This window comes from Ictidomys tridecemlineatus, unplaced genomic scaffold (assembly GCF_052094955.1).
Source record: "Ictidomys tridecemlineatus isolate mIctTri1 unplaced genomic scaffold, mIctTri1.hap1 Scaffold_89, whole genome shotgun sequence".
Lineage (NCBI taxonomy): Eukaryota > Metazoa > Chordata > Mammalia > Rodentia > Sciuridae > Ictidomys > Ictidomys tridecemlineatus.
Window position 1 is genome coordinate 1018694 of NW_027526129.1, and position 122016 is coordinate 1140709.

At 36.6% G+C, this 122016-nt stretch overlaps 1 protein-coding gene, 1 long non-coding RNA gene, 1 other non-coding gene and 1 pseudogene across 4 annotated transcripts; 2 read left to right on the forward strand and 2 right to left on the reverse strand.

Moving 5' to 3' along the window:
• Nucleotides 1-1730: 1730 nt before the first annotated feature.
• On the forward strand, nucleotides 1731-28601 carry LOC144374803 (chromodomain-helicase-DNA-binding protein 1-like). Its single transcript, XM_078037572.1, has 11 exons — nucleotides 1731-1837; nucleotides 3279-3310; nucleotides 10864-10945; nucleotides 12008-12170; nucleotides 15508-15600; nucleotides 16891-16987; nucleotides 18918-18991; nucleotides 20262-20372; nucleotides 24026-24140; nucleotides 24927-25079; nucleotides 28464-28601. Exons 4-11 carry the CDS (start codon nucleotides 12119-12121, stop codon nucleotides 28465-28467), a joined length of 699 nt encoding a protein of 232 aa, XP_077893698.1. The 5' UTR covers nucleotides 1731-1837; nucleotides 3279-3310; nucleotides 10864-10945; nucleotides 12008-12118; the 3' UTR covers nucleotides 28468-28601.
• LOC144374801 (transport and Golgi organization protein 1 homolog) lies at nucleotides 28500-105791 on the forward strand (annotated as a pseudogene). The gene is made up of 26 exons (XR_013434089.1): nucleotides 28500-28629; nucleotides 60448-60581; nucleotides 65490-65576; nucleotides 67323-67881; nucleotides 68152-68355; nucleotides 70531-70676; nucleotides 86738-86866; nucleotides 89133-89154; nucleotides 90078-90166; nucleotides 90407-90484; nucleotides 90572-90682; nucleotides 91747-91818; nucleotides 91998-92102; nucleotides 92746-92868; nucleotides 92967-93072; nucleotides 94081-94136; nucleotides 94225-94315; nucleotides 94487-94625; nucleotides 99368-99469; nucleotides 100334-100394; nucleotides 100508-100543; nucleotides 100620-100687; nucleotides 100807-100907; nucleotides 102172-102248; nucleotides 103828-103978; nucleotides 104987-105791. The product of XR_013434089.1 is annotated as a transport and Golgi organization protein 1 homolog (transcript).
• LOC144374820 (U6 spliceosomal RNA) lies at nucleotides 73677-73783 on the reverse strand. Its single transcript, XR_013434097.1, has one exon. It is a non-coding gene; the product is annotated as a U6 spliceosomal RNA (small nuclear RNA).
• A 5454-nt stretch (nucleotides 105792-111245) lies between the features above and the next one.
• On the reverse strand, nucleotides 111246-113075 carry LOC144374805 (uncharacterized). The gene is made up of 2 exons (XR_013434092.1): nucleotides 112981-113075; nucleotides 111246-111358 (listed from the first exon to the last, which is right to left on the reverse strand). It is a non-coding gene; the product is annotated as an uncharacterized LOC144374805 (long non-coding RNA).
• Nucleotides 113076-122016: the final 8941 nt, after the last annotated feature.

Here is a 122016-nt window from a genome sequence, read left to right on the forward strand (position 1 = left end):
TGGATTAATGGAAAATTCAGTCACAACACCTCTTGGGTTAATCACATAAGGATTACTTATCTGAAGGATACAAAAGATATCCTGGTATAATCATGATATATGTCAGAGGCAGCTTGATCAGAAATCAGGAAGATAAAAACTTTTCAATCCCAGGAAAGTTTCACCAGTGGTCACTGGAGAGAATGAGCAAGGGTCTCATCATCCTTTTAGAAGTTCAACTGTCCCCTCCAATGCTCACTATATATATAAACTTTAAGCTGGAGCAGCGGTGCACATAGGCTAGTCTGATCATATGTTGAAGCCTCCTTTACTTAGGCCAGATGTACCTCATCAATCTTGGCATTATTCAGAAACAATGCAACCACTTATATAAGGTCCCCTGAGATTCATCACTTCTCTCTCTTGGGCAAACAAATCTGTTCCTGGTATATTCCTGAACGAGAAATATGAAACTAAAATCAGTTTCCTGGAGGTATCCTCCCTATAATCTCCTTTGTCTCAGTCATTGAAATTGTCCTACTGACTTCACAGAGAGCCAGCAAATTCCACTTGTCCTTTGCCTTTCCACCTCTACTTTAAATTCTCTAAAAATATACCAACTCCAAGTCTGTTTTGGTAAAAGGATGTTTAGAAATTTTGCATCTATATTATGAATGATATTGTTTTATGATATTCCTTTTTTATACTAATTTTGTCTGGTTTTAGTATTTGGGTAAAGCTGGCCTCATAGAATATATTGAAAAGTGTTCCTCTTCAATTTTCAGCAAGAGTTTATGTAAAATTGTTCTCATTTCCATTTTAGATGTTTGATAAAATTCACTAGTGACTCTAAATTTATTTGGTAGACACTTCTGATTTGTGGTAATAAAAGACAAACTTTCTCTAAATTGCTTCTTGAATTTGATCCTTAGGGCATATTTTTTCCTCAGAAATAGCACAGTATTTGGGGATGCAAGCTCTACACGTGTTTTTGTTTGTTGAGAGCAACTTTAGAGACATAAGTGTACTCAAACATGTCCTGAAGTATGCACATTTGGCTTTGCAAAGTTTCATTTCATACTCCTACTTCTTGTGATAATGATTTATTGTCTGTTTTCTGCATTTGAATATGTGTTGTAGATATATGCATGTACAACTATGGCATATGGATCTCGCTATACAGTATGATTATAATGCACCCATTATGAAAGACCAAAGGTTGTATCTGTTTTGTTCACATATAACTTGAGCTTAAAACTTGAGCCAGTAGAAGGCACCCTCTAAATGGTTATAGAAAGAGGGAGAAAGTTGGGGAAGAAGGAAAGCACTCTCATCAGAGCAGCCAAGCCAAGGGCCAAGGCTGTGATGTGCGGGTACTGTTTGCTGTCAGGTCTTAGCACTTCTGGCTTAATAGTTTCAAAGTACTCCTGCTGTTTTCCAACAGGTGTATTGGTTTCATTGATTTTTGTTCTTTCCTGATGTTTTTCCCTTTGGTTCAGTTACATAAATATTGTGCCTCATTGCTCGTTAACTCTTGAAGTAATTAAACACTATCAATTTCCTTAGCAAAGACACTGAGCTTACCTGATGTCGTTCTAAGAACGTACTAGTTTCCTAATATGTGGAAGATTGTATGGAATTTCTTTATAAAGCAAGTCATGTATAACAGTTTGTGTTCTCTGCCTATGGTTGTGGGAACTTTATGGTTGTGTCTCCTGGAAAGGTGATCAAAACTGCCTGCTTTGTTTCAGACGATTGCTCTCCTCATTTACTTGACGGGAAGGTTAAATGATGAAGGACCATTTCTGATTCTTAGTCCTCTGTCTGTTTTGGACAACTGGAAAGAAGAAATAGAAAGGTACAGAGTAGATGTAGCTGAACTTGTATTGTTTATGTTAAGATATTTTTCTAGATGATGGATAGAAGATCATAAAGCAAAATCTTGTCATATTCAATGATTTTATTCCAGAAAGGTTGAACTGAAACAGTGTAGGCAAGACACAAGATCTGATAGGGGAGGATCCAGTGGGTGTTACTGTTACCCTTCTACAATTTAAAGGCTAGTACTTATTCTCAGTAAATTTTGCTGATGTAAAGGAGAAACTGTCCTTCTCACAGTAACATAGGAAGTAACTAAAGTGAGAAACATCATTGCATTTTTAGTTAGCACAAGACCCTCTTAGACCTGATCCTTCTCCCTGCTTAACACAGACCTTATCCTGGGGTTTAACCATTATTCTAGGTACAGTTCTGTGACCAGCACCTAATGAATGGCGTCTGCACACTGCAGTCCGTCCATGACATGCACACACCATCTCATGGCTGTGGCATTTGGGTTCATCTGATTCTTTCCTTGGATTTAGATTTGCTCCAGGTCTTTCTTGTGTAACATATGCAGGGGACGAGGAGGAAAGAGCCCATCTTCAGCAAGACCTAAAACAGAAGTCATGTTTTCATGTGCTGCTGACTACTGATGAAGTATTCATTCGTTTCTCCTAACCTGGGACCTTAGAAGTTGTAGAACCCACTGAATTATATTGACTTTTTTTTTTTTGAGAGCACACATTTTTCTAGGAGGACATCCACCTTCATCACATTGTCAAAGAGGGACTGTGACCAAACGAAGTGCAGGATCACTGTGCTTCAAGGTAGCTAGACATATTTCCCTCTCTACTGGTGGATTAAGTGGAAAGCTTCCCAGAAAGTGGCACTTTAGCCCTCTTTGTTGATGAACAGGAGGAGTCAGGTAGCAGGGCAGAGGGTTTCATGTACAGAGGCATCATGTCTGATAACCGGGGGATAGGAATGCAGTATGCCTAGTTTCAGTCTTGTTTTAAATCCTTATCTAAGTAAGTCCTCCCCCCAGCTCTTCTTGGCTACTTAATATCCAACTTGTCTTGGTTTGAAGTCTCTACTTAACCATAACTTCTATCTGTTTGTGTGATAGTGCTACTTAGAAATTGTGCTTAGTTTTTAACTTAGTAAACAAGTTAAAGGCTTAGATCCTGTGGTTTAAGAGAGTTAACAAGAAATAATCAGAATTTAACAATACCAGTCTTTATTTTTTTAATTCTAACTTTTTTTTATTTTGGTACCAAGGAATGAACCTAAGGGTACTTAACCACTGAGCCAATCCTCAGCCCTTTTTGTTTTTGAAGACAAAGTCTCAGTAAGTTGCTAAGGCTGGCTTTGAGCCTGCCACCTTCCTGCCTGAGTCTACAGAAGCTGCTGGGATTCAGGTGTGGGCCACCATGCCCAGCAATACCAGTCTTTTTAATGTGTCTTCCTTAATTTTTCAGATTTGCTTGAAAGATGCACCGTTTCTAAAATCGTGAGTATACTGTACCTTGTCAGAAACTGTGCTGAATGTGTGGAAGTCTTGTCTTTTCTTACATTTTTTTGATACTTGGCCTCTTTCCTGATATGTCTGGTCTGTCTTTGGGTCCTGTGGATGTATAGGCAGGCATGGTGGGAATTCTATGATCTAACCTCTACTCATTAGCTCTGTGTTATTGGGATGGTTTCTTAATTTCCATCAACTTCAGTGTCCTCATCTGTAAACTGGGGGTAGTTACCTTTTTTACTTTGGATGACTGTTGTGACAACTGAGATTAAATCTACATGGTTGATGTTTAGCAGATTACTAGAGATTTATATTACTAGCAGATTTTTATCATTTTTTGGTTTTATTTTGGTACTGGGGATTGAACCCAGGAGTACTCTACCACTGAGCAACATCTCCAGTCCTTTTTATTTATTAATTTTTTAAATTTTGAGACAGGGTCTTTCTGAGTTGCCAAGGAAGGCCTTGAATTTGTAATCCTCATGCGTCAGCTCCCAGAGTCTCCAGGATTACAGGTGGACCACTGCATCCAGCCTGGAAACTGGATTCTTTACACTGTAACTTGCACAGACACGTTCTCAGGACTGCTGCTTGAGATTTCACTGTAGTATAGGAGCCTTTTCCTGGCAATTACCAAGCAGCAGTCAGTGCTGTAGAACTGACTATTTGGAAAAGAAGCTTGAAGTATACTTGTAATTTGTCCATTTAACTATGTCTTGTTACTGGGGATTGAACTCAGGGGCATTTACCACTGAGCTGCATGCCCAGCCCTTTTCATTGTTTATTTTGAGATAGTCTCACTAAGTCGTTGGGACGGGACTCAAATTTGCAATCCTCCAGCATCCCAAGTAGTTGTCATTGTAGGTGTGCCCCGTTGTACCCTGTGTGCATCTTTCATACTCAGAAGGTTTTGTTCTCAAAGGGCCTTATCAATATTTTAAATATTTTTTCTCATCCAGATTGTTGTGAATGAGTTTCTGTTTTACTCTTACTTTGATGACTGGGCCCAAGATTTTATGATTCCCTCCAGTATTTTGTTTTACTTAATTTACATTTAAATGAGCATATGATGTGTTCCCTCTTTTTCTTTCTTTTTACTTTATTTCATTTTATGTCGTGTCACGTTATTTCATGTCATTTCATTTTATGGTTCTGGGCATTGAGCTGAGAGCCTCCCAACTGCTCTTCCACTCAGTCCTTCCCCCAGCTCTTCTTGGCTACTTAATATCCAACTTGTCTTGTTTTGAAGTCTCTCCATGGAAAGGGAGAGTTACTGGTAATAACCAGGAAAGTAAATTATAGCGCTGCCCCATGGTCTGTACAATAGAGGGATGAGGAGTACAAAGATATCCATGAAACATGGTACTATCTGGCAGGTCTCAGAAGGTAATAAGATTGGGACATAAATGTTCTTGGGTACTTTATGTAAATTGTCCCATTTTGGTTTCATGAAAATCCTAGTAGGCAGAGATTATTATTCATTTTACAAATGAGGAAATTAAGGGATTAAGAATCCAAGTAAGGCAGAGCAGACATTCAAACCCAGCACTTGGTGCTTTGGGCCTCTTTTTTTTAATGTTTATTTTTTTAGTTGTAGTTGGACACAATACCTTTATTATATTTATTTAGTTTTATGTAGTGCTGAGGATCAAAACGAGGGCCTCGCACATGCTAGGCAAGTGCTCTACTGATGAGCCACAGCCCCAGGCCCTGGACCGTGTTTTTAAGAGAGTGTCTCTAAGTAGGTAGAAGCATTGAAATGTCACCTTATTCAGTAGAAACACATTTTTACATTTCAGTCTGTTCTGAATGCATTTCTGGGTGGATTTAAGAGCCTTAGTAATAAAGAGACATTTATAATATTGACTCATATCAAGAATCCCAACAACATAGTTGTTTCTTTTAGTATGTTTGTTAATGTTATATTTCTCCATTGCTATATTTTACATTCTGAAAATAGGCAATGTGATAAAATCTGCACTCAAGAGGTTTATGAAGGCCATTTAAAGTTGTATGTTATCGCCATGAAATATTGAAATCTTTTGGACAACAGACAGTAGACTTGTAAAATCTTGTATCGAGAAGATCAGGAGTTCCCTTGTTGAACTCTCCATTCTTGTGTTGGAATTCCCTCTACTTTCGTTTCCGGGAAACAATCTTTAATTTCCTTTGATGAGTGATTCAATCCACTTTCACTCATTGAACCAAAATCCACTTCACTTAGCCTTTTGCGTTAAATAAGCATTTTTAGATGTTTGTGTATATACATATCTGTGTCTAGTCCTTCCAAAGGAATAAGACCTAGTCTGTTTTGAGTGGAACTATACTATGAACGCTCACCACCTATGTCATAACTACTATCCAACCTCATGGGGACCCTGTCTCCTTATAATCCTAAATATATCCCCTGCTTATTCTGCCCAGTGCTCTCCTTGGACTTCCTGCCCTCTCTTTGGATCCCCAGTTCAGTCTTCTCCTACTCCACTCTCATTAGCTGAGTGTCTATCTCTGGCCCTCTTCCTCTCAATTTTCTCATTTTTTCTTCCTCTGAGGAGGAAGGCTTCCTTTTTTTTGTTGTTGTTTTTCTGCAAATATTTATTGAATCATGGTCCAGATGAGGCCATAGGGATAGAGAAGATTAAGACATTGACCTTGACTTTCAGGGGTGTGTAGTCTTGTAGCAGATGCAGACAAACAGAAACAAAGGCAAAAGGGTGGCATGTGCTCACCAGTAGGTAGAGTGCCAGTGTATTTATTAACCTGCCCACCGCCTATACTGTGAGCCTCTGTGATCAGATTTCCCACATTTAATTCCTTCCCTCCAAAATTCCTCTTACAGTGCTTGTGGGACACAAGAACTGTGTAAACATATTTATTAAATGGTTTAAATAAGAGGGAAAAATGGGAGATGCTTAAAAAAGAGTTGAGTAAAAGTGAGGAAGAAGATGATATTATTAACAGCTAGTACTTATTGAGATTTACTGCTATAGTTTGGATCCTATATATCTCGCAAAGGCTCATATGTTAAAGTCTTGGTCCCCAGCATGAAACTGGTGAGAGTGTGTGGAACCTTTGAAAGGTGAGCCCTCATGGGATGTCTTCTGGTCATTCATTGAGGATGTGTCCTTGTAATGGGTAGCAGGGATCCAGCCTCTTCTTTGCTCTCTCTGTCCCAGCCTTGAGATAGCTGGCTTGCTCTGCCATGCCCTTCTGCCATGGTGTGCTTAACAGCAAGGGGTCCAGCTGATGGTGGACTGACCCTCCAAAATTGTGAGCCAGAGTAAAACTTTTTACTTTATAAACTCATTATCTCAGCTACTTGTCACAGTAGCAGAAAGCTGACCAACACATTCATTATGGGTTAATTATCTTTCTTTGTATTAGTTTTTTTATTTATGTATGACAGCGGAATGCATTGCAATACATATCACATATATAGAGCATGTTGTTTTCATATCTCTGGTTTTATACACAGTATATTCACACCATTCATGTCTTCATACATGTACTTAGGATAATAGTGTCCATCACATTCTATCATCACTTCTAAACCCATGCCCCCTCCCTTCCCCTCCCACCCCTCTGCCCTATCTAGAGTTTGTCTGTTCCTCCAATGCTCTCCCTCCCTACCCCACTAAGAATCAGCCTCCTTATATCAAAGAAAACATTCAGCATTTGGATTTTTGGGATTGGTTAACTTCACTTAGCATTATTCTCCAACTCCATCCATTTACCTGCAAATGCCATGATTTTATTCTTTTATTGCTGAGTAATATTTCATTGTGTATGTTTGCCACGGTTTTCAATCCATTCATCTACTGAAGGGCATCTAGGTTGGCTCCACAGTTTAGCTATTGTGAATTGTGCTGCTATAAACATTGATGTGGCTGTGTTCCTATAGTATGCTGTTTTTAAGTCCTTTGAGTATAGACCGAGGCGTGGGATAGCTGGGTCAGATGGTAGTTCCATTCCCAGCTTTCCAAGGAATCTCCATTCTGCTTTCCATATTCGCTACACCAATTGCAGTCCCACCAGCAGTGTATTTTCTCCCACATCCTCGCCAACACTTATTGTTGTTTGTGTCCATAATAGCTGCCATTCTGATTGGAGTGAGATGAAATCTTAAGAGTACTTTTGATTTTTATGTCTCTAATTGCTAGCGTTGATGAACATTTTTTTTTCATATATTTGTTGACTGATTGTATATCATCTTCTGAGAAGTGTCTGTTCAGGTCCTTGGCCCATTTATTGATTGGGTGGGCTGGTTGGTTGGTTGGTTATTTATTTATCTATCTATCTATCTATCTATCTATCTATCTATTTATTTATTTATTTTAGTGTTTAGCTTTTTGAGTTCTTTATATACCCTAAAGATGAGTGCTCTGTCTGATATATGAGGGGTAAAGATTTGCTCCCAAGATGTACACTCTCACAAATTGTTTCTTTTGCTGAGAAGAAACTTTTTAGTTTGAATCTGTCCCATTTATTGATTCTTGATTTTAATTCTGGCACCAAAGGAGTCTTATTAAGGAAGTTGGGGGATAATCCCACATGATGGAGATCAGGGCCTACTTTTTCTTCTATTAGATGCAGGGTCTCTGGTTTTATTCCCAGGTCCTTGATCCATTTTGACTCGAGTTTTGTGCATGGTGAGAGTTAGGGGTTTAATTTTATTTTGCACGTGGATTTTCAGTTTTACCAGCACCATTTGTTGAAGAGTTTATCTTTTCTCCAGTGTGTGTTTTTGGTACCTTTGTCTAATATAAGATAATTGCAATTTTGTGGGTTAGTCTCTGTGCCCTCTATTCTGTACCATTGGTCTACCAGTCTGTTTTGGTGCCAATACCATGTTTTTTTTGTTACTATTGCTCTGTAGTATGGTTTAAGGTCTGGTATAGTGATGCCCCCTGCTTCACTCTTCCTGCTAAGGATTGCTTTAGCTATTCTGGGTCTCTTATCTTAGCAGATGAATTTCATGATTGCTTTTTCAGTTTTTATGAGGAATGCCATTGGGATTTTGATTGGAATTGCATTAAATCTGTAAACTGCTTTTGGTGGTATGGTCATTTTGATAAAACATTAATTCTGCCTAACCTAGAGCGAGGTAGATCTTTCCATCTTCTAAGGCCTTCTTTGATTTCTTTCTTTAGGATTCTATAATTTTCTTTATACAGATCTTTTACCTCTTTCCTTAAGTGGATTCCCAAGTTTTTTGTGTGTGTTCTGGGGTTTTTGTTTTGTTTTTGGTTTTGTTTTTGTTTTATTTTTATTGTTGTTGTTTTGAGGTTATTGTGAACGAGATAGTTTTTCTCATTTCTTTCCAGAGGCTTTGACACTGATATACAGAAATGCTTTTGACTTATGATGTTGATTTTATATCCTGCTACATTCATTTATTTACTAGTTCTAGAAGTTATCTGGTGGAACTTTTAGGGTCTTCTAGGTGTAGAATCGTATCATCATCAAATAATGCCAATTTGAGTTCTTTTCCTATATGTATCCCTTTGATTTCTTTCGTCTAATTGTTGTGGCCAGTGTTTCATGTACTGTGTTAAGTAGAAGTGGTAAAAGAGGGCATCCCTGTCTTGTTCCAGTTTTTAGAGGGAATGTCTTCAATTTTTCTTCATTTAGAATGATGTTGGCCTGGGGCTTAGCGTAGAGAGCCTTTATGATGTTGAGATATGTTCCTGTTATCTTTAGTTTTTCTAGTGTTTTGAACATGAAGAAGTGCTGTATTTTGTCATATGCTTTTTCTGCATCTATTGAGATGATTACATGATTCTTATCTTTAATTCTATTGATGTGATGGCTTACATTTATTGATTTCTGTTGAACCAACCTTGCATCCCTGGGATGAATCCCACTTGATCATGGTGCACAATCTTTTTGATGTTTTTCTATTCCATTTGCCAGAACTTTATGAGAATTTTTGTATCTTGTTCATTAGAGATACTGGTCTGAAGTTTTCTTTTTTTGATATGTCTTTGCCTGGTTTTGGAATCAGGGTGATATTGGCCTCATAAAATGAGTTTGGAAGTGCTCCCTCTTTTTCTATTTCCTGAAATTAATTAAGAGTATTGGTATTAGTTCTTCTTTAAAGGTCTTGTAGAACTCGGCTGTTTATCCATCCAGTCCTTGGCTTTTCTTGGTTGGTAGACTTCTGATAGTATCTTCTATTCCGTCATTTGAATTTTTTTTTAAGAGAGAAAGAAAGAAAGAGAATTTTAATATTTATTTTTTAGTTCTCGACGGACACAACATCTTTGTATGTGGTGCTGAGGATCGAACCCAGGCCGCATGCAAGCCAGGCGAGCGCGCTACCACTTGAGCTACATCCCCAGCCCATCGTCATTTGAAATTGATCTGTTTAAATTGTGTATTTCATCCTGATTGAATTTAGGCAAATCATATGACTCTAGAAATTTGTCAATGCCTTTGAGGTTTTCTATTTTATTGGAGTACAAGTTTTCAACATCATTTCTGATTATCTTCCTGTTTGTCTGTAGTGTCTGTCGTGGTATTGGAAGGAAGGCTTCCTTTTTATAGGCCAGCCTTTACACAGACGTTTGTTTTAATTTTTCAGGTATTGTCCTTCCTTACCCACTTTTTTGTTTGACACACTTAGTTTTACAAGTGCAAAAATAATGCAGTGGGATTCCATAATGTTTACCAATAAAATTAAAAACTTAAAAGTCTTATAACGCCCACTTTATTATCTTTTGCATGATTTTCACATTTTTAAAAGGATATTCAATATTTATACCTTTTTCATTATTGTATTTTGCAGCTACCATTTATCATTTTATCACCTATTATTAGATAGTTTATTTTCATTTTTTGTTATTTTAAGTTAATGCATCTAGAATATCATCCAATCTTTTTCCATATTTTGGATTTTTTAAACAGCTTTCCACCAGTAGCATCTGTTAAAAATATGATTCTAGTACTGAAACTTCTTGAGAAATTGCTCTTGTGACATACCATACTATAAACTTGCTGTGGCAGCAGCCCCCAGTGACCTCCACGTTAACAAGTCCAGTGGCTACATCATCCTGGACATCTCCGTGATCCTGTTCACCACTCTCCCATTTTAAAGTCCTACTCCTTTAGCTGCTGTGACATCACTGTCTCCTGATTTTTCTTATGGGTTTGAATCTCTGCTCTGCTCTTATGATCTTTACCTAGTTACCTAGCCTTTCAGAGTTTTAGTGTCCTTGTTGGCACGATTATGGTTACTTGTCTTATTCCTTGGATTAAATTGCACACAAAGCCACAAGCACAATGTCTGTTACAGAGTACAATATGATAAATGTATCCTTCCATTTCTGTCTCTGGCTCCTTACTTTCTGCATAGAGCTCTCTCATATGAGGGGAAAACAAAGCACATGGTAACCTTTCCAGATAGGAAGGTCATGATGCCAGGTATGCTTCTATCAGAGTGGGCTGTTAGTTTTTCTAACAAGTCATAATTGTATAGTAAGATGTGATTGTGAAATATATTTGAGCTACATGAAGCTGAAAGTTTGGATTTTCTCTCACAGCTTCTCCTAGAGTGTTCTTGTTGTGGATGAAGCCCACAGATTGAAAAGCCAAAGCTCTCTGCTGCATAAGACACTCTCAGAGGTAAACTCAAAGGATAGTCTTAGTTTTTACACACCCCCCTTCCTTTTTTAATAGACTTTATTTTTTAGAGCAAGTTAGGATTACAACAAAATTGAATAGAAGGTAGAGAGTTCCCATATATCCCCTGCCCCTTTACAAGCCTAGCTTCCCCCATCTCAGCCTCTCCCTGAAGAGAGATGTTAAAACTAATGAAACTACATTGGCACCGCAGTGTCACCAGAGTCCGTAATGCTGGATTCACTCGCTGTTGCATGTCCTGTGAGTTTGAACAAACAGGTGATGGCATGTTTCCACCCTATAGTATCATGCAGAGCAGTTTCCTGGCTCAGAAATCCTATACCCATCTGTTCACCGTTCCTTCTCCCCTCTAACTCCCCTTTAAAACCACTTAGTTTAGTCTATACAGAGCCAACTAAATTGAAACTTTATTATTATTATTCTAATTTGTAATATATGATAGCAGAATGCATTACAATTCACATTACCCATATAGAGCACAATTGTTTATATCTCTGGTTGTACACAAGTAGAGTCACACCATTCGTGTCTTCATACATGTACTTCGGATAATGATGTCCATCTCATAAATTAAAACTTTTGTATTAAGACTTCTGCAGAGCTAAATAAACCTATTTTGGAGGGCAGTGACAAAAGTAGTATTTAATATGGCTAATTACTATTCCTTTCTCTTTTATATAGAAGATAACATTTACTAAAATCTAGTTATCAAATGAGTCAGACCCTACCCCAATAAAATGCATTGTATTTTTGGAGATGTTTCAACTCTCTTTTGAGTGCTTTTAATTTTTCTCTCTCTCTTTTTTTTTTTACAAATAAAGATCTTATACTCCTGTCTGCAGTTGTAGATGCATTGGATATACCTTATGCCTCCCCCAATTTTAAATAGAGTGTACAACTTGAACCTGAGCCTTCTGATTTCATTTGCCTTGGTTCATTGTGTTATATCATGTCCCTCTGTCTTCAAATAAATGTTGTGATGGGTCATTTGGTTTTGCTTACCAGTGGTAGAGATTTTTAATTGTGTTAATTTACATATTCTAGTTCTCGGTGGTCTTCAGTCTCCTGTTGACTGGAACTCCTATCCAGAACAGCCTCCAAGAGCTCTACTCTCTCCTCAATTTTGTGGAACCTGACCTGTTTTCCAAGGAACAGATGGAGGATTTTGTTGAACGTTACTGGGATATTGAAAAAGAGTCCAAATCAGGTTAATTCCCATTTAGCAAATTATCCCCAAGAGATCTTGACACAGAAACTTCCCTAATGCATAAGAGTTGTAGATTGAAAAGGAAGAGAATCAATAACTGGAGAATGCCTTCCAGGGAGAAAAACCACCACAGATATAAGGCATATGATGGTCCCTCATGTGGTATCCACTTGTTTGCTATCCATGGCTCTTACTTGTTTGTTACATGATTCTGCAGTGGGGCTTATTGGTTCACTTTTGGAAAAAGTAGAAAGTACCCACTGATATGTGTGCTTTTTTAAAAACCAACTTCAAATTTTTTTTTCATTTTTTTTTCTCTTTGTGGTATGGAGATTGAACCCAGGGGTGCTCTACCACAGGGATACATTCCCAGTCCTTCTGTAAAAAAATGGAGACAGGGTCTTGCTCAGTTTCATAGGCTGGCCTTCAGCTTACCATCCTCATGCCTCAAGTTCATGTTACCATGCTGCTTCAACTTGTAATTTATAAAAATTATAGACTTTGTTAACTTTCCATGCCACTTGCCAGTGGAGAAAAGTAAGTGCATGCTATAGACCCAGACTACTGTTAAGAATTCTACAACACTGCTGTTTTCTTTTAACCAGAAGTTCGAGATGATTGGGATGTGGAAGGGAAAAGGGAAGCCTTCATTCGTATAACCGTAGCTTTTTCTTATACCTTTGCCACTCTGCCTTGTGGAACATTCCCATAATATCTGAATACCCTAGGATGATTGTCCAAAACAGATGGCAGGGGGCCTCCCAATGATTATGTGTGTGCTGGTTAAATATGAGTTGCAGAGGGTTCTTAGAGCAAAAATTCCCAAACCACAGGGTAAAGATGACCAGCAAACCTGCTCTGATTGATTACTCCCATGTTTAGAGTTGTCAGATATGGGACATCTAATTACAAATGACAAGGGACACACTGGTACTGAAGAGCTATGAATTGTTTATCTGAATTTCACATTTAACAGGTTGCTTGTATTTTTGTTTTCTGTTTCTGGTTTTCCTACATGATGTATACTTCCAACAGTGTAGCTTTTGAAGTCTAAGATGCCTGTAAAAGAACAAGGGATTAGAAGTTTTTAAAAATCCACTTTTAATGCTCGCCATTTTCACATTCACTTGTGTGTCCATGGATAAGTGGTCTGATTTCTCTGAGCCTCACTTAACTGTCATAAACATGGAGACAGTATTGCTCACCCTGCATTTCTACGCTGTATGCTGATCAGTGAGATGGAATGAAGAATACCCTGGAAAACAGTGTCTTGAAAATGAGATTATTCCTAAGAAGAATCCAGTTCTTTGAGTGTTGTAGTTTGGGTATTAAAAGCCAGTAACAAGTCCAGAAGGAATAGGAAGAAACCAGGATAGGGAGAAATGATTGGTCCTCTAATTATGGTGGTTCAGCTTATAATTTTTTGACTTTACCACTTTACAAAAGCAGCAACATTCAATAGAAACTGTACTTTGAACTTCAAATTTTTATTGGTGTACCTATTTGTACCTATGTTTGAGGTACATATTTATACCTGTTGATGTTTTGCATAGTGATCACTTAGGTCATTAGCATATCATATAGCAAAACCTTTATCATTTCTTTATGTTGAATATATTCAAAATTCTAGATTCTAACTGGTTTAAGATATAAAATGCATTATTGTTAGTTATATTAGAATGTTCAATATAATCATCAGGGAAATGCAAATCAGGAACATAATGGGAAACCTCCCCCCCCCTTAGAATGGTTATTACAGACACCAAACGCTGGCAAGGCTGTGGTGGAAGTGGAACTCTGAGACACCCGGGTGGGAATGGAGATGGTATGGCCATCGTAAAAACCAGGATGGCGTTTCCTCAGAAAACTAAATAGAACTGCTGTACAATTCAGCAATCCCATACTGGGCATATAGTCGAAGAAGGGGATCGACATGTCAAGAGATGTCTGTGCTCCTGTGTTCATTGCAGCACTCTTAACAGTACCCAGAGTGTGGAGCTCACCTAGACGTCCATTAGCAGATAAAAAGGAAATGTGGTGTAGATACAGGATGGGATGCTCTTCAGCCATAAGAAGGCATGAGTTTCAGTCTTTTCCCAGACTTGGGATAGGTTGTAAGGTACTGTCCTGTGAGGCGGGGTGGCAGCAGCGAGGCACCACTCCCCAATGACTCAGCGACCCTGAGGGTAAGTAACTGATACCACACAGTGCTCTGTGTTGTCAGTTGTTTAGTCACAGGCATTCAGCACATTACATGAAGTATTCACAGTTTTTCATAGAAGAGGCTTGGGTTAGATTATTTTGCTGAGTGGACTAATGTAAGTGCTGAGCACATTTGAGGTAGGGTGGGCTGAGCTGTGGTGTTTGGTATGTTAGGTCCGTTCAAGGCACTTTTTACATCTAAGATATTTTCAGTTTGTGATGGGTTTATAGGAATGTAATCCCTTTGTAAGTCCAGGAGCATCTGTAACTGAAAACTTACTGTACAGACTTAGAACGCAGAATTAGCATGAAAATGAGGAAAGTGAGTTGCTCCATGTTCTCTAGTAGTTCGGCGCCTCTGCTGTATTTTTGTACCACACTCTTTTATGTTGTTTCCTTCCACAGCAAGTGAACTTCACAACCTCTTGCAGCCGTTTCTGCTGAGGAGAGTGAAAGCAGTGGTAGCTAAAGAACTTCCCAAAAAGACAGAAGTAGTGATATACCATGGCATGTCAGCATTGCAGAAAAAATACAAGGCTATTTTGATGAAAGACCTAGTTATTCAGAGGACACTTGGTCCATTAAGAAACTAAATGGGGATGTGATTTTTGTGCAGGGAAATATTTATGATTACACTCACTTTGTGTAGCAAGAATATAAGGTAGAATTTTGTATTCTGAATGATATGCCAATCACCTGATGTGGAACAATAGCAATGTTAAGTGTAGCTCAGACTTGGTTGTTGCATGATGGAATTTCTCTTTTTCCTCTTGCATGGTTTTTCTTATGCCTGCAATATAGCAAACACTTTTGTCTACTCATGATTTTTATCCTCTATTTGCTTTTTTTTCTCCCATCTTAAAACCACAATAGCAGTTAAAGAAGAAATTTTAGAAGTTTACAATTGTTTTAACAAAGCACTGCTAAGTTCACCTTGTAGACTTCCTTCTCAAAACAAAGTGAGGAGTAAGAAAATCCCATATGGATATGATTTTAATTCTCAGTGCAATTGATTGCCATTTGGGAGGGTAGTATAAACTTGAGGGAAATACTATGAAATGAGAAAGGTTATGTTTGTGTTTTGTTTGTGTTTTGATTTGTTAGTCCCTTTTCCTCTCTATCTTCAAAATTTCAGATGCATTTGAAAATGAGATGGCAAGGAAAGTTAAACTTCAGAATATCTTATCCCAGCTTCGAAAGTGCGTGGATCACCCGTATTTGTTTGATGGTGAGCCAGTGTCCTGTTTCCCCCCATTATTTTTCATTAGTAGTTCTGTAACCAAAATCATAGCCAGAGTCTTCAACAGAACTGCTGCATTTATGTGTCTACTCTGCTTCTTCTCATTTTCTGTATATTAATGATATCTCGTGTTATTCATACTGAAGATTTCTTCACATGTCCCGTAATATTCCTTAAGCTGCTTTCCTTTTTCTCTCTTAATGCAGGATCCATTGCATTTGCCTGGACTCTACTTTTCTGCAATCTAGAAATGTTTCTAAGATTTTTTGGAGGGCAGGGAGCTTTTCTTTCTTTCATGATAGTGACAGTTGTGGAGAGGAAAACTGGCAGCTTTACAGAATGGGTCATAATGGCGATTCATCTGACCCTTCTTTAGGATTGGATTTCCTTTCGTCTTGAGCCCTCTTGGTCACTACGCCCAGTTCTCTGTGTTCTCTGTGATGCCCAGGCATTGTCAGTTCACGTTTCGTTAACCTCTCAGATCCCTTGACACAGCAGATGGCTTCCTCCTTGGGATGCTCTTCACTCAGCTTCTGGGGTAGCAGTTTTTCCTGCCTTTCTTCCTGTCTGCATGCTCCTGCTCTGTGTCCTTTGCTCTCTCCTTTCATCCTAGTGACTTCTGTACATGTCCCTCTAAGCACTGCTCTTGTTGCCACAAATTTATGTGTAGTGTTTCATTTTCATTCCCATTGGGGTTTTTGGATGCACTCTGATGGCTGGCCCAGGAATTCCTTAGTGTAGAAAGATTGCAAAAGGTCTGCTGTACTTGTTTTAAGGGGTCTGCCAAGTACCATTAGGAGCTGTTTAAAAGTTTAACAGAACTTTAATCAAGTGTACATTAGAACTTTTTTTTTAATAGAGAAGGGCCATTAGGAACATAGATTTTGAAGGACATCTTCCAGAATATTCTGACTGCCGCCTGTACCTTGAGAATCACTTTTATACACACCTAAGCCTATTTCTTGATTTCTTATCTAGAGTGAGAGCCTTAGAATTTTCTTTGTGGATCTTCTTGATCTCTGGCATCTTCCTTTCCCTCAGTTTCCTAAAGAGTGAGTTTGTTTCTTAGATAAATATTTATTAGACTTTTTGGATGTGCCAGGCTCTGCAGTTGATATTAAGCAAATAATTAGAAAATGCCTCAAATAGGTGAGACTGAAGGGCCTACTGCATTAGAAAGAGCTTGGGCTCTCTCTGTTGCCTACCTATTGGGTTTTCTACTTAAGAATTTTCCCTGACTCAGGGCACACAATTAGGATTGGGCTCTCTGCTTTCCAGGTGTGGAGCCAGAGCCTTTTGAAGTTGGAGACCACCTGATTGAGGCTAGTGGGAAACTTCACCTGCTGGATAAGCTGCTGGCATTCCTGAATTCCAGGTAGGAATAGGTTGACATGTACTGCTCTTGGGGAGTGACTAGTTCAAACCTGAGTAATGAAGAACTTACTGATTCTTGAGACTGATTCAAGTTCCCTTTTTTAGAAGCCTGGAATTCAGGGCCTACTTTCTCTGCAACTGTACACCCACCCCATTCTATCTCATCCAACCCCACTCCTCCACCTTGATCCTTTCTTTCCTGAATTCCTGCAGCATTTAGGATCCCAGTCCAGGACTTGGCAAGCCCTACCTTACTCTGCTACCTTGTTGATCAATGTATGTTCACCTCATCTGTCCAGCTATGTTGGTTGCATCCACAAGGATGAGTCAACATTGAGCATTTCTTTTAAAATTGCCTGCTGGTTCCTTGAATTGAACTGACACATAATAAAGGTTGAGTAAACACTGGTTCTTGTTAATCTTTGGGATTTGATTTAAACTCAAGGCGTAGTTGGGGAATACTCTTTCCCTGAAATGCAAGTTGGGTATCAGAAGATGACATTTGGTTAGTGTTCAGCAGCCTGGTATCCAGCATGTACATCTTCATCACCACAGGAAAGGGGGAGTCTAGGAAAAGACAAGAGACTCAAGAATTTCAGAATTGTGCCTTTAGGATGATTGCCCCAGGTGTGGCCTGAACTAACTTAAAACTTCAGATTTGTCAAAATTGCCCAGTCTTTTGCAAATTAAATAATTGCATGTCCTGGGGCTGGAGTTGTGGCTCAGTGGTCGAGTGCTTGCCTAGATAGCACATGTGAGGCCCTGGGTCCAATCCTCAGCACCACACAAAGATAAATAAATAGCTCAGTGACTAAGCACTCGCCTCACATGCGTGAGGCAGGAGATTCGATCTTCAGCACCATGTACAAAAATATAAATAAATAAAACAAAGTTATTATGTCCATCTACAACTAAAGAAATTAAAAGAATAAAATAGATAAAGGTATTGTGTTCAACTATGACTAAAACGTAAATATGAAAAATTGTTAATAATCATAATTACATGTCTTACTGTATTTTATGGCCTTTGACGTATCTACCATAAGTGTGTGTGTTAGAGATGGAGAAGAACCTATAGATACCTTCCATCCAAGTTTTTCATGACCTCGAAAGGTCACGCCCAATGTCATATAGGTAGTAAGTGGCAGAGAGAGATAAGAATCCAGGTACTCACCTTCAAACTCAGTGCTTTTTCCAAAAATATGGGGCTAGAGTCTGGCCGATGTTCTCCCTAACTCTTGGTCTTACTCTCCTGGCAACATTAAGGTAAGTTCGTTTTCTTAGAAAAAAAATTTTTTTGACAGCATTGTCCTTGTTTGTTCAGGCAAATTTAAAACAATGTCTGATGATAAGGGCTGTCACCCTGATTTTGTTTCTTCTACATTATTTTGAATTATCCTTTCCTTTATTCACACTCTATATGTAAGTTTCTTGTGTACCATGGGGGATTGCTTCTCTAACATGATGCTTTTCGACTTTTCTAGATGGTAATGACTTGTACCGCCAAGTGGGAATAGCAGTAGATAGCCTTTCATAGCTCTTCAGGATCTTGGGGAGTGGGTGCACACACATTTGTACCTTGCCTTTACTCTTCACATGTATATTTATTTTACTATTGAAATGAAACTTCTGTCTTCATTGAGTGAAGTGATATTCCGGAAAGAGGATCCTTGGTTACGACAGGGCTTCCACACTCCCTGGTGAATTGACAGGTGCCCTGGGACTGCTCTGAGGGATGCAGCTACATGGGGAGGCACTTTGTCTTCTTGTATAAAGTATTCAGAGTTTCTGAGAAAGTTACAGGACATTGATATTTCTACTTTAGCATTTCCCTTATGTGTAAAGTTATCCCCTTTGGTCATGTTGCCTGAGGGTCACTCCCCGTAAACACTACTAGAGTTGGCAGTTTCTCCTTTTCTTCTTCTTGCCAGGGGCCATTGCGTCTTACTCTTCTCTCAGATGACCCAGATGTTGGATATTCTCCAGGACTATATGGACTGCAAAGGTGACTCCCCTTGGCCACTACATCATCTGAGAGTCATAAGGGGTGTGGTAAGGTTACCGAGGAAAAAGTTAAAGACAAAGAAGGTGAAAAGGCTGAGGAGAGGGGACAGTGGTGTGTGAAGCAAGATCAACAGCAGGGTAGAGACACATGGGCAGAAGTAACACCCACATTCTCACCAGGTGATGTAGGTGATGGGTATGGAGCAGACATTGTGAAAATGTTGAGTGGCTTCAAAAATGTGTGAGTCGAGTTTCAGCGACAAACACTTGCAGCGTCTCTTGACAGCTCAGCAGTTGTGTACTTATGCAGGATTAGTAAGAAAGGGAAGATAGATAGTATGGAGATCCCACAAATCAAGCAGAGGGAGGGTGAGAGCAGTTATTTCTGTGACAATAGGGGATGTAGGCAGTTACTTGAGAACTCTGCTTAATATATAATAAAATTGATGTGGGATAATGGGACAAAGCTTGATTTTTTGAGCCTGTGGGAGAGTATCAGCCGCAGAAATAACTGTTTTAAAGTTTAGTTGGGAGTGGTCTCTCAGATCTACTTGATGCCCCCCAAGTACTGCAGTAACTGGACACTTCAGCTACTGGCACATTGAGGAATCTCGAGTACCAAAACATGAATTGAGATTATAATTCCCCTTCCTGACCTGATGCGTGGTGACAAGTGGAGAGCCCTAGAGCTTCACTAAAAAGCAGGTGCTGGGTCATCAGGCAGGCTCCCAAGCGCTTGTCTTACTGCTTGCCTAAGTCAGGATTGTGTCTCAGTAGTCACCAACTGCCAGTGTGTGATATTTAGGGTGGCCTGGGAAGAGTCAAAACCAAATATTACCTATGCAAATGCCAAAGACTTTGGCTGCCTGTGGTTTTAAAACCCAGGATAGTGTGTTATGGTGATTTTTTTGGTGAAGTGATGAATTTTTTTTTTATTGGTTGTTCACAACATTACAAAGCTCTTGACTGAAGTGATGAATTGTTCCCCTAAATTTAGATCTTTCAGACTGGGGTTGTGGCTCAGTGGTAGAGCCCTTACCTGGCATGTGAGAGACACTGGTTTGAATCCTCAGTACCACATAAAATAAGAAACAAGATCAAGTTATAAAACAATTGAGATTTTTCCTTTGGGCTTTATTGAAAGTAGGGCAGGCTTGGGTGTGGAAAGGACAAATAGGCATTGGCTTAGGAATGACTCGATTATTTTATTTCCTAAGAGTCCTTGCAAAGAGTAAGGACCTGTGTGTGGTTGTTGTCTTCTCTACGTAAAGGCTACAGCTATGAGCGTGTGGACGGTTCTGTGAGAGGCGAAGAGAGACACGTGGCCATCAAAAGCTTTGGACAGCAGCCCATCTTTGTTTTTCTCCTGAGCACCAGGGCAGGTAAGCCTATGGGTGTTGAGGAAGCAGACAGTCATCCCACCACTGGTACATTTTCCCCTAATTCTCTGAAAGGAGAGGTTCTTACCAAGGAGTATTGAAAAAAGAGAGAATCGAAGCACTTACGTAGCCTAGTACTGGACTTCTCGTGTGGAGCTCTTTTCTGTTCAACCTGTGAAGCTGTGATCGTGAGAAGGGAGGCTGAAACCTGGGCCTGTTGGAAAGTAATTCTAATCCACTTAGACCACTGACCAGGAACGTCCTGTTTTGTTTTGTTTTTAATTTGGGGGAAAGTTTTATTCACATTCATTCATTCTCCTTTCTAGCCATGAATTTGGAAAATAAGATAATCTCTTTTCTAGTTTCCCTTCCTCCAGGAGTACCTCTGAAAGAGTGTTATAAAGTTTAATAAAGATTTATTTAAAATGTGACTAGAGTGAAACTGACAGCTATTTATAATTATTATGGTATTGTCCATATGACTTAATCATAAATAAATGACACTTGTGGTTTTGCCAGTTGCTTTCACATAGTATTAAATAATTTGAAATCGGTTTGGGGAAATGGAATTTTTCTTACATTCTGAATCAAAAAACCCTAAATTAATTTTGAATTCATAGTCTGGGTTTCATGATCTTATTTTTTTGATGGTAATCCTGATGGAATAGATATAGGAACACAAACAGGAATTGTGTCCTTGATGATAAAGAGATTAATGTCTTTATGGAATGAAAGGTCATCCTTATGTAGAAAGCACTTAGTAAGTGCTTTGTACTATATGGGTCTATAAAAGAAGTGTTAGATATGACCCTTGAGTATCAGGAGATCATTTCTCTAGTGTGTGTCTTAAAGCCAATAATAAGATACAATCAGATTCCTTTGGTCCAGTCTCTTCCCAGGTCATATAACACACCCTGTCATTCAGTCCCATTGTCTCATGATTAGTCTTTGGGGAAGCTCAAAGGATGTGGTCAAAGGCATGGTCAGTGTTGGGAGAGGAATTTTATTTATGTGTTTAAGATTTTTGTTTTTTAGAGGAAGAGAGAGAATTTTTTTAATATTTATTTTTTAGTTATCGGCAGATACAACATCGTTGTTTGTATGTGGTGCTGAGGATCGAACCCAGGCCACACGCATGCCAGGCGAGCATGCTACCGCTTGAGCCACATCCCCAGCCCCGCGTTTTAAGATTTTATTTTTCATATTTAGAGAGCAAATAATGTTTGAAACATCTAAAATTAGTTAATCTCCTTGGAGGCCTCAGAGTAGATTATCTAGAAGCTGAAGCAGTCCTGAACATTAGCCTTTTTCACGCACTAACTGTCATACGTGCCATCGTGTTGTAGCTATACCTGTGCCGCGTTTTCATTTAATGTTTCCTTCCAGCTTTCCACGAGGTTGTTACCACATATTGCTGGCAGATGGCAGCGATAGCTTAGGAATATGTCCCAAACAACTAAATGCAGCTTAAAATATCTTTGGTGAGGAAGGGCTGCACTAGCCACTATTAACTCAAGAGAAAGATAATTTTTTTTTAACTTTTTTAGTGATGACAAAGCAACTTTATTATTATTATTATTTTTTTTTAGAGAGAGAGAGTGAGAATTATTTATTTTTTTTAGTTTTCGGCGAGCACAGCATCTTTGTATGTGGTGCTGAGTATCGAACCCGAGCCACACGCATGCCAGGCGAGCATGCTACTGCTTGAGCCACATCCCCAGCCCAAGAAAGATAATTCTTATGGAACACAAACACATTTTCAAATGATATGACTGCCTTGATAATTAGCATACAGTGGACAAAAAGGTTCTGGAGCCTGGCACATTAGTGCATGCCTACAGTTCCAGCTACTCAGGAGGCTGAGGCAGGAGGATGGCTTGAGCCCAGGAGTTCAAGGCCGGCCTGGGCAACACTGTGAGACCCTGTCTCTGTCCCAGGAGTAATGACCTCAGATTCTGGAATATGGGATGGAATCCTGACTGTTTTATCTTCTAGTGGTGCAACTTCAAATAAATCCCTTAATGTAGCTGTTTCCATTTCAGCATCTGCAAAATGAGAATAGTGCTAGCAAGGACACAGGGTTGTTGTGAGGGTTAAAAGAGTCAACACATGTAAAGTGCTTGGCAGTAGTAAAATAGAAGTGTAGCTCTTATTATTGGGTATAACTTAGCCTTTCTCCGTATTCAGTCATTAGTATTTCTTTATTCCAACTTTGATTTTATAGGAAGACTTCAATGAGAACGTTCCTGCCTGGCTTGTCTTACATCCAGCCAGGAGTTAGTAGTCCTGTAGAAAGGAACCCTTCATTCAGTTCTTGGAACAAGCCCTTTTAGGCCTGTTTTAGCAATGAGCTCCAACGACCCTGGCTAGAGTGTGTTCTGTACAGTTTCCACATTTATCAAAGAGAAGCCTGTGGTTTGCTTCTTAGTACTCTAAATTTCTGAACCCAAAGTGCTCTTTTGGCCTTTTCCTGCACCATTGGAGAAAGACCAGAGAGTTGTTGCATTGAGTGTTCTTGTCTTGAACTGATTTTACGACATCTTCTTTGATCAGTGTGGAAACCAGTACAGGAAGACACTCTCAGGTTTTCTCCACTCAGAGGCAGGTATCATCTGCTCTAATCATAGCTAGTGTCAGGTCTTCCTACCTTGTTGAAGCTGCAAGTGTGGTCATGTGTGTTTCTTACTGCCCACTGCAGACCTCTCGTTGTTTTAAGATACATTTTTAGTTGTAGATGGGCACTGTTTTAGTCAGCTTTTTCACCTCTGTGACCAGAACCAACTGTGGAGGAGGAATGTTTATTGGAGGGCTCATGGTTTCAGAGGTCTTAGTCCATAGAAGGCCGACTCCATTCCTTGGAGCTCCAGGGGAGGCAGCATCATGGCTGGAGAGTGTGACTGAGGGTAGCAGCTCACATCATGATCAGAAAGCAGAGAGAGAGAGACTCCACTGTCCAGATACAAAATATATACCCCTTATCCATGTGCCTGCTGAACCCCTTTTTCCAGCCACACCCACATGCCCCAGTTACCACTCAGTTAATCCCATTAGCAATTCATTCACTGATTAGGTTAAAGCTATATCCCAGTCATTTCTCCTCCAAACCTTCTGGCATTGTCTCACATGTGAGCTTTTGGAGGACACCACATCTAAACCATAACAGATGATACCTTTATTTTATTTATTTTTATGTGGTGATGAGGAAGGAACCCAGTGCCTCACGTGTTCTATCACTTGTGTTTTATCACTGAGCTACAACTGCAGCCCCCAGACCTCTTATTTTTGGAGCTGTTTTCTGAAAGAACTTGTGTCCTTATTCACAGACTGTTTGAAGCAAAATCCAATCAAGGTTTTCAAACAAATATTAAATGTCTTCGTGCAATTAACTTAAGCATCCTTTTCTTCTGCTTACTTCTCATTCTGTTATATTTGATAATTAAATTTTCCCAGTTCACGCAATGAAAGGTGAGGTAGCACTTTTGACCACTGTAGGGTGGTCAAAACCTGAAGTTTGGGGCAGAAATTTCAGTTTGAAGGATGAAACCAGTCAGTTGGACTGATTTCAGATTTTCAGTAGGACCCAGTCCTGCCTTGTGTGTTTTCTAGTTCCTTATTTGTGTGTTGCTGATCATGCTCCTTTTTTGTATGGTTTTCAGGTGGAATTGGCATGAACTTAAAAGCAGCAGATACTGTTATTTTTTCTGACAGTGATTTTAATCCTCAAAATGACTTGTGGGCAGCTGCCAGAGCTCACCGAATTGGCCAGAACAAGTGAGTGAGTTAGTCATTGGCACCTTTCTGCTCTGTTGGCTTGCAGCTGTGGATTGGGGAGGAAGGTGGACCATGTAGTCCTGACAACAGTGCCACGTTGGAGTTAGAGTCCACTGGGTTTGAACCCTGTTGTGCTGCTGGCTTGTAGAATCATGTTGGGGGATCAGTGGTCCCATGATCAGTTCAGACTCACTTTGTTGAAAAGAACAGTTAAATTCCAAAATGATTAGAAGAAACTTAGAATTTATTTAGTTCATGTTTCTCACGTTAGATCCTAATTCAGTTTAAAAATGAAGTTAAAGCCAGTGGGTGCACATGCCTGTAATCATTATCGGCATGGGAGACTCAAGCAGGAAGATCAAGTTTAAAGCCAACCTTGCAACTTACCTAAACCCTGTCTCAAAACTTTTTTTTAAGGCTAGGATTATAACTTCATGGTAAAGCTCTCCTAGGTTGGGTTCCCAATATCACAAAGAGGAAACAAAGTTGTGTTCAGCTACCCTTTGACTTGAGGTAACATGCCTGCCAGGGGTTATCCTGGCTACAGATGAAGGCCCAATAATGGTCACTTCATCTTCCTTCCTCTTCCTCTTTTGGGGAAAAGTTCAGACAGAAGTTGAGGCCAGATTTCTCTAACAAATGCTCAGGTCCCAATGAGCAGTGTCCTTTTCATTGTTCCCTGAATGTGTCATTTGGTTTTGCTTCCTTTTGGGTGTATTTTCCTGGCATGCTTTTTTCCCCAGCTTTGCAGACTTCTAACACTGCTCTCATTTGACTCCCATACAGGGCTGTGAAAGTGATCCAGCTGATTGGCCAAGACACTGTGGAAGAAATAGTTTATAGGAAAGCAGCCTCCAAACTGCAGCTCACCAACACAATCATAAAAAGAGACCATTTTACTCTGGGAGCCCAGAAACCTTTGCCTGATCTGACCTCCAGGTAAAATGTGTTCTTTTTAGAGTCTCATGATTTATAACCAGTACTATCTTTGGATGAGAATGCAAATAAAAGATGAGAATAAAATAAAAGCATTAACCACCCATTGTTGCAAATTACACATTTTTTTCATTGGCCTAATTCTTACCCTCTCAGTACCTAACTACATGCAAGGTGCCATACAAGCTAAAAATGAGGGTGGCATTTAAAGGCAGAGAAAATAGAATAAAGAGAATGAGCTTTGAACCATCTAACTTGGATTGAAATTCACATCTTATCCCTTATTGGATGTATGACTTTGAGCATGTAACTGAACATCAAGAATCTAATCTCTTTATGGCTTCTAAAGATGAGTGTGCCACGAGTTACCTCAGAGAGAATTTGTTTAAGTTAAAAAAAAGGAAGAAAAAAATTTTTCTTCCTTTTTTTTAAATCAGTGATGATTAGTTCCATAGCTCCTCTTTAATCCCAGACGCTTTGAGTAGTGACTTACAGTACTCATTCAATACTCAGAGATGAGTGAACAAGATTAGGAATTCAAAATTATGCCATAGGATATAGGGATGAAAGCACTAGAGTTAATTTGTTGAAGAAGGAAAAATTAGATGAGAGTCAAATGCTGTCTTAGAATATCCTAGAGAACTCTCTTTTGGTAGGAGGTTTAGAGTTATTCCTTAGCAGCAGCCTTTGAGATAAAATTGAACCTATATTATAATATACCCCAAGTCCTTCTGAGGGATTAGATGCAGAGAGATCAACCCCTAGTATCTAGTATGATTCAAGCATGAAGAGAGTAATAAATGTCTGAGAAAAGGTAGTAGCTGTGGGAAAGTCTGCTGTAGGAAACTGCAGAGAAATGACAGGAGTTGGCTATTGTTTTGAGGCAGGCAGTGTGAGAGAGCAAGTTCCAAGATGGCTTTAAGCCTTTAAGCCTGAAAGATGAGAGTAGAAAGTAGGAAGACAGGGATAGAAATTAGAAAGATGAAGATAATGTAGGCTTTAGTCAATAGAATTTGTAGTAAAAATCAATATACATTATTGTTAGAGGGAGACTCAGAAAAGAAAGGAATTAGAAAAATTTGCAAGAAAAACCAGGCTTTAAAAGGATCAGCTTATCAAACAAAAAATTCAAGAGGTATATGAAAGGGAAAAAATTACACAGTATTACAAGCACAATCATCAAATTTACAACTAGCCCAAGCATGAGTGTAAAAATGGCAGTTTTATCACATCTGTATCTTTACACATCAGCATTGCAGACAGGGAAGGCGCTGTTTTTGTTAGGGAGTCACTGACCTGCAGGAAAGGGTCACAGATTTGGGGGTACTAGAACCCGAAAGAAGAACCCTAGGTTTTGTTTGTTTGCTTGACTTTAGTTTATCTTAGAGAGTAACTGGAGTCTTTGGCCTTTTGTGTTTTGAGTCTTCTGCATGCTCATCTGTCATGGTGGCCGGGCAGGCTGTGCATTTTATTTTCACACTATTGAAGAGGCAATTTCAAATGGAAGGTGAAAGCTTGAGAGAGAGGTGCATGTACACTGTAGGTGTCTAAATATACTTCTTTACAGGACCTTGGGAGAGGAGCTCATCATGGGCTGTTGTGAAGGCACAGGCGTCAGGAGTTAGAGGAGATGCTTCCCCAGTGGAGGGAGCTCCAGGCATTCAGTCAGGGGTTTCCCTGTGGCATTGGCTGCTAGCACATCATTGTGAAATGCACAGGCACAAACTCTGCCATGGGACCAGATCCTGGGGCCAGTACAAACTATGGGCTGGTGGAGAGGACCTCGGTGGGACTTCCTGCCCAAGCCATGGCAAGAAATCACACTCTGGTTCTGTCTTGATTCTTTCCTCCCCACCAGACTGTGAGTTATTTATGGTTGCCAGGAACAAGGGTGATAACTCACTGCCTTGTCTCAAAATATAGCAGGACTTTTTTTAAGTTATTAAAAGAATCTAATAGTAAAAGACGTGGTTCTGGTTTGATAAATCTAAGCAGTATAGAGCAGTGAAGTCCTGAAAAAGGAAAGCAGGTTCCTTGTCTTAGAAGGAGAACACAACAGAAACAGAGAACAGATAAAGATGCGGTGAACACTTATTGAATGCGTACTGTGTGCTAAGCATTGTGTGACGTGCACTTTTTCCAGTTGTTTTAGAAGAAGAATAACAAAAAAATGAGATAGACGTTGTCTTTACTTCCATCTTAAGAAATTTTCCAAACATCAGATTCATGACTCTAATCCGAGCACTCTTTAACTTCCAACTACATGCTCTTAGTTACTATAATAAAGTGGTTTTCATTTAAAAAATGGGTAGTTCCTTAAAGACATGTTGTGAGTGAGCAGTAGCGAGGGAAGCCAGGAGACATAGTCCAAGGAGTGGAAGAGGGAAGGGTCCCAGTATGGACTGAGCCTCATCATAAATACTTGGCTTTCTTCTGTTTTGGGTACTAAATGCCAAAGCCATTTGGCTTGGTTATATATATGTACACCAAAGTTAAATATAAATATAACAGGTATGGTTTTGCTTAGTTTTTGTCATAGTTTTCATCTCAGGTATTTTCAAGCTAAAGTTTCCAAGTTACAGAATAGGCAATCTAGAGATAATTAACCAAATCTAAAAGGGCAAAATGAAAATGAAGTCCCATGATGTGGATCCCAATTGGTTCAGAATTCCTAAGAGATAGTACTTAGGGAGGTGGAGAGTTGCAAGTAGCAAATGAAAGCCAGGTAACACTATCTAAGATTCTGGTTCCTGTAGCCATAGGAAGTAGGCTGAGTATATCCCCTAGGGGGAGCAAGAGGGCAGGATGGGGAGTGCCGCAGGATTATCCAGGGAGATTGAAATTGAGAAAGGGCTTTTGGGTCTGGTGATCAGGGTGGTTATGGTTTTGCCAAAGTGGGTCTCATAAACCACTGTAGTAGCAAAGCGGCTTGGCAAGGACAGGTGGCAGCTCATGGTGAGATGAGGTATTCAGTGGCACCTTCTCTTTATAAGAGTTTGGCAGTGGGAGAGGTAAGAAGGTAGCCAACAGGTTCTCTGAGTTCTCTCAGGACTGCTGGAAGTGCCTGTAAAAAATGCTGGTGAGAAGTGCTATAGAAGATGCTGGAATCATTTTATCTGCCCCCACTCCTCAAAAAAATTGGAGGCCCAAATTTTTTTTGGTATTGTAAATAATTGTCAAAGTCAACATCTCTGATCATCATTTATCACCTCTCTGCTTATTCCTCATCCAACTTCAAAACAGCCTGGCAGGTGTCATTTTTGATGGAAGAGAAGAAAGTCCATCAGGGAAAGAATTACCTGGTATCATTTAGACACTTAGCAAGTCACACATCCTCATCTGTGTTTTCATGAGAACTAACTGGGTCTCTCGTTTTCTTCATTCAAGTTGAGTGACATACTGAAATTTGGCTTGGATAAACTGCTGTCCTCTGAGGGGAGCACCCTGGAGAAGGGAGACCTGGAGTCCATCCTGGGAGAGACAGAGAATAGCCAGTGGGCCTCTGATGCCCTGCCTGCAGCTGGAGGAGGGATCAGAGAGCAGGAGGAAGGAAGTGAGTTGGGGTTAGGTGAGCCAGTGACTCCATCACCTCAAGGTAGGGTGTGAGTGAGATGCGTCCCCACAGGAAGTCTGGGACCTTTCTTTCCTACCCAGCCCTGTAGTCATCTGATGACATTCTTAAGGCTTCCTGGTCCAAGAACTGCCAGAGTAATCCTTGTTCCCTTGAAGCTGGACTTTGAATCCAAGTGATGGTATTAATGTTTATGGTCCTGTCAGTCTCAAGGATTAAATTTGAACCTTTTCTCCCTTGACGCAGACATCTTCTCTGGAGTTTATTTGGTAAACCTCCTATCTTTATGATGGTGCTTTGCACAGTGATTCCTCTTCTCAATAGTAGAATGTTTTTTAAATTGCAACTGATATTTATGGACATTTATTGTGTTCATCAACAGTACTGACTATGTCATGTGCTTTAGGTCGTTTAAGACCCATGAGGTGGGGGGCTGGGGTGGTGGCTCAGCGGTAGAGCACTCACCTCGCACGTGCAAGGGCCTGGGTTCAATCCTCAGCACCACATAAAAACAAAAGTAAAAATAAAGGCATTGTGTCCAACTTCAACTAAAAAAATACGTATTAAAAAAAAAAAGACCCATGAGGTGTAGGAGATCATTTTGTCTTCCTTTTTCTTTTTTCTCAAATTTGGTGTCCCCCCCTTCTCTCTCTCTCTCTCTCTCTCTCTCCTCTCTCTCTCTCTCTCTCTCTCTCTCCTCTCTCTCTCTCTCTCTCTCTCTCTCTCTCTATATATATATATATATATATATATATATATATATATATATATATATATATAATTTAGTTGTAGATAGACAGCATGCCCTTATTTTATTTTTTTAATGTGGTGGCTAAGGATCGAGCCCAGTGCCTCACACATGCTGAGTAAGCACTCTGCCACTGAACTACAACCCTAGCCCCAATATTTATCTTTTTGTCCATTTTCTGTTCTGAAATATTTGAATTTCAGACTTGAAAGGGTTTTTTTTTTTGTTTCTCATGATTATTTTTAAAATGACTGTTCTCCTGTATCAGCAAGAGGGAGTCAGTATGGGCTGGTGTGAGAGGGTTTTACGGACCTTTTAAAACATTTTTATTCATATATGACAGCAGAAAGCATTATAATTCTTATACATATAGAGCACAATTTTTCATATCTCTGATTGTATACACAGTATATTCACACCCAGTTCCTGTATTCATACCTGTACTTTGGATAATAATTATCACATTCCACCATCATTAATAACCTCATGCCTCCTCCCTTCGCCTCCAACCCCTCTGCCCTATCTAGAGCTTGTTGTTCCTCCCATCTCCCACTCTCTATCCCACTATAAATCAGCCTCCTTATATCAAAGAAAACATTCAGCATTTGGTTTTTTGGGATTGGCTAACTTAGCATTATCTTTTCTAACTCCATCCATTTACCTGCAAATGCCATGATTTTATTTTCTTCTATTGCTGAGTAATATTCCATTGTATGTGTGTGTGTGTGTGTGTATGTGTGTGTATACACGCATACACACACACACACACACACACACCCCACAGTTTTTAATCCATTCATCTATTGAAGGGCATCTAGGTTGGTCCCAGAGTTTAGCTATTGTGAATTGTGCTGCTATAAACATTGATGCATCTGTGTCCTGTAGTATACTGTTTTTAAGTCCTTTGGATATAGATTGAGGAGATGGACAGCTGGGTCAGACGGTGGTTCCATTCTCAATTTTCCAAGGAATCTCCATACTGCTTTCCATATTGGCTGCACCAATTTGCAGTCCTATCAGCATGTATGAGTGTGCCTTTTTCTCCCACATCCTCGCCAACACTTATTGTTGTTTGTATCCATAATAGCTGCCATTCTGACGAGTGAGATGAAATCTTAGAGTGGTTTTGATTTGCACTTCTCTAATAGCTAGTAATGATGAACATTTTTCATGTATTTGTTGACTGATTGTATATTATCTTCTGAGAAGTGTCTGTTCAGGTCCTTGGCCCATTTATTGATTGGGTTATTTTTTTTTTGGTGTTTAGCTTTTGAGGTTCTTTATATACCCTAGAGATTAGTGCTATATCTGATGTGTGAGGGGTAAAGATTTGCTCCCAAGATGTAGGCTTTCTATTCACCTCACAGATTTGTTTCTTTTGCTGAGAAGAAAGAAACTTTTTAGTTTGAGTCCATCCCATTTATTGATTCTTGATTTTAATTCTGGCACCAAAATAGTCTTATTAAGGAAGTTGGAGCCTAATCCCACATGATGGAGATTAGGGTCTACTTTTTTTTCTATTAAACGCAGAGTCTCTGGTTTTATTCCCAGGTCCTTGATACATTTTGACTCGAGTTTTGTGCATGGTGAGAGATAGGGGTTTAATTTCATTTTGTTGCATATGGATTTCCAGTTCTCCCAGCACCATTTGTTGAAGATGCAATCTTTTCTCTAGTGCATGTTTTTGGTACCTTTGTCTAATATAAGATAATTGTAGTTTTGTGGGTTAGTCTCTGTATCCTCTGTTCTGTACCATTGGTCTACCAGTCTGTTTTGGTGCCAATACCATGCTGTTTTTGTTACTGTTGCTCAGTAGTATAGTTTAAGGTCTGATATAGTGATGCCCCCTGCTTCACTCTTCTTGCTAAGGATTGCTTTAGCTATTCTGGGTCTCTTATTTTTCCAGATGAATTTCATGATTGTTTTTCTATTTCTATGAGGAATGTCATTGGGATTTTGATTGGAATTGCATTAAATCTGTATAGCGCTTTTGGAAGTATGGTCATTTTGATAATATTAATTCTGCCTATCCAAGAGCAAGGTAGATCTTTCTATCTTCTAAGGTCTTTTTTTGATTTCTTTCTTTAAGGTTCTGTAATTTTCATTATATAGATCTTTCACCCTTACTGAGATTCTTAATTCAAGAGTTTCTTCTAGCCTGGCACAGTGGTGCACACCTGTAATCCCGGTGACTCCAGAAGCTGAGGATCATGAGTTCAAAGCCAGCCTCAGCAAAAGCGAGGCACTCAGTGAGAACATGTCTCTATTAAATACAAAATAGGGCTGGGGATGTGGCTCAGTGGTTCATGCCCCTGAGTTCAATTCCCAGTACCTCCCTCCCCACCCCATCCCACCCACCACAAAAAAGAGTTCTTTCTCTCATCAATACAGAGAAGCACAGTGGCTTCAGTAGGGTGCTTCCTTTACTGGTAGGGAAAGGGCTGGGTGAGGCTTTTGGTTTTGTCCTTCTGAATTTTCTCCCATTGCTTCTCTCTTTCTCCCTGCCATAGACTGTCGAAGGCTGTCTGCATTACCCCTTTCTCACCCGAGGGCAGAGCGTCCCTAGATGTCTGACTGCGTCTCCTTCCAGCCCTTCCTTTGAATTCCTAAGCAGCCACTGCTCTGAACTACCAATCTCAGTCATCCTGGGGTGACCTCATTCTGGAGGATGAACTTCATCTGTCTGGCACTGCTAGAGCCCCACTGTCCTGCTCCTGTGCATTCTCTGTCTGCCTCCCCAGACCAGTGAGGGCTTCAGAGCTCAGCTGGTTTGGGATGTTCATTCTCTGTTTACCTCAAGTGGAAGTTTATAGTAGTTCCCGACTCCTAATTTTGTGGTAGGCTTAGATTAGGGGTGGTTTCATTATCCTTGTTGACTGGTGTGGTTTTTATGGAATATATGGAGAATTCAAAATCTAGGCAATTGGCATTATTTTACAGAACACAGTTCTTGGACTTTTCTTGTGTTTTATCTTTAAAATTTGTTATGATACTATCACATTTATATTCTTCAAGAACTCTTTCTTGTTCTCAGCTTGTTGTTTTAATTGTATCCTATTTCCATTTCAAGGATATAATATCCTCCCTGAGGACATTTATTATAGCTTTTTAAAATATATCTCAGGGAGGATATTTATTATATCTTTTCAGAAAGTGTTACCCTGCCCACTGTATTATCTCTTTTTCCTCTATTTGCTTTTCCTTCTTCCTCCTCTTTTTAAAAGTTTTGTTTTGGAGTCTCTCTTTCTTGTTAGCAGTTTATCTGAAACATCTGGTGTCCTCTGATCATCGTGCTGGTGAAATTCCCCAAAGCTGACAGGCAGCTCTGTTGTGAACAGGTGGGTGGCCTTTGGGCCTCATGCCAACAGCACTGGTTGGCAAGCCAGCTCTTGCACTGGGGGAGTCAGATTTGAAGATTTCACTGGACAACTCATTGTATCCTAAGACGAGTCCTATACCATTACAGTGAAATTGGTGGTTTAAATTGGAAAGACAGGGAGCTGAGGGCACATGGTGCTCTTGGTGTTTGGTGTGCTGATCCTCTCAGTTCCTCCATACTGTGATGCCTGTGCTTGTGCATCTGAGTTTTTGGAGGACTGAAAGGGTTTCAGTTCCTGCAGTCAGCCCCAACTAGATACCAGTGTTTTGGTTCCACAGCTCTTTTGAATCTGTTGTCCTCTTCTTATCCACTTTTTATCTTCCAAAGAATTCGTGTACTGTTTCATCTACCATTGCCTCATATATCTTTTTAGAAATCTGTGTATTGTCCTTTAGCTGTTTCGGGTGAGAGAAAAAATAGATGTGTGTGGTCATATTTTTAAGTTGTATTTGGTTACCTTAGTACCAAGTTTCCACCCTTTTCTGTACTCATCTAGATTGACTTTATTTACTAGAACAAAATAAAATTGCAGTGTTTTCAGAAAGATAATTATGTATCTCAGTCTACCTACAAAAAAAGTTACATTTTTGCAGACAGTTTAACTGTTGGATTCTCTACTTGGATAAAAATTTGGAATGTTGTCTTCGATGACTGTCTTGATTCTCTTTGTGGTAGATGGTTCCTCTGGCAGGACCCAGCTGAGGGTCTAGACCTGTGGGCTCCAGCTGCCTCTTCGAAACAGAGTGAAGACATAAAGCATGGTTAAAAATAACAAATGAATATGAAAGAGGAGTAGTTAGAGCAGCCCATTCACAATTAAGTATAAAGTAAGGTTGCTTTATCTTTAATGCCAAGTTTTTTAAAAAGCACAGTTATATGGTAAGCTGAGCATGCCCAGAAACCTGCCTTGGGAGCATGCTCAAAACCTAGCCCTGCCTAACTCCTCCTTTGAAGGTGGAAATGGAGTTGCCCTCCCCTTGAGCCGGTACTGGTTAATGGAAGTGAACCAGGAACTGAAAATAGGCTACTGCCTTCCCATTTGTTTGGCCAGCGATTTACATCATTCTGTCTCATCCAGAAGGTGTAAGATTTCCATTGCAAATAGAGATTGTGGAGAGGGGTCAGCAGCTGGACTAGGGGAGTAAGATGTTACTTTTTCTGGTGGTCCTTTGGATTTTGCTTCGCTTTCCAACGCCCTGTGCAAACGGAAGCATGGCTGATGGTTCTTAGGAGAAAAATACATGAATAGTCTTTTAATTGGTTCCTTGATCATTCTTTTCTCTTTTATTACAATTTTAGCTTTTAAGTGACTCGGCTGCCTTCTCTACTATTTGGTCATGAATTTCTTTTTTTCCTTCTCAACAAGGATTGTTCTGGGGACCCAAGTGCTGTCAGCTTTTATAAGGAATGTTGATTACTTTATATGAAATAGGATGGAAGGAGGTTGATTAAACCCTGTGAAATGAGAGACAGTTGGGGAATTCTGGGAAAGATGGCAATGGACAAAGATTCGTGGGATCACAATGTACTTCTACAATATTTGTGAGAGGGATGTGTGAGATAAGGATCAGATTTTTTTTAATAGCATCAGGTATCAACCAGCACTAATGAGTGAAAGCTAAAGGGAGGCAGCTTGAAAGTCTTTGCAAGAAAGGATTTTGTTCATAACTATGACTTCACAAATAATGACTCTCCCAGGATTCTCTGAATTTCCCCTCTGAGAGTGGACCATTTGAGTAGAACCAGAGTATCAAAGAAGAAATTTTAAAGTCTAGTAAAAATTTATATGTGGATTTTTCAAAATGCTACAAGTAGTTGATTCTTTGCTGTCTTTAAACAATATACAGTAATCACAAGAAAAGTTCCTTCTGTTCTTTGTGTCATTAGTTCTTGGCCTCACTCAAACCTAAGTGATGATGTGGAGGAAGAGAGCACACAAGATAACATGGCTATTAGCTTCCAGTTTAGAGGCTTGTCCTGGCGAACATTTCTTCTCTTTTCATGAGGTATAAAAATATAACCAAAACCCATCAGGACAGATTTTATATGGCTAAAAATTTATGCTTTCATGAAAATAGGAAAGAGTATTTCTGATTTTTCTTAAAGTTTTCAAATACATCTAAATAGTAGATAGAAAAGACAGTGGAATGAGATTACCATCATTACCCTAAGTACACATATAAAGACACAACTAGGGATTGGGGATGTGGCTCAAGCAGTAGCGCGCTTGCCTGGCATGCATGCAGCCTGGGTTCGATGCTCAGCACCACATACAAAAAAAGATGTTGTGTCCGCCGAGAAATAAAAAATAAATATTTAAAAATCTCTCTCTCCCCTCCCTCCCTCCCTCCCTCCCTCCCTCTCTCTCTCTCTCTCTCTTAAAAAAAGACACAACTGATGTGACTCTGTATACAACCAGAGATATGAAAAATTGTGTACCATATGTGTAATATGAATTATAATGCATTCTGCTGTCATATATAACAAATTAGAATTAAAATAAATAATTTTTTAAAAAAGATTTTAAAAAGTGGGAAAATCAGAAACTAATATCGTTCCATGCTGTACATATCACTTCCCTTTCTCAAGTACAATCTGGCACAAAATGTGTTGAGAAGAGATTCCCCTCCAAAAAAAAAAAAAATCCACTGGGGCTGGGGATATAGCTTAGTTGGAAGAGTACTTGCCTCACACGCACAAGGCTCTGGGTTCAATCCCCAGCACCACCAAAAAAAAAACCAAAATCTGATATTACATCCAATGGTATGAACAAGATTTAAAAAGCCACATAACCATAATGAGAGCACAAAGCACACAAAAGGCTTTCTAGATTCCAATCTAGAAAAAAAAAAAAACATATCCCAAGGAAGGAGAACAATGTTCTTGCAATTACTTTTCTCTAAGGAGTGTCTTAGTATGGTGATGAATGACCTTTTTTAACCCCCAGCACTGAGGATTGAACTGAGGAGTCCTCTACCACTGAGCTACGTCTGCAGTCATTAATGTTTGTTTTGTTTTTATTTTTCTTGAGACAGAGTCTCACCAAGTTGCCCAGGCTCTCCTCAAACTTACCATTCTCCTACTTGTCAACCTCCTGAGTAGCTAGGATTATAGGCATGCATTATTGTACTGGCTACAAATTATCTTTTTAAATCAGGAAATTGTCATTTAGAGAATATTATTCCCATAAGTTCTTTCTATATAAATTATTATAGAGCAAGCTTCACACAACCAATTGAAGAGACATTATTGTTAATAGATTATCCTATATTGTAGTTAATTGTATGGAAAAGAAACAATGTAGCAAAAATGAAATCATAAAAACAAAGACATTTCACATAGTAATGTAGATTAAAATGTCATACAACTATAAATTCCCCCAAAATGCATGGACCAAGATCCTACCCAAGATTGAGACTTGAGGAAGGACTGACTGTATCCTTTAAAGGCACAAACTCATTTTTTCTTCTCTGTGGTACCCTGTACCACACTGTAAAGAAGCCCAGGCTACCTTGCTGGAGGGAGAGTCCATTTGAAGAAAGCCCCTGACATATGAAAGACCACATGGAAAGGGAGACTACAGAAAGCCAACAGTCAGCACCTTAGTTCCAGACATACAAAGCCATCTCAGACCTTGTAGTCTAAATCAGGCATGTGCTGTATGGGTGAGCCTAGGTGACACTGGAGCAGAACCTTGGTTAAAGTCTTGACTTACAAAAGTATGAGAAATAAAATGGTTGTTTGTTTGGTAGTGGGGATTGAATTCAGAGGCTCTCGACCACTGAGCCACATCCCTAGCCCTATTTTGTATTTTATTTAGAGACAGGGTGTCACTGAGTTGCTTAGTGCCTCGCCATTACTGAGGCTGGCTTTGAACTCTCGATCCTCCAACCTCAGCCTCCTGAGCCACTGGAATTACAGGTGTGCACCACCACTCCCGGCAAATGGTTATTTTTTAAAGCCACTAAATTTTGGAATTTTTAAAAATATAACAATAGATAACTAAAACACTGTTTATTGATGATTTGTAGGGCTTTTATTTAATGACCAGTTTTATTAAAGAATACCCCATTTATTTCTACTGTGATCAGCAAACAAACTGAAATTCAATATTTAAAATTTTTTTGCCAGGAATATAACCTATCTTGCAAATTTCCATGAGGACTAGAAAAGAATATATATTCTGGAGTTGTTGGGCATTGTCAGTCAATGTCAATAAGGTTAAGGTGGTTGATAGTTTTGTTCAGACTCTTGTGTATCATTAGTGATTTTTTTATAGTGTTACTATCAGTTGTTAAAAGGGTGTTAAAAATTCAAAGTATAGATTTGTCTCTTCAGTTTTGTCAGCTTTCATATATTTGGGGCATATAAATGTTTGGTTTATGGTGTCATGTTTCTGTGTTCTTAAAAACACATTATGGTATTATGAAATGTCTTTCTTATCTCTTATAAAACTATCTTGAATTAAATTCATCTGATGTTAGTATAGCCTCTGCATTCTTCTTGGCTTACTATTCATGATGTATTTTTATCTATTTCTTGTTTTCGTTCTATTCATATTTTTATTTAATGTAATTAAATAAAATTACATTAAATAAAAATTATTTTTTTTTAATTTATCCATTAGCTTTTAGCTTTATTGCTTTTCATTATTGTTTTAGCAATGTTTCCAAGAATTATGAAATGCATTCTTTAATTTATCACAGTTTTCATAATTTAAATTGTGTTACTTTCTCACATCTCCTCAAGTCCTTTGTGCTTTGTTGTCATACATATTACAGCTGTATACCCTATGTTTTTTACCATAGTCATGTTTCCAAGAAATTAAAAGAATAAATATGTATACATATTGACTTTTATATTTACCTACATTTTAGTATTTCTAGTACTTTTCATTTCTGTTTATGGTGCATTGTCTTTAAAAATATCTACCCCAAATTCTCCACATTCCTGTATCATGTTGCTTCTCTCATTATGAAGTAATATCTATTTTCCCACCCGCTGAGTCTGGGCTGGTCTTTTGTCTTGTTTTAATGAACAAAATATATTTTTGGTGAAAGTGATGCCATGCCAATCCTAGACCTAACACCTTGGGAAGGTGTATACCTTCTACTTTTATCCTCTAGAAATCTAATCAACAAATAAAAAATTTTAGAATGACTGAATGACTAAAAGCATTTGAGGAGATAAGCCTTACCCAACCAGTTGAGCTAGCAGACATGTAAACAAAGCTATTTTGTCAGTTCTACCTTTGGTTAAACAATCCCTGCTAAAGGAAACCACATAAGCACTAATAAATACCTAGAGCAAAGGACCCATCAGGTTATGTAAAGCCAAATCATAGAATAAGGAGAAATAACAAAGAATTTTTATTTTAAACCATTAAGTTTATTACACAGTGAACTAAAACACACAGTGCATCTGTTTCTACCTGATGGATCATCTCCTTTTATCCTGAAGAGGTTCTTTTAGCATTGTTAATAGTAGAGATCTATTGGTATTGAATTTTCTTACTTTTTATTTATTTGAAAATGTCTATTCTGCTTTCAGTTTTGAAGAGTATTTATCCTGGATTAGCAGTTTTTGTCTTCTAGCACCTTAAACCTTTCCGTTAACTTTAATCTCTCATTTCTGATAAGAAGTCAGCTATCATTTTAGTCATTTTTACCTATGTGTAACACACCACTTTTTTCTAATTGCCTTCAAGACCTTTTTCTTCCTAATTGATTATTTACAGTTGACTCTGATGCATCTAGATGTGATTTGCTTTGTAACTAACTTTAGTATTCACTGAGTTTCCTAAATCTGTTAACATCTTTTTTGTTAATTTGAGATAATTTTAGCCATCATTGTCTTAAATATTTTTTCTGTACAATTTATGCCTTTATTCTTCTAGAAATCTAATTATATGTATGTTAGGTCACTTTGTCCTGATAGTAACCAAGTCTCTATTTTTTTCTTTCTGATTTTTAGACCAGATAATTTTTATTGGTCTATCTCCAAGTTAACTTTTTGCTGTTTTTGCACTATATAATCTGATGATAGATTTGTTTCATGAATTTTTCATTTCAAATACTATACTCTTTATTTCTTTTAAAAGAAATTTTTCATTTATATGTTGACACCCATATCTACTTATTCATTATGATTAAGCTTTTCTTTAATTCCTTGAAATTAGTTATAAAAACTTTATAAATTTTTTTTCTGCTAATCCTAACATCTGGGTCAGCTCACGGAACTTTTTTTATATGTGACATTTTCTCTCGTGGTTCTCATTTTTCTATCTTCTTTGCATTCTGGCAAAATTTAATGATATTCTACATGCCTATAATCCCATCGACTCAGGAGGCTAAGGCAGGAGGATCAAGAGTTCAAAGCTAATAAATTATGCATGGCACACATTGTTTAATTTTGCATGTAACTTCTTTTTAGTGCATCAATGAGGTTTTAGTGACATTGTCATCCAACACTTGGCCTTTGTTGTTCAGGGAATGCCTTCATGATTTTAATACTGGTTTTCCTATTCAGACTGTGGATTGGGTTTGAATATACTCTTATCAACCACCTGGTCTTTTAATTACTCATCCCAGTAAACTTATAGTTTGTGAAGCATTTGTTTCTCAGATTCATGACACTGTTAGAACCTGAAGTAGTAGCTGATGGGTATCTGTGAATTCTTTTTTTTTTTTTTTACTTGTAGTAGATTGTCTGAAACAGGCATATTCTCCTCTGTGTTTATCCAAACCTCCCTGTCATGTGCACTACAAGTTACAATTTGGAAGTTACTGTATTAAAATTCTGTCTCTTCATGGTTCTAGAAGAGTGATGTTCTCTCCCAAACACTGGTTACTACAGCAGCATTTTTAATGTTGTAAAATAAGAATAAAGGCTCTGAAGGCCAAAGATTTTAAAAAGTCATTTTACAAATGTTATGTTAAATTAAAACTGAGCTTTGCTGTAATACTGTTTTCTCTTCAAAATGTGATGGTACAGGAAAGGTGTTATATGAAGGGGTGGTATTGCAGGGGAGCATTTTATATTGAAGAAGTAAAAAAGTTATAATATTTATAATTTTGATGAGTTTATTTTTATAGGGAAGATTTTTCTCCCCTGAAATTTTTTTTGGTATAGCAAATTGTTTCCATTATTAAAAATTGAAATTGTTAAAAAAAAAAGAGTTCAAAGCTAGCCTCAGCAACTAAGGGATGCACTTAGCAACTCAATGAGACCCTGTATCTAAATAAAATGCAAAAAAAGGGCTGAGGTTGTGGCTCAATGGTTAAGCACACCTGGGTTCAATCTATGGTACCAAAAAAAAATTTTAATTATATTCTGGTCATTTATAGATGATACATCATAAGAAGTCTGGATTATATTGTCTTCCTATAAAGGATATTCTGTTTTATGTGTCATGCAGGCTAATTACTGGTGAATTGTTTTGATCATATTAGATTTGGTATTATTATTATTATTATTATTATTATTATTAGGTACCAGAGATTGAACTCAGGGTACTCAATTACTGAGCCATATCCCCAGACCTGTTTTGTATTTTATTGAGAGACAGGGTCTTGCTGAGCTGCTTTAGCACCTCGATTTACTAAAGCTGGCTTTGAGCTCGTGATCCTCTTGCTTCATCCACCTGAGTCACTGGGATTATAAGCATATTCCACCTCGCCTCACTAGGTTTGGTATTTTTCTTTATTTCCATATTTCATGGTGCATTATACTTGTACATAATGGTGGGATTTGTTGTTATGTTTTCATACATATGTACAATATAGTGATAAAACTTAGCCAATATCATTCTCGAGTATTTCTCTTTTACCTGCTTTCCTCTCTCCCCTGATCCCTTTCCTCTATTCTACTGATCTCCCTTTGATTGTCATCAGATTCCTTTCACACACACACACACCTTTCTTTTCTTTTTTCCTTTCTGGCTGCCACATACATTTTCAGCATGAATCAATTTTGATTTCAAATTTAGGTCTACCATTTTCCCTTTACTCTTTTGTGTGTGGTTCTTTTTGCTAAGGCTTATTCCTGAACTCTTAATTAAGTACCTGATATATTAGTGAAGCTGTTGCAACCTGACTCTGCTGGAAACCATTTCTTCCAACATTGCCATTTAGCATCATCTTCAGTCTCCTTTATAGCAGTCAAACTCTGCTAAGCCTTAAAGAGTCTCATCTGGTACATTCCTATCAAAAATGAATTTCCTCCAGGCTTTTAGTATTCTCTCTCTAACACACACATAATTACATTGCACCCACCATAAATAGCTCAGACATTCTTGTCAACAAAATTCCAACCACTATGATAATCTTGCACTTTGATAATTTTCTCCTTAACTCAGTATGACCACCATCTTACTTGAGCTTCATCTCCCTAATTGTGTTTTGTGCACCAGGCCTACAGTCATGTCTGAAATTAATACCTGAAAATGTTTAGTTTTTCTAGTTTTATACTCTTTTGTGTCAGGAAAACAAATCAAGTACATTAGATCTATAACAGTTTCAAGTAAAAATACTAACTTACTTATATTTTTGCCCATCAATAGTGGTAGAGACACTTAGGTCACAACAACAATTTCATTGTCCATGGAACGAAAAATTAATTGAAAGAGTAAACCCAAAATGGATATCTGAAAAATAAACTGGTCAAAATTAGTAAGGCAATCAGACTTAAATAATCATATATTTCACCAATAGCACTAGCTTAAAAGTATGAGTCTACAATAACTAGAAAAATACATGTTAATGGCTAGAGTCATAAAAGTTTGTATTATGATAGGCAGTCTCTTATGATGCTTTAATATTATATGATAGAAATGATTACAAACTAATAATGAACATAATCTATTTGAAGATTAAAATGTTCTTCCCTGTATTATCTACAAAGTTTAGATAAACCTCAAAATGCCCTGGAAAAGAAATTTCTTAAGTCTCATGAAAATGAACTGCCAGGTTTTTTCCTACATTTGACATGACACAGTGCCAAGATTTCTAGTCCTGAATACACACTTTCTATAGGGAAGAGACTTTTATCTTGGCAATTAATAGATCATTTATCTCATTTCATACAGCCAATTTTAGTCGTAAGAAAAGAAATGTTTATGTATTTATTCTGCTGACTTTAATCTATAATCTAATCAGGGATCAACAAACTTTTCCTGAAAAGAGACTGATAATAAATATATTAGACTTTGTAGGCAAGTCTTCATTGCCACTCAAGTGCCAGTGTAGCACAAAACAGCCTAGACTGTGGGTAAATAATATAAGTTTCTGTGTTCTAATAAAACTTTGTTTACAAAAGCAAGTGTTATTGTTGGACATCGTGGTGTGCTCCAACAGTCACAACTACTCAGAAAGCTGAGGCAGGAAGATTACTTGAGCCTAGGAGTTTAGGCCAGCCTGGGAAATAAGAGAGGGGGGGGGAGGGAGGGGAGAGAAGAGAGAGGAGAGAGAGGGAGGGAGAGAGAGAGAGAGAGGGGGGAAAGAATGAAAGAAGGAAGGAAGGAAGTAAGGGAGGGAGGGAGGGAGGGAGGGAAAAAAGGAATAAAGAGAACAATTTAAAAAAAACAGTGTCAGGCTCATCACTGTTCCAGAGTATTAATGTTTATGCTCACAATAGATGTTTGGCTAGGCTGTATACATACATACATACATGCATACATGAAAGCAATTCTGTTCTTTTGTTTGCTTTCTTTTATTTTTTCCATTTTTTTGTTGATACATTATAGTTTTAAATCATGGCAGTATTTGTTGTTACATATTTCCACATGCACAATATAACACTCCAGTTTGGCCTATATCATTCCCCAGTATTTTCCCTTCACTCCTCCATCTCCTGGTCCCTTTCCTACACTCTACTGATCTCCTTTTGATATTCACTTTCTTTTCCTTTTTCCTCTCTTGCTTCCACATCTGAGAGAAAACATATGCTCCCTTGATCTTATGAGTTTAGCTTATTTTGTGTAACAGAATGTTCTCAAGTTTCATCCGTTTTCCAGCAAATGACATAATTCATCTTTATGACTGAATAAAGCTCCATTGTGTGTATATGCCACATTTTCTTTATTTATTCATCCTTGATAAGCACCTAGTTTGGTTCCATAGTTTGGCAACTGTGAATTATGCTGCTATAAACATGGGTATGCATGTACTACTCTAGTATTATGACTTTAATTCTTTAGGATAAACATTGAGTAGTTGTATAGCTGGATTATATGGTGGTTTCCTGCCTAGTCTTTTGAGGAACCTCCATACTGATTTCAATAGTGGTTATATTCATTTACAATCCTATCAACAGAGAAAAAAGTGTCCCTTCTTCTCCACATTCTCTTTAGCATTTATTATTGTTCATATTCTTTTTTTTAAGTAGTTGGACACAATACCTTTATTTTTATTTATTTATTTTTAATGTGGTGCTGAGGATCGAACCCAGGGCCTCGCACGTGCTAGACAAGCAATCTGCTGGGGTTTTTTTTGTTTCTTTGTTTTTAAGGGCGGGGGGGGGGAGAGAGAGAGAGAGAGAGAGAGAGAGAGAGAGAGAGAGAGAGAGAGAGAGAGGGAATTTTTAACATTTTTTTTATTTCTTAGTTTTCGGCAGACACAACATCTTTGTTTGTATGTGGTGCTGAGGATCGAACCTGGGCCGCGCGCATGCCAGACGGGCGCGCTACCACCTGAGCCACATCCCCAGCCCCAGCAATCTGCTGTTGAGCCACAACCCCAGCCCCATATTGTTCATATTCTTGGTGGCTGCTATTCTGACTAGAGTGAGATGAAAGCTCACTGTAGTTTTGATTTGCATTTCCCTAATTGCTAATGATGTTGAACATTTTCATAGATTTGTTGTCCATTTTTATTTCTTCTTTTGAGAAGAATCTGTTTAATTCATTTGCCCAATTAAGCTAGGTTATTTGAGGTTTTGGTATTAAGTTTTTTAAAGTTTCTTATATAGTCTGGATATTAATCCTGTGTCAAAGAGTAGTTAGCAGGGCTGGGGATGTGGCTCAAGTGGTAACACGCTCGCCTGGCATGCATGCAGTGCAGGTTCAACCCTCAGCACCACATACAAACGAAGATGTTGTGTCCGCCGAAAACTAAAAAATAAATATTAAAAAATTGTCTCTCTCTCTTTTTTTAAAAAAAAGAGTAGTTAGCAAATATATTTTCTCCCATTCCGTAGGTTCTTTCTTCATGTTACTAATTGTTTCCTTTGCTGTGCAGAAGCTTTTTAATTTGATGCCATTCTGTTTATTAACTTTTGTCATTATTTTCTGAGCTTTAGGAGTTCTAATAAGAAAGTCATTGCCTGTACCTATATGCTGGAGTCTCAAACCTATATTTTCTTCCAAGGATTTGCATAGTTTCTGGTCTGATTCCTGGGCTTTTGATCTCTTTCAAGTTTGTACAGGGTCTAGTCTTATTTGTCTACATATAGATAACCAATTTTCCTGGCACCATTTGTTTAAAGCCTGTCTTTTCTCCCAATATATTTTTGGCATCTTTGTCAAGAATCAGATGACTGTTAACTATGTTGGATCTTTTTCTGTGTCTTCTCTTTTTTCCCATTGGTCTATGTATCTGGTTTTATGACAGAGCCATGCAGTGGTTATTTCAATAGCTTTGTACTATAATTTGAAGTCAGGTATTGTGATGATGCCTCCAGCTTGCTTATTGAATTAGAATTGTTTTGGCTATTCTGAATATTTTATTCTTCCAAATGGATTTCAGGACTGTTTTTTCTAGGTCTGGAAAAATGACATTTATTATTATTATTATTATTTTAAATTTATATATGACAACAGAATGCATTACAATTTATATTACATATATAGAGCACAATTTTTCATATTTCTCTTTGTATACAAAGTATATTCACACCAATTCGTGGGTATTTTGATGGGAATTGCATCAAATCTGTATGTTGCTCATAAAACCAATTTCAAACATATACAATCATATTAGTAGTGATTTTAGTGTCCAAAAAGAGATCTACTAAACAATAATTACTGGGCTGGTATGGTGACTTGTAGTCCTAACTACTCAGAAGGCCAAGCCAGGAGGATTGCTTGAGTCCAGGAGTTGGAGATCAGGTTAGGCAAAATAGCAAGACTCCCATCTTAAAAATAATAATAATTACTGATGTCAAAACACATCTCAATCATTATGATAGTCACTAACTCTTCATTGTTTTCCTTGAAACTCTAATATACAATTAGTGAATGTCAATTTAGGACTAATTGTGCTGTTTTATAGAGGAGAAAGCTGATTATAATAGTAAATGAAATCAGCTATCATGAACTGATTTGTGTTTATTTAATTACAATTATCATGCTGATGACTCTACATATTAAGTCTCCACCTATAGTCCCCTAGGTGCTAATTTTAAAGATATGAGTTTTCATTAAAAATAAGAAAAAAAACCCTCCATATGCATTTCAATAATTCAAATTGTATTATAATTTGACTATTAACACAAGGGAAAATCAATGCAACTAACTCAGATTTAAATTCAAGATTACACAGTGCAAAAGAGGGAATAGTCTTGGAAAGGGAAGTAGAAAAATGTAAGATCCCTCTTAGAGGTCAGAAAAAATAAATTAAAAAATGTGATTTTTTTTAAAGGTAGTGTTAACTTGAAGTGGAAAACAAAAAGCAAAAATCCTTTGAAGCAAAGTCAGTTGTCTTTACAAGGACCTTTGAGTTTCTTTGATGTTTTAGTGATTCTGGTTTTTAAAATGTTGATTTGTGGAGGATGGGCACAGGGGATTGAATCTAGGTGCTTAACCACTGATCCACATCACCAGCCCTTTTTTTACATTTTTCTTTATTTTGACGTAGGAAATCCATAAATTACTTAAGACCTTGCTAAATTGCTGAGGGTGACTTTGAACTCAATATCCTCCTGCCTCAGCCTCCAGAGCCACTGGGATTACAGTGTGCATCATGAAGCCCAGCCTTAAATGTTGATTTTATAATCCTTTCTTTTTAGCTGATAAGAGAAATTACAAAATACAGAATACTTGCAAACTACAAAATATAGGATACTTACAACTAAAGGTGCTTTGTTAAATGATCAGAGTTTAACTAACTCTGCAAGTGACTCTCAAGCAGTGACTCTCAAACTGGGAGAGTAATACTAGTCTTATCAAGAGAAGTTTAGAAATGCCTGGGGGCATTTTGTTGTTGTTTCACCATCACTGAGGAAACTACTAACATTTTTTGGCCAGGCCCATAGATAGTATATAACCTTCAGCTAGTAGGAACAGTCCAAACCAAAGTACCAATAGAGTTCTATCAAGAAACCCTGGTGCAAAGAAGTAATCTACCAAGGAAAACACAGTTGCAGTTAAGTAAGAGAACAGAGCAGGTGCCGGGTGCAGTGCTGCATGCCTGTAATCCCAGTGGCTCTGGAGGCTGAGGCAGGAGGATCATGAGTTCAAAGCCAGCTTCAGCAAAAGTAAGGCCCTAAACAATTCAATGAGACCTTATCTCTAAATAAAATACAAAATAGGGCTGGAGATGTGACTCAGTGGTCTAGAGCCCTTGAGTTCAATCCCTGTTACCAAAGAAAAATAGACCACCCAGGTGACTTGTTTGTACCAGTAGGTCTACCTAAAATGAAAAGGGATTTTATGCAGTCAAATTTTTTATTATCCATTTAAATATAATTCTTTATTTCTTTATGTTTGTCAAGAAGTAAATATATTTAAGATAACAATGAAAAATAATAAAAGAATGACAAGTATAGGAACCTAATGATGACTTACACTTTTTGATTATAGACTTGAGATTCATCTAAAATGACAATGCAATCCCTAGCTATTGCAACAGAAATCTGAGTGAAAAAAAAAGAGGGATGTTGAGATACCTTCAATCATCTTTTCTCACTTCTGCGTAAGTACCAAGAGAGGTTGGCCAAAAATATTTTAAAACCTAAAACATACTATTAAACGTGGCTTTTCTTTAAAATAAGTGCAAGTATATGATATGGCCTGGTGTTAATTTACAATCCCTACTTTCTTATGCTGCGACTGTCTTTAAATGTGCCCAGTTTGAACTGAGATGTGCCATAAGTCAGATATCAAAGACTTATTATGAAGAATGTAAAATAACAGTTATATTTTAATTTTGATTACAAGTTAAAAGGATGACATTTTAAATATATTGAATTATGTAAAATGTGTTATTAAATGAAGCTCATCTGTCTTATTTTTTAAAATATGACTTCTAGAAAATTTAACTTACATGTAGAGTTAATATTATATTTCTATTGGTGGTTCTAAGGGATCAGTGAGAAATAAGAGAAAGATCATCTTCAGATTCTCTATTTCATCATTTGGGTTTGATGTCATTCACTGATCTTCTTATGTATTCCAAACCATTTCAAATTTCATGTGGATTTGGGTAAGACTGAGATTTCATACTAATCACAGAGAACTTACTTTCCCATATATGTTTGTTCAGTGTCCCCCACTGCGTATAGTCTTCATAATAGTGTTTATGGTCCTGTTTCTAATTTTATACTGCATGCATCAGTTAAAATGCTGAAGATTCAGGAGGGTTTGCTTTGCTTCGGTGTATGCTCTGGTAGACTATATGTTATCCCGAAGAACATATTTTCTCCTCCACTCTCCCTGTCTCCTCCAAGAGGTGCTTGTGATCTTCCAAGCACACTTTGGGAGGATGTTATCAGCCTTACTTTGTTTCAGTGAGAAGAGAACAGTTTCCAGAGTAGGAACTATCTAAAAATGTCTCCTTAGTAATGAAAGCATTTATTGCCAAGACTTTTGTTGCTTTGTCAATTGTCTATATTGGCTGTAACCACCAGGATTTTGCTGTTTAATTATTTAAACCACATAAATGGGCAATCTTTCATATATTATCTCTATTTCTTCTTTAAAAATGAATTACAAAATTTTAACTTTGACCCATATTTGTATAGATGAAATATCTGAGACTCAGAAAAGTTAATGATTTGCCTATAGTCACACAATTAGACTTCTGACTACAATCCTTTTGGCTGTATTCCTTACTTCTGCTGTTGTTCTGGTAAGGAAGTAATTTATATTTCTGAAAACTAAATGGATAAATCCCAACAGTGCACTGTGGAAATTGAGATGTGCAGGCCACAAGTCACCAATGTCTGTTCTGCATTTATTTCAACACACCAAATATTTGACCTCCGTGAAAAGAATGCCAAGGTAAATTAGGCAGAACCAGAAACAGGAACTCATATACATGCCATATATTAGTGGCAATTTCAGATGTTTGAGTTTCTTTCTTTGTACAGTTGAAAGTGGAATAATATTTGTCAGGGCTAGACAAACAGTAGATGCTGGCAGAAGACCTTTCCTTGTATATGACTCACTTCCATTAGTACAGTACAGTTCGACATGACTTTTTAATTGTGGGGAGTGCCTCAGCCCTACTCATCATGCCCAGCCTAAACCTCCATCTTCCCTGGATTTAAGGACAAGATACTTGTTTAAATTCCACTTAAGTTATATGATCCCTTTACTTAAAGTCTAATATTTTATGCATTTTTATTCTATTAAGTCTAAATCTTTATGCTTGATTTTCAAGGAATTTCATAATCTGACCTAAGCACACAAATATGTCATCCTTTATAGAATCCTTTCCTCTTAGCAAAATGAGGTGTCCTTACTGTCCTTTAAACATACTTCTTTCTGCTGAGTCTTTTATGCTGTTTAATTCACTTGCCTTTTATTCTCTTTTTAGAATCTGAATCCTATGTACTTATCCAGGTCTAGCTCAAATCCCAAGACTCATCCCTTACTTTTAACTCTTTAGTGTTTACAATTTGTACCAAAATACATTTTAGTATTTATTTTGTGGCAGGGTAGGGCCCTTGCCACCCTCCCACTACACTAACTTTTACCAAGGAGGAAACTGGTGTTACCAAGAAAGACCTGTTTATAATTTAGGAGTTCCCATTCTCGAGATTATAATGAGGATCTAGAGTCACCTCCACCCTTGGAGATAGATCCAAGATTGGGGTCCTTCGGCACAGGTGTAAAGGTTGATCCATTGCCTAAATCTCTTACATTGGCACAGAGGATGATGTACACACACACACACATACACACACACGCCAAAACTCAGGAAGGAAGGAAGGAAGGAAGGAAGGAAGGAAGGAAGGAAGGAAGGAAGGAAGGGCGGGAAGGAAGGAAAGAAAGAAAGGTTGGCGGGCGGGGGGGAAAGAAGGAAGGAGACCCTTTGAAATCCATTGAGAAATGATACTGTTCTGGTCAACCTCACAGAAAATGGATATTTCTTGTCATTTTCTGACTTACCATATTGTGACCAAGCATAGTGCTATTATTTTATTTTTCTACTAAGACCTTTACTAGGATTCACCTGGTTTATAACTTTCTACCTTTAAATATAACTGAATCTGCTTTAAGGTGGTGGCAGAGTCTGTAATCCCAGATATTCAGGAGGCTGAGGCTGGAGGATCGTAAGTTTGAGGTAATCTTGGGGAACTGAGCCAGACTCTGTTTCAAAATAAAAACTAAACTGGGCATGGTGGCACACATCTGTAATCCCAGTGGCTCAGAATTGTGAAACAGGAGAATTGGGATTTCAAAGCCAACCTTAGCAACTTAATGAAGCCCTGAGTAACTCATTGGGACCTATCTCTAAATAAAATACAAAAGAGGACTGGGGATGTGGCTCAGTGGTTTAGTTCCCAAGAGTTTCATCTCTGATAGCAAAAAAAAATTAATAATAAATGAATAAATAAAATAAAAAGGGCTGGGGATGTAGCTCAGCAGTAGAGCACCCCTGGATATTTGTACTAGGGAGTACAAAAAAAAAAAAGAATTTTCAATACATATTACTTTTTGTCTAGTTTATTTCATTCAGAATCTCCCTGTTTTTGCTATTATCAATAGTTCTTTATTCTTGCTAAGTATGTTTCCTAAATTTATTATCTATTTTCCTATTGATATACATTGGGGATTTTTTTTAAGTAAACCAGGTTATATTTATACAGTGGAAAATTATTAAGCAATGAAAATAAGAAGTACATTCACATTCAACAACTTGGATAAATCTTATAAAAATACATATGGAGCTAAAAAAGCCACATACCAAAGAACACATGTGTATGATTACACTGTATAAAGTAACAAAACAGCCAAAACTAATCCTTGTTGTTAGAAGTTAAAATAGTGCCTAACTCTGGGGGAGTGGAGGGAATAATTAGGGGAGCAATGAGAAAGGGCTCATGAAAGTGCATTTGATGTCCAATTTCTTGACCTGGGTTAGGGTTCAGTGGATATGTTTACTTTGTGATAATTCATTGTGCTATACGTGATTTTCTTTTGTCTGTTATATTTAATAAAAGAGAAGCTCTATTAACAGTAAAAAAATCAATCTCTACATTCATGTAATAGTTAGTAATCAAATGTCTACTATATGGTTAATATGAGTATAAGGGTTCTGAGGCATGTAAGACAGACATGTTCCCACAGTCCAACATTGGGGATTTTTTGACAATTACAAATAAAACCACCATGAATAGTTGTGCACAAGTCTCAGTGTGGATGTATGCTTTTATTTCTCTGGAGTAAATATCTCGACAGATGTGATTTAATTTTTAAAGCAACTGCCAAACAGTTTTCTAACAGTTTGTGCCATTGTTTATACTACATGTTATAGTCTGCAGTTCTAAGAGAGATACCATAGTCTTCATCTTTGTCAACATTTGTTATGATTAGTCTTAAATTTTGTCCATCCTACTGTATGTGTAATAACATTGCAGTTTTGATTTACATTTCAACTTATGTTGGATATCCTTTCATGTGCACATTCACCATATTTGTGTCTACTTTGGTGAAGAAAAAAAGTCTTCTGCCCATCTTTTCAAATTGGGTGATTTTTCTTATTAATAAGTTGTAAGAATCATTTGTATATCCTAGATATCATTCTCTTGAGAGAGATATGTTTTGCCAAAAGTTTTTCCTAGTCTGTCAGCTTACCTTTCCATTTCCATAACAATGAATATACAATAGACAAAGTTTGTTGTTGTTGTTGTTTTTGGTACTGGGGATTGAACTCAGGGTCATACCACCACTGAGCCACATCCCCAGTCCTATTTAGTATTTTATTTAGAGACAGGGTCTCACTGAGTTGCTTAGTGCCTCACTTTTGCTGAGGCTGGCTTTGAACTTGCAATCCCCCTGCCTCAGCCTTTTGAGCCACTGGTATTACAGGTATGCACCACCACGCCCAGCATGAGACAAAGTTTTTGAGGAGAGAGAGGAAAAAAGAGAGCATGAGGCAGAGAGAGCTAGTTAGTTTTAAAAGCCTCTGCCAAGCAGCTTTTTATATTTTCTTCCAGAAGTTGTATAGGTTTAGCTGCTACATTTAGGTCTGTAGTCTATTCCTACCAGTAGTGTGTGAGGGCTCCCATTGATCCACATCCTTGCCAACTTATTATTATCTTTTTGATTATAACCATCTTGATAGATGTGAAGTAGTATCTCACTGAGGTTGTACATTTCCCTAATGGTGCTGGGTATCCTTTCATTTGCTTATTTGCTTTTGCATATTTTCTTTGGAGAAATGTCTATTCTAATTTCTTGCCATTTGTCTTTTCATATTGAACAATAAGAATTGCTTGTATATTCTAGGTAGTTATATTCTAACTACATGAATTGTAAATGTTTTCTTCTATGATTGTGTTTTCACTTTCTTCGATGGTAGCCTTTAAAAGTTTTAAATTTGATGAAGTTCATTACTTTATTATTTTTTCTTTTGGTGCTTGGGCCTTTGGTGTCTTAAATACAAAGTCATTATCTACCCCAAGACTTACCTATGCTTTCTTACATTTAGTTTTGGTTCTTACATATATATGTGTTGTCCATTTTGAATTCTTACATTTATGTCTGTGGTCCATTTTGAGGTAATTTTTATGTGGGGTAGGGCTTAACTTAATTCTTTTGCATTAAAGACTATATCATTTTGAAATATATTTTCATTTGGAATGCAATTCTAGGATATCAGTTTTTTTTCTTTCAGAACTTGAAAATGTTGATGTACTGTTTTCTGGTTTGCATGGTTCTTGAATGAATTTTGACATTTTAGTTTCACTCCTTTGTACATAATGGTATCTGTTTTCTGTAGATGCTTTTCAATTTTTTTCTTAGCACTGGTTTTAAGCATTTAGTGTAAATTTGTGTCATCTTTATCATTTTTCTTATTCATTGAGCTTTTTGAATCTGAGTGTTCATCAGATATAGAACATTTTTATTTATTATTTTTTCAAATGTGTTTTTCCCACCTCTTTTAGGAACTACCATAACATATATATTGGACTGGTTGAAGCTGTGCATACTGATGCTTTGTTCAGTTCAGTCTCTTTCTCCGTGTTTGATTTTGGAGTCTTTATCACTGCATATTCAGTTTGCTGATATTGACTTCTTCAATGTTGAATCTGCTGTTAATCTCATTCAGTGTAATTTTCACCTTAGCCATTGTTTTATCTGATTTTATCTAATTTTATCTAATTCAGACATTTTTATATCTTCTTTTTCTCCTTTACATGCTTATGCTTTTCCATAGCATCTTGAACATATGGTATACAACTGTATTAATGTCCTTGTATAATAACTCTATCACAGTGTAATTAGTGATCATTTTTATTAATTTTCTTTTCAACATGGGTTATATTTTCCTCGCTCTTTGCATGCCTCATACATTTTTATTGGATTCCAAACATTGTGAATTTACCTTGTTCAGTACTGGATATTTTGTATTCTTTTAAATATTCTTGAGCTGTGTACAGCTTTTTGCTGAACTATCTTGGAAACATTTTGTATTCTTTTAAATATTCTTGAGCTGTGTACAGCTTTTTTTTTGAACTATCTTGGAAACATTTTTATCTTTTTAAGATTCGGCTAGACAGGAGTTACCTTAAATCTTGGGCTATTTTGTCCCTTTTACTGACTATGTTACTTGATGCCCTTTTATTATAGATTTTCCATTCTAGCTGGTGATTACAAAAATTGATCTGCATGCCAACAATCACCACCACCTTCCATTCTGTTCCTTTCTGAAGGTTCTTTCTCTGGCCTTACATGTGAGCCCACTGTTACATAGCTGCAGACTTCAGGGGAACCCTCCATAGATGTCTAGAGAGCTAGTGCATGTACACACTCTCCCTGCCTCTGCAGTTCTCTACTGTTTCCTTTATTCTGCTCTGGGACTTCTAGCTGCATCGTTCTTTTCAGACTTTAAAATCCATCTCTTCAACTCAGGATATTTTCTATTTGAGTTTCCCTTCTCTGGATGTGGCCTGAAAAATTCTTTCCAGGGGAGTAAATTGGGATAATCCTAGCACTCATCTCTCATGCCTAACTTTATCTTAGAGGTCACTCTTATGCTGCTTATTATCTAATATCTGAGAACTGTTGTTTGTATTTTGTCCACTTTTTTTTCCAATGTTTCATATGCGAGGGTAAATCTGTTGCCCCTCTTGGAGAGATTTAGTCTTCCATAAATGTTTAACACTATTCTCTGGCCCATCATTTACAATAGATGAAGTTCTTCCTGGTAACAGCAGTGGTAGGCCTACTGAATGCTCCTAGGCAAGTGCCTTCACAAATTTCCAATGGTATATGTTATTATCCTGCCAATTATTTGTTTCAGATATATTTTTCTTGTCTCATTTAGATTGTACTCTGACATTAGGAACCCTTCATATCTTAGAATTTTATGTCCCCAAACTGGTCACATTTATCTGTAACAATTACTCAACCCTTACCCCGTAAGAATTCCCTTTGAGGTATTAAAGAATAATTCACTTGAGATTATTTATCTCCATACCAACAATCACCACCACATTCTATCCTGTTCCTTTTCTGAAGGTTTTTAATATAACCTTATATTAAACATGTTAAACATCAATGCCACATATTTAAATGCTATGAGTAAAAGTGAATGCTGATTCATCCACTAATTGTATGTATCCTGGTAGAAAGAACTACCACTACCTTATTGTGGCCAGTTGAGAAATTTTCTTCTCATTATCCACCAGACTAGTTAATATGTCTTTAAGGCAATAAGTTTAAAAAATAATACTGATAAATCAAAATATTGAAAACTCTACAAACTAAGCAGCTAGTTCTTCAGTAACTGGAAGCACTGACTATGCATATAAAAGTATATCTGATTATGAGTCAAAGTAAATATCAAGAAGGTAATATGCAATTAGATCATTTTGCTCTTCTGATTTTTCCACCAATGAATTATCATTAATTTCTATTCTACAATAAGAAAAAATCTAAAACATACCATATTCTATAATAAGAAAAATAAGAAAAAATTAAAACTAGTTTTAAAAGATCTACTTAAATATTCCAGTATCATGTAACCAAACAACTACTCTCCACACAAGTATGTTTTTATTCAACAAACACATTCAGGGGTACATTCCTGGAGTTGAGGATGCATGCTGCTGAGAGGTGGACCTTAAATGCCTTGTTCTCATAGCTTATTTCCTCTCAGTACTATTTATATATGGGGGCTTAATAGTTAATATATGTGTTTAGGTTAATAGTGTAGTATATTTATAATATTATTGGAACCATGAGTTTATCCAACAAATCATTTGTTAACTCTCTCATACATTCTAGGCATTTCCCTAGTCACTGATGTAACAGTAGTGAACAAAACAACTAATTTCCTGCTCCTGTTGGAAATTGTGTTTGAGGTTGGGTCAGAGCAGTCAAGTAGATAAACAAATGTAAGGCAAGTGGTAAGAGAAGTCTAAAGTGGTAAGGCAAGTCTGAAGAGAAAGAAAGGCAGGGTAATGGGCTTGATACTCATGGCAAGAGGCTCTATTTTGTGTAGGATGGCCAGGAAAAGCCTTTATCACATGAAATGCCACTGTTACAGAGACATGATAAAGTGAGGGGGTAGTTAGCTAGTTAGATGATTTGGGCAGTTAAGGTTGAGGCAAAGTTGCAAGTGTAAATGCTCTGAAGCAGGGGTGGGATTGGTGTATTTAAATGGAACTAACAGACAAGAGAAGAATGTTAGGAAATGGGGAGAAGAGGATGAGGGGAGTCGCATTGAATAAGAACAGTCCATAATAAGGCAGGGCAATCCATAATAAAGTCATGGCTTTTTTTTCTTTTTTTTTCCTGATACCAGAGATTGAACCCCCAGGGGCACTTAAACACTGAGCAACACCGACAGTCCTTTTTAAAATATTTTATTTAGAGATAGGGTCTCACTGAGTTGCTTAGGGACTCACTACATTTCTGAGGCTGGCTTTGAACTCAGGATCCTCCTGACAGCCTCCTGAGCTGCTGGGATTACAGATGAGTACGACCAGGCCTGGCTAAAGTCATTGCCTTTTATTTGGAAATGGGAAGCTATAGGAAGATTTTGAGCAGAGAGACACAATCAAATTTATATTTAAGAATATCACTCTAGTTGCCATCAGGACAATAGATATTGGGGGAAATGAGGGCAGAAGCAAGGACAAAAGAAGGCTATGGGAATCATTCAGGTGACTTATGATGTGGGTTTGGCCTGTATATTGGCTTAGCAGATGCAGAGGAGTGGTCAGATTCTGGGCATGTTTCAAATGCTTATTTGGAAAGAAGGAAGTCAGAAAAATAAATAAATAAAATGCTTTATAATTTATATCAAATTCTAGAAAATGCAAAACAATCTATGATGACAGGAGATGTTTGGAGACAGCCCAGAAAAGGAGAGGGGAGGGATTACAAAGAAGGATGAAATACTTTTTTGATTTTGGTGATAGTCTCATGGGTATATTCATGTCAAAACTTATCAAATCCTACACCTTAAATGTGCAATTTATTGTAGGTCAACTATATCTCAATAAAATTATAAAAATAAAGACATAATATTGTCTAGTGGACTGGAGTTGGAATGTGAGAGAAAAGAGATCAAAGGTGGTTTGTAAGTTTTGGGCTTTGAGCACCTGGATAATGGGAATTAAATTGTCATTCTTATTTCTGAGATAGGGAAGACTGAAAGCAGATTTTGAGAGAAAAATGAGTTCAGTTTTCAACATGTTGTTAGAGATGCCTACTAGATACATTTTATAACATAATAAATACATGGTAGAAAAGAAATGAAGAATGACTCAGATAGACAGTTTCTCTGTATGATCCACTGGTTCTCCAGAAAGCGCAGAAGTACACTGGACCAACGGGGACCTCTCATGGCCCCTGTAGACAAATGTTTGTGCACACCTTTTTTTCCCATCGTTTTCTTTATTTAACATTATGAACATGGTGGACTACATTCTTTTTTCTAAGTTTTAAAGATTCAGTTAATTTGGAGAAACAACTGATGGGTTCATTGTTGGAGGTTGATGAATAACCTTAGCAGAGACTATAGTAACAAGCCCTTGGTCACAGACAAAGGAGAATGGCTCCACCCAGGATGGGAGCATTGCAGACACTCTTCCTTGGGCTGGCTAGCTTGTGCCTTTCCCCCCTTAACTGTACATATCAGTAATTCAGCTATATTATGATTTAAATCAGATTTTGCTCCTCTTGTCAGAAAGTACAATTGCTTGTTAGTTGATAGGTTGTGATGAAAAGGAGTCTACTCCTTGGGCTTGATACTTAGCTCCATTACTCACTGGATGTGTGACTGCCTCAATTTACTCTAAAATAAGGATTGGAATAGGACCTACTACTACTGTAAGGTACTATTGTTATGAAGATTAAATGAATTGATATGTATAAAACCTTCAGAATAACAACTGGACATAAAGAAAGCATTCAAGAAATGTTAGCTACTAGCTTTCTTCTCTGAAAATCGGTTTTGTCAGTTGGTTCCCACTAAGTTGTGGACTTTTTTGGACCAGGACCAGTTATCTTGTCTTTTGATTTTCATTCACTCCCACACCATGCTAGGGCTTTGTCCAGCGTCTGGCATGAATGGTAGCACAAAATGAGAGTTAAAAATATGCTTTTGAATTAAATAATTTCTTCCCTTACGGATAAAGATAAGAATCTCAAGATCTTAGCCTGAAGACTAATGTCCATCTCTCTGCCCCCACCTGTCCCCGCCTTAAAAGAAAGCAGGCCACTGTCTCCAGTTTACACCCTCACTCACAGTTCCATTCACCTTCCTCTTTCCTAATCAGAGGGATCTTGGGGTGGGGCTTCAAGGAACCTCTAGGAGTTTGAAGGGGAGGGAGCCTGGAACCATAGACTAGCTGTGACAAGTCAGGGGTGGGATTTGGTAGTTCAGAAAAGGAGGTACCAGACCAGGAATGGGGGATGGGAGTGATGGTGGAGTGGGCTAGTTCAGGATGAACCAGAAATGAGACGTTGAGGAAAGCCAGAAAGGACCAGTTGGCGGGGGTGGGGGTGGGGATGGGTGGGTGACTACTAACTAGAATCATATGGAGGGTCGCTTGTGAGGGCACAGAAGCAAAGGCAGGTGATTGGACGAGAAGGAGAGTCCTAGTTGCCAAGGCAGCAACTACAGGAGAAGGTGTTCAGTTGAGGAGAAGGTCTGGACTAGAGAAGGACAGAGCTCCAGCTCCGTGTGTTCTCCAGTAGAGTCTGTGGACTGACCCCCAGATATCCCTGCTGAAGTGTCACCCGGGAAAGGCGTAAGCCTTCCCTGGCGCCACCCCTCTGCGCTTGGCTACCCACACGCCCCCTGAGCCCCACCTCCTACGCGCCCACAGACGCCCGCTGCAGCCTACTTCACCGACTCACCCAGGTGACCACAACATGGCTGTGGCGCAGGTGCTGGTCTTCTGGCTGTTCATGGTGCTCTTCTGGCTGTTCGTGCTGCGGCCAAACTGGCGAGTGCCGGGCCAACCGGACCCGAACACCGGCCAGCGCTGGTCGAAACACAAACTCTGTGCAGACGACAAATGCAGCAGTGAGTGCGCAGGCGGGTGGGCAGCCCAGGGTCTCCACTGTGGCTCTTTGGGGCCGCTTGGGGCTCCGATCTCCAGGTCCCCAGCCCCGAGGGCTGGGTGAGGGGGGTCGCAGGATGACGGGTGGGGAGCAGGAGTGACAGAGCCTCGGGACCCTGCGTGTATCCCCTCTGGCTCTGCTGGCGCCCCAGCCAGCCCGCTCGGGTTGTGGGGGGCTTCGACTCCCACTTGTTGCCAGCGTTTTATTTTTCTCTACTGACTGAGGCGGGGGTTGGGAAACACGATTCCCCAGGGACAGCTCTCAGTTTATTCCCTTCCAGGATTCGCCTAGGATCTCAGTGGGTGATGGGGTTGTGCCCACGCTGTAGCAGAGCGCTTTTCTGCCCCCTCTACAGGGACCTGGGCCGGTGCAGTATCAGGGCAGATGCTCTCCAGGGCTCGGTGGCCCTAATTCCCACGGCAGGTTGATGGTGGGGCTCCTTGGGAAAGGCTCACTGGCCCCTTTGTCCTTTTGCTGCACTGGGGATTGGGCTGGTTTTGCCTTTTAACAGGGACTAGAGTTTAGGCTTGGGAAGAGCACCGAGTCCAGGCACGCAATGTGTTCCGAGGTCTCGGCCCCGACTCTGCTTCAATCCTGTCATTTCTGTGCATAGAAGCCTCCCTTCATATTTGAGGTAGGGTAGCAGGTGGGCCAATAATCTTTTGCTTTTGAAAGAGGCCAAGGATCTGCACCAGCCACCTGGGAACTGCAGCCTCTTCTGTGCGCAGGAAGTGGATAGAATTCCTGGATTGGAGGTGGGCAGTGGGGAGGATGTAGCCATTCAGATTCAGATGAAGAGGTTTGTTGCAATAACAATAAAAAATACTCCAAGATTTTTATAAGCCAATTCAGTTTTAGACTCAGTCACTAGTGTTGTTGGAACCTCTTTCCTCTATATATTTACTGGCCCAGAATACTTCTTATGGACTCCCGCTTGGTTTCTAGTAACCTTGCAACTTGATGACCGTGTTGTCCATAAATTGTAAGCAGTACATATTTTTAAATATTCATGCTAAAAAGGCCAAGAAGTTTACCATTGAGCTCTTTATGTCTAAATTGGTGTTACCAAAACCAAATTTTGTAATTTGAATTGTTTGTTCCACTCCAATAAAGAAAAAAGATGTCTCCAATATATGTTAAGAAGTTCCTAGAGGTAACCCTAAGGCTGGAATAAATAAACACTCAGAGAAGCAAAGCAGCTGCCATGATATTTTCTTTCATTTTTGCTATTCTTTGCTATTGAGCGCTATCCTACGTGGGATACCTGGACAATCTCATCACTGATGCTTCGTCAGTACTAAGACATGGTGTTGGTTAGGTTCAGTGGGGTAACATAACTTGAGAAATGGCCTGTGTCCAAACAGATGTGACCAAAAACAACAGGTGGGTCTGTGTTGCGTTGTAGGAAGTAGTGAGGTGTGTATGTAAGGTGTCCTTGTGTGCCTTCCAAATAAGTGCTCCAAAAAAAAAAAAAAAGAACTAAATAGGTGCTCCATAGTATGCATTATGTTGTCACCTAATATATTACTGATTTATAAATCCTCTATGACCTAAGGGGGAACAAGAGAAACATTGCCATTTCCACTTGTGATGAGAATTCCCCACCTTAAAGTGTCTCTCACCTTCAACTTGGCCTCTTAATTACATATGAATTAGGATGCTGACAGTTCTGAAAATAGTCCTATTTTAGCTTCAAAAAAACAAGTTACCCTCTCCAAATCTGTGTTTGTTCCTCAGACATATATTTTTATAAAACAAACATTCTCGTGTATTTTACTGCTAATTGGCTTTTAGAAAAAGTGTTATTTCCATTTCTTTGTGCTTTTTACATACATCTATTGTCCATTTCATCTTAAATCAGAAACTGTCTATTTGGTCAACCAAAAGAAAAATGTTGCTTCTACCAGTTTCTAGATCAATTGTGATCCTAGTCCTGCATTTTAAGCATGAAGGTATTGCCTGACCTTTTCTCGTGGTTAAACTTGTTCCTTGTCAGATAGGATACCCACTTTTGATTTTGTTTATTAAAAAAAAATACGAATGAGGATGTTTTGAAACAATCTTAATGTTGGATATAGTCAACAATATTTGCTCAGAGAAAATATATTTCCTGGTTATTTACCCAGATCCTGAACCCAGAGACAGCAACTCTGCTGCAAATGAAATTGACAGTGTTTACGGCTGCATGGTAGCACTTGCAGCCACTTAAAGGTAATGTCTTTTAGCAGTTAGTTCAAGTTAATTAACCCCTTGGGGGTTCCTGGATATTCTAACTTCTTCCCTATTACCTCTGCCTGAAGCCATACTTAAGCCTGTCCATGTCTACACTTGGATTTACATATTTGCAAAATGAAGCTTTCTATGATTATGAAACAGAAAAAAATTGAGGAGGCCTGCAAGAACCAAGAGTTTCACTGAAACCAGCTATGGTTGGTGGTAGCCACTTTGCTTTTTATTTCTCAGCACAGAGAAAAATAGAGAAGCTTCCTTTTCCCTCGTCTAATTGCAGGGAATATTGTATTTTATAGCAATAAAATCTCTAAGGATTTTAGATACTTTGAGCAGGTGAATTAAAAGTGATTTCAGAGAGTACTGGAAAAACTTGATTTTTGTTCATAGTGGGATTCATATTTCCTGATGAGTCAATATGGACTGTGAAAAATCAAATCCTAATGTTTGTATTTTTCTTTTTTCAATGTTCATATACAGTGTTAATGTATCGAGGTGAAGCTGTTGAAGATTTCACAGGACCAGATTGTCGTTTTGTAAATTTTAAAAAAGGCGACCCTGTATTTGTCTACTATAAACTTGCAGAGGTATCACCAGAACTTTGGGCCGGAAGTGTAAGTAAAAGTTTGACAGGTGTTATATTCTTACTTTTGATGGGTAGCAGTGTAGATTTAAATGACTGATTTCTTGGGGTCTTTGTAGAGTTAACCTGACCTCTTTGCCAGGCCCTGTGCTCCTAACACACCTTAGGCCTGGCACAGCATAGAAAGTCAGGAGACTTTCTGAAACAGAACTGAACTGGTTGTGGTTGCTACCCCTCACATCAAGTTCCAGAAGGCTCTACACATCATAAAGGTCGTCATGGTGAAAACCTGACAATTCTTAGCTTTGCTGCTTCAAAAGGAAAGGATTCATGGACATTAGAGTTAATCCTGTAAATTAAGTCTGAGATAGTAACTCAGGCATACATATTTAAAGTTGATTTTTTTGTGTATTTTACCTAATCATTTGTGCTGTTTTTACTCTAAAAAAGCAGAATACTATGTTCATTGTGTGCTTTTTTCCCCCCTTTTTTTCTTTTTTGCAACTTCTGGGTCATCCATTTCCTGCTTTTCCTATATTCTATGCCTGAAGGTTCCCCCAGGGGTTCTACTTCCAGCCAGTAGTATGGATCTTCTGATGAAAGACATGACATTGTTTATATCATGCTTTGATATTTTAAATGGGGAGATTCACTAGGAGTGTCCTCCTAGTGGCTTATGAGTATTGTCCTTTTCATTTAAAAAAATGTGATATGTGGATTGTTTACGTAAAATAGTAGCAAGGGTCTTTGATGACTGTAGGAATGTTCCAGTTTAGAGACATTCCAGGTTGCATCCTTGAAAGTTCTCACCCTAAATAAAACACCACACAGCAGAAAATAAGACAGAAAATAAGAGTAATCCCTATGGAAAACTAGTTTCATTTTGTTGCCATTTCTGACTCTTAGGGAATGATCTTGAAACATGGTGCCTCTAGGTACAAACTTTATATTTAGACAGAGTCCCAGTTGCGGTACTCCATATAAAGAACCATCTATTGTTTCTTTCAAGTATACCAAATAGGATTGGTAACCTTTAAACTTGGAACTGTTTTTCCATGTACCTAAGTGGCATTTTTCATGTAGTAGTCGTCTTTCTTTCCTTCTTTGAGCTTTTGGATAAATGGGCTTGATTTGCATTTTCTCCTCTCTCATTGTAGCCTGTTAACTCTGTTCATCCCCAGGACTCTTGCCATTCTGGGTGGCAGCACTCATCCTGTCTTCCTGAGGAGCCCTGCTTTCAGCACCTGACCAGAAAGGATCTTTGCCGACTGATGAGTGTTTGGGTGGCACCTTGTTTGCATTGCTCCTCTGGCATTCATTTCTCTTCTTTGCCTTCAGTCAGGTTGTGTTTTATCTTAGCTCCCTATAAAATGAAAAACTCAGTTAGGAAAGGACCCCTGTCTAATCCATCTTCCTTTTGAATATTTCCTTTCAGGGCAGTGGCACTTAAGTACATTTGTTCTGATAGTAGCTTATGCAGAATTTGTTCTCTTATGGCAGTTCTTGGCTCCCCACCCACAAATCAAATCAATAGCACCTTGGCAGGGATGATGTATGGAAGCAAAATTAGATATAAAAATTATTTCCAGTCATGAGCCTCCATGATTCTGCATCATTTTTTTTTTCATATCACAAGAAATGGGATACCACCCAGTGTGTAATTATGGAGCTTTATATAATCTATGGTCTCATTTGACACAGATTAAGAAGAGATAAATGTGTTCCCTTTCTCCATACATCTCTGGTTTCTTTCCCTTTTCCAAATGTAACCTTAATAGAATTTTCATCAGAAGGGAAAAGTGTATTTCCCCTCAGACTCACCTCTCATGTCATAAGTGTTATACTTAAGAAATTAAAAACTCTTTAGTTTTCAAAATGATTCTCCTTTTGAATTTTCAGTTTTCATTCTGCAATGTTGTTGGTTTTCTAGAGTCTCAGACTTTATCTGCAGTGATGAAACTTTTAATTGCTCCGTCTTATTTAATCTTCATGGCAGTATTCTACCACTAATACTGGTTCTCAGATGGTTTCTAGATATAACAAGAACATTCATGAATGGGGATATTTTAGAGGTAGTGATAAGATGCCTTTTTTAATTTTCTTTTTTGTGCATTTGATTTGCCTATCAGTTTCCTTTAATTATTGGCAAGAATCTTCTGTTCCTTTTCGTCAGTAGTTAGTAATAGGAGTGTCTTTCTCAAGGGGAACTTTATATACCTTTTGTACACTTTATGTAACTTCATATAATTTAAATGTTGGTGCTGAAAATAAATGGGGTTCTTTTCTGCAGAGGATTTATTTTGGGTGAAACTGAAGCTTGATATGTGGTTTCATATGCATTATATTGTAATTTTATTTTCTCCCCTGCTGAGTGCCATTGTCAAGTAGGAATGACGCTTCAAATTTTCCTTGCCAGCGTACCCCATGTTAAATGGATTTCGCTGTTGACATTGCATGTAAGGTGACCTTGCTCAAGGAACAAGGCAGATCCGGGTTTAGAGCTGATCAGGTTTGAGGAAGTATCCCACTCCTTAGGGTGTTCCCGGTTTAAGACAAAAGGAGTTTTAGGGAAGTTGGAGGTTGAAGATTATTGCTGCTGGGAGTAGGGCGTGCCTGCAGCCTGAGTTCTCCTGGAGAAAAAGTTTTTAGGAGGTGAATTGTTTGGGAGATTGGATTGCCCCTGAACCTGTGTGGAGGCGGTGTGAGTCGGGAATAAAGAATTGCTGTTTGAATCTACAAGGCTGTGAGTGCCTCCTGATTCTGTGCCCAGCCAAGACTGCAGCATTAATTTTCTCCCCCCTTCTGATTAATTAAACAACAAGCAATGTGGCTAAAGGACCGTGCCTGGTAGGTTGTCCAATTCAACATATGGTTCTTACCTGTCATGGGAGAACTGACCTTTAGACGTCAGTTTCCTGTCTTGGGTTGAATCCACTGCAACCAGATCAACCCGTCACTGACTACCGGTCCAGCATTCAGCCATGCTTGTGGATAGGCCTAAGCACCAGTGTGTGGGGGGGTGAGGTTCTTGCCTCACCTCTGTTGGCCCCCAAATTTAACCTTGGTGCCAGTGGGGGGGGTGAGGTTCTTGCCTCACCTCTGTTGGCCCCCAAATTTTAGACCATCACTCGTAGAAGGGAGGAGGATACATTTTTTAACCATTAACCCTTTTTATAAATTCACATTCTAAAACAACCCTTATAAAATTACTCCACTTTAATAAGATGAAATACTTTCATGTTTTTTAAGGTACTGTTATACTGTAATTGAAACCCAGCTGAAACTTCTTATACTCTCTGTATATAAATTACACATGATAGAATCTTAAAACTTAGTAACCTTGTTTCAGCAAAGACACAGACCAAAGCAATATTAAACATTTTTCCATTTGCCAATTTATGAAAACACACATAATGTCTAAATATATTACCTTATGGAACTTAATAAGTAAAGAGTACTTGATTTCATATTTAGTGGTTGATATTTTAACATTTTAGCTTTGTAAATGAATCAGCTGTCTGTAAAAACCAAGACAAGTATAGTGAACAGAACTAGCCATCTTTTTCTTGTTGAAGAAAATCCTTCTACAGGATACCATAATGGTCCCATTGATATACTTAATAACTCATCTTTATAAAGCCATGGGCTACATTTTTGTATTGTATCAACATATGCCATAGTTTTTCTTGGTCTTACTGGGTTACCTCCTTCCTCTAACAATTTTTCTTCCTCGGAGGCGAACAACTTCAAACCTTGAGTCAACCATTTTCCCCAGTTTTCCTGAGAAAGTTTTAGGAACAGGCCACTTGAAATGAAAACAAAATAAATCAAAACAAGAACACATTGTTTTTTGAAGTGGTCACCCATTTTTTTGCTCTCCTTCAGGAGCGAGCAAATTCACTTACCCCCAAGCTTCAGACGTCCCACGTACGGGCCACCATAATGCCGCAGTCTTGGCTGGGCACAGAATCAGGAGGCACTCACAGCCTTGTAGATTCAAACAGCAATTCTTTATTCCCGACTCACACCGCCTCCACACAGGTTCAGGGTCAATCCAATCTCCCGAACAATTCACCTCCTAAAAACTTTTTCTCCAGGAGAACTCAGCGGGAACTCAGGCTACAGGCATGCTCTACTCCCAGCAGCAATCATCTTCAACCTCCAACTTTTCTAAAACTCCTTTTGTCTTAAACCGGGAACACCCTAAGGAGTGGGATACTTCCTCAAACCTGATCAGCTCTAAACCCGGATCTGCCTTGTTCCTTGAGCAAGGTCACCTTACATGCAATGTCAACAGCGAAATCCATTTAACATGGGGTACGCTGGCAAGGAAATTTTGAAACTTCATTCCTACTTGACAATGGCCCTCAGCACTCCCCAAGTGCTTGTAAAAGTAGATTTGGACAAAGCTAGGAAAGCATATACTATCAATACATCTGCTATAGTGGTAATACATTTTAGAGATTTTTGTATTGTTTTTACTTATTAATTTTTATGACTATTGTGTATTGGTTAAGAAAGACATAAATATTGGTTTATGAGCAATGCTACAAAATGTACAGGTAAATTGTTGCTAGAGGTTATTTGGAATTGCATTTATAACTAGCTTTGATTTACATAGTTTTAACCATATAGTATCCAATAATCTTCTATGCAGATCTTTTATTTACTTCTGAAGTCTTAACTTTATATGCTCTGTGTTGAGAATTAAGCTAAATGTAAAAAAGAAAACTTCAGTGGTTGGAAATGTTGCTTTAATAGTTCTGTACTTAATTTTTATTTGGAATAATAATCTCAGTGTAATTGTTATAGCAACTTTCTTTCTTGGTTATACCATATACCTATCTATTATGTGTATATTTCCTGCCACTTCTGATAAATCTCTTATTTATATTCCTTGTACAGAATTTATTTGATATTTGTCTCTTTTGCACTATAGGTTGGCCGTATGTTTGGATACTTTCCAAAAGATTTCATCAAGGTAGTTCGTGGATATACTAAAGAAGAGCTACAAATTCCAACAGATGTAAGTTATGGATTTCTTTTTTGTTCTCAATTGTAAACTGGCTTATAAACCCATCAGTTATATTCAGTTAACTGCTTCTGAATGTTTTATAATGTGTTTGGGGGGCAATCTAACATTTGTGTGTCAGATTTTCATTTGAAATCAGACTACCTGTAAAAAAAAAAAAAGTTTGAAAGGCATTCAAGGGTGATTATATTATAATCTGAGAGTTGTCTAATATATTGAAACAGATATTCTAAGAGGCAAATAATTTCATTTTACAGGCAAATCTCATTGGATAGTTATTAGACATTTTAAGTATATTTAGGTTAAATTAATAAACTCTAACTTTTATACTAGGTTAGAAATATGTACTTACAAAGGTTTTCTTATTCTTAGTCATATATGGGATCATAGTCATGTTATAGATTTGGAAAAGGGGACCTGAGCATTTCAGGTGATGTTCAGTCTCAGATCTTTTAAGGCCCCAACTGCTTCCTTTATACAACATTCCTGTATGGTGCTCTAACTTAAATTGATTTTGTGACTGAAAGGATTTCGTGTTCTAGAATTCTCACTTCAGCTGATTATTTTCTAGAGTTTTAAATTGTATAGTAATTGATGCCCACCAACACTGAAACATCTTTGGGCAGCTCTTTGTAGTGGCTGTAGAATATGCAAGCTGCTAGGCTAGGACAGTTCTTAGATTAGATGGACTGAATGGATAAAGTCATCCTGTTTGTTGTTGCTGTTCCTAAAATTTCTTTATAATCTCAGGGGCCATAAAATCACTTCTGTTGCTTGTTGGACTTCATTGTTGGTAAAGAGAGTTCTTGGGATTTAAGCTGTGACAGCAGTTCACTGATTACAGAGAACTCATTTGTTTTGAACTCTGCCTTCTTATTGTATTTCCCATTACATGCATCCCTCATGGCTTAGAAATGCATGTGATGAGGAGAGGAAATCACTCATCCCTACTACATTGAACTGCCTCCCCCATCCCCGGAACCCCCGCAGAATATTATGAAGATTTAATTAGGAATGGAAATTTTTTAAAAACATGTCCATTCATACTATGGCTCCTTTTATATCAATTTGCTTACTAGTAGCAAGAAGGAAGACTAGATAATATACACATAATCCTGAGAGAGATCTTAGTGACTGTGAAACCCTGATGAAGAGAAAGGTGTATACCTTGTTGAATCTTGTTTTCAGTTTGTTCTTGTGGTAATAGTAATGTGAGGAGCCTCCTTAATATCATTCTTTATTCCATCCAATGTACTTGTATCTCAGTAAGATACTTTAAAACTGATTCATCTTTCTCAAGGCTGCAGGATCTTCCAGCTTCTCCTGAGAAAATGATTAAGAGTTAAATTTCTGAAACATAGGTGTAGATATTAAGAGCTGGAGGATCCTATAAGTGATACCTTGCCTTTCCCTACTTATGTTCAGAGCAAATTGAGAGAGACCCAAGAGTCAGGCAGTTGGAGACCAAATTGTCACCATTTTTACTCATTATGCTTTTTAAAGAATATGACCCATGTTAAAAAAAAAAGAAAGAAAGAAAGAATAGACTTTCTAACACTGTAGTCTAGAAAAAGACAGATTTACTCAGCCATAGATGGAGTTAGGCAGTGGGGGTTGGAGGAGGGTAATCTGGTTGACCTCAAAGATTCTTTAGAACCAATCCTGAATTTGGGAGCATGGATGAGTTTGCTTTTGTGATACTTTGTTATTGACACATTAATGGTTTTCTTTTCCTTACAGGAGACAGATTTTGTTTGTTTTGATGTTGGAGGAGATGATTTTGATAATTATAATGTAGAAGAACTTCTAGGATTTTGGGAATTGTATGATTCTGCAAATGAAGATTCTGAGAAAGCTATAGAAAAAGTGGGACAATTTCCTGAAGTCTCCCAGGATGTTGAACCTGAACCTAAACCAGCAGTAGCAAACTCACAACAAATTGAAAGTGCATTCTCAGAAAACACTGTGGATCTTGAGGAACAATTTTTGGCTCAGAAGAACCATCCTCATGCAGATAGTCAAACAGATAATGCTCAGGGTGAACAAACTTCATTTGAACTTTTTGAAGAAATACTACCAGATAAATTGAAAGTGCCAGAAAGTGAAAAAAACAAAACCAGCAACATTTCTCAGGTCTCAAACGAACAGGAGAAGACTGATGCTTATAAACTTTTGAAAAAAGAAATCAATCCTTATCTAGAAACCAAAGAAAACAAACAAGAAATGAGTATAATTTGGAAGATTTTAAAGAAAACTGAAACCACAGCCAAAAGGGTAGACATGATGGACAAGGAACGAGGTGATATGGAAATGGGAAAGGATGAAAGTCCTCTGGCAGATGAGGCTTTTTTATAAATTTGACTGTATAGTTCAGTCATCCTTTAAATGGGATGAAAACAATTAACCCTCCTGTATCCTTGCCCAGTTGTTCTCATGGGCTCATGCCAGGACATGGAGGGCAGTGTTGAGGTATCTGGAACTGTGTGCTGAGGGGGAGTGCTGATCATTGGGCTTAAGTGGGGGTAGATAGTGTCATCCATCTGGCTCAATGCATTCTTCTCCCTTGTAGAGATGCAGCCACCCCATGAAGATGATTTTCCTAAAGAGAACACAAATCGTCTTAATAGAAATCTTCATGAAGAGCCAAACCTCCTGCGTCATCATTTTAATATGAACCATCCTGAAGAGCCCAGCCTCTTGAATCAACCTGTGACTGAGGACATGGGTGTTTCAGAAGTGTCTCAGATCCCAAATACTGAGAAAGTAGACCCAGGTAAAGCTTGCCAATTTTTCTCTACAAAGTAGAGGCATTACCATAATGAAGGCTTTCAAGGATATTTGTTGCCAAAGGTACGAAATAGAGCAGAGAGTGATATAGGTACATGTGAGTTCAAAAAAAAATATATCTTAAGTGAGAGAAAAGCAAGAATAAAGATGACTAGAAATCAAAAATAGGCCAGAGACTGTAACTCACCTAAAAGCAAATGTTTAGGTATGACTAGCTTGTGTAAACCATTTACAACTAAAATATTTTTCTTCAAAGGCCTTATGCTCTAATACTGTAGTTTTCAACCAGACAAACAGCACCAGAAACTCTAGGGGTGGGACCCACAATCTGTGTTTAGCAGGCCTTCCAGGAAAGTCTGGCCTAGTACAAGTTAGCTTGAATAATCACTGTTCATAGTCTCATAAATTCTGTGTTTTTCTTCCCTTTTCTTCTAAATGGAATATAATATAGCTCAAGTCCTGTTTTGACTTGCTTCCTGGACATGGTAATTAAACTTTTTCAAATGCAGTCAATGGTACAGATCTTTATACTATATACTTACAGCAAACAGTACAGAACTGCAATCGATTTTAGATTGACACTTACAAATACTTCATCATAGTGCACAATATCCAGTGGGAGATGAGAAACAACTTTTCAAAAAAATCCCCAATAATGGCATCAACAGCATTCTACTTTTGTGTTGCTCACTCTCATTTTATCAATAAATTAGATGATGACTAATTGTTTATTTTAATCCATCCAGTATGGTGCTATGAAGCCATAATTACTGTATTTTGTGTTTTTAAAGGTTCTGGTCTGTAAGCATAGCTATAAGCATTATCCTGCACCAGTGCAGGGCTTGGCAGCACTGATCTGAACCTCCCCCCCACCATCTGCACACACAGAGTGTAGGAGAACTCATAGCAAGGGGGGATTCAGTTAATTTGAGAAGGAATAACATATGAGTTCTCCCATTTTCCAGAAGACATTGCATCCATATATGAACACTACTGACTTCTGAACTGTCTTTAACTCTATAATGTTATGAAAATGAATCACGCACCATTACGATTTGTTATTTTCATGCTCCAAAACTTTCAAGAATAGGGAAAACTTGACTTACAAAATTAAGAATGAATTATTTCCCTGGCCTTTTAAGTTCCACCACAAAATGATGTCAATGACCTTTAATAGGTAAAATCTTCCCAAATGTCATTTAATGTGTCTCAGGTGCTGAGATGCTGAGCCAATGGGGCAGACTTCACCAGCAGTCAAATTAATAGACCAATAGTGAATGGAGGGCCTGGGGTTGTAGCTCAGTGGTAGAGCGCTTGTCTAACATATGAGGCACTGAGTTTGATTCTCAGCACTGCATACAAATAAATAAAATAAAGGTCCATCAAAAACTAAAAAAAAAAAATTAGGCAAAAGCTTAAAAAAATAGTAGTGAATAGAATCTCAGGGTTGAGAAAGACCTTAGAGGCAACTTGTCCAACTTCTTAATAACTGCATGCTGGACTCCTGCTGTTTAATCAAACATACCCCAGGCTCATGTAACTCATACTGAAATTCCACCCCTACAAGCTCTCAGGTCTAACTGGAATTCTACCTCATTCACAGAGCCTCAATGCAGGTCTGTACCCAATTCCCTTTAGTCTCTCTTGGTACTACTGTGTTCTTTTTAAATAGTTGTCATCTGTCCATTCAATAAATAATTGTTGAGTATCTCTGCCAGGTGCCAGATACTGTGTTAAGCCTTGGCCCATTTCACCTGCAAATCTGCAAACCAAGACTCCCTCTCTTTCAGCTTTCCTAAAATTTTAAACACAAAGTTTCACCAGCACTAAATCCATGTTTTTTGAATGTGACCCTGTCTATATATCTCTGGTTTTAAAAATTTTTCTTGAGTAAATATTGTTCTGGTAGCAGTTGTATGGCCATGGAAGTAGTGGAGAGTAGACTGGAGATTGTTCATTTTATAATTGAAGGGTTTGACAGCTCTAATTAGGATTTTGAAGTTTTCTTCTCTGTTGTGTTAATTGTCTTTAGGAGAGCCACATATTCCAGGCACTGTGACTCATATATTTAGTGAAACACTCGATGAATATTGAAACTGAAGAGAGACAATTCTTATTCTATAGCATAAAATAAAATAGCAATTTCCCCTTTCAATTTTAGAGCTACTTATAACAGAAGGTACTCCTGTTGATGCTGCTGATACAGAAAACCAACTAGAGATAAAGGTCGAAGAGCCAGCAGATGCCACCCTTTTGGACAACATACTTTTCTTGTTATATTCATTCTTGCTTTATTTGTCTAAGATGGTAAGTTTGACATAGTTTCTTCAATTAGAATGTTGATTATTTATTAGTTTTTAAGTGGCTTCTGGTCATGAAGTGAAAAACTTAAAATGTCTTTATGAAAATGACTCTTGACCCTTTGAGTAGATAGCTCCTGAAACAAAAGCCATAGGGGTGTGGCTTTAATGGCTACTTGGTTTAGCACATGAGGAAGATTTGCTGTCTACCAAGGCTGGACATTTGCACACCTGTAAAAACTTGGTTCTTCCCCTCAGAACCTTTCATTCTGGCAGGGAGATAACAGCATTCACTTGAAACACAGTAAGATAATGGCAGAAAGAGAGGTAGAACATTATTGTCCATAAATGCATTTATTATGGTTGGAAGGGTGATCAGTAAGGTCAGAAAGTGGTTGAGATGTGTTTGAAGCACAGGCAAAGGGCAAACAGGAGTCTGACATGTGGTTTGTTGTTGATTAGACAGGCTGGGGTGGTGGGGGAAGCTGGCAGTCAGAAGAAATGTGTTCAGAGAAATGGAAACATGAAGAAAGGATATTTGGGGAGGGCAGGAGAATGTGAATAGTTGGTGTTGTAAAGTGTGAAGTTGGAAGGGGATGGGCCTGTTGGAGAGGCCAGCAAATCTTAAAGGAAGTCATGAGCCAAAGTAGCATTAGACCATTAATAGTGGGGATCCTTAGAAAGTTTTAAGAATGAAAGGAATTAGGTTAGATCTGTTTCTTAGAAAGAGTCACTTAAGGCTGATCTTTCTAAAGAAAATCATGATCCAAACAAGACATTTAATCTGTCTAGAAGCTTATCTAAGCATTTTAGGACTTACCTCCCCCCTATTGGTATTTGTTGATATTGGACTTTTAGAGTTTAATTATAGGAATGAGAAAGCTTTTAGAGGTTGGAGGATAAGATGGTCCTAGGGCCATTGTGACAGTAATCCTCCTCAACTGAAGTTGTTTCCTGTAGGTTGTGTTATTTCAAGGCTTGTGTAAGAAAGATGATGTTGTTGTTTGCCTTGTAAAATGTGTAGATTTTGAAGCCAGGTAGATCTGGTTTCAAATCCCAAGGTTATCATTTAGACGTTTGGGCAAATAACTAAACTTTTGAAAAAAGTTTTCCTCATCTGAAAAATGTAGATAATGCTTACTCCAATCATAAGAATTAAATGATTTGACAAGGTAAAATGTCTGGTGAGGTGTCTGGCATTTTGAAGGGTTTTACCCCTACACACGCCCTAATTCTCATGTAGACAGTCAGAAGGTGATATAAAGACAATGAATACCTGGGGAGGAAAGACCACCAGGGTGGAAAAGATGTGGTGGGGAGAAACAAATCATTTTTCAGTTGGCTCCATGTTTGTTCATGATGGTGGCAGCCACCTGGGTAAGGGGTATGTACGAGCCAGGCAGTTAGAATAATTATATTTCCAGTGATTAAAGCAGTCTTCTACAGTCATAATTTGATTATCAGAATGAATCAGCATCACTTGGAAAGTTAACAGCCTCATGATATGGGAAGGATTTCTTTATTCATATTTTTTAGGTATGCACAGAGCCCTCCTCTAGGTCTAGGTCAGGGGACATGAATGTGGTGCAGGTATGGTCAGTGATTGTACGGTGATAGGTAAGACATAGACGTGAGTGGCAAAGAAGAGGCACAATGTTAGGAGACTGATTTGAAAGGAGATTTTAAAAAGGCATTTTGATGGCCCAGTATGTACAGGACATTGTGCGAGGACTAAAAGAGTCTAACAGGTGTAAGGTATGATTGTGATTTTTGAAAGCCTTAAGAAAAAGACTTAACAAATATATGCAAAAATTATGAACAAGTCAATGTAAAATCTTAAACAAGTAGTATGATATCTGATAGGACTGGAGAGTAATAGGCTCTGATGTGTTTGGGAGATGTGCACCAATCAGATTCATTGATCAATGGAATCTTAGCAGAATCTTAGTGTTAGAAGAAACCTTGGAAGGCTGTTAGTCTAGTTTCTCACTCATTGCTGTTATTTTCTTTACTGTGGCCCTGACGAATAGTTATGAGGCCTGTACACCAGTATTTCCTAGCATGAGTCACTCTCTTACAAGGCTATATGTTCTTCTGTTGTCTAGTTCATCCTTGTATTGACTCCAAATTTTCCTCCACATGATTTCCTCTATAAAATTGAATTCTTTTCTACATAGAAATCCTTTAAATATTTGAAGTTATATCTTAATTTAAAAATTATTTTTAGTATTTTTATCATGGAAACTTTCAAATAAGAGCAGAGAGAATAGTAGGGGACTATAGGTAACCATAACATACTGTATATTTTAGAATACTAGAAAAAAAGATTTTGAAAGTTTTACCATAAAGAAATGATGTTTGAGGAGGTAGATATATTTAACTGATTTAAACGTTACATAGTGTATACATGCATCAAAATGTTATGTTACCTACTTCAATAATTATAATGTTTGTTTCTATGTACTAGTTAAAAAATAAATTTAATTAGAAAAGCTTTAAAGAAAAGCATAGAGAATAGTATAATGAACCCACGGGCCATCACACAACTTAACAGTAATTCCTTGATAGCCAATATCAGTGAGTTTTTAAAATTTGTTCTAATTGGTTATACATGATAGCAGAATGCATTTCAATTCATTGTATATAAATGGAACAAAACTTTTCCTAGTTGTACACAACACGTGTAGTCCTACATGTACCTCGGGTAATGTGGTTCATCTCATTCCACCATCTTTCCTATCCCTCTGCCCCCTCACCTGTCCTACCTCCCCTTTGCCCAAAGTTCCTCCATTCTTTCCATGCCCCTTACCACCCACCTCACCCCCATTATGGGTCAGCATCCACTTTCAGAGAGAACATACAGCTTTTGGTTTTGGGGATTGGCTTACTTCCCTTAACCTGATATTCCCATTCACCCGCAGATGCCATAATTTTTTTCTCTTTTAATGCTATAAGTAATATTCCATTTCATATATGTACCATTCATCTGCTGAAGGGTTGGTTCCACAAAACTATGGAATACTTCACAAATGTGGGTGTCATCCTTGCTCGGGGACTATGCTGATTTTTTCTGTATTGTTCCAATTTTAGTATATGTGCTGCCAAAGCAAGCACACTCTGAGTTTTAACAAATGTAGATACCCATGTAAAAACTACCATAATAAAGATATAGAACAGTGTTTTTTTCACTAGAAAAGGGGTTTCCTTGGAATCCTTCCCAGTGAGTGCCTTCACCACCTGTTCCAGGCAACCATTGATAACTTTTTTTTTAAACTATAGATTCATTTTTCCTACAGTACTGTTTCATATATATGCCACTATAAGTGGACTCATATCTAGGAGTGCAATTGCCTCCTATGTTTAATGTATGTTTTTGTCTTATGTGATACTGTCAAGCCATGCTAAAAAATGACCACAATCATTTTATACTTCCACCAGCAATTTAGGAGACTTCCACTTGACTTCATCTTCACTAGCACTTGGGCCATTCTAGTGGGTATGTCTTTGTGAGTTTATTTCCTGATAATTAATGATATTGAGTGAACTTTTTTTTTCTTTTGAGATAGGGTCTCACTAACTTCCTTAGGCCCTTGATAAGTTGCCAGCCTCACACTTGGGATCTTCCTGCCTCAACCTGGGATTGATTGCTGGGATTACAGATATGTGCCATGATGCCAGGATCAAATACTTCTTCATGAGCTGTTGACCATACTGTTTTTGTACGTCAACTCTCTCTGGCTAGCTGGAATCCAGACTTCTCCCAGCTCAGTGCCAACTGTGGGATTGGTTAGCTTATAGTTGTTCTTGGCCCTCACAGGTACTGCTTAGAATGTAACCCCAAACTGAAGACCACCTCCATGCAGATTTCTGGAACTCTTTTTCTTTGTGGCTCCCATGTTTCTGGTAGTTTTCTCTACATATTTTTGGCTGCTTAATCTCCTGGAACTCTGGTCTCTCTCTCCTCAGTGAGACTGTTGTGCCCCATTTGTGTTCCCCTTTTCAAACTGAGGTCTAGAGGGTGCTCTTAGGGGTGACAGTTGCATGTTCCTTGTGGCTTTCTATCTGAAAAATAGCTCTTTAAAAATCTTTTTTGACTGGGCATGATGGCACATGCCTTAATCCTAGTGGCTCGGGAGGCTGAGACAGGAGGATCACGAGTTCAAAGCCAAAAGTGAGGTGCTAAGTAATTCAGTGAGACCCTGTCTCTAAATAAAATACAAAATAGGGCTAAGACTGGGGATGTGGCTCAGTGATCAAGTGCTCCTGAGTTCAATCCCTGGTACCAATATATATATATTCCAACTTTCTGGTTGCTTTCAGTGGGAGAACAAGTCTCATATAAGTTACTCTCTATTGATTTCTCCTTTTGTTGTAACTTTTTGCAATAATTGAAAAAAATATGTTTGTGGGACTTCTAGGATATATTGTAGTTTGGGTGAATAAATGACATCCCCCTGGTACAACAATTTAACCTGTTTTCTCTATTGCCTTTTTTTTTGGTGGTGCTGGGGATTGAACCTCGGGCTCCATGCATTCTAGGCAAGTGCTGAGCTAACAACCTCAGTCTCTCTCTGTTGCTTTATATTTCTTGGAAATTGGTAGTCAGGTTTAGGTTCAATTCTGTTTCTTATGAAAATTTAATAGGAAATATTGCATTGACATCTGCATGTCCTCTCCTTTGATCTTGACTACTAGTCAACAGTGACCTTGGTGAGATTTGCTAATATATTACAGGTTGCAAAATAGCAATGGTCTGAATTGCTGGGATTTTTCTTTCTTCATTTAAAGGCTGGGATGCCTATACAAATAAAAAATTATGATTGATTATTCTTTCTTTTTTTTGGTACTGGGGATTAAACTCAGGGGCACTTGGCTAGTGAGCCATATCCTCAGCCCTATTTTGTATTTTATTTATATACAGGGTCTCACTGAGTTGCTTTAGCAATTCACTTTTGCTGAGGCTAACTTTGAACTTGCTATCTTCCCTCCTCAGCCTCCCAAGCTACTGGGATTGCAAGTGTGTGCCACAGCGCCTGGCTATGATTGATTATTCTTTACACAGATATTCGGTTTGTATAATTAAGGCAGGAGATAAACATTTGATTCCTTTTCTTCATTTAAACACTTTTCAGAATAGTAAGGTATTATTCTAGCATTATCAAATGATACCCAAAGGGGCTTTTGAAATCTTTTTAACTTTTATTTAAGAGTCAATATGATGTCATGCATTTAAAAATATTTGGTGTGTTTAATCCAGTTAGGAATAGTAATTGTTCTTATCTGATGCTCAATTTCTCCCCCTTTTGACTTGTAGAAGCCTCTTTATCTTGGCTCCTGGGACCCTTTGCCACCACCTAGTGGTCATTGTTACCTGTTTCCCTTGCTTTTGAACTATGAGATGTACCAAGTTCATCTTAAACATTCCCTGTCCAGACCTTGAAGGAACTATTTCTCTAAAAGAACTTTGGTTTCTTTCAATAGGAAATGATATTTAGAGGCTACATTCCAAGTACTAGGATTGCTTATTGCTCAAATTGACTGTCATTTGTAGGCCTTTTTAGTGAACAAAGCTCAGAAATATGTGGGGATTTTTCATCATGTCATTTAGATAATTCCCATGAAAATTCAGGATGCTAGAGAGATTTTACTTCACTTCATCTATCTTAGATTTGTGTTTTCTTTCTCTGATGTTGGAGTTCCAGTTTTCAATGACATCAATATAATTGTTTACAGTCTTGTGCCACTTAATGACATTTTGGTCATTAGTGCATAATAATGGAGCTAAAAAATTCTTGTCACCTAGTATTTTTAATCTTTTTTGTGTTTTGATATGTTTAGATATATAAACATTTACAATGTGACAATTGTCTACAGAATTCAGTATAATAATATCTTATAGGTTTTTATCCTCAAAGTGATGATATACCATATATGAATACCTATGTGTGGAAATGGCTATATTTTCTAGGTTTGTATAAGTATACTCAATGATGTTTACACACTGAAATTGCCTAAGATGTGTTTCTCAGAATTTATTCCCATTATTAAGCAACACACAACTATATTTATGTTGTTTAAAATACTTTCAGGAATGTATTCCTGAAATGAAATGAAATTCTCTTGTCTTTAAGCTATATCCCACTAAGGTATGTTTGAAATAATTCATTTCTGTGGTTTGTCACCAACATGATATCACAGGTTGTTTTATTTTTGCTTTCAATATTTAGGTATTAATTTTTAAAGATTTTTTTTGTTTATTTTACAATTATTTAAATATTTAGAAGAGCCAAAGTTAATTTGTGAAAATAAGTTGTTTCTGTTTTCTGGTACTGGTGATTGAACCCAGGGCTCCTATCCACTGAGCCACATACCTAGGCTCTTTATTTTTTATTTAGAGATAGTTCTCACTAAGTTGTGTAGGGACTTGCTAAGTTGCTGAGGCTAGCTTTGAACTTGTGATTCTCCTGCCTGATTTTGAAAGAACTCTAGCTTTTGTCCCAGTTCTGTCTACCCTGATGTTACTCTCTTTTATAGTTAACTTTTAAAATTTATTTCATTATGCATTCTGCTATTAAAAAAATAAGCAAATGAGAAAAGGGATATGTAGCTCAGTGGTAGAGCACTTGCCTACCATACATGAGGCCATGTGTTCTATCCCCAGCACCATAAAAAGAAAAAGAAAAGCAAATGATTTTTACATCTAGCTATGATAGCTTTATATAGGTACTGGCTTCACCTTCCCAACTGAAACAACTAAAATAAATATGAAAAAAACCCCACAAACATAAAATTTGAAGATCCAGTAACATTGAAGATCAAGCAACAAAGAATGATTCTGGAAACATAAAGAACAAATGCTATGAGCTCTTTAGTTGCCCCAGCTTTTACTATGTTAAGAGATTCCCAAGCCATGACAAAGAAGGGGAAGTCAGGCAGAACCAGAAGATACCATGAATTGAGAGATGGTGCTGAGATTCCAGGAAAACCAAAGTGACTAGAATTCACAGGGTGGAGTACCAAAAGAAGGTTGCTACATTGAGAGACAATTCTGGAAATCTGTGAAAGGCTCTCTGAGTGTTCAGCAGGGTATTGATCTGCACATAAGTGTGATGAAACTGCTTAGCAAGTCAGAGAAAGCATCTTAAGTGATTAGAAGGAACAGGTCCTAACACAGGGACCAGAATAGCACCTGGAAAAAACTATCTAAGGAAGTTGGGTAGAATAATCAGAAGGGTGTTACCTCGGACTGACTATTAAAATTTATGTCATACCTAACAAATATTCAGACCCAAGAGAATCAAATTGTTTCCAGTAATTTAATTGTATACGAAATATTAAGAATAGTAATTCGTAATGTATGGCATCGAATCAAAGCTTACCAGGCATGCAAAGAAGCAAGAAAAATACAATCCACAATGATGAGGAGAAGAATCATCCAATCAAAGCCAACTGAGAACTAGCGGAGATGTTAGAATGAGGTAATGGCATTTTTTAAAAAGTTATTACTACTATATTTCGTGTGTTAAAAAGGTAAAAAGAGATATAGAAGATATATTTTAAGAAAATCAGTCTTCTAGAGTTGAAAATATATGATAAACACAGTGGATGGGATTAATGCCAGAATAAGCATTGTGATGAAATTGTTAGTGAACCTGAGGACATAGCAGGAGAAGTACCCCAAATGAAACAGGGAAAATTTCTTCTGTTAAAGAAAAGTGAACCAGAGCATCAGTGAGCTGTGGGACAGTTTCAAGTTGAGCGATGAGAGGTATTCAGAAAAATATTTTAAGAAATGATGGCCAAAAATTTGTGAAAACTGTATATCTGCAGATCCAAGATATTAAATGGGACTAGAGTACAAAAAGCATGAATAAAGCTATATCAAGGTATATTATATCATAAATAAATTGCTCAAAACCAGTGATAAAGAGCAATCTTAGCAGTTAGAGAAGACATTTATGTAGAGAAGAACTAAGGATGACATCAGATTTCTTGTCAGAAATTAGGCATAAGAGAACATAGTGGAGTGACACCTTTAATATATTTGAAGAGTAATAATGTTGGCCGATAATATCATGCCCAGTGAAATATCTTTCTAAAATGAAGACTTGTACTGACATACAAGCTGAAAGAATTCACCTACACTTGCACCAAGACAGCAGATGGAAATAATGGAATAAAGGAGTAAAGAACACTGAAAATGGTGACTGTGTGCATAAATATTTAAAATAATTTTTCTTATTTGAACATTTTAAAAAGTCATTGACTGTTTAAAGACAAATATCAGTGTAGTATGGGACTTAGAAAACATGTAAAGTAAAATACATGACAACAGTATAAATCTCAGAAGGGTAGTAACTATTGTAACGTTCTTATTGAATATGTGAAGTAATATAGTATCATCTGAAGGTAGATTGTGACAAATTAAAGATGTATATTCTAAACCCTGAAGCACTAAGATTAGAAAACAGAGTTATAGTTTAATAAGCCAATAGAGGAATCACTAAAAATACCAATAGTGGTATTTCTGCAAAAGAAGACAGAAAGAAAAGAAAAAGAACAAAGAACAGAAGGAACAAATAGAAGATTATATTAAGCTTACACCTATGCACAGCAGTAATCCTATTAAGTGGAAAGTATCTAAATACATCAGTTAAAAACAGAGATTGTCATATTGCCTAAAGAAGCAAGACCCAAATAGATGTCTAAGGGAATAACACTGTAAATAGAAAGACACAAAGAAGTCAAAACTAAAATGATTGAAAAAGGTATCTCATGTTAAACACTAGTCAAAGGAAATCTGGAGTAGCTACATTAAACCAAAAGAGGTTGTGGGGCAAAATATATCATCAGGACTAAAGAAAGTTATTTTCTAATGATAAACGAATCAGTCAAGATTATATAATAAACCTAAATGCTTGTACTTTTAATATTAGACCTTCAAAATACATGAAGTATCAAAATTGATAGAATTATGAGGAAAATGATGAATCCTATAGATTACATTTAGAGATTTCAATATCCTCTCCTCAGCAATTGGCAGAAAACGAAAAATAAAAGTAAGGTTGTATAAAGTGTGAATGACATAATCCATCCATTTGAAATTAATTGACATTTATAGAAAACCCCCAAGGAGCTTAGTGCACATGGGACATTTACCAAGATAAACTATATTCTGGATCTTAAAAAAATTATCAGTAAATATAAAAGTATTCAAAGTCAGGCAAAGCTTATTCTCTGAACACAATAAAATGAGAAATCAATAATGGAAAAATCTGGAAAATTCTCAAATATTTGAAAACTTAAGTGCCAGGCTGCTATCTGCTATCTATCTATAACTGTATCTATCTATCATATATATATATTTGGTATAAATGAACAACACAGTACATTTATTTTTATGTGGTGTTGGGGATCGAACCCAGTGCCTCACACATGTAAGGCAAGCACTTTACCAATGAGCTACAACCTTAGCCCCCACTGCTAAATAATTTTTGAGTCAAATAAATCAGAGAAGAAATTCATATTTTGAGTTGAATAAAACTGAAAACAACATATCCATTTGTGCAATGTCACTAAAGTGTTATTGGAAAATTTATAGCACTACCAGGCCCAAGATAGCTTTATTAAAAAATAAGTCTCTAATCATTGACTTAGTTCCTACTATGAGAAACTAGAAAAGGAAAAATAAGTTAATCTCCAAGTAAGCAAGAAAAAAAGATATAATAAAGACTATAAGTCAGTAAAATTTTAAAAAAAGGAAAATAAGAGAAAATCAATGAAACCCAAAGCTAGTTTTTTAAGATGAATAAAATTGATCAACATCTAGTGAGGGAAATAAAAGAGGAGACACGGGTTACCAATATTCGCAACCAGAGAAGGGATAGCACTACAGATTTCTCAGATACTAGACTGATAATGGGGATATTATGAACAGTTTATGTTAATTAACTTGACAATTTAGATGAAATGAAGAAATTCTATTTAAGCCACAAATTGCAAATGTTCACTCAAGAAAAACAGACAATTTCATAAACCTTGTTGACTATTAAAGAAATTGAAGGTATAGGTAAAAACTTTTCTAGAAAGAAAAAAATATAAGACGAAGATAGCTTTATTGGTGATCCAATTAAACCTGTAAGGAAGAAATGATACTAATTCCTAATAGTAGTAGTAATACTAAACCCTTGTAGAATATTAAAGCAAGGAAATATTTCTCCTATGAATCCAGTGTTATCACTACACCAAACCAAGACAAAGATATAATAAGAAAAGAAAACCACATACCTCTCATGGGATCTCCAATGAATCTGTACAGAAATTCTAAACAAAAATTTAAGTCAAATACAACAATATGTAAAAGGAAAATACATCATAGACAAAAACTAGACGGATGATGGGGATTTATGTCAAGAATCCAAAATTTATTTAACATTTGAAAATCAATGAAATTTACCACATTGATGTACCTAAAAGCACAATCTTTGTGTTTAGCTCAAGAGATACAAAACAAGCATTTAAAAAACATAGCAGAAGGGGGAAATGTTGGGGAGTAATATTGGCCAAATTATATTGTTATTTTGTGTGCATGTACAAGTAGGTGACAATAAATCGCATCGACATGTAAAAAAAATCAGCCCTGATTATTATTTAAAAAATTTTTTAGATGTTGATTGACTTTTATTTTATTCACTTATTTATATGCAGTGCTGAGATTTGAACCCATTGCCTCACACATGCTAGGCAAGTGCTCTACCACTGAGTATCAACCTCAGCCCCTCAGCATTGATTATTGATGTAGAAAAACAAACAACAAACTAGGAATAGAAGGGAGCTTAAAACATCCTCTGAAAAAATGCAGCTAACCTCATTCTTAATGGTTGATAATTGAATACTTTTCCCCAAGATTAGAAACCAAACAGAGATGTCTACTCTCATTACATCTATTCAGCATTGTACTGGGGTGCAGTAAGGAAATAGCTAGTATACTAAGGCAAGAAAAAGAAATAAAATGCACTCAGATTGGAAAGGAAGAAATAAAATTCTCTTTCTTTTCAGATAACATGAATATATATAGATACAATCTGGTATGATCTAGAAAAAAGCTATTGTAAGGTTGACAGATAAAATTTACATTTAATAGCAATTATATTTTCTATATATTAACAATGAATAATTAGAAATTGAAATTTTAAAGATTTCCATGTACAATAGAATAAAAATATGAAGTATTTAAACATAAACATGGCAAAAACTAAAATGTATATATTAAAAACTATCAAATATTGCTGATAGAATTTAAAGAGAACCTAAATGGAGAGATATACCTAATTTATGAGTCAGAAGACTAAGGTGTCCATTCATCCCAGTTTAATCACCAGAGTCAACATTATTCCAATCAAAATCCCTGTAGAGTTTTGTAGAAAATGACAAGCTGATTGCAACAGACCTAGAATACGTGGCTTCAAGACTTAATCTAGGGCTGGGGATGTAGCTCAGTGGTAGAGGACTTGCCTAGCATATGCAAGGTCCTGTGTTCAATCCCTAGTACCATACGAAGAGGAAAAAAAATATTCTAAAGCTACAGTAATCAGGATTGCAGACAAAACATATTGAAACAGAGCCAAGAATTCAGAGATAGATACACAATATATATGGCAACAGTCATTGACAAAGATGGAAAGACAAGTAGAGAATGGAAAGTTTTTTCAGCAAATGGTACTGAAATTACTGCATATTTATATGCAAAATATTGATCCATGCCTTGCATTAGACACCTGAATTAACTCACAGACTTAAATATTAAACTCAAAACTACAAAACCTCTAGGAAAAAAAAAATAAGAGAAAAATTTTTGTTGAACTTAGGTTTGGCAAAGATTTCTTAAATTTGACAACAAAAGCATTAAAATGGATTTGACAATGTGGGATTCATCAAACTAAAACCTCTAATTCAAAATACACTTTGAAGTGAATGAAATAGACAAAACACAAGCTGGGAGGAAATTACTGTAAAGCATTTATCAAGACTTGCATCAAGGATATATGAAGAACTCTTAGAATGCATTAGAAAAAATATAGTCCTGTAAAATAACACTTCATCAAAGAAGATAAACAGATAGTAAATACATTAAAAAATGCTTGACACAATTATCAGGGAAATGCAATTTTGAAGCATAAGAGTTACCACTACACACTTATTAAATATCTAATATTAAAGACAATTGTGCTGAGTGGTTGGAGAAGAGATGGAGGAACTGGATGGGTACACAGCTGGTGGGGATATAAAGTGGTAGAATCACCTTCTAAAAAGGTAAACATACACCAGTCATATCCAACCATTCTTTTCCAAAGAAGAGATAAGTTATATAGCAATAGGAGGAATTTTATATCAGTGTTCTTGGCTATTTTATTTGTAAAAGCCCCATCTGGAAAAAAATACAAATGTCTATCAATAGATGATAGACAAATTGTGGTACGTACATGTAATGAAATGCTACTCAGCAATAAAAATAGATGATAGATAAACTGATGTAGATGAATCTCAAATTATGCTGAATAAGAGAAGCCATAGAAAATACAATATATTATCCCATACACATAAAACTTGAGGAATACAAAGCAATCTATTAAGATAAGACATTTTGCTGGAGGAATGGGAAAGTGGGGGGCAAGAAAGAAGGGTGACAAAGGGCAAAATTACCTAGAGAATGAGAATATTTTTGGAAGTAAAGGATGTGTATATTGATTATAATGGTGATTTCATAATTTCATGTTAAAATTCATCAAATTGCACACTTTAAATACATGTAATTTATTGCATGTCAGTTTTACCTCAAAGCTATAAAAAATAATATATTCATCTTTTTTCACTTTCTAAGATACAAATAGTATTCTATAAATATTTTTCTCTACTTCATTTTTAAAAAATGTATTCCGGAAACCAGCTCTTAGCAGTATTTAAAATTATTTTCTTTCTTCTTTGGTTTATTCAACAACTTTCATTGATGACGGTTGTTTCAGCCTTTTGTGACCATCTTGTATTGTTATAATTAATGCTTGAATAACATAGTTTTGTAAATACAAGTTTTAAACATTTGTTGTTGTATTCCCAGTATCTTTAGAAGTTAGGGCTGGTGGACTATAGCTCAGCAGTAGAGCACTTGCCCTAGATACCCTTCCCCAGCACTGAAAAAGTTAAAAAAAAAAGTGGGATTGTTGAGTTAATAGGTAAATATATAAGCAGTTTTGGGAGATGTTGCCAAATCTCATTCATAAGGGTTGTATCATTTTGTATACTTATTAGCAGTGTCTGATAATTTGTATTCCCCCACATTCTCTCACCTACTGAGTATGTTGTCAAACATTTGGATCTTGCCAATGCAAGTGAGAAATGGTGTCGTGGTGTGGTTTAATTTGTATTTTGTTCATTATGAGCTAAGCAGAGCATGTTTCTATATGTTATAGCTATTTGCATTTCTTTTCCTGAGATCTGTTTATTTCTTCAGCCCATTTTTGTATAGGTTTGCTGGCCATTTTATTTATAATGTTCTTTATATTTCAGGAACATGATTCTTTGGACAATAATATGTTGCAAATATTTTTTCTCAGTTTGTCATTGTCAAACTGCGTGTGTGTGTGTGTGTGTGTGTGTGTGTGTGTGTGTGTGTGTGTGTCTGTAGCAGGTTTAGATACAGCCAGGAAAGATTTTTTCAATGAGGCAGGTTTTGCCCACTCATAATACATAGAAAATTTCACTTAATATTTTCTAGTACTTCTTTATTTTCTATTTTTACATTCATGTTTCTTATCCATTTGTAGTTTATCTTTTGAATAAGTAGAGAAAAATCCAATTTTATAATTTTCCATGTGGTAACGCTACTTATTAGAAAGTCTATTTTCCCCAAACTAACTTTTATTGTACCCCAAATGTCCAGTTGGTTCTGTTTCTGGATTCTCTATTCTGTCCCACAATCTCTATGTATTCCTGGGCTTGGACGAGGGTACATGAATTAATTATATAGTCTGCCCTCCCTGTACCCTTCATTGCTCTTCTTTTTCAGTGCTTTCCTGCTTATTCTTGTTCTTTTGAATTGACTATATTCAACTTGACGACAGATTTTTAAAGATCCCCAGATGTTCATTTCCTCCCCAAGTTAAATGTCCCCAATTTCTTCAATTTTTAGCACGTGCTTTTCGGGCTATTCATGATTCTGTTCTTTTCCACAAGTCATGCAACCCTAAAATGTGGCATCCAGAAATGAAGCCACCGGCGTGGGGTGATAATGACATGATTCCTTAGGGTAAGGCTTTTTAAAAAGAGTGTCATCCACAATTGGAGAAAGTAACAGGACTAGAATGACCAGGGAAGGAAAGCCCAGTCCGAGCAGTAGTCTTTTAGAAGGGAGCAGGAGAAGCTTCTCCTCTTCTGTCTGCACTTTGGGGGCAGGTAGGTACCTGGTGTCTCAACACATTGACAAAAGGGTTTTGCTCTGGGAGGGGCTGGGAGGCCTGACTTTCTCCTTTTTCCTAGTCTCTGCCTATAATCCCCTTCTGCTAGTTTCCCTGGCTTCCTCCAGGGCCTTCTAAATCGCCGGTCCTCTCCCAGTTCCTGGGACAGGTGAGCCTCTTTCCTTCTGGAGTCCTTTCATTTGGACTCTTCCGCTTGGCTCTACCGGCGCTGTCCCCCGCCGGGCTCCGCAGTTGGTTCTTCCTGCTCCTCGCCACGCCCCTCAGCATCCTCTGTCTGCTCACTGCAGTCCACCCAGGGGCTTCCTCTGATGATGGGTTTTATGTGCCTTGGGCGGAAAGCGCCTGTGGTGGAGGAAGGCAAAGTTCACTCTCACTACCCGCCCCCTGCGCTGGGTCCTACTGAAGTAGGAAACGGTGAAAGAGAGGGTCCTGTGCTTTTCTGCAGGGAAGCGTCGCTTCCACTCAGCCGTCCCTACACCATGGACTCAGTACCTGCCACTGTGCCTTCTGTCACTGTTTCCCTGGGGGACCCAGAGCTCCTGGGACCCCTGTCGGGTGGCTGAGTTCTGGCGGAGTGGGTGCACTGACTGTCGTGGCGATGGAGAAATGGAGTGTGTCAGGCCCAAGGCAGGCAGGACGTGACTGTATGGTTAAGCGAGGCCGGTGAGAGTGTACTTGAGCTTTCCCCACTTGCACTTTTTTTTTGACGGAATAGAGGTGACAACCTCATGGTATGTTCTGAAATGCAGCCAACAATCCAAACAGCTAATGTTACTATGGGTCTTTTCCCTAAGGAGACTGCAGGGGAATTGGGCCCAAGTGACAGTTATCTCCTATTACGTGTAGAGGGCGGTGAAAACAGGGAAGAGTAGGCAGGTGTTTACTGCACTGCCTTTAAGCAACCATTTAAAATTAGGCTCTGAATTTTACAGAAGGATGTTAAATTCAGAGAAGTTTATCTAAGCCAGTTTTCAAGAGTTGTCTGAAATTACATGTCACGTATCTGTATATAAGAGTGGAATGGAAGTAAGATTTAAAATCTTATACATATATCGTTATTGTTTTTATTTGTTGCCATAAAATTAATTAGTTCTTTCATATATTTGTTTTGTCTTAAATGAATATTTTAAATTATAAAAACCAGGTTATCTAAGAGAAAAGAATGATCCAGAGGGATTCTAGCCAGGTGTTAAACAATGTGATGATATAGGGCCTGTTACAAACTGGAAATGTATGCTCAATTTAAAGTATTTAGATTCGGGCTGGGGTTGTGGTTCAGTAGAGCGCTTGCCTAGCATACGTGAGGCACTGGGTTCGATCCTCAGCACCATATAAAAACAAAACAATGTGTCCACCCTAAAACTAAAGATACATAAATAAATATTTTTAAAAAGTATTTAGATTCATTATACTTGAAAACACTGGAAGCGAACAAAAAATATGAGACTGCCAGTATCCTCTCTCTTGAAGAAGCTATTGGAAAATATTGAGGAGGTGGATTTCTGATGAGGAAGTTGGTTTAGAATTGCCATGATTCTTTGTGACTGTTTTGTTATAAATTTAAGGTTTCCCATTTCTTCTAATTTGTCTGTTTAAGCTGTTTACTACATTGCCTGATGATACTCAACCTGGGCCTGATTTTTATGGACTACCATGGAAGCCTGTAGTATTCACTGTTTTCTTTGGGATTGTATCCTTTGTCATTTTCTATTGGAGAACTGCTCTTGTGAGTAAATTAACTTACTTATACCTTAGCACATAAGCACAATGATTATTTTATATAGTCACTGCCCCCCCCTTTTTTTCTTTTTCAATTGCTAAAACACAAAATAGTGGTTTAAGTCAAACTAACATTATAAAATAATTTAATGTGGGTGCAGTTGGTAGAACTGGTAATTCTTACAGCCATCCTGACCAGTAGTTTCATATGTATCAGAAGTCTTAAAAGTGGGATAAAAGATGGGATAGGTTAGATAAATATCCTTTTGTGTAGCATATATGTCTAGTAATCTATCTTAAAGAAATAACTATGCTTTGAAGATTTTGGTAATGTTTTTCAATGGAACAGTGTATTAGATTGAAGACTTAGCACAACATAATTCATTTAGGGGTTATTGTATGCTCGATTAGTGGAATAGTAGGCAGATTTATTTATTTCAAAGCTTTGAGGTACAGAAAATGCTCACAATTAAATGTGAAGTGGGAAAAAAAAGCAGAAACTAAGATTTAAATGTTGATGAACTGTATGTTAATATAAACATACAAACAGGGGGAAATGCTGCAAAGAAATACAGTAAAATGAGAAAAAGGAGATGATATAATTTTTCCAGTCTTTTATATAAATTTTTCCCAGATTTTATGATTTGATCATATGTACAGAAAATCCCTTTTTATTTGGAAGTATAGATTATGTGTTGTCCAAAAATCCATTAAATGTTTTGTTCATTAAGGTTTTTTTTTTCCTGAGCAGAATTAGTCTATCTATGTGTATGTGTGTACATATATGTATGTGTGTGTGTGTGTGTGTGTATATATATGTGTATATATATACATATATATATATATGCGCTTATACATACTTATGTTTGTACTGTAGGTCATTCTGTTTCATAGTTATTTAACATAATTGGAAGAAAATTATTTTAGGTAAATGGATTTTGCATATGAAAAGCCTAACAGTTAAAGAGGCCAAAAACATTGGATACAAATCTTTTCAAATCTGAGTGTTCTTTTTCTGATTTCTTAATTATTTCAGACATATCATTGTTAAGATAAGTTTCCTCTCCTTGTACAATTGAGTGTAAAATCTCTTAAAAAGTATTCCCTTCTTAAATAGAAGAATCGTTTGCCTGGATTCCTGTGAGGAATTTTCTAATCTCATTGAACTTTTTCTCAGCTAAAAGTAAAAAGGAAATAGAAGGATAAAGAGAAGGGAAAAACATGAAAACATCTTATATTTCTCTCTCTTGTTTCTTTCATTTCAAGAACCCTGGTACCTGTTTCTCTTTTCACTAGGTTATGTGGGATGTGGTTCCTAGCTTGTTGCTCCTCAGTTTCAGCATTTGACTTTAAAACTTTAGTCTCCCTACCTTAGATGACTGCTTTTATGCTACTTCCTATTTTCCTCTGTTGTCATTTAGAGTAAAAGGTTAGCAAGGCTATGACATTAAAGAAATGTTCATTTTTTTCTGTGTTGGAGTTTTCTGAATGCAATTTCCTGTTACGAAGATCCCCTGGATGATCCGTGGACACATCTGAATATCCCATCACCATTTATAACATTTGAAAGGACAAGTAATATGCTAAGTTACAAAGAAATTTAGTGATGTTTTAAAAAAAATTCTGCTTAGGTTTTATTATCAGGTAGTTTATTGCTGTTTTTTGGAAACGATTGTTTTTGTCCTTTCCAGAATATGTTAATTGTCATTTCTCTTATTGCTTGTGCATTTTCTTTAAGCAGTCTTTCCTTTCAGATTTCTTGCTATATATTTAGTGGTTTGCAGAAATAAGATGATGTAGCCTCTTAGTTTCTAAATTCAGCCAATAGCCAAATTTAAATTGGAGTTCTAAGATGTTTTCTGGTGAGTGAGAGTGGCATATCTTAGTACAAAGATTATGCATTTAATATTGTTTCCTCAGATTTCTTTTGAATAGTCATTGTTTCTAGACTTTATCCTGGTTATTTAGAATTGTCAAGTAAATGATTTTGAGTATACCCACACACACACACACACACACATACACACATCTTTGCTGTGAAATAAGGTACATATCTTAGTGTTTTTATGTCAGAGGCTATTTATGAAATATCACTACCAATTAAATTTAAAAGGCTTGTTAACCTTTACTTATTTTTAATCCTATAAATTATTATCCTGAACCAGAATGTTATTAAATTCTCACTTGGTTATGATTCTGACTGTTGTTTTAGGAATGCTGTTTCTATTGAGCAGATGTTTGACATCGAATTTAATCTTTTTTCTCTCTTCTAGGTAAAAGATAGAGTATATCAAGGTAAATTTTTAGGTTTCTTAAACTTGTAATAACCCTTTGTATTGGTGTTTGATGTGTGTTTTATGTATGTTAGAAGTAGATACAGTGACTTTTAATGTCTATTATCTTTTTTACCTCCTGAAAATTTTACTATTCCTAGGTTGCTAGCATGGATAATAGAGTAGATGATGATGGTTCCAACTCTGAGATAGGAGATAAAGAGGAGGAACAAATTGTGGATAGGGAGATGATGATAAGTTTTAATTTGGGGCAGATTAACTTTGAATATTGATGTAATGCAGATGTATTACATTTGAAGAGTATTTCTATGCTAATGATTTAATCATGAATTAAGTAATTGAGTAGATAATTTGAAGAATGGTAATGTGAATCAGTATGTTTTCATTTCTGTTTTTCTTTGCAAAGAATTAAATGATTCCATTTTCGGAAAAGAAAGTGTTTTGAGAAGGGGGGAATATCAAGCTACAACACTTTACTGTATTTCCCATCTGTGAAATAAGTTTAAATTGAAATATCATTTTGGATGGGAGGGGTTTCTGGGATTGAACTCTGGGGCACTCTACTTAGCCACATCGCCAACCCCCTATATTTAGAGACTAAGTCTCACTTAGTTGCTTAGTGTCTCGCTCTTGCTGAGGCTGGCTTTGAATTTGGAATCCTTCTAGCTCAGCCTCCTGAGCCACTGGGATTACAGGTGTGCACCACTGCACCCAGCAAAATATCATTGTTCTTATATTTTTCTTAAATTCTAATAATTTTTATACTCTTATTGCTAATAAGCATAGATTGCTTTTTAAAAGCATAATAGTTATGCTAAGAAGTATTTCCTCATAGTACCATATAACATGTCTTTGCTTTTAGTAGATTGAGTAATTGAATTTCATTTAGTGATTGTAATAATCTTGTGTATTTTCCCCTTTTAGTCAATGAACAGCAAATTTCCAAAAAGGTGAACAATTTCATGAAAGAAAATGAAGAACTAATGCAGAAATTGTCAAATTATGAACAGAAGGTATAATTATTTTTTTCTTTCTTTCTCCCTTGGTTCTAGCTTGAATCATTCCTACCTGTTTTAATTTAAAAATCATATTTTAAAACTTTTGTTTCATTATTTCCTACAAATCATCTAAATTCTAAACAGTCATATGTATTAAGTACTGCTTTCTTCTGGAAAGGGTCACTTGTCTGGAAGTAACTTGTATGGTAGCGCTATAATTTGTGTATCTTAATTCTGAATGCTTTATTTACATAGATGAAGGAATCAAAGAAACAGGTCCAAGAGACCATGAAACAAAATATGATTCTTTCTGATGAAGCAACTAATTATAAGGTAAAAATCCCTTCTTTGGGGGGAATTACATTCTAAACTCAAAAGTAAATGTAATGAGTGAGTAATCTTGACACCTTTTTTTTCCAGGATAAAATGAAGCTTCTTGAAAAAGCTAAAGAACTTCTGGATGAGGGAGCTAAAAGTCTTCATGTTATGTTAGAATCTGAGAGAGAACAGAAAGCTAAGAATCAGGACTTGGTAAGAGTTTTGCTGCTAAGTATTACTGCAATTTGGCTTTTGAAATATTTTGTAAAATTGGTTAAGTTGAACTTAGTCCAGCTGTTAACTAAAGTAAGATTAGGAGTCAAGGAAGTTGAACCCACTTCTGCCCATTTTGTGGAACTTTTAAGTACTGATACAACAACTTAAAAAAATTTTACTTACATATTTCATTTTCAATTTCTATAAGTTTCTGTAATTACATAAAAGTTGCAAAAGATGGTAGAGAGTGTGTTCTGAAATATCCTACCCCCAAGTAAGCTTGATCACCTAGCTGAGGTAGTATTTATCAGATTTCTCCACTGTAAAAATTCTTTCCAATCCTTTTCATATTGTATTCTTTGGAAGTTACCATGCACAGCCCACAGTTAAAGTATGAAGAGTTACAAGCTCAGGATGCAGCTCATGGTAGAGCACTTGCCTAGCATGCATGAGGCCCAGGATTCAATCCCAGGCATTGCAAACAAAGATTGCAGATTTATATCCACTTCCTTAAGGAGCAAGTATCTTTATATTTTTTTTGGAATTCTTCTGTATGTGAGATTAGTCTATTCTTCCTTAAATTTTATCATTTTTTACTTCAGATAAGAAAATTTTAAAAATGATCTTGGGAAATTTTTTTCTCTATCACTAGAAAAAATATTACTAATTTGAACTGGTTTACTTGAAACAGTAATTAATTAGTTAATTTTCTATGCTTTAAAACATTTTATTTACTTATTGCATTATGATTTTCTATACTTTGAACTTTTTTTCTGGTTATCTCATAAACAGTAAGGTTGTGGATGCCATGAAATATTTATGACTTCATTTTCCCTCATCTCTTTCAGTTCTTGATTTTTTGCTTAGTCCAAAGCTGGATCCCCTGCATTTACCTGAAATGTAATGGGATAGCTTGACAAAAAATTTGTTGTGTTTATCTTTTTTAGTATATATATGTATGTGTACGTACACACACACACACACACACACACACACAGATATATATCAGTATTTCTACTGAAATCCTAATGCATATTTTGTGTTCTGTTTTCACCTGGCAGATAATGGAAAATAAGAAATCTATAGAGAAGCTTAAAGATGTCATTTCAGTAAATACTTCTGAACTTTCAGAGGTAAAGCTGCCAACTATTGCTAACGGATATTAGTACTACATCTTAGTTTTGTTGCGGACCAAAAATTTGAGGTGTGCTAAAATGTGCAAAAAATGAGAACTATATGATGTCTTGTTTGGGAAAGTATAACTTTGTTTCTTCTTTGGAATTAATTCACTAACTGTAGTGTTTTTCATTAGCTTCAAATTCTCCTTACTGAAGCTAAGCTTCGTGAAGAGAAGGTGAAGTTGAAATGCTGTCAGCTTCAGAAAGAAAATACCATGCTTAAGAAGGAGAAAGAGCAGGTAAAGAAAATTTGATGTCATACATAATGTAAACTAGAGAAGTGAATATCATTATCTTGTATCTTTCTTGGATCTGTTTCTGAGGTAAGGAATTTTCATGTAGTACCTTTTCTAGATATGCAAAGTTTAAACAATGCTCCCCAAATTGAGTGCATATATATGGTCTCCATCTGTTTTGGATTTTTGGATTATTGCTTTCCTTATCAAATGTCAATCAGTTATTAACTTGCATAGCCTCAAAGAAACTTTTTAAACCAGAAAATTAAGTATTTTATGATCCTCTTTTGAATAGTTACTTATTCACCGGCCAAGGGAAGATTACATGATAAGGAATCTAAATTTAGGAGACAGTCATATGTGCCCAGCCATTCCTGCTGGAGATAAATTATTTGAATTGGCAGCAATTTTCTGGGGAATGCAATAAACAGGGTCAACTTCCTGATAGCTCTGATGTTCTTACTGCAGCTGTGAGAGTTGGGGCCACTCTGCCCTCTTCCTTAACCAAGGTCTCAACCCCCTCGATTGAGGCAGGCCACCGAGGAGTATGGCTCTCTATTTCTTTGTCTAAGTCTTGTAGTCCTGATATATCCAGTGCAGAAACCCCTCCCTAACCCATAGGAATTCATGTGTTTTGACTTTTCAGTTGCAGCAGGAAGTAAAAGACTGGAGTACATCACACGCTGAGCTCAGTGAACAAATGAAATCATTTGAGAAGACCCAGAAAGATTTACAAGTAGCTCTTAGTCAAAAAGATGATACTATTAATGTAAGTTTATACTCCAAATACATGTTTCATCTCATGAATTCTCCTGAAATCTTCTGAATTAAAATCGAGAGTCTTCCAACCTTTTGCTTCTTTTCTAGGCTTTGACTAATCACGTCACACAGTTGAATCGGTTTCAATGTGAATCTGAATCTGAGGATCAAAGTCGAGATGAGTCAGATGAATTAACCAATGGAGAGTTAGCAGGTAAGATCAGTCTCAGGGAGGTTGAATCCTTTTTTGGTTTCCTGTCTTTAATTAAGTATACAGATGCCACTTTTCAGCTGGCTTAATTTCTTCTTAAGCTTCAGGGTTGTAGACACATATCACTGGATCTATAGATATGTCTGTTGCATTGGCAGAGGTGGGTTGTTGGGGTATAATGTAGCAATAGGCATGTGAAGAACACTGACTTTTTCTATCCTATTGAAAACTAGTAAGTACACTGCAGCTACAATAGTCATATCCTATACCTCTAAGTATTGAACATTGTACAGTAAGAGAAATTTATTTCTTAACTTATGCAGATGATACTTGATTTTGATACTCATCATCTCTATGGCTCTGTGGTTTTAAGGTCCACAGTCAGTCCGGAGGCAGTTGGAACCATAAACTAAGGCTGTGAGAACAGAGGCTAGAGACTATCAGAAAGCTAGAGAGGGAGTGTAACAGTGTTTACTGATGAGGAAAATATTTCCAGATGTTTTCTCCCAAGTTGGATATTGCTTACATAGCAAGTATTTCAAACCACACCTGGTAGTAGATTCAGGGAGAAAATAGAGGATTGAATCTTTCTAAACAAGACACTTATTGCCCAGGTGAAGATAGATCTGAGAGAGAAGAAAAGCTTTTATCTTACAAGAATAGCATAGATAACATTTTAGTTGTGCAAACTAGAAATTCACCTTTTTTTTTTTTAAGACAGACACAGTACTTTTATTTATTTTTATGCTGAGGATCAAACTCAGTGCCTCACACATGCTAGGTGAGCACTCTACCACTGAGCCACAACCCCAGTCTGAAATTCACCTCTCTCTTTTTTTTTTTAAATCTAAGCTTGCAATTCTCTTAAAAGTCATTAGTCTAATCAGTATAATTATTTAATTGATTTTTTTCTTCCAGTGTTTGAACACAATCATTCTTTAGTTTAGGGAAGTTAGGAGAATATAGAGTTAAAAGTAAGGAAAGAAAAAGCTAAAGTCTTTTGTTTTTTAGGTGATCAGAACGAGAAGATCAAAGATCAAATTAAGCAGATGATGGATGTCTCTCAGGTATAGTTCTTTGTAAGAGTCCCATAGTACCTGTGAATTCTTCCTGTGCCTCACTTTTAATAATACCTCTATTTTCTGCAATTTTTAGACAAAAACTACAATATCAATAGTTGAAGAGGATCTAAAACTTTTACAACTTAAGCTAAGAGCCTCGATGTCCACAAAATGTAATCTAGAAGGTGGGTTCTTCTTGAGAAGAAATTGCCATGTTGGAAAGACTTAAAAATTTATTGGAAAGATAAAGAATGGCTTTTTGCTTTCATGCTTCTTACTTTTCTTGGCACTACTCCCTCAAACAAGTTCTTAAGTCCTTGTACACATATAGAGATAAGCTGTTTTATCCTTTACAGACCAAATAAAGAAATTAGAAAGTGACTGCAATTCACTACGGTCTTCTAAAGTTGGACTGGAAGAGGAATGCAAAACTCTTAGGCAGAAAGTGGAGATTTTAAATGAACTCTACCAGCAAAATGAGATGGCACTAAAAAAGTAAGATTTCCATTGTTTGTTATTGTTATCATTGTGTGAACTAACAGATAATTTTATCTAGTAGAGATTTGTCTTTTTTCCTTTGTGTTTTGTTTCCTATAAGTTGCATTTTTCTTTCCATCATCAGTCTTAAGAGTCCTGAGGTAGTTGGAACCATAAACTAAGGCTGTGAGGACATCGTAATCAATTGTCAAATTCATATGAAGGCAAGAAGTGGTAAACTGGTATTAACAGTCACTGATGTGGAAATACCTCTCAAAGATCTAGACCCTTTCTATGATCCCACTATTTATTTTAATTTCCTTTCATTGTGACCAGTTATGTAATTCTAATATTTTGAACTTGTATCTCTAACTCTGGACCTTTAAAAATACTGAGTGTTTTGGAATGACATGTTTTAGTAGAATAAAAACTTCAAAAAGGAATAATATTTACTTATTGATGGTACAAGTTTTGGACTTGAGTATCTCAGATGTTCACACTAAAAATTGAACTGTGGCAAGGATTTTAGGAGGTACGATTACAGAAGTACTTGTTTGTAGTATATATTTATATATTAATCTTCTCAGTGTGGAGCTAGTTATTTTTTGGAAGTTCATTTGAAGTTTTTAATCCACAAAAATACTTGAATTCTCTAAAAATAGTTTTTTTGTGTGTCAGATTTTATTTGTTTGCACCTGATTTATTAACAAGATATATATATATATATATATATATATATATATATATATATATATATATATATATATATATATACAGACCTTCTTATAGACCTAACTGTTTTTAGGTATTTTGACTTCTGTTGCCTAATTAATGCATTAAATATTGAAACCTTTCCATTAACTTTTCTAAAATTCTGTGATCTCCAAGCGACCTTTTTAGAATCTCAAATTTTTGTTCAGGCCAGTTCTAAATGCCTGGCCTGTTTCAAAGAAACATTTCTCATTTTATCACTTTTTTTTTTCAAAAGAACACTTGTTTTCTCTGTCCCTACTAGTAATATGAATGACCTAAATGGCAATTAATTTTCTTTGTAATGCAGTTAAATTGTAGCACTATTTTCCTCAACTCCTCCAAAATTCATTCAGTCATCATCTGTGGTTTGTACTCTTTTTTTCTCATCCCCAGGTACTATGTTAGTTCATGCCTGTGTCATCTTTTCTGTTTCTAACCTAGGTCATCTGTCTTCATTCTCCATTATTTATATTTTTATATAATTTATTTCAAATTCTTAGTAATTTTCTCTATAGCTGCTTGAGTGGACTTTCTAAAATATAAGTCTGTCCATGTCAATATGTGCCTGTGGTTTATGAAGAATTTGCTTTCTATTTGATTACCTGTTCTTTTTTTCTTCCTTGTATCTTTTTAATAGTTTAAATATTTTTTAATTATTTTCCTCATCACCTGTATAAGCTTGATGTAATCATAAATTATAATGGAATTATAATTATATAATTATAATTATAATTTTATTCATCTTCTCATAATTTAAAGGCCTTGGTATATATTCTGGATTTAATAAAAACCTGACATAGATTAATAGGTTTATTACTTGTTTTTATGGGCTTTAAGTAGCTCCTGAATCAGATAACTGTTGTGGCATCGTATGTTAGTACTTCATATACTGTGAACTCCACAAGACATTCATTCAATTTATACACATATTTAAAGTTTCTGTAGTTCTGCATTCTACACTGTTGGTTTCTTATTTGAAATTATTTTCATTCTATTTGAACATTGTCCTTTAATGATAGATTTGATTAGTGTATCAAAGTAGTACAAGGATAAACAGAGAATAGTATTTTATCCACTAAATATTGCTACCTTTATAATCTGTATTAGGTTGACATGAACTTCATGATTAGAGTTAAAACCAGTTTCCATTTTTAAAGGATCTTTCTTTTGGCTACTGAATTTTGACTGTTCCTTAGTTTTAGCAATTTGAAAATATCCAATTAATTACCATCTGTTTTATTTTTTTTTTCTTTAAGGAGTCCATTATCATTGTTGTTTGGTCTTATCTCCCTCCCCTAGTTCCTGTAGTCATTTCTCTCTTTTTTTAACAGTTGTATTGGGAAGTGCCTAGGTGTAGTTTTCCCCACCCCACCCACTTTTTCCTCTTGCAGTTATGTTGCTTGGGACCATTAAACATTTCTTGAATTTTCGAGTCTTTTTCTAAATGTTGATTTTACCTCATTCTCTCTTCTGATTATAATAATGCATATTAGAATTTGATTTCCCCTGCCTCCTACATTCTGGATTTACTTCTTCTGGATATTTTCTTCTGACCTGTCTTAAAAGCGGTAGGATTTATTTTACTTCCCAAATCTGATGTTAAAATCATTCATTGAGTTTAGGATTTTAAAAAGTTCAGGGTTTAAAATATTATTTTAGTTGTAGATGGACATAATATTTTATTTTATTTTTTATAGGATTTTTTTAAGAGAGAGAGAAAGATAATTTTAATATTTATTTTTTAGTTTTTGGCGGACACAACATCTTTGTTTGTATGTGGTGCTGAGGATTGAACCCGGGCTGCACACATGCCAGATAAGCGCCTTACTGCTTGAGCCGCATCCCCAGCCCGACACAATATTTTATTTATTTTATGTGGTGTTGAGGACTGATCCCAGTGCCCCACACATGTGGGGCACGTGCTTCACCACTGAGCCACAACCCCAGTCCTATTTCAGTACTACAGCTCAAACCCAGGACCTTGAGCCATGTGCTCTACTATTGAGCTACCTCCCCAGACTCCTTGCTCTTTCTCATAAGGGACTAGTGTCTTACTGCTTTCCAAGCTATCTTTAATCTCATCATTCTGCCTCTGCCTCCAAGTATCTTCGACTGTATGTAGGTCACCACACCCAACTATTTCTTGGTTTTATAGTTTCTAATCCTTTGACAAAATTCATAATCTTTTTTTTCCTCTTTTGTGGTGCTGGGGTTTGAACTCAGAGCCTTGTGCATGCAAGGCAGCACTCTACCAACTAAACTATATTCCCAGACCTGAAATTCATAATCTTGACTTTACTTTTTTGACTATATAAAGCACAGTGATTTTAAAACATGTGCGGTTAACCCCATTAGGTGGTTTCCTTTTCTGTGGGATTTTTTCTCACAGAATTTTGTCTTATGGAGTGCCTGGTCAGTTTTGATTGGCTAACATTGTTGTGATAATTATACATGAAATTTGAGGACTAAGATGAAGTTATCTTCTTATAGAAAAGTGTTGAGGTTACTTGAGTAAGATTGTCACTTCAAACTTAGTCAGCAATTAAGATAATTCAAAAATGACTTGTCTTTTCAATGTTTCAGTATTGTTCCTTTTGGATTTTTTGCCTGTTCATCACTTAAGTGTGCAGTACTTTCAAATCTAAACTCAAAGGCTAGGGCTTTTATTAAGGGTCCCTTTATTTGTAGCCCCAAACACTTCTTTTTTCCTCTAAGCCCAGGAATTTGATGAAGGCTTAGTTCAGACTCATTATATCTTTGTGTTATCTTCAATATGTGGGTAAACCTAGGAGAAAAGTACCTTAAAGTGTCAGCTTTACTTGTAATTCTGAGATTCCTTTTTCTAATGGATCTTGGCCACATACATATATCTTCACTGCCTTTTTAGCTTGTATCCTTTCAAACATAATTTTATATTCTTATAAAGATGTTTTGATTGTTCTTAGTGCTCTCAGACTAACTCTTTGGTAATTGGAAACAAAATTCTCTCTGTTCTTCAAGATTCAGTTTTCTCCATATTCCTTCTTAAGCCAGTGGGGGAAATTATTATATTCCTTTAGGCGTCATTTATACCTGAAACAGTGAGCTCTTTTATTCTTTAGCATCTTACAAGGTAACTAGTATATTATAGCCACTCATAAAATACTTGCTGAAGAATTAAATGAGAAGCTATATAAGAATATATAATCCCCTTTTTCTATTTGGTATCAATAATCCTTTTTTACTATAGTTCTTCTGATTTGTGGAAAATTAAGTTTCAAGTTAATTATCTTTTGAATTGGAACTATGGCTAAAGTAGTACAAGGATAGCAGAAAATAGTATTTTTAAAATCATTAAATGTGGCTACCTTTGTCTCAGTAGATGAACATCTTGAGTTTCATGATCAGAGTTAAAACTTGTCAGTAGATAATACTCTGATCGTGGGTCAGTTTGGCTTCTTTTTCTGGTTGACAGACATTATCAAAACTCAGATTTGTCTTTCTGCTTAATTGCAATTCTTTTGAAATATATATCTAAAGTGTGAAAAATGTTCTGTGGCTAATTGCATAGCTAAAAGACATATTCTAGAAGATTTTTTCTTTGATTGACTATATCTTTATTATGGTACCAGTCTTGGATTGAGAAAAGAGTTCCTCCATGACAAAGATATACTTAGTGTCCTACCCATGGCAGAAACGAGAAAAGAATTATCCCTTGCTTTATCCTAATATGTTTAATTATGTTAGGTTTATCAGTCCTGATCTTCCACATTGAAGTAAAGTGAGTTTTTATTATCTTACACACAGGAGACTTGCCCTTGGGGCACATGTTGTTTTCACATTTATTTTATTTACTGGTAAATAGAGAATTAAGAGGAAAAATTAGAAAATGTAAGTGATTTGCCAGAGTTTGATTTACGAAATTGCAGGTTTGAATTCCTATTTTATGTGCCTAAGCATTTTATAGAATTGTGGGAAGTGATATTCACAGAGAGAAACTTTTGATTTGATAACTGGCTTTATTTTAGGAAAGTGAGCCAAGAAGAATATGAGAGACTAGAAAAAGAGCAGCGGCTGTCAGCTGCAGATGAAAAGGTGGTTTCCGCTGTACAGGAATTTAAAAATTACAAGTGAGTTCAGTTTCTAAAGGAGGGTGTCAATGTCTAATAAACTAGTGGTGGCTTTCTTTTTTAATCTTTTTTTACATTATGTAGATAGAAGAAAATAGCATGGAAGTATAAATAACGAGAGGATATGAATACATTCAATTCACACAGGAGAAAAAATAAATTTCAACTTTACAAATGAAAAATGTTAACAAAAATTTACTTATAGCCAATGGGCAAGACCATAGGGAACTTGGTCAATGCAAACAGTTCTGGGGGTTTTGTATGTTGTAGTAATTCTTTAAGAAATCAGTTTGCTGTGTGATGTATCAAGACCCACAAAAGTGTGGCATTTGATAGACCTTGGAAATCTTTTATGGATATAATTTGAAAAAAAGAAAAAAAGTTTTAAGGAGGAAGATATTTCTAGCAGAATTACTTGAGAACACACTGATATACAGTTAAGGAAATTATAATTTATCATTCAGAATCTCTAGCAATTAAATGATAAAGAAGTTATTAGTATTGGGTCTTTATTTTATTTTATTTATTTATTTATTTATTTTTGGTGCTTTACTACTAAGCTACATCCTTAGACCTTTTTTTTTTTTTTTACTTTGAGACAGGGTCTCAGTTGCATAGGTTCCCACTTAATTGCTGAGACTGACCTCGAACTTGTGATCCTCCTGCCTCAGCTTCCCAATCATTGAGATTACTGGCATGTGGCATTGCACCTGGCCTGTAGTATTAGTTTTGATCACACTGGATTCATATAACTATAGAAATGTTTTTCTTATGTATGATAAAGTCTTTAAAAGTATAGCTGATGGAATAAAGGGAAAATGGTCAGAAATGTTTCAAATGTTATTCAATTGTTGTAATTCTTAGGCGGAGAATTGAAGAGATGGAAGAAGCATTACAGAAAACCAAGCACTCGTTTAAAAACCAGGTAGTAATTAATACTGTCCTGTAGTTGCAGAATTTCTTGATATCTAATAGACAATTATAGGCTATTATAATGAGTCCCTAAAAACATATTTTTTAATGTATTGTCTTTTTCAGATTGCTATGCATGAGAAGAAAGCTCATGATAATTGGGTAAGATTTTTTCCCCCTTTTCTTTATTTTGTGCATAGCCTACTGCTACTGAATTTGAATATTTTCTCTTTAATAGCTCAAAGCTCGTTCTGCAGAAAGAGCTATAGCTGAAGAGAAAAGGGAAGTTGCTAATTTGAGACAGAAGTATGTGATTTTGGTATCTTCCTATATGTTTTATAGTGTTTTAAGGTTATGCTAGATATTATCTACGAAGGAATAGATTGCTGTTTCATAATTCAGTCCATTCTTTCTCAATATTCAAGACTATTGGAAATGACCCAAAAGATCGCAGTGCGTCAAGATGAACCCGGGATTGTAAAACCTATGCTGGGAAGACCAGATTTTCAAAATCCTCCTCAGAGAGGTAGGGGGCACTTTGTAAAAGGAGCTATTTTATTTCTTGGTGCAGAATGTATGTAAATTACTTTTTATTTCTGTGTGTAATGGTTATGAAATAATCTGAATGATTTGCTAAAGCAGGAGGTGAGGGTTGGTGTCAGGGAGAAGGCTGCCTTAAAGTAGTAAGGTCTTTAGGTCCACTGAGCCATAATGGCTCTTTTGGTCCATCCCCCATGAGTGGTGGAGAATGTTCCCCTCCACTGACAGCAGAGCCAGCTGGGAGACCTCCTTCTGCTACTCTTAATCAAAAAGATATGCCTAGAAACGGATTTGGTGAGCATTCACATGTTGCTTTATAGTAAACTGCTTCAAGGTTTTTTTTTTCCCCTTTTGAATATTCTAATGAAAACATTGAATTTGGGCCTGTACAATATATAGAAGATAATTTCTTACTTTATCTTAGTGAATGTTTTCTGGAAATTCTGTTCTAGAATAGAAAACATTTTTCTTTTCCTGGAGGTCCCTGTATTGTTTTTTTCTTTTAAATTTTACACTGCGAAGTGTAAACCTTTATCTTTAAATTAAATCTCTATGGTGTTCCTTTCCCAAATATTATAAAAGTAGCCTTAAACTTTATGTAGCATACATATTTCCAACATGAAATACTGAATCTTATTTCAAATTCTAAATAGGACTGTAGTCTTGGTAAGATTGGAAGTCAGGTTATACAGACTAAAGAAAAGCCAGCCTACACATACTTTAAGTCTATAGCTTAAAGTTTAGGACCAGTACTTATTAATCTCCTGTTCTATCAACCCAAGGCAGTTCTTTATTTTACTTAAGTCTCTTCATAAATTGTGATTTACGTATTGGGCAACCCATTTAAAAAATATTTTTAATTGTAGATGGACATATCTTTATTTATTTTTTAAATGTGTGCTGAGAATCAAACCCAGTGCCTCACACATGCTAGGCAAACACTCTACAACTGAGCTATGACACCAACCCCTGGGCAACCCATTTTTCATGTTGCTTTCTAGTTATTGTTGAACCCTGACCTGTCCACCAGTGGTTTATTTCTTCTGAAAAATACATACAAGGGCTCTGATCTTTCTTTCCCAAGGTCAATGGATGGACCTTTACCTCGTACTGGTCTTCTGAGGCATCTGGGAAACCCGTTGTCTCTGGTAAAGGGACCAAGTAATTTCAAAGAATCTGTAATTGTGGATGGAGGATTTTTATTCTTTTCATGTTAGAATAGTCTGAATCCATTCTTTGATCTCTAACAGACTCAGGATGTGGTCCAGCTCACATGAACAGCAGCTCCAGAAGTTCTTTTCCAGCTGAGGTGACGAATGAGGGCAAGGTAAGTTCTGTAGTTACTGTGAATCATGTGGTCATGCAGGAACATGTAGCTTTCCTACAGTACTTGCTCTTTGCTTTATCCTTCTTTGTGTTCTATTTGTACTATCCCATTTGTTTTTTAAAAAGCAAACTGTTCCCCAAGAACCTGAGACCCCCTCAGTCTCCACCCTTACTTCTTTGACTGAGCATCCAGTTGGAGTAAGTACTTAGAGGTTGAGAACTGAATTGGGTTTTATTCTGTGCATTTCTGGGAAGGATATTCAGAGCATGACACTGATCTTGTTTGCTTTAAACTGCATGCAATATTGAGCTTACTTTTCTCTTTAACTTGGGAATGTTGCTTAAGTGTGTACAACTATAATGAACTACAGAATGTGAAAAGTTATCACTCTAACTTTATATGGTGTTTTGTGTTGAATGTTCTAAGGCAAAGTAAATTCATTATAAATTATATAATTCATCATTTTTATTTTTGTTTGGAAGAATGTTATTTAAGAATTCCTCCATTTGTGCAAACCCTATTTTGAGTGATTTGAATTAGATTGGTATCAGATTTTCTGTGAAACAATGATCATCTGAAATGACCTCTTGAGCCACTCCCAAGAAATGGTCTCATTTGTTCACATAAGTGTATTCTCTTGTAACTGTGTTGCTATTATATCTAGTAGGTCTTCTGCAGCTCTATAATAAAATAAATTTTTAATTGTTTAGTTTCAAACCCACTACTCATAGGAAATGATAAATCAATATCTCAAATGGTGTACAGTAAATGAAAGTAAATATTAAAGGCTTGTCTTCCTAATTTGTGTATATAGCACTGTGATGGAAAATACTTCTCAAGTTCCAGTGTATATATATTCCAGGAATATACATCTCTGGAGAAATCTAAGGGCAGCTTAGATAAGACCCCAAACCCCTTTGTAGTAGAAGATTTAAAAGAGAGCAAAGACCCATTGTTAGAGAGAAATAGAGGTGGGAAAAGCATGGCTTGGAGGCAAACCTGGGATTGAGTTCTTTAATATGCAGTGTGGCCTTCAACAAATTATGATATCCCATTTGCTTTTGTTCCCTCTTATTTAAAACAAGACAGTCTACTTAAAGATCTCAGAGGTTGAATAATATATGAAAGACTTACTGAAGATATAGTAGAATAGTAGCTATTATTACATGAGTAGAGAATGGATTTTTCATTTTATTCTGTTCATTCTTAATATGGAAGTAATGAGCTATTGTGATGAAAGGGAAGTGATGGGGATGGGGGGACTCCCTTTGAAATAGATTGTAGTGAATACAGCATGACATACTGGTCAGAAATCACCTCTGTTAATAACCCCTGCCAGTCCTCTTGCCTTTCCCTTTCCTGTGCAGATATAATCAGTAACAAACTGGTCCCTCTTGTGGCATCCTTCCAACTTCTGTAAGCTGTCAGTGGGAATACACAGGAGGGGTGGGTAGAGTTTTGTTGCACTGATGGTGTTCTCTGGACAGGTTTTGGGTTTTAGCTTTTATAGGTATTGGTACTTTGTCTTAATACATAGGAATTTTAAAACTTTTAACTGCTTTCAAATCTTAAATTGCAGGTTCATATGGCTATGAAAGGGCCCCCTCCTTTCTCAGGGGTACCCTTCATGGGACCCCCGATGGGACGGCCTCCACCACCTCCCATTTGGTATGGACCGCCACTTCAGCTCGGTGGGCCTTTTGGGCCTCGGCCAATTCCTCCACCATTTGGTATGATGATCTGAACAGTAGTGATTGACTTATAAATCACATTCATCTTCCACTTCTATTGCTTGCTAAAACAGTTGGTTGCTATCTCAGGTCTTAACAATGAAAGGATAAAGCTGAGTACATTTTAACTTTTCCTCCAGTTTTCTGGGACATATGGGACACTACATAATCTTATACTGAGATAGGCAATAGCTATCTCTCATAGACAAGGATAAGGGGCTATATACAGAAAAGCCAGAAATATTACTTCTGCAGATGTTTGTTGAAAATCTGTTGATATGCACTGCAATAGATGGAAAGGTGGATGAGATGCATGCCATAACTTAAAATTTTGTCACAGATATGAAAATCCTATAACATAAAGTTTGTAATCACCCATAATGGAAGCATAAGCAGTAGGTTATAGAATATAGAAAAGGAAAAGTCAAACCCTCCTTACCTTGAAAAAAGTCAGAGGGAAGTGTTAAAGAGGATTTAACAGTTACCTAATAAATGTTCCTGGTTTAATTAGGTGGCTGTGGAAGGCCTTTTCCAGGAGGGCATGCGTGCACCTTGATTCTGATGGCATGTGTAAAGTCCATGCTGAAATACTTCATGAATTTTTAATGGATACAGTAATAGATAGTGAGATTTCCTTTTATCAAAATTTCTTTGATGTAGTAAAGTTCTTATTTCATAATCTATCATCTTGTCATGGTAATACTTCCAAATATAAATGGAGCTCTTGTGAGATAGAAATAATTCTGCAATTATATAGTAGGGAAAGAAAAAAGACAAGCCTGGAGCTAGGTAGAGCCATGTTAAATCCTTAATATGTTGCTTCATGGCTGGTTGGTCAAAGGCTATAACCTAAACTTGTTCCATCTCAGTTTGCCTCATCTGGCAAGTCAGGATGTTCACCAGCTGATGTTCTAGGCTTGGGAGAAATTAAAGACTATATTAACATACTTGAAATCACCCTAGTTCAGAAATTTCTGGTATTTACATAACTTCCTTTTTATTTTCCAGGTCCTGGTATGCGTCCACCAATAGGCTTCAGAGAATATGCACCAGGTGTTACACCTGGAAAATGGGATTTGCCTTTTGACCCTCGTGATTTTTTTCCAGGACCTGCACCAGCACCATTTAGACCTTTAGGCTCATTTGGCCCAAGAGAGTACTTCATTCCTGGTGCCCCATTACCACCTCCAACTCATGGTCCCCAAGACTATGGGCCACCACCTGCTGCAAAAGACTTAATGCCTTCAGGCTTTAAAGTTGAAACTCCACCTAATTCTCAAGAGTAGTGAGGGCTGTTCACAGGCCTTAAAAACAGGGCCCATAAAATTAACCTCTGACACTTAGTCAGAGTTAAAGGATTATTGGCTTCAAAATATAAAAGTTTATTTTAAATGGTTTATGTTTTCAGAATGAAGCTGCCTTGGTGCAATATACATTTTGAGCCAAAATATTTTCCCCCTAAATATCCCCCACTTAAGCTAGAGTATCCTTCCAATTTAAAAATGTGCAATAAGGAATACCTTTGTTTTAGTTAATGTAGCATATACAATTGCTAAATGATTTAGAATGTCATAATTATGGACATTTCCTGTGGAAATGCTTTAAGAACATGTATTTCCATTATCCTATTATTAGTGTATTCCAGTTGATAACAGAGAAATGGTGTTTTATAAGCTTGATTTTTTTTCTCTTTCAATATCTGGTCGCAGAGACTGTTGGGCTAAAAATGTTTACTCAAAGATCATAAACATCATTTTCCTTCTTGCTGAAGTTCTTTGTTGTAATAGTTCATAAAAATTGTTTATTAATATTTCCCAAGTGTCTGTTGATTCATTGGATCGTCATGAGATTTTGTGCCATTGGGGAAGCATGTAAACGCACTCTCAGAACTGAAGATAGTGACTTGGCAGCATATTCCCTGTTGCTCACTGTTAAGGAGGCTGGACCTTGGTCAACTGTGGACTTCTACAGAGGATTTCTTTTACTTGTGAGAAGTCTTGTGGCTCTATTTTTGTAGCACATTCATGTACTTTTTTCTAACTACTGTCCATGTGAGAATGCTTTTCTGAGAATGAGTTTACATTAGTAGCAAGAGCTACTGCTTTTGCCATTATTGCATTGTAACAGTAAAATATAAGGTGGTATGTTGTATCTATAAAAAATAAGGAAATTTCTTTTTAAAAATGTACACAACACACTCTTCTCTTTCCCATACCTTCCCACTGATTTTCAAGGAATATGATAAAAAAAATTAGAAAAGTATAATCCTCTAAGAATGAATGAAACTCTAAGGCTTATAATGTCTTTACTCAGCAACTACGGGCTTAATTAAATTCTTTTTTTTTGATAGATACTCAAACATATTTTATTTAAAAAACAATTAAAGCAAGTCCTGGATCTGTAACTACTGTCTTTAAAACAATGTTTCTAAGAACTAGCTCTCCAGAACTGTAATTTTAATTACGGCAATTTTAACAGTACATTTTAAGAGGTTTAAGATTTAAATAAAATTATAAAAGCCTGATACTTTTGTTTACTGCTAGACCATATTCTTCCATTCTTTTAAATTCTAGAAAGTAATAGGATTGTTAAAACCTAGAACATAACATATCATTGTTTTTTTATGTCCCCTGAGTATTCTCAAAATAGGGGCAAAAGCTTCAGTGTGAAACAAAATATCTGTGAAACAAAATCTCTAAACTACTGAAGATAACTCAGAATAAAAATGAATTCTTCCTAAAGGACTCAAATTCTATCTACATAACCTCCATTTAATATTAGAAGCAGCAGCTGTGTGTAAGAGGAAAACCATATAATAGCTTATGCCATTTTTAACCATGTAAAATAAAATTTAAGTCACAAACATATTTTGAATGTATCTTTCAACCTCTACAGGACACAAGGCAATGCTGAAGTTACTTAACTTCTAATTTTAAAATAGCATTTAAATAAAGGTGATGTCAGCTAGGAAGATAGATTTTCAAGAAAAGGCAGATTTATTATTTTATTCAAAGCAACAGTAGTTTTTCCTCTAAAGCCTTTTTTGTATTTATTCTATTAGTAAGTTATAATGTGTTCTACGTAGTTTATCTGAGCAGTTCTGAACCCACCCATAGTTGCCTCTCCTTACATCCATCTGATTGATTGTACCACTTCTGTAGCAAAGCCCAAGGTAGCTGCCCATATACAGGTTGTGTAGAGAATACTGTCCCTTGATTCAAATATACTTTTGTATCTCAAAAGTTTTAGAAGTCCTCTCCAGCAAGTTGTGTTTGAATTTAGTTACTAAAATCATTTCATTTGTGAAGCAGTAGTGTTTCAACCTGAAAGTATTATTGCTATAGTTGTAATTATTGTCCAGTAACTCATCTCCTCCCACACTAGAAAGTAAATTTAAACAACTAATTTGTGAGATACAGATTGCTTTGTGTTAACTGCTTCAAGATAAAATCACCTTTTTTTTGGGGGGGGGAGGTTTGGTCATTCAGGTCTGAATTAAAGCTAAGCTGATGACAATGTTCAATTTAAATTTGTTTAATGCTGATGAAAGACATTCATACAAAGCATCCTCTTTTTTTTTTTTCATATAACCCCATTCTTTGGTGGAAGCTGGGGTTGTGGCTCAGTGGTAGAGTACTTGCCTAGCACAGGCAAGGCCCTGGGTTTAATCCTCAGCACCACATAAATAAATAGAGGTTAAAAAAAGCATTTTTATGTGAAGGATGCTAAATGTTTCTTCATATAAATTATCACTTTGAGGGGCTGGGGTTGCATGTGAGGCACTGGGTTTGATCCTCAGCACCACATATAAATATAAAGGTACTGTGTCCATCTACAACCAAAAAAAAAAAAAAGGTTTGTTTTTTTTTTTAAATTATCACTTTGATATACATGTTTTATAGTATGAGAGAACAGAAAGAACAATGTATCCGTTTTGCTACATTTTAATAGCAGATTTTAAGGGAGCAACATCAAACATCAGTAACATCAAACAAAAAGGTACTGAGTACTCCACAGGGTACAGACTGCTGCCAAGCACCTTGGAAAGTTTACATGACATGGAGAAGATGAGGCCCTTCTCTTGAGAAGTTTACAGTCTGGAAATTTTGACTACTCAGAGTTTCAGTTGAGTGAACATTTTATTAAGGCAAATTCTTCATTTCCTAGAACTACTGTAGACTGAACTATTTTTGCACTTGTGAAATTAACCCAATCCAGATGAAAGAAAAGATTAAATTTGGTTGATAATTCTTTCAGGCTCATATAGTTTTATGAGTCTAGTAAACAAAACTGACCTAACAGACAACTGAAAAATTAAAGACTAGATCTCTTGAAGTGCAAGGGCTAAAACAACTGTTATTTGTTTTAAAAAGCAAACGGATGGTATGATTAGGGTTTACACTAGTTTAAAAATAGGCCAAGTATTGCATTCCCTTCATGCATTGTTCATTTAAAATAGTGAATATTAAAATACGTGGGTTCTACATGTAACCCACAAAAAAGCTCCTCACAAATCTTTATGTTCTGTGTATCAAATATGCACCTTGTGTACTATGAAAGTTTTATTTATGTCTCATCAAGTTAAAAGTAATGTAAATAGTGAAATTATAATAGGCTAATGACCTGCATATTTTATATGAATGTCAATATATCTAAATAGGAAATAAATGGCAGTCATATCTACCTATATTAAAAAAAAATAAAATATCTTTCCAGATTTTTCATACTTGCCGAAGTCTGGCTTGGCACAAATCAGGAGCCACTTGTCAAAAAGAAACTAACTTTATTTTTAGAACTACAAACGCCAAACAAAACAGCTCCTCAGGGAAAAAACCCTCAGAGCCCAACTGCCACCACTGGCTTCCACAAGCCTCTCACCCCCACACCAGCCTCTCAGCCTCCCACAATCCTCCTCCTCTTGAGGCCGATTGGCTGGGTTGCGTGGGCAGAGCCAAAGAAGTCACCCAATGAGCAGCTCCGTGGAGGAGCCAATCAGCTAGATGTTGCTGGGGCCGCTGTGAGCCAATCATCAGCTGGCAGTCTGAAGGGCAGGGAAACAGCCCAATGAACATCACCGCAGAGGAGCCAATCAGCTAGATGTTGCTGGGGCCACTGTGAGCCAATCATCAGCTGGCAGTCTGAAGCTTGCTGGCAGCTGGAAGTTTGCTGGGGCCCCTTTGGCTGTGGCTCTCAACACATACTCATCACTTTATAAAGACAAGGTATGCAGGTTTTAAGGTTTCACAATCAGTTGTCAGAAAAACAGCAGTTGTTCCTAAAGTATCTCATTAGCATCTGACTCAATTTTTTAGATGACATGATTTAGAAGACATAAACCCACCCCAAAATTTGTAATTATTCTGAGAGAGATGGTTTTAATGTTAACCCTAGAATCATTAATGTTAACCCTAGAAACAATAGCAATGTGATGTAGAACAACTAATCAACATGACTAAAAATGTGCTCACTTTCAGAAAAACAATCTGGTCATCTGGAAAAAAAATCACAGCTACAATCTGGGGAACACTCCCATATAGGATACTGATCTGATCAAGGCACACTATTTCTAAGTAGAACTATCAGATGAGGGTGAATTTAGGCCAGCTCTAAGGAACAGCCTATAAGACAGACCATAACTAATCCAATTTCCTTTCAAAGCAATCTGGTACTATCCTACCCACTTCAATTCAAAAGTTTGAAGTTAATTCAAATCAAAAGACCATATTGGAGCAAAAGTGAGCAAATGTGTAAATCCTAGCACATTCTTATTGCTGTATTAAGTTTGAAGATGAGCATACCTACCACAGCAGTATTGTTCCAGGAAGCAGGGTAGGAACAGTGGTAAATTAGGAAATAGACTATTAATTGCACAATTAATAGGAAAGTAAAAACAAGTTTCAAAATCTACAATAAACCTGTATCCAAAGGAGTCATAACAATGAGGAACTGGACTTTAGTTCTGTGGTACAGCTTTGCAATGGACTCACTGGCCTATAGGTACGGCTCACTTCCTGCCTCCTGAAGGATGAATATGCTACACAGAGCTATGATGGTTTCTACTGAGTGGTAAAATTCACAGAAATTAGACATTACTCATGTCAGAATCATTCCTTGTGCAAAGTTTGATGTAGATGAAGATAAAGTGGTTTCTTGGTCAATAACTGCAATTTCTTTTAAAGTCAGTGGGTTTCTTGTATCTGTAACCACAATAGATTTAAAATACTTTGATGATTGATCTACTCCAATGTTACATTCTCGATAAGAGGGACTAAGAAGAAACATGAACTAGTAACCATTAGAACAGTATGAATCCTATATGTATATCACTTACAGTTCTATTACAGTTGGCCCAGGTTTAATCTCATCCATCTCCATGAAAGCAAAACATTTGGTGCTGGTAAACCTTTTTGTAAGCTTGTAGTGTTTGAATTCAAAGAAGATAGCTGCACCTAAGGAATTAAAACAAACAACATAAGCCAGAGACCACACATTTCTTATGTGTCACCAGAAGCCTATGATTTTACAAAGTAACGTGTCAAACAGTCTGATGACACAACTGTTGATAACTCACTGTGGCTGTCACTCCAAGCTCTGGTACTAGCATGTCTGAGTGACATTTCTCCATATCATTTAATTCTACAAAGTACAACAAAATTGTATAGCAAGAATGTAAGTTATGTACACAGGTAGAATCATAAACTACCAAAGAATATAAAATATTAAATACCACAAGAAAAACAGAAGTTACTTAAGTATCAGCAGTACCTATAAAAATGGTTTCAATAAGCACCTATATTAGATAGAATAGAAATTTAAGAGTTCCTTTAAAAAAAATTCTACCTTATATCATTTCTCTCCCTCCTGAAACAACCACGCCCAGATTGTCCTTTCCATATTCTTACAAACTAACTGCCAGTTATACTATCTTTTTACCCAATGCATCTTATTGAAAGAAAAAAAATAATTTAACTGTTAGAAAGTAATCATTAGGTTCCTAAAAGGACTTAAGGTAATTATTAGGGAACCTGCTTCCTTAACTCTGTATTATGAGAAAAACTTCCCTATCAAATAATATTTAACCACATTATTACACAACTAGATAATGCAACTGCTAATTCTCATATTTTAAAAAAATTGATTTGACTTTAAGTCAATATTCATAACTATGTGACATAAGATCTTGTGTTAAGTACACTATGAACACAAACCCAGATAAGTACTGTGTCCTTAAGAAGTCAGTAACTGATAATTACAAACCTTTGATTAATTTTTCAATATGCTTCTGGAGCTCAATGTCCACATTAAAATGAACATATGTATCTTCTTTTCTTGAAGCCACAGGAGTATCTTGCACAGGAGTTAAATCTATGCCATTCAGATCTGGAGAAAAGTTTCTGCTTATGAGCATTCACATATACAGACGGAAAATATAGAAACTGCAAAGGTTACAGTTCCTAAAGAGGCATGGAAAGAGCTGAGAGGAGATTCTCAGGTTAAGAGATTCCTATTTGGTGTGAGCAAGTATGTGACAGTTGTTGAAGTTCATGGGGTATGTGGAGAGAAATGAATATAGACTGGATAGGAGACCTCATGAAGGGAACAAGGAAGCCTTTACATGGCCAAGTGGACAAAACTTGATCTTTATAGTGAAGTGGTAAAAAGAACAAACATGTTTTTCTTAGGGAATAGCCCACTATATTTTTCTATGCAAAAAAAAAATCTGGAGTATTTAATTTGCCACAATGGAGCTCTGCCACCAATTTCTAACTTTGATCAAGTATGACTTATTTAGAAAAGCCTTTAAACCTAACCTTATCATAATTTCCCTGTTAAGAACCAAAAATGGATGAGAACAGCCAACAAAAACCCTTTTGTTAATGAATAATTTTTCATATATATAAATTCTGGTTATACTGTTTACAACATACCCTGAATTTACAACAACCAGATGGTACGTTATATATAGTTTTAATTTTCTGGTTTTTAAAATCTCAGTTTAGTCAAATGCAACATGGACTCATTTAATAACTCCTCGGCGTTTATGTGTTATTCATTTATGTGTCTCAAAAAGCTCAAAAACAATTTAGTACATTTAATAATTAAAAAATATTTACATAAAAATATTTCAGTTTAACATATGCAAAGGTAATTTAACATTTACAACATCATTAAATATTTTTGTGTTTTAAGTATACTTTCTGAATGAGTATGCAGTTTTACAAATGGCCTATCAAACAATGTAAATATTTTCCAGTATACTATATATTTGATAACTGGTAACATCAGAATTTAAAAGTGTACCAGTATTAGTGCTGTGGATTCTGTTCTTTAAATAAATGTTTTTCTTTGTGGTCAATTGATAAAAGTTCCTCCATTTAATTTCAGCACCAATCTGTTCCTTTGGTGCAAAACTATAGATTAAAATAAGCCGTGTGTACTAACTATAGTTATTTCTGTAAAATGGTATAATATATTCCTTAATCACATCATCATCCCACGGGATTGCTTTCAGGGCATGGATGTTATGGACGCACCCTACTTCCCTGTCCCCTGATTTTCATCTTCCTCTGTAGGACTCACCTAAGTAGATACCTCGGTAGCACAGGAAGAAGAAGGGGTTGAAGCAGGAGAGATGGGAAAACAGGACATGGGGCTTTGTGGAGAGAAATGAATATAGACTGGGTAGGAGAAGGTGAGGGGTGCTATTGTTAATCTACATCCTGAAGGCTGTAGCTGCTTTTAAGGACAATGTGTATGTTTAGTCTGCACGTTAGATGGAATCTGAAGAGCAAAAATCTATACAAACTCAAAAGCAAAAGTGAGTGTATAAGTAGGAAATATTTTTTGTAAGTCTTTCGAACTATGTTCTGTTATGATCTCTTCTAGGATTTTGCCTCATTATAGAATGCATTAATGTAAGTTGTCACATATACAAGATCATCCCCTGTCAAAAACTTTGTCCCATATGAGAAAAAACATAATGCAATTTGCCAGTTATTTACCCTTTACACTAACTGTAATATAGGGATCGATGCACTGTCCAGCGTCTTTCAGACCAATTTTCTCAATCCTGATAGTGAGTAATGCCATTCCTGGTTCTGATGGCAACCTTGGTATAAAGTACCTGGCAACAGAGAAACCTCAATAAAAGTTAGCTCCACCAACAATTCAGAGTAAATACTTTGACAAACAGAAGATATAGCCTACCTCTTAGGAACTAGCTAGGCATTATGTATTTTTATTTCCAAAATTCATGAACATCTGATGTTATACTTTTTTAGAAAAATATTTAAATTTACACATAATATATCTGCATTTCCCACCCATACAATCACCTTTAAGCAGAAATAATAATTTCTATAATAATAGTATATAGTATGTATAATAAAAGTATGTTAAAAACATCACTTGAGGAAGCCCAATGATACATAATAGTATAATATGCTCACATAATATTTATATTCAATATGTACTTCTATATTATATTCAGCATCTTAATATGAAGTGGTAGAACAAAGACAAGAAAAGCTTTTAAAATACTTGTTATACTGTTCTAAAGTCTGAGACATTTAATATCACAGTTGATCAATACATTCTTCTCTTTAGTTACTCCTAATAAAGAAAATAATTTACAATTTGATATTTATGTTTTAATTTAACTATATAGTCTAACTTCTATTCTTCATTCTATTTTGTATGATTTATTCCCTCAGAAATTAGTACTATACAGACTGACATATAAAATGGCCATTTGTATAACTGAACATTTTTTTCCAAAACCAACTAAAATTTTTAAAACTAAAACCCACCCAGAACAACATGACAACATTCACCCACCAAGAACATATGAAGGAAGAAATCAACTGTTCAGTATGTTCCCTTTTTTGAAACTACCAATAGAGAACAGATGCAAATAAGCTGATTTTAATCAAGTATGTGTACAGAACCTCAAAATACACTTAACAAAAGATTTTGGTTGATGTTTTTCAAGTTTCTATTCAACAATGTGTTATGCTACTTTTAATGATGAGTTATTTGAAATACATGAAGTAATCAACACACTACATTTGAAAATACACATTTGATTGATGGCAAATGTGGCTTGAGGAAATTTTGGGAGGTGATGGGAATGTTCTGAACTTGTATAGTGATGGCAGATGCAAAACTCTATAGAGGTGTCAAAAATCGATGAATTTTATACTTACAGAAGGGAAATGTTATGAAATACAAATTGTACCTCAACAGTGCTGTTAAAAATGTATTACTTTCTAATTTAAACAAATATGAAGACAATACAGACAAATGCAATAATAGGAAGGCCTGGAGGCTGCATTCCACTGTTGCATTAACAAACCTAAATGGGCTCAGGCTGATATCATTAAATATATACATAATACCTTTTATGCATCTTCTTTGATTGACAAGTGAGGGTACTTTTAGAAGAGGGGCTTGTACCTGGACATCTGGGATGAACTTCAGAAAGTTAAGTAACACTTCTGAAATTTTATGAAAAATGTGAATATGTATACATTTATATTTATATATATATACATACATATTCATATGTATGTATATCATATATGAATTTTTCTGCAGAAAAGTTCATTCTATTATGTAGTATATGGCTGTATAAATATGCTACAGTTTATGTACACATTCTTGTGTTGATAGACATTTGAATTACTTCAAGTGTTTGGATATAGTTAACAGGCTATTATAAATACTCTTCTAACATCTTCTAGTGCACATAAGCACCCATTTCTGAAACAGGGGAATCACTAAGTCACCTGGCATGTTACCTCCATACCTACTATGTAATGACAATCCATTTCCCAAGGTGGTTGTGCCAACTTTTATTCCTAGCCCAAGTGCAGTAGTGTTCCCATTGCTCCACATCCTCACTAGGTACTGTTTTCTCAGATTCTTCATGTTAGCCAATTTTGGTATAAAGAGATCAATCATTTTAATTTGCATTCCTCTGAAGATTAATAAGGTTGAGCACCTTTTAGAATAAATCAAATGTATGATTTCCTCTTTTCTGAAGTGTGTTCAATTATTTTGCTCGATTTTCTATTGAGATGTCTATCTTATTGAGCTGTAGGAGGTCTCTATTATTTTGCTGGACAAATGTTTTACAAATAGCTTCTTAGTAGTTTTCCTTTATAAAGACTTTTTGTTGAAGTAGAGCATATACATTTTAAAATGCACAAATTGTTAGTACAGTTTGCTGAACTTCCACAAAGTGAATACACCTGTATAACTAGTATCAGATCTAGGAAAGATATGATCAGCCTCCTGGGAGTGTCCTTCCCCCCACCCTATCCAATTCACTCTTCCAAAAGATAGCAACCATTGCTAACTTCTAACACCAAGTGTTAGTTTTGAATGTTAAGAATGACTTTTCTCTGCCATGGTGTCTTCTGATTATGATAAATACTTACTGCTAGTAATATTCAAATTTCTTAATATCTTCCTTTACAATCAGTGCTTTTTATGTCATATTTAAGAAAACTTACCCCACTCCAAAATCATAAAGGTATTATCTTGAAAGCATAGTTTTGCCATTCACACTTAATTCTATATGTCACATAGAATTATTGACTACGGTGTATAGTAGGAGCTTTAATTTTATTCAATTTCACATAAATACTCAATTGTCTCAGCACTACTCATTAAAAAGACTGACATTTTCCACCACTGATCTGCAGTCCCACCTCAATCATAAATCATGTGGCAATCACTTTCTGAGTTTTCTATTCTGTCTTACCGGACTGTTTATCCTCTTACCACTAATACAGTATCTTAATTCTATAGCTGTATAAAAGGTCCAGGAACTGCAATAAAAAATTCAGATGAGTTTCAGAAAGAGTCTATCTTTATAAACTGCTTCTTCTAATTTATGAACTAGTATATATCTTTACATTTTAAAAATCATAACAATTATTTAATAGAATTTTATTTGACCTAAAAGCCTTCAGAAATAAAGACCTACAGATCCAGGGAAAACTCCTGTTTTTTTGTTTATGTTCCATGAAGAATGTATGGCCATGTAGAAATGACTGGAAAAGGGGGTGTGAGCTAATGGTAAAAGGCTGCCAGGGTCCCAGCAAGCCCTGTCTGGTCAGATTCTTCTTGGCCTCTCTGTATAGCTTTCTTTCCTTCTGGACCTAAGGCAGGTCCTGTCTGGAATGAGGGTTTGTAAGGGAGGGGTAAGGGAGGGTAGGGGGACAGTAAGGGAATAGCAGGGAGGGAAGGAAAGAGAAAGAGAAAGAGAGAAATAGCGCTTTCTAGGTTTTATGACTGGCTTTGGGAGAGAAGGGTGAATGGACAGGAGGGCAGGAGGAGAGCAGAGGCTTTGCTGCTGAGGTTGCTTTTGGGATTCCAATCTCCTTCAGTTAGAAGTTCTCAGCAGGCCAAAACCTCACCCTTTGGGCTATCATATTCTGATCTGACCCTGCCCACCTTCCCCCTCTCTCTCTCCCTCCTCCTCCCTTTCTCCTTTTAAGAAGGGAATGTGTAGATCTTTCCATCTTCTAAGATCTTCTTTGATTTCTCTCTTTAGGGTTCTGTAGTTTTCATTGTATAGATCTTTGACTTCTTTTATTGATTCTCAAGTATCATTTTTTTGAGGTTATTGTGAATGGAGTAGTTTTCCTCATTTCCTTCTCAGAGGCTTTGTCACTGATATACAGAAATGCCTTTGATTTATGGGTATTGATTTATATCCTGCTCCTTTGCTGAATTCATTTACTATTTCTGGAAAGATCGACCTTGCTCTTGGATAGGCAGAATTAATATTATCAAAATGACCATACTACCAAAAGTGCTATATAGATTTAATGCAACTCCAATCAAAATCTCAATGGCATTCCTCATAGAAATAGAAAAAGCAATCATGAAATTCATCTGGAAAAATAAGAGACCAAGAATAGCTAAAGAAATCCTTAGCAGGAAGAGTGAAGCAGGGAGTATTGCTATATGAGACCTTAAACTATACTACATAGAAATAGTAACAAAAACAGCATGGTTTCAGCACTAAAACAGACTGGTAGGCCAATGGTACAGAATAGAGGACACAGAGACTAACCCACAAAATTACAATCATCTTATTTTAGACAAAGGTGCCAAAAACATGCACTGGAGAAAAGATAGCATTTTCAATAAATGGTGCTGGGAAAACTGGAAATCCATATGCAACAAAATGAAATTAAACTCATAACTCTCACCATGCACAAAACTTAACTCAAAATGGATCAAGGACCTAGGAATTAAGCCAGAGACTCTTCGTCTAATAGAAGAAAAAAGTAGGCCCTAAACTTCATCATGTGGGTTAGACCACAACTTCCTTAATAAGACCCCTATGGCACAAGAATTAAAACCAGGAATCAATAAATGGGATGGATTCAAACTAAAAAGTTTTTTTGTCAGCAAAAGAAAACAATCCGTGAGGTGAACAGAGAGCCTACATCCTGGGAGAAAATTTTTACCCCTCACACATCAGATAGAGCACTAATCTCTAGGGTATAGAAAGAACTCAAAAGCTAAGCACTGAAAAAACAAGTAACCCAATCAAAAAATGGGCCAAGGACTTGAATAAACACTTCTCAGAAGAGGATATACAATCAATCAACAAATATATGAAAAAATTTTCAACATCTCTAGCAATCAGAGAAATGCAAATCAAAACTAAGATACAACTCCAGTCAGAATGGCAGCTATTATGAAGACAAACAACAATAAGTATTGGAGAGGATGTGGGGAAAAAGGCACACTCATACATTGCTGGTGGGACTGCAAATTGGTGCAGCCAATCTGGAAAGCAGTATGGAGATTCTTTGAAAATCTGGGAATGGAACCACCATTTGACCAAGCTATTCCTCTCCTTGGACTATACCCAAAGGACTTAAAAACAACATACTACAGGGACACAGCCACATCAATGTTTATAGCAGCACAATTCACAATAGCTAAACTGTGGAGCCAACCTACATGCCCTTAAGTGGATGAATGGATTTTAAAAAATGTGGCATATATACACTATGAACGTTTTTAAAAGAGAATAAAATCATGGCATTTGCAGGTAAATGGATGGCATTGGAGAAGATAATGCTAAGTGAAGTTAGTCAATCCCCCAAAAACAAATGCCAAATGTTTTCTCTGATATAAGGAGGCTGACTCATAATAGAGTAGGGAGGAGGAGCATGGGATGAATAGATGGATTCTAGATAGGGAAGAGGGGAGTGAGGGAAAGCAAGGAGGCAGGGGATTAGCCTCCTAATGAATGTGATGGACATCATTATCCAAAGAACATGTCTGAAGACACAAATTGGGTGTCAACCTACTTTATATAGAGAGATACGAAAAATTGTGGTATATATGTGTAATAAGAATTGTAATGCAAAACAAAACAAGTACATGAATAACGTGAATTGGCGTGAACATACTTTATACAAAGATTAAAAAATTGTGCTCTATATGTGTAATAAGAATTGTCCATTGTCGTGTATTAAAAAAAATAAAATCAATAAAAGAAAAAGAAGGGAATGGGGAGTGGGTAGGGAAAAACTGTGGAATGAACCCAAACTAACTTTCCAATGCACATATGTGAATATACTATAATGAAACTCATCATTTTGAATATCTATAAGATACTAATTTTTAAAAATGTAAATAAATAGATCAGTAAAGTGGATGAAAGGGAACAGTGGGAGGGAGGATGAGGAGGGTGAAGGGACTGAATTGGAGCAAATTATATTCCATGCATTTATAATTAGTCCAAATGAATCTAATGTCAAGAATAACTATTATGAACAAATGAAAAAAAGAATAATGACTTCACTGTTTTTATAAAATGCATTCTCATAAACAATTCAATTGAGAGAAATGAAAAAAGTAAAAGAGAATGTATAATTCAACATCTCACAAACCATAACAATTATTAAGTCACTCTTCCATCTTTTTCTCTAATTTCAAGATGGCTCCAGTTTCATTTTCTTTTGATATTCTTTTATTTTTTTAACAAAGGTTTATTTTCTACATAAAATTCTTATATTTCTTTTGTTGAATTTATAATAAGGTCCTTGATATTATTTAATACTACTATAAATATTATAATAGTTCATTTTCTAAGCAACTATTACTTGTTTGAGATAGAATTGATTTGTCTGTACAGATTTTATATCCAGGAACCGCATTATCTTATTAATGAGTTATGAATAGGTTTTTGCTTATATTCTCTATATATTCATAAATATGCAAATAAAGAACATACCCCCTTTTATATTTCATTTTCTTGTCCTAGTGCAGTAGCTAGGGCTTCCAAAACAATGCTGATGAAAAGAAGTAATAGATAATCTTGTTTTGTTCAAATTCATCATTAAATGATTTTGGGCTGTAAATGTCATGTAGCCATGTTTTATCAAGTTAAGGATGTTTTTCTGTTCTTTGCCAAGAATTGTTTAAAATCAAGGCTGTATTTCAAATTTAACTGAAAACTTTTTCTGCATTGTTGACAACTTTATGAAATCTTTCCCCTTAATCTGCTAATGTGAACTACCTTGATAAATTCTGCTAACAATAATTTGAAAAAGCACTCATTAGTTCAGGGAGATTTTCTGAATTATTTTCCACAGCATCCTATGTTTATTCAGTCAATCTTCATTTGGCAGTTACATTATTTCTAACTTTTTATCATTATAAAAAACACCTAAACAGAGAATCTTGTGTATATGCATATGTTTTCCCCTCTTTTTCCTGTATTTTGGGGGTGCATCTTCAGAGTAAATTCTCAGGAATGGGATTGCTAAGGAAAAAATATGTACTTATATGTTGTTAGAGAATGCTCAATTCCCCTCCAAAGGAACTGTACCATTTTTCTATTCCCACCAGTGATTAATAAGTATCTATTTCCCCTAAGACTCTCCAACAGTAGCTTTAATTTATGTTTTTATTAAAAATAAAGTTGAGTATCTTTTTATATGTTTAACGGGTATTTTTAAAATGTGTGTGTGTGTGTGTGTGTGTGTGTGTGTGTGTGCACGCTCACATGCTTGCTCATATTGTCTTTTCCTCTCATGTATTCTGCTTTGGTTATTACAATTAACATTTTTCTTTATATATTAAGAATGTTGGGTTGGGATGTAGCTCAGTGGCAAAGTGTCTGCCTTGCATTTGCAAAATCCTGGAATCGAACCCCAGTTCTAAAAAAGACAAAAAAGAACCCACCCCACCCCACCCCCAAAAACCCCCAAGAATGTTACCTCTTTTATGTATTACCTCTTTACTACCTGTTTTGACATTCAAAAGATGATTGCTTTACAACTTTCAAAAAGTCTTTTTGATGTTAAGATTATTTTTTGCCAAGTTGATATTAAACTTGTTGTTACTTTGGGGTGAGTCAATTTTATAAGCTGTCATTATCTAGATCTTTCAGTTGAAATGGTAGGGCTGATGCTACATTCCTTACCAACAATCTTTTTTCCTGAGACTACACAGTAAGGTTTAATGTAATCATTATGCTTCAGATAATTTAATATGGAGGCAGTGATTTCAAGTCTGAATTTCTTGTTTAATTCAAGGTAGAATGTCAAACATTGTGTTCCATAATGAAGGAAGCTGACTGTAATTAAGATCATAGATTACATAGAAAGGTGCCTATTTAAGGTGTTTCAGAATGCTCTATGATGTGCTCTCTCTACATGGTCAACTCTTACATACTCAGTGAGTCCTAAATCTGGCCAGATTTATTGAAATCCCTCAGCCCTTCTTTTTTGCCAACCTACGACATTGGTGCACATCTCTAATCATAATCATGTGCTTTTGGCTCTGTCTTGCTGACTACACAATAAGCATCCTGAAAGGTGTGGGAACTGTTCCTTTTGTAGTATGCACAAGGAATAAACAGTTCTTTGTTGAAGAAATATTTTATTGAATGAATGACTGAATTTCCAGTTCTAGAGGTTATCATGCTCTAGTAAACAAATGGCTAGAGAATCTATATCAATGAGTGAAGAAATAATAAACATAAAAGAAGATCAAATACTAGAATAATACCATACCATCTATAGCTCCCAGGTAGATGAAAAAGGGTGCATGTTTTTGCATCAAAGATAGAACCATGATAGTTGTAAATTGAGCCAATGCATTAAAAGGAAGATTTCTAAGTGAAGAATTAACATATCCAATTACATAGTGTAATATGAGAACAAGTCAACTACATTCATAAAATTCGAAGACAAACAAGGATAAGAAAGAAATCACTACACACAATCCAGTGTAAACTGTGCTATTCCAGCTAGATCATCTGCTCTCAGATCTAGAGCAAAGATCAGAAGAAATGTTCTTCCACATGGAACTGCTATGTAAATAAGAAATAGCTAACACTTGTGAGTATTTGTGTTGTGCCACATACTATCCTACTCCTCTCATCTAATCCTCACAACAATAGTTTAGTTCTATTTTTCAGAGGTGAAAAGTGAGGCATAGAAAAACAAATTATCCATAATCACAGCAGTTTGGCTACAGAGTCCATGCTTTTAACCATCATGTCTCATTTTAACATTTTTATTTTAATTGTCCCTAAAGCCTTAAAAGGAACTGCAGGAGAACCTCCCCATCTCAAGCTTCTGCAAAGTTCCTTTTGCCATGTAAACATAACAGTCACAGGTTCCCAGGATTAGAATATAGACATTTTTGTGAGGCCACTATTTGTGCCTCATACTTTTAAATATGGAAAACTCTAAATGGCTACAGCTGTCCAAACCAAGTTTTCAATAACATCCCAGGGATGTTATTGAGCTGTCACTAAGAACTCCCAAGTAAGGGATTGATTAAAAAATAGTAACATTTGAACTTTGTACACTGAGCAGTGCACATTCACAGGAATGGACAGAGACTGAGTAGCCCAGATAGCAATATGATAGGTCTTTAACACTCGTATAGCAGTGAGCAGCAGGACTGTGTTCATTTGGTTAATTCCACTTTCAGTTTTTACTGCAAGACAAAGGAAGCCATTGGTAGCTGGTGAGCCCCAAGTTGTA

Coding starts and splice junctions, on each gene's coding strand:
- LOC144374803 (XM_078037572.1), top strand. CDS start 12,119: ATGGAGGATTTTGTTGAACGTTACTGGGATATTGAAAAAGAGTCCAAA. Junction 15,601..16,890: donor TCACCCGTATTTGTTTGATG/GTGAGCCAGTGT, acceptor TCTGCTTTCCAG/GTGTGGAGCCAGAGCCTTTT. Junction 16,988..18,917: donor CTGGCATTCCTGAATTCCAG/GTAGGAATAGGT, acceptor TCTTCTTGCCAG/GGGCCATTGCGTCTTACTCT.